Here is a 144,179-nt window from a genome sequence, read left to right on the forward strand (position 1 = left end):
CCCTGGAGATCAGATTGTTCCTTTGACTAACCTGCTGGTGACTGGTATCAGCAAAAGAGTTTAAAAATGTTCATCACCTAATTGGTAACCACTTAGGATGGTTTCTGATCAAGTCTCTTGAGGTGCACAGTAGGAAAGACTTTAAAAGATAAGTTCACCTTTAGGAACATGTTAAATGTTGCACCCGGTTTTAGGGTAGAACATGTAATATGCTCCCAATGCTGCCACCGATGCCCTCTGCACCCCTGTGGAAGAAGTACAGGGAGAAGTTCCCCATACTAGCTGCCACTATTTAAAAGCAGCACGGTTCTGCCCACATGGTTGCGTCATTCACACCCACCTCCATGTGTCTGTATGAACTACAAGCCCCGACATTCTTAGCGGCTGTCAGCCTGTAGTTTTCGATGAACTACCACAGTGCTGTGGAGCGCTGTGGTAGTTCATTGAGTCTTCCTGTCAAGGAGTATCATCTCAGATGTACAGGTAAGCCCATACACTGACAGTGTGCAGGGGACCTGCATGGCATCAGCAATCTGCTGATCGCTGGTGCAATGCATTCTAGGCTCCTGCAACAAAATAAATAATAAATGCACATTTTTTACCTGCAAAAAAAATGTCTATTTATTTTTTATTTTTTTTTAAGTGAAGTTATCCTTTAATTAATAGCCTCCCACCATGGGGAACTGCCCAAGGGAAAGTTAATTTACTATAGAGGTCAGAAATAGGAGAAATGAATCTTGTGCTGAGATAAATATTGGGCTGCCATTGCCAGCCTCCTTCTAGAAATTTGTACAGAGCTATATCATCTTTAGTAGAGTATTTGAATTTATTTTCCAACTAAAATAATTCTGTTCTTTATAAATATATATACTGTATATATAAACTCTATTAGCTTTTTAGACAATCCCTGAAAACCCTCCTCTTCAGAGAAGCCTATCCTACCCACACCTAACATCTGTACATTTTCTCCATTAGCTCATCCTCCACGGTTATTGCCTTTTGTTTCACTTGACCCTACCTACTAGATTGTAAGCTCTAATGAGCAGGGCGTTCTAATTCCTCCTGTATTGAATTGTATCGTAACTGTATAGTTTTCCCTCATATTGTATAGTGCTGCGCAAACTGTTGGCGCTATATAAATCCTGTATTATAATAATAATAACAATAATAATATCTATATATATATATATATATATATATATATACTGTAAATGTTCAGCTAATTACAGCTAAAGTGTGTATTGTTTACAACACTAATTATGTTACCAGCTAGGTTCATTAAATTAAAAATGCTTGATTTGTAAGTATTGTGTTTTCCTGTGTGTGTGGAACAGGTTTGCAGTAGGAGACTATTGACTTGCTGTTAAATGTTCTGCAGCAGCATTGTTAAGATGCAATTATATACAATTTATTTTGCATTCATTTTGGATAAAGTAGTATCCTGTTCGAGAGACTTCCTTTTACTTCCTATACTATAAAAAGTGTAGGGCCCTCCTAAATAGGTGCTAGGAATAAGATAGGTAAGATTTAGTTGTGTTTTTGCTAATGGTAAATTTAGTTGCCAAACTGTAGTCAGTGTGGCTGTATTGGTTTGGTAGGTAAAATAATATTTTTCTAACTGTATTCAGTAAAGCTGCAATCTGCTAGTCAGGTCTGCTCAGTGTGTTCAGCTGCTGCCAGTTCAGTCTATAGCTTCCTCTGTATCCTGGAAACTGGAGAAGTTTCTGGATGATAGGTGTGGAGCTATGCAGATGGCAGCATGAATACTGATACAGCCCTGGCCTAACCCAGAGAGGCAGGCATGAGGGCATGCTAGGAGACCGCATATATTCTTTGAACACTGTGAGCTCAGAGTAATTTCCCAGAGCGAAAGCTGCTGTTAATGATATTGCAGGTGGGCGACCAGAGGGGCTTGGATGCTAAGACCCGGTAGCTAAAGAGAGCTGACTGAGGGGGGCTGTCTGCTGAAGATCTGGTCTGGTATCACAGGAAGGTTTCACTTGGAAGTTGGATGGAGGCTTCCAGCTGTCCTTATGCCTTGTGAGTACAGATGCTTGAGAGATCTTGGGGACCCTTGTTCTTTTGGTACCTCTCTGGTACTATATAGTCAGCCGTGGGTCTAATTGAAGGGGACACTGGCTGGTGTCCTAAAGAGTTTTGTCCACCTAATCCCCAACCTAAATGGACTCTGCCCCATCCTCCCTTCCCTGTTCCCTTTTCCTCTTTTTCACATTGCTCTATGCCATGTATTTTTACAGTATTTTTACAAGATCCATATTTATGATCATGCTAGTGTTCCTTTATCCACATACATTTCTGCATGGGCACATTTCCACAAACAACTTTTTTGGGTATATTTTACATTATGGTTTTATTCTCCTTTTAGGTGGATTACATGTGTCCGCATGGTTAATGTGTTGGGGATAGTTTCCTTGTAATGTATACATGGATGCACGAGTTCATGCATCCTTCTGTGGTGATAGTACACCATATGGAAGACACAATGATTTTATGTGCCTATTTTTGTATTTTTGTATATTCATGTAGGAAGTGTATTCAGGTATGTGTGGGTGTATACCGACATACAGGTACATACACATACTATACAAAGGTTCTTACATTTGTTACATTTGTTATAGTCATTTTTCTTCTCTGTTTGTTACATTGTATGTATTCACATTTTTTCCAATGATTTTCATTGGTATTTTTTACACGTTTTTTTGAACGTTTTTTTAAACGTTTTTCTATGTGATTGTTGGTCCAGGTCTTTGTGTGTATGGGTGAGTTCACGGTATACACGATGGGCTGGACCTTCAGCTTGATTTTTATATTTAAATCACCACTGAGATGCCCTTTGGGGCTGAGGCTAGGTGATTAATTGAGTTGTGCACAACTGCTGATCGTTACCGCCCCCGGTACACCTGTTTTCATTGGGGCGGTCTATTTAAGATCTATAGTCAGCTACAGTCATTGTAATGATTAAGCACAAGATGTATGTGTGAAACGCGTCTACGAGACTTCATGCTGGTGTCTTTGGTGTCATCACTTGCAACTTTTTGGAAATAAAGGTATTTGAAACCTATTGGAATCCCTGGATGTGCGGCTATTTCTTTTCCTAAAAGTGTTCCCACGGAGGCGGACCGGGGCCAGCACTCTATTGGATATCCTATCTCCTGGCAATCACCACACACTATACACCTGGAGCAGTGTCTTTCCTTTCTTCAGTAAATGGACTCTGCTCTTGTGGCTCTAATTACTACTACTACTAAGCTGCAGTCTACTGTTGTTTAAAGCCTAGACTTCAATATAGCTTATCCTGAAGAATACCTAAGCCCTAAGTTGTACATAGTTCTTGTTTTTGGAATATCCCACCCCAATCCTATCAAAGTTTTTCAAAAATAAAAAAACACAAAACAACATTCCCTAGACTTGTTATTGAAGACATTTATGAATGAGCCTGTGTGCCTGGCTGTGGGGAAAACCTGTGGGAAAGGCCTGGACATTAATTCTGTTGCTCCTACAGAAGCAATAGGGGGAAATAGTAAATCTCTGCAAAGTGAACAGCAAGTCTTTTTTCAGGGACAATATAACATTTTGGTTTACCATAACTTTTTGTCTTGGTCATAGGACAAATGGAGAAGGTGAATTTACCCACTGAGGATACAGACAGCAATAAAAACTTGACAGTAGTTGAAATCTATCTCTACTCCTTCCAAAACTGAAAAAAAAGGTATTGACTTCACATACACAACAATGGAGACAATGTAATATTTGTTTGGTAAGTGCACATATATACAGTATATACAGAATATGTGGGTAAAGCAGGCCATACATGGATGAAAATTCAACTAGTCCTTGCTCTATGGGCAGGTTGGTTGTACAGAAGTTGATCTACCAATCAACTTCTGTACAACCAGCCTGTTGGATTTTCCCCCCTCAATCAGTGCCGCATACTATAGCTGGTATTGCTGCTCAGTTTATTCTGAGGCAGTGCCATCTTAAGAGCATTAAAGGGCCCTGGGCAATGCAGTGCACTGGGGCCCCGCCTACACAATCACCCACGAGAATAAAAATGCAAATTATGGATAAGGCGATATTTGTTGGTACAGCAGTGCCAGGCTAATGACAGCTTCCAAGTTGGGCGGCTGGGTCCGGTGAACACACACAGATGGACGGGAGTCAGACTCGATTGTCCTGTGTGTGCCTGTTCCCATGGAGGCAAACAGGCATTCCTGAAGTTGTGGGCTCCCCCTCCTCCTCAAGTGGCCTGACAGCAGCGCAGGGCCGACAGGCACTTGCCACCTGTTAAGTTTGGCAGCAGGATGCACACGGGAATCAGGCCTAATGCTTGCCCCGGGCAAGTGGGGCCCCCGGGCAACTGCCCAGCATGCCCATTCGGTAAGATAGCCCTTTTCGGAGGGCAGAGAAGCCTCCCCGCTGTCAGAATACAATTGCTCAGCAGAGAGGGTTCCCTTATCCACATTGTGTGTGTTGATGGGGGAAATCAAGTCATTTTTTTTGTAAATTCTAAGGCCCCTTTCACAGGGACCCTCCCATCAGGTCCGCCTGTCAGTTTTTCAGGCAGACCTGATCGGAACCTCCATTCCTCTCTATGTAGAGGACACATGTCCATTTACTCCCGCCTACATCAAATCCAATCCAATTTTCCAAAAACAGATTGATGGGGAGCCGTTCCCCTTCTGTCTAGCAGGTCTGATGGCAGTCGGGTGTAAACGGACAGGCGGTTCGTGTACATCCAGCCACCCATAGAGGAAAGCAGTCTGTGTTTGTGTGGACCGGGCCGGACATGGACCTATCATTTGCCTGCTCAGTGGGGATCAGCAGGGAGATCCCCTGCTGAGCAAGCAGATTGGAGCCACAGTCCTCCCTGTGTGAAAAGGGCCTTACTTATAAAACATGTACTGTTGGAGGGACATAGGCCTCATTTACACTTGAGAATAATGCTCTCTGTAAGAATCACTGGTGATTGTGAACAATGTTCTTGGGAAGCCTATGCAAAGCAATGACAGGGAGACAGGAGCTGTGGCTGTCAGATGCTGTTTGCATATATCTGCACATCCAGCAGTTACCTGCAGTTGTGGACAGATGACCAGCTTTGGATGCAATCTCAAATCTGAAATCCGTAAATCCAGCTGTAGGAATCAATTGATGGCTTTATTAACAAACGTAAATTATGATTTGAGGACAGATTTAGAAAATACTGTAGTGAGACAAGTATAGCATGCAGTGTGTTATCATCATCATTATGTAAAAAACATTGTCTGGTCATGGTAACAAGTGAATAACAGTTTATTGATCACAGTAGATAACATTTTCAGAATATGACTAAATCTTGTTTTTTTTCTACATTACATTAAATATTGTTAGTCGGAGAGATGACTTGACTACTGACTGGATTACACTGCAACTGTGAAAGTTATTGCTTATTATTAAAATGTTTGTTGTTAAAATAAAATGCAGTATAGTGTATTTCAGTGTGCATACAGTGCCTTTAAAAAGTATTCATACCCCTTGAAATTTTTCACATTTTGCCATGTTACAACTAAAAATGTAATGTATTTTAGTAGGATTTTATGTGAAAGACCAACACAAAGTGGCACATAATTTGAAGTGGAAGGAAAATTAAAACTGTTTTTTAAATTTTTTTTACAAATAAACATCTGAAAAGTGTGGCGTGTATTTCTGTTCAGCCTCTTTTACTTTGATACCCATAACTAAAATCTAGTGGAACCAATTGCCTTCAGAAGTCACCAAATTAGTAAATAGAGTCCACCTGTGTGTAATTTAATCTCAGTATAAATACAGCTGTTCTGCGAAGCCCTCAGAGGTTTTTTAGAGAACCTTAGGGCTCTTTCACACTATGTGTCCGTCAAACGGACTCCGTTTATCTCAGCGGGGGATCGATCCGCCGATCCCTCGTTGAGCAGGTGGATGACAGCTGTTCTCCGCACTGTGTGCGGAGACACAGCTGTCAGTTCCCCATACATCTCTATGGGGGAATCGGATGGGAACGGACCGTCGGTCTGTTCTCACCCGATCCCATCCGATCCGCTGGACGGATGGAAAATAGGGTTTCCATCCATCCAGATTTGATGGATTGGATCGGAAGTCAGCGGACATGTCTCTGCTGACATCTGATGCCCCATAGGAATGCATGGGGGGACCGTTCAGATCCGCTAAAAAAACGGACAGGCGGATCTGAACGGTCCGCCTGTGTGAAAGAGCCCTTAGTGAACAAACAGCATCATAAAGGCCAGGGAACACACCAGACAGGACAGGGATAACGTTTTGGACAAGTTTTAGGCAGGGTTAGGTTTTAAAAAATATCCAAGCTTTGAACATATCACAGAGCAGTATTCAATCAATCGTCCAAAAATGGAAAGAGTGTGGCACAACTGCAAACCTACCAAAACATGTCTGTTTACCTAAACTGACAGGCCAGGCAAGAAGAGCATTAATTAAACAAACAGCCAAGAGGCCCATGGTAACTCTGGAGGAGCTGCAGAGGTCTACAGCTCAGGTGGGAGAATCTGTCCACAGAACAACTATTAGTCCTGCACTCCACAAATCTGTCCTTTATTGAAGAGTGGCAAGAACAAAACCATTGTTGAAGAAAGCCATAAGAAGTCCCATTTGCAGTTTGCGAGAAGCCATGTGGGTAACACAGCAAACATATGGAAGAAGATGCTCTGGTCAGATGAGACTAAAATGGAATGTCTTGGTCTATAAACAAAACGCTATGTGTGGCAGAAAACTAACACATCACATGCACTTCGCCCTGAACACACCATCCCCACCGTGAAACATGGTGGTGGTAGTATCATGTTGTGGGGATGCTTTTCCTCAGCAGGGTCAGGGAAGCTGGTCAGAGTTGATGGGGAGATGGATGGAGCCAAATATAGGGCACTCTTAGAAGAAAACCTGTTAGAGTCTGCAAAAGACTTGAGACTTGGGCTTAGGTTCACCGTCCAGCAGGACAATGACCCTAAATATACAGCCAAAGCTACAATGGAATGATTTAGATCAAAGCATATTCATGTGTTAGAATGACCCAGTCAAAGTCCAGACCTAAATCCAATTGAGAGTCTGTGGCAAGACTTTAAAATTGCTGTTCACAGACGCTTTCCATCCAATCTGACAGAGCTTGAGCTATTTTGCAAAGAATGGGCAAAAATGTCACTCTCTAGATGTGCAAAGCTGGTAGAGACATCCCTAAAAAAGACTTGCAGCTGTACGTGCAGAGAAAGTTGGTTCTACAAAGTATTGTCTAAGGGGGGCTGAATACAAAAGCACACCACAGTTTTCGCATATTTATTTGTAAAAAATATAGAAAACCAAAAATAGACAGGGTCCAGGTGTGCAAGTGGAGTATAGGGTAAGGGGATAATGGGAAAAAAAAGGGGGAATGTGATCAAGCACACCTGGACGACAGGGGATTTAATTGTGCCACATAATCGCTACATATCAGATCTGCCAGTGAACCATAGTGTATACTTCTCTATTAGGATATGTGTGTGTATACATGAACCATTATCTTGATTACCTCTGTTTTACAGATTTATATGTAAAACTCTGTACAAATAAAACATTATAATTTTTTTAATGAATCTTTTGTAGCGATTATGTGGCACAAATAAATCCCCTGTCGCCCAGGTGTGCTTGAACACCTCCCCCCCCCCCCCCCTTTTTTTTTCCCATTATCCCCTTACCCTATACTCCACTTGCACACCTGGACCCTTTCTATTTTTCACATTTTAATTGGGGACGGTGCCTTTGCATTTATTCAGCCGACCATTCTCCATACACTCTCCAATTTTGAAAACCATTTATCGTTTTCCTTCCACTTCAGAATTATGTGCTACTTTGTTTTGGTCTATCACATAAAATCACAATTAAATACATTTACGTTTTTGGTTGAATCTTTTTTAAAATATAATGTAAATTGAACCCATGCTTCACCTATGTAGGGCAAAGGAAGAGGCTTACTTTAATGTAGCCCTCTCCAGAAGCTTACAATTACCTTCTTTTCATTCCCACACTGCTCCATTCAGTTTCCAGGTACAAAAGAAAATACAAATAGCTACAAGTTGCTGGAGTCATAGCGACCATTCGAATAAGGGACCCCTGAGTGACAGAACTGATTGGCCAGTGCAGTCACATGGAGTGACTGCCCCATACCCCTAAGTACTGAGTATTTATTTTCAAGTGAAATTACAATATCCACACTCAACCGCTGACTCAGCATCTTGTGGCTGAAGACCATTGCTCTGGCAAAAGTGTTCCCACACTTAAGCAAAGTGGTCTGTATTAGAACTAAGCCGGCACTTGGTACGATCTATAAAATAGAGGATTTTTAGTGGCTACATGTAAAAACACATTAAGATTGTCGGTTCTATGGATCACTCTGACTGCTGGCTTAATTATATCATGAGTATTTCCTTTGTCTCTCAGAGTAAAGGAAAGTCAAGTATATTCTGTTGGGGAGGGATATTCAATATAAAGAAGGGGCACTGCTCACCAACCTAGTGCATTAGTATGTGGAAGAACGTGGCCTCAACCAGCGCCACTCCAGCCATGCCCCCTGATGCGTTCCGCCTCACCCTGCCTACCAGGGCTCGGTCACAGACTGAGCCCAGGTAGGCAGGGCAAAATGCATCAGAGAGCATGACTGAAGCTTCGCTGGCTGAGGCCACGTCCTTCCATACACTAATGCACTGGTTTGGTGAGCGGTGCCCCTTCTTTCCATTGAATATGTCTTTATACCCCTGAATGGTGTACGAAGCCTACTCCCTGCAACCGGCAGGGAGATCTCTTTATTAGCTAAGAGCGACAATGCAAATTTCACTTGGATCACTGTTAGGTTGTTGGGGAGGGGGACATTAAAGCAAACTCAAACAGTCATACATTTACATGATTATTGATCAGTATTCGTGTTTCTGTAATATTTATACATTAGTCACTAGAGACAGGGTTGAAGTGCATGGAACCTTAAAACTAGAGCTGTATGCTTTGTCCTTTATTGAGCCTGTTACAATCTGTCTATGATATCTGAAAGTCCTGCTAGTCCTCTTATGAATTAATGAACTAATCCCTTTCTGTTGCCAACAAACCACGCTAGGCATGGAAGCAGATCCATCCTGGTGTGGTCTGTTTGCAACTTTTCTTTCTACTTGGGAGCAACAGGATTCTGTACTGATGCACAATGTGCTTGAAGAGCCAAAGTCAGATTTCTGCAACCATCTTTCTCCAAGTACCTCCTCGCGGCAGGAAGTGTCAAGGCATGTCAATCATCCATGTACCCCTCCTAGAGCCTGAGAACACCTCACAAGTCTCCATGGCCAAAAGAACTTCTGGGACATATAAGGTCAGCACAAAACTCTGAACATCTTTATGAGTCTCTGTCACCAGCCCTCGGAACAGAGGAAGGGAAGGACAGAGACATGATTACAAATAAAGTCAAGAATAAAATGTGTTTTCCATTATTTTTTTATTATTAGAAGCTAGGCAAACTGATTACTGTACGTGTAAGGTCTGGGATGACTAATATAGTTTGTCATGACTTTACACTTAAAGCTGAGTTCTAGCCTTATTGTCAGTTTTGCACAGTAATATAGGCTACTCTCCTGTAATTGTTTCACTGCACACTGTGAGGTTCTCACACTATGCTTTAGAAGCTGCAGCAAGTCAGATACAGGCTGCTTCATTTCCTGGCTGGAGGACATCCGGAAACATCTAGCCCAGGTTACTGTACCCTGCCCAACCTTCTCATACATTGGATTTCAGTTCTTTCAACCATGGAGACTCATAAGTACATGTGGGTGATACTTTGGGGAGTTTGCACACAAATGCATTCTGCCTAGGAATGCCCACTCCTTCAGACTCATATACACCCATAAAAATATTTCAGTATTTGCATATTGTTTGCCAAGAGTCAGCTTACAGCTTGTATCAGAACTTAGGACTCTAGAGAGAAGAAATGAGGCAGAGAACTGTGATGTTTTCAGAAAACTATGTACAGAACCCTGTGGCCCTTCCCCCCATTAGCCGTCATCTGCCTGCATTGCATTGATAAGCACAGAGGCTCAGTAATGACATCACTGGACCTAAAATAAAGGATGTAATGAAAATAAAAAAGTTTTTATTTAAAATTGTCATTAGCATGTTGATGAGGTGTGAAAGAAAGAGCCAAAGAAGGCAAAACATAAGCACAAAAAAATTCAGCTTTAAACCTTTTGGCCCCTATTACACTTGTGCGTCTTTTCCTGCGACTTGGGACTGCAAAGTCGCATGACAAGTCATACTCCATGATTTCCAATGAGTACGCAACAACATCAAAGTAGTCCCTGCACTACTTTGGTCCGACTTTGATGCATTTTGAGGTCTATAGACCTCAAGCTTACAAAGGCGGCATTGCTTCAAGTCCAGTCAAAATTGTGGCAAAATCGTGGCAAAATCGCGGCGGCAAAATTGCGCCACTTTTAGGTAGCACAAGTGTAAAAGGGGCCTTACATTCACTTTTATGCTTCGCAACGAGTGCCATTACTTTCAAAGAACTGACTGACTCATAGATTTAAGGGTAAGAAGTAGCAGTAAAGCACAGCTATTGAGTAGAACTGCAAAGCATGAAGCGGATTCTATATTCGTAATTAACAAATTTAGCAGACCCCATTTATTGTACATATTAAATTACAAATTGTGCATTCCAGAAAGAAAGCTTCTGTGACATTAAAACATAATATGATTATTTTTCATCAAGCTGATTTTCTTTATATGGATAACTAATAATTAATAATACTAAACATTCACTTTAATCTTTGTATAGGGTTAATGGTTAAAGTTTTCCACTAAGTTTTTCATCCATGTTTGCAGCATCATTTCTCTCGTGTGCAGTTGGCACTGCAGATATATCTGAATAGAGCAAATACAGTTGCATAGTTTAACTAGTGCTTTGCTTTCTGCCTCTTTGCTTGAGCTAGAATCATTGATTGTTCTTTTATACCTGCTGAAAAAGAGATTTTATTTTAGATCAATGATTTAGATATATACAGAGCATTTATACAGCTATAAATTTAATTAAAGTAATATTAAACCTTCAGTTTATAAAAGCATTTCCAGCAGCTGATTTATTCACTTACTGATTATGCCTATGTTCCATTTTAAGTTGGCGCCATGACCACTGCCCAAGGTTTCCTGCTTAAGGATGGTTCCTTTCTCTTGCTGCATCATATGGAGTCACCCTTGCATGCAAGGACTAGAATTGTGTCTCTCTACAATGTGTGCATTACCAGAAGCTTACAGCTCTGTATCCTAGGATGGCAAGGACCCTGCAAGGAGACCCTGCAAGGAGACTGCACTGTCCACTCCTCCCCCTCCCTTCTCAGAGTTAACACACTGACTGGAGACTGCACTGTCCACTCGTAACTCTTGTTAAAATTGGAGGTTCAGGAAAGCAGGATCCAGCAGCATTAAAGGTTGTAACCTGCAAGTGCTGAAGTAAGAATTTTTACAAATAATTTACTAGTGAATGTTTATTTTAGTGTACTCAATGGGTTGAACCATAAAATGATGAGGGTTTATTACTACCAGCATTGGGAATAACGTATTGTCTTGTATAACAACCCCGGCTTTTTTTGGTTTGGTTTTTATAAATTACTGATTTTAGGCTCATATACACTTATGTGCTTCAGAAACACTAATTAAGATGCACATTGTGCCATGATATTGTAATGCTTGGAAGAATGCATACGGCATTGTGGAGCACTGGAGTGCTATTCATTTTAAATGACATCCCAACACACTAGAACAGTGGTGTCAAACTCAATTTAATCGCGGCCCGCATCAGCAATATGATTGCCCTCAAAAGGGCCGGTTGTATCTGTAAGACTAGATGTCCAGAGCATCCCCTACCCTTACATAAGACGTCAGGAGCCTCCCCACCATCAGAAGTTGAGCCCCCCACGTTCCCTTACATCACAGTGCACCACCCTTACCTTGTGCTGCTGCTGGGAAGACGCTAGAGGCATTGCTGGAAAGCAGAAAGCACAGGGTCTGGAGAAGGGCTGGAGCTCTCCTGCAGCTGCAGGAGAGATGGGAGGGCCACATGAAATGGCCCGGAGGGCCGGATTCGGCCCGCGGGCCTTGTGTTTGACACAAGTGCACTAGAACAATACCAGGTAATGCACCACGCCTACAACATATTAGTAGGCACATGCTGTAAGTTGTGGTGTGCTGGGTTGAAAAAAATGGGTCATGTCCAAATTTGCCCTTGCTGTGGTTCTTTGATAGCCCATTTAAAATGAATAGCCTTAACACAACGCATGTCAAAGGTGGGAAGACACTAAAGGTTGAATGACTGCTTATGAAAAAATTTCACTATTGCACTATGTATAATTTACTCTTGCATGCCAGTTGCACTCACACAACCCAAAATGAGCAAAAGTGTGTAGAAAGCAAACTGAATTCTGGGTGCATCACTAGAATGGTGGTTCTAATTTCACTATATAGAGTGTTAGTTAGATTCTATTTAGAATAGTGTTTCCAGTCCTGGAGACCTCACTTACAAAAAGATATTAATAAGATACAGGGAGTTCAGAAATAGGCAACAAAAATGTTGCAAGGTCTGATGGATAAAACCTCAAAAAAAAAAAAAGAAAAAAAAAAAAGAAAAGATATGTAGCACCCTCTAGTGTGCTATTATTGGTAGTGCAGGAAAACCATAGTCTGGCCCAGGACTAAGCCTGAGTCATGGAATCTGGGTCACGGTATTAAAGGTTAGGCTAGCATGATCTCCCCCTGGCTCTGGAAAGTTTAGAAAACATTCTGGAACTAGTGGGCAGTGAGGAAGAGCTGTTCTGCATATTTAGGGGCCCTTAGCCAATCCCCAGGAAGTAGGCCTGGCAGGGGACTTAGGAGCCCATAAATAGACTTGGATCCTGCTGGGAAGAGAGTTGGGTGGAAGATGGAGAAGCAGTGCTAACAGAGTCTGTTGGTGGCCCTTGAGGGACCCCTGCCAGGGAGGGGTTTTACCTCAGGTCAGAGCTTGGGTGGCTGACCTGGAAGAATTATACCACAAGAGGCAGTTGGAAGGAAGCTTTCTGGGGAGGCAGCAGGAGCAAAGAGAGACAGAGTAAGTAGATCAGCACGGTGCAGGGACAGACAAGGGGAGAGACTGCCACTTGCAGGAGGTCTCTATTTAAGACAGCGGTGTGCTTAAGTCTTCAACCTTGGCCCTGGGAAGAAGAAGAAGCCAGACGAGCTAGCATTTCTGCGAGGAGTAGAGATAGGATTAGTGTCTACATGGAAGCAGAAGGTGGCAGAAAGCAGTTCACTCCACATGTGCTACTTTTCCAAGGGACTGAGAGTTTTTAGCCTGTAGGGGCTGTTGCTAAGCTAAGAAAAAAAGACTGTTAGTTTTTAAAGGAGTGAACCCAGCAGACCTGTACAAAGGATCAAGATATTGTGCAGGAGGATCAAGAGGAGCTGTAAATTGGGAGGAAGTTGTCCCTGGTTCTGTTGTTATTTTCTAGTTCGGCATCCCATAATCCCTAACCCCATCCAAGTTACCACCCCCTAAAAAAACAACAACAAAAAAAAGCCCAAAGACTGTATTCAGTGTCTGGAGGCAAGAAAGAAATGCTATGTGACTGGCTGTGCAGTAGTGGGGAACCCTGACATTTGCAACTCCTACGCGGGTAATACTACATAAAGAAAAGTAGAGCATGATGTAAATAAGGTTCAGGAGGGTTGTATTCTTTAAAAAAAAATTATTTTTTTTTCTTCCTTTTTTATTTAAAGACATTGGAAAGGGAAAAGCATCATTCAAAATGTAAAGTAGTAGTAAAAATGCCCTACAGACAACATGTAGCCTCACATTATTATTATTATCACAGTTTAAAATGTTTGCATTTGTAAAGAAAAATATTTCAAAAACATCTAATTGAAAATCAATAAAATGTATCACGCCGATTTATTTGCATCTATGTGTCTGAAGAGGATGGGGAGGGGGGAAAGCTGGGTGCATGAGTAATTGGGGGGGGGGGAGTACAAAAGCAGGAAAAAAGTACAAGATGGTGAGGGTGGTGTGTGTTAAAATAGTGGGTTCCTGCACCACCCAGTTTTACACCCCAAGGGGTTGTAGGTTGCACAGAATATTTCAAGTTTAGTTATTAGGATCCAGCATTAGAGACTGGTATTCCAGGCTGGATAGGAAACCATACCAATATTGCCATGTTTTCCTATATTAGTAATCTCAGTTCTGAAGGCAAAGGGTTAGGTCCTCATTTTATTTTATTTCTATAACTAGCATAAGGAAAGTTCAAGGGTAATGTTAAAAAGTACTATTTTACAGAAAAAGTAGCGGATGCTTGGCCCAGAAGTTAAAGTCCTCCAGTTTTTCCAGTGAAGGGGAGGCAGGGGCTGTTGATGTGGGGTCACCCAGTTTCGAGTATCGTTATAGATCCCTGGAAGAGGGAATTGATGATTGGGGATCAGAAGTGGAGGCTGTGTGGGATAGGGAAACTGAAGGAAGAAGAAGTCCTGCAAGTTCCAGCTCACTTATTGAGAAGACAGAAGCAGTGGTTGTTTGGATGAAGTGTGCAAGGAACCTGGGGTTCTGTGAGGCCTATGCCTCTAGGGTCCCAGACCTATCCCCACCTTGAACCTATGCCCAAGCTCAGGCACAGAACGATGCCTACTCCAAGCTGATTGCCAAAGTGGAGACCCCTTACACCCAACTTGAGAGAGGAGACAGGCAGAAATTTCCCAGGTTCTCACATTTTTAACGCCTTGTCCAAAGGAAGATGGCCATGGAGTACAGATATGATTATCTATATGTTCCCCGGGAGATAATGGAAGAAATCGAAAGAAAGAGGGGGTCTTTGTGTAGAGGCTTTTTGGAACTTCCTATTTGTCCCCAAGCCACATCGGAACCAATCCAGGCCTCAGTTGTGGGACACCTTCCTGTCTATTAAGGCAAATTGGAACCTGGGGTGGTCCATAAATATTGACCGAGTGGAGTTCAACTGCCCAGATGGAAAGGGCCAAGCCTTGGCCATCAGTATCCTGAGTACTGAAGGCAAGATCGTCCGCATACCTAATCCCGATCACTACTACTGAGGTGTGCCGAGTTCTTGATTCAGCTAAGAGAATTTGAGTTACAAAGGGGCTAGCGAGCCCGAAGAATTCTGTTGTTGCTGCTGAGAGAGTTTGAATCACAAAGGGGCTAGTGAGCCCGAAGAGTTCTTTTGTTACAATGTTGCTGTTAGGACTAGAAGTAGTGATGGACGAAGATCGCCCGGGCGGTTCGCGAACGTCAGCCGCAAATTTTCTCAAAAGTCAGCGAACCGCAAGTTCGCGGTGGGCCCCATTGACTTTAATGGGAGGTGAACTTTAAAAACCTTTAGGTCATATTTGCAGCCACAAAAGACGTACTAGCTGTGCACAAATAGTCTCAGCACATGGACAATGTCATAACAGAAGTATTGCAATTTGAAAAGTTGCCCTAAATTCTTTTTTTTTACAGCATAAAATTATTATTTTTTTTTTCATAAATCAGTCAGAACTGACAGCAGCCGGTAAATACATGTCTAATACATATAGGGTCTATTCACACATCTATAAAATGGATCCATTCCACAATTTGGCGTAACCTTTACAGACCCATTGATTTTCAATTCCAGTCTGAAAAAATAGGCATTCACAGGATAAAGAAGTAAGTGTCGGCCATTCCAGGCCCCAAAAATGAGCCCACATGCGTTTACCTGACAGCTAAGAACGTAGTATTCTGTGGCTTAAGGTTCATTAGGCATTCACAGAATACAGAAGTAAGTGTCGGCCAGTATTGGCCCCAAAAATTAGCCCACATGGGTTTACCTGACAACTAAGAACATAGTATTCTGTGGCTGAAGGTACATTAGGCATTCACAGGATAAAGAAGTAAGTGTCGGCCAGTATAGGCCCCAAAAATTAGCCCACATGGGTTTACCTGACAGCTAAGAATGTAGTTTTTGGTGGCTGGAGGTACATTACGCATTCACAGGATACAGAAGTAAGTGTCGGCCTATATAGGCCCCAAAAATTAGCCCACATAAAGGTGCACTCTGACGGGGACACAATGGATATAAAGGGGCACTCTGACAGGGACACACTGTTAGCCTGTGTCCCCCCTCATCCAGTCTGTATTCCCCCGTCATTCAGCCCATGTCACTGCTGTCATGCAGCCCGTGTCCCCCGCCGTCATTCAGCCTGTGTCCGTGTCCCCATCAGAGTCCTCCTTTACATCCAGTGTGTCCCTGTCAGAGTCCCTCCTTTACATCCATGTCCCCATCAGAGTGCTCCTTTACATCCAGTGTGTCCCTGTCAGAGTGCCCCTTATTGTGTCCCGCTCAGAGTTCCACTTTATTATTCCAGTCAAAGTGCCCCTTTATTATTCCCATCAGAGTGCCCTTTTAATATTGCGGTCAGAGTGCCCCTTTAATATTGCGGTCAGAGTTCCCCTTTATTTTTCCCGTCAGAGTGCCCCTTTACCATTGCGGTCAGAGTTCCCCTTTAATATTGCGGTCAGAGTGCCCCTTTATTATTCCCGTCAGAGTTCCCCTTTATTATTCCCGTCAGAGTGCCCCTTTAATATTGCGGTCAGAGTTCCCCTTTAATATTGCGGTCAGAGTGCCCCTTTAATATTGCGGTCAGAGTGCCCCTTTAGTATTGAGGTCAGATTGCCCCTTTAATATTGCGGTCAGAGTTCCCCTTTATTATTCCCGTCAGAGTGCCCCTTTAATATTGCGATCAGAGTTCCCCTTTAATATTTTGGTCAGAGTGCCCCTTTAATATTGCGGTCAGAGTTCCACTTTAATTTTGCGGTCAGAGTGCCCCTTTAGTATTGCGGTCAGATTGCCCCTTTAATATTGCGGTCAGAGTTCCCCTTTATTATTCCCGTCAGAGTGCCCCTTTAATATTGCGATCAGAGTTCCCCTTTAATATTGCGGTCAGAGTGCCCCTTTAATATTGCGGTCAGAGTTCCACTTTAATATTGCGGTCAGAATGCCCCTTTATTATTCCCGTCAGAGTGCCCCTTTAATATTGCGGTCAGAGTGCCCCTTTAATATTGCGGTCAGAGTGCCCCTTTAATATTACGGTCAGAGCTGCAGCAACGCTCAGTCACTACACCTGTCACAGTGCTGCACAGTGCACAATAATACTACTAATCCACTATAATATGCTTTCTACAAAGTATATTATACCATGGATTACCCCCCTCCCCCCCTATATAGTGCACTGCACACCAATACCAAACAAATTGCAGCCCTTTAAATGACTTTTGTGGACATTAACAGAGGGAATTGTCTCACTGCAGATGCCGATTTCTAACTGCCCCTAAAGCACAGACTGGATACCTGTCCCTATACTGAAGAGAGACTGGACCTATACCGAAATACCAGCCCTGAAAAGGACTTTTGTGGACATTAACAGAGCGATTTGTGTGACTGCTGCCGATCTCTAACTGCCCTTAAAGCACCGACTGGATACCTGCCCCTAACCTGAAAAGATACTAGTAGACCTATACCAAAATACCAGCCCTGAAAAGGACTTTTGTGGATCTTCACAGAGCTATTTGTGTTTGGCAATCTCTCCCTCATGAGCACAGGCAACCTCTCCCTACACTGACAAAATGCAGAATGTGAAATGGCTGACAGCTCAGGTCTATTTAAAGGGTAGGGGGCATGTCCATGTGCTGAAATGTTTCAATTGGCTGTCCCGTTCCACCTGACGGCTGTGTCATGGGTCAAAGTTCTTCTGAATGAAAAAGAAAATGGCGGCGCGGACATATTCGTGAACATCGGCAAAAGTCAGACTTTTTACGAATTTGCGAACAAGCAAAATTTGCCGCGAACCGACCGCCGGGCGAACCACAAGGCCATCTCTAACTAGGAGCCCTTTTTGCAAATCCCCTTCACATCTATCTTTGCAAAAGAAGATGGGGATCAGCGAAAATTGCCATAGTTTCATCATCTAGGAGAAAGAACTTCTGCCACAGAGGACTTCTCCTGTTAAATCCAGGGGCTGCTACCTGGAGGGGGTAAACCCCTAGTTCACAAAGATACCTTGCTACAGGACACTTTTTGTAGATATTTTGGGCCATGGGCCACTATTGTTGCTCAAATATATACTGAGAAAGGACACTTTGCGAAGATACTTTATTTAAAGGACACTATGCGAAGATTCCTTTGGGCCTGCGGGCCAAAGTAATGTCGGAAGAAACTTTGTGCAAGTTGCTACCTTGTGAAAAAAGGGTAGTGGCTCATTGTCTCTTCAGAGAGAGGGATGCCAGAGTGAAGGATCCCTTGAAGATTTCTTACAGACACTCACAAGTAGGCAAGCTTTGCTCAGGCTCCAGCAATAATAGCCTGCGGCCAGTAAAAGATGTGTTGCCTCAGTGTTACAGAGAGAAGGACACTGTGAACACCAGTCGGGTGGACTCCGCAGTTCTTCTTCCTAACTTGTGGGTCTGACTAGGATAGGAAAGAGCTCTGAGGAAACTGGCGCTGTGCCAGTGAAACGCGTCAGCATCTACGTCATCTGACACCCTCAAATGGGATCGTGACCACCACGACCGCCGGGCGCTTAACGGCCGCAGCTACCACGTTCCCCGCCTCCTACGTCAGGTGTGACGTCGGGCCGCAACTGGACTGCCTGCCCCTTGCTACAGGGGAGTTCACGGAAGGAGAGCGAGCTACTAGGAACGCCGGGCCGGGCTGAACCTATGTTGTGTCGAAAGGGTCTATCTCTCCTGGGATTTCTTTCACGGCTTGGATCAATTCTTCAAGGACGGTAACTAGAGGCATATGGTTCGCTATCTGGTGCTTACTGAGTGATACTACATTATACATTGTCTCTAGATGGGATCTCTCCATGGTTACAAAGCCGATTTTTTTGCTTCCAACTTGTCACCTATCTGGCACCACTAGATTCAGCCCTCACCACTGGACCTCTACATCCCAACAACTAATCCATCCAATGTGGTGCCTTTTTTTCTACTCTTTATATGTGAGACTGTTTCTATCAGGAACTCTCTAATTACCTTGCTGGTTTTTTGATCACTGCCATTGGGACTGTGCAATTAATCATACAGCCTTTACAGGCTTTTCATCTATTAGTTACTACATACCCCATGCTACTAGCCCCTTTTCATACAACCCGGGTTGATGATTATCCCATTGTGTTTAGCCTTGATTTTAATTATGTTTTTATTCATGCTATGTCACACCTATTCACACCTGTTTTTGTTAGCATTGGCATACGTGCCTTAATAAAGTTTATACAGTTTTTGATTTTCAATCACCTGGTGTCCCTAGTTGACTCCTTTCTGAGGGGAACCTCCTGTCTCCCTATTTTTGTAGTTTCACTTTTGCTTGGTCAACGGCCACCCACTGGTGTATGTGAAGGGGCTGACGCCTCTTCCTTGTCATACTCAGGTATTACCCACTTGCGGCCTATTTGGGAATCTGTTACAGTTTAGTTTCTAGGATAGGAAAGAGTCAGTGCCCTGGTAATTGAGAGGGACTGTGCCTATTGCTAGTCATATGGTTCCCAAATGGAACAAGTACAGAAGTGTTTAGTTAGTTAGATTGGCAGGTTGTTCTGTTTGTCTGTTAATGGAACACAACAGGACGTCGAGTCAAGCGTGCCCTTAGGGGGCCAGATGCATCAGAAGTCTCTACGGGAACAATAGTGTTAGAGATTCTGCAGGTGAGAAAGTAGCCTCTGTGGACAGGGCAGTCTCACTGTGAGTATATAGGATGTAGAGTTACTACATGCTCACCCTTTTCCTTTACAGGCTTGTAGGGACCTTTCGTGCCTTTGAAAGGTTACCTATTGTCTATTTCATGTATATATGTACAAATGTTATTTGTAGCATAGTTAGTCAGGATGTTTAACCTCTTCCTGTCAAACATATTTTTGTTTGGTGGGGGGTGCATTAATATAATGCACTTGGAGAAACTCTGTGTAAATTTGTAAATTTTGTACAGCAGATGTCTATATATTTTTTCACGTAATTTATTGTATCTACTTGTCACATATGGGGTATGCCCCATGGCCCTGTACATACTGTATGTTATTTCCCTTTTCCAAGTTTGTGGGATACTCCATGTAATTTTGTACAGGTATTTTTGTAGGGACAGATGCCCAGAGCCAGTGAGGATATGGCTCAGTTTGGCAGGGGGTGGGTGTAACAACCTCCTAGGTAGGTTCTGGAAGAGAGAATATCATTTTGGATCTTTCTGCTTTCCGGGAGGGATTGCCAGGTAAATGTATATTGCTCTCTGCCTACCAGAGGAGCAGGATCTGCTAGTAAGGTCTGCTCATGGTGCTCAGGTGCAGCTCAGTTTGTCTGAGGTGTTTCACACTGGTCCAATAGGGAGGCATATTGGACAGTGGGAGGAAACCTGACAAATGAGTGCACAGGCATTTGGTACAGCACTGGTGATTGGCAGAGGAATGTGCCTCAGTGCATGCTGGGATACTGTGTAAACGCCAAGGGTACATGTGTTTGGGGTCTTTCAGCTAGAGAGCAGCATCCCGGAGGGAGGAGGCGGCTGCCCCTCCTCTGTAGAAGTTGCCATGCGACCTCAGGGGGTCGACCTGAGGTCCTGAGAGTCAGAGAGGAGCTGAACCCATATGTCCTGCAGAGGTGACTGGAAGGGAGACACTGGAAAGGATCTGATTCTGCCTACAGTGAGTACAGATCTGTGCCATGGGGCCTGTCCTGAGAGGGCCATCCCTTCAGCTAGAAGAGTCAGTGGACAGGTGTCAGTCAAGGGGATGCTAGAGAGTGTCCTGAAGATAAATTGTAGTTGCATCAAGTCTGCTGCTAGAGAGAGCAAGAAGACTTAATTCCTTCATACAAGTGGCAATATGGTTCAAGCAGTGTGTCTGTTTTCACAAATAACCGGTTGAGGCCAAGCTAGAGTTGTCCTTATGATCTGCAAATAGTTCAAGTTGGAGTATCCCACTATTCCCTACTCCCATCCAAGTTCCACAATAAATATAAAAACAAAGCCCCTTGACTGTTTATTGAGTAACAAGCCACTGGGAGTAAGGATGGATGTGTGAACTGTCCCTAAGTGACTGTCTGTAGGTAATCAGAGGAGACCCAAGAAGTCATCACACAGCAAGCCCTATGGGGACAGTGCTACATTGCCATACCTGGAATTCATCTTTAAGAGCATCAATATGTGTGGGCCAATGATAAAAAAAAAAAATGACCCGATGCTCAGGACTCACATATAAAATGTATATCAACTGGCCAACCTATCTGAATAATTTGAATATACCTGTATCGGATTGTGAACTTTCAGGTAATGTGACATTTTCAGCATCAGAAATGATCTTCTTCATCACAGGGATCTGACTGCCTCCCTGTGTCACTCTTTTCAGTCACAATGTCTGATGTAATGACTTGAGATGTACTTTTATCTTCTGATATAATATCTTTATTGATGTTCTGTGCTCCGGAATCAGAATCCTGTACATTATATTCTTTGCTTCCAGTGTCAGCCAATATTGTTTCAGTGGATGGATCCTGCAGCTTATCATCTGATTCATTCTGTGTTATGTTCCCCAAGCACCCTTGGATATTGTCAGTGGGAGACTTTTCTTTGGAATTCTCGAAATTCTCCATCATCACCTCGCCTGATTTTTGTTGGGTTGTGACGCACTCTGGACAAACTTCTGATAAGTGCTCATTATCAGCTGTCTCTGGATTCTTTCGAGTTGCACTTGGTAAATTGTTTGTAATCCTGGATTCTCCATCTATTGTGTCTTCAGAGTCCGGCTGACTTGTATTGTCTGCTCCTGTGCAAGCTTCTTCGTCTGTGATCATCTCAGTATTGTGTTCGGAATCTTTTGCTGGAAGGTCTGTTGTCTCTCTTTGTGTTGGAGTTTCATTGTTCCCCTCTTTTATGGCTTTTGACATCTTATCATCTACAGCTTCAGAACTTTGCATTGAAGATTTTTCATTGACATTCTGGGTTACGTTGTCTGAACTACTTTCTTTCAAATTGCTTTCTGTTGTGTTTTCCACTTCCTTGTGTTCTGTTACCTCTAGTGCATCTTTCTTTGTTGTGCTTTCCATAATGTCATTTGCTGATCCTTCAGGTTGTTTGTCATGTTCCTCATCAGGAACATCTTGAGATGGGTCAGTTTGCACCTCCTCAGATGAAGCACATGAGTTGCCATCTGTGGAGGAATCCTGGGTGTCACTTATCATAGAAGACTGGGAGCCATTCTTACTCTTCTCCTTTCCTTGTGGGGAAATACTCACTCCTGGGTCTACTGAAGCCATGAAAAAGGAATTTGTACAACTTACAGGAGATGAGATCATCAGAGAGTTCCTTTTACTGAAATTGAGAATTGAACACTTAATATTAGATTACATAGAAAATAATATTTTTAATTACAAATCATTGGTAAAGTATCTCAAATTAATTCACATATTGTTTTTGTATTCTTAAAGAAAACCTTTGCTGGAAAAAATAAAAGGGATGCCAAAATATTAGTTACCTATCTGTCTCTGGATTTAATACTTTGAGCCACTGGAACATACATTGAGTAGTAAGTGAATAGTGAATAACACCCTTGTTTTAGGTCAGTGACTCAGAAAGTATTGACGCCACTGGATCAGCATGACAGCCAGACAGGTAATATATCAGAAGAGGTTGGCACTAGCAGGCTATATATTTTTTTTTTTTCAAAATAGGTTTAGTTTAATCGATTTGTAATTATAATATATATAGTTCAATTATTTATTTATTACAGGCTTTTTTACAGCGCTGACAAGTTATACAGCACTGTACATAAATCCCTGTCCCCAAGAAACTTACAATCTGAGGTACTCATCTCATATGCATACATACTGAGGCCAGTTTAGGCAGCTGTCAGTCAACCTATTAGTATGTTTTTAGAGTGTGGGAGGACACCTATGCACGCAAACTCCATGCAGATAGTGTCTTGACTAGGATTCAAACCAAGGACCCAAGTGCTGCAAGGCAGAAGTGTAAACCATTAAGCCTGTGTAAGTAATTGCCAGTCTACTTACCTGTCAAAATTTAACAGTGTAATTTGTTTTACCAGCTAAAAGAAGTACTTATGTCACCAGTTAATTCAATGTCATATGCACTTTTTAATAGGTTTCCTAGAAAAAGTAAGATGTTAACTTTTGTCATGACCCCTTCAAATAAAAAATGTAAGCAAGTTGCTAATTGTAACCCTGATGTAAAAAAAGAAAAATTACACCTGCTGTAAGTCTAGGTTCACATCTATGCATGTGGAGTTGATGCGTTTTGGGGTGCATTTTCCACATGTTTTTGATGTGTTTTTTATGCTTCCTGTGTTTTTTTGGGGTAGGAGGAGTAGACTGGTTGTTAAGCACAAAACCCAATCGAAAACGCATGTACATGCATTTTTGTATTTTTTTTATGCGGTTATATTAAAGTCTATGGAGCCCAAAATGCACTATTCTACCGTTCTGCATGTAAAAAAGTCCCCGGACCTTTCTAAAATATGAATTGCAATGAACTGCAAAGATGTGAATTGGACCTATATGAAATAAGGTTAAATGGATTGTAGTGCATTTCTGCAGATCTGCAAACACACTAAAAATGCATAGATATGAGCCTAACCTAAAAGAAAAGCATGCATGCCCACTATTCCTGCTGCACACACTGCTGGGCGCAGTTCCATTTAGTAGAATTTATCCCCCAAAGTCTGTTAGGAAACCAAAATTCTTTCCAAGTTGATCTCCTGGGTCCCCTGCATCTCTCACTGGTTCCTTTTGCTGACCTCCACTTCACTACAGGACACTAAACTTGAACAGGGAGGCGTGTGCATCATGGGAACTGGCAAGGATGAGTATACATTCTGTTCTGAAAATGTGAGTCAGTGAGGGAAATCTCCTCTAAAGTATTTGTCACTGGAGTGATTATTCTCATTGAAATATTGCTCCTCCATTCCAGTTCTGGTGACAATTTCAAATTTGGGTTTTTCTCTCACTTTTGATCTTGGAGACAATGGGCTTTCAAAGGGAAGTTAAAGTTACCTAGGAAAAATAATTTAGGGGTGACCCCTACAGGAGAGAGCCTAAGTGGGCACTTGCATAACCCAGGAAGAAGGAAAATATTTTCAGCCGTTTTTATTTTTTAGCGTTTTTGAGCACATATACAAGCACTCTATAAAGATATTTCAAGCATTTTACATGTGGATTCAAGCTTCGGGCATTAAGGTTTAGCCAATGGAAAACACTAGGGGGTGAAGACCAGTTCTTACAGGCTCAAAAATTCCTGCAATACGCCTAAAGAAAAGCTTAATTCAAGTTTTTTTAAGCATTTCCATTGAAGTCTATGGGGCCAAAAGCACTTAAATCTGAAAAAGTAGCTCATCAGCACTCATTTGTGAACGCTCATCATTGTAACACACGGGATTTTGAATACTGAGCATTTTGGAGTTTTGAACTACAAAACGCTCAGGTGGGAATGGAGCTTAAGGGCCTGTTCACAACAGCAAGCTGCAATAAACACACGGTGGCTGGTGTGCGCTGTGTGACACAGTACTGATGCACCATTCCTGATGCGTCGCACTGTTCAATTTTTCTGTCACAAAACATTATTGAAATGTTACTAGTGCCTGAGTACCTTGGGATTTAGGATCCCTGTGATGTAGGGGAAACCAGAAGAACTCAGCCTATGAAGTTTGTTGGCTTGTCTTGGAGGAAGGAACTCCTCTCCAGAGACTGTGCTTATGTTATTAGAGGATTTTGGTGTCACAAGTTGAGGGCTCCGACTACTTGTAAGTGAGAAGAGACATGAAGTCACTGGGAGTGAGACTGTTAGTCCTGACTGTATGGGAAAGTGGACCTTTCACATGGTTCCATACAGGTCCATTTGAATGCACAGCAAACACATCTCAAACACCCATGTACACTAGCCATAAACTAGGTCTATACTAGAGTATACCTGTTGTACAAATAATATTCTACATAAACATCTATCACATTGCCATATTGTTTACTGTAATAAAAATATACCTTTTAACACCTTTAATGACAAAGACTTTGTTAGAATGCTGCTTCTCCAGTTTGCTCATCACATCATATAGCTCATGGTTTAGCTGCAGGTAAGATTATAAGATCAGTGTATTGATTAAAAGCAGTAATAATTTATAACAGTGCAAAATGCATTGATAAACAACAAGCCATAACAACCAGTTACGGACCCCCTTTATAAATCACAATTTCACCCTCACATTGGGGTTCGTTTACTATACCTGGAGAGTGAAAAACCTGGTGCAGCTGGGCATGGTAGCCAATCAGCTTCTAACTTCAGCTTGTTCAATTACGCTTTGACAAAAAATCATGGAAGCAAAATGGTTTCTCTGGAGCTCTGCACCAGATTTTGCACTCTCCAGTTTTAGTAAATCAACCCTTGTATGTCTTCGTCAGCCAGACTGAACTTAAATGGCAACAACTTCTACTTCTTATAAGTTTTTGGCATATCCTATTGTATTACTTTTCTGGCCTTTTTTCAATAAAGAGTTTTATTCTTGAAGCATTTTTTTAGTTTTGAATAGAATGTGAAAATGTTAGAATCATTATCATCTTCTCTGTGCCCACTGATAATTCCCCACCTTTTCTGTTTCTGACCATTGTCATTGCGTGATTGGAGATCCAAACTTTTATAGTTATCACTGCAACTGGCATAGAGGGATAATCATCTTATGGAGTAACCTATTACATTTCAGAATTCCAAAACCTTGGAGAGATTTCAAAGGACAGAAAATGAGGAGAAAGCTCCCCACGGGACCTAGATGGGGAAACAACTAACATGGGTTTTAACCACCAGGTTTTTTTCCTACTCTATGCAAAATCAAAACGATTTGGGCTTTAAATATATGGTAATTTTAAAAAGTCGCCTGCAAGTGTAGCACCCTCTAGCTAGTGTGCTAGTGTACATAGTTGTTAGTGTAAGTAAATTGGCCTGGCTGAGAGCCAGGAGAGCCAGGCCTGGGTTGAATCTGGGTCAGGGATGAGTGACTCAGGGAGGCTGGATGGCTCATCAAGTAGCACCTCTGGTAACTCCCCCTGCTCTCTGGAACCTTGGAGAAGCTTCCAGAAGTAGAGGAGGGGGTCTAGGAGGATCTGCTTGGAGTATTGATGAGGGCCCCAGCCAGTCCCCAGCAGATGGGCTTGCAGGGGGCGGGCACCTCTTAAATACTCTGGGGTCATGCCAGCAAGAGGCATTCTGGTGAAAGATAGAGAAGGAGTGCAGAGGAGGGTGTCATTGGCCCTTGAGGGTGCCACCTAGTCTGGGGGGGTTGAACTCGGGCCTGGGGCTCGATTGCTGGAGGGACACTCTAAAACACACAGAGGAAATCCTTCCTGGAGGCACAGGAGCAAGTGTGAGGGCAGCAGGAGAAGGTCTTCACGCCCAGGAGTTCTCCAGGAGATGTCAGCCAGTTGAGCTGGTGAGTGTGCAGTCTGGGAGGACTGTGTAAAGCGTATTAGTCTGGGAGGCCTGTGAAGAAATTAGCCAGGAGGGCTAGTGAGAGGGGCAGCTGCATCCAGGAGGGCTGGCCATGCCTGAAGAGGTGGTGCTTGGATCAGTAGTCACAGGGATGTAAGCTGGACACTGGACTTTGCTACACAACCAAAGGGGCCCGCAGTCCGAGCTGAGTCTGTGATTTTTCTGCAAGCAAGTGAAATGCTGGAGGAAGAGAAAGGAGTGTATATAGACCCGGGGTCCTCAATAGGCGGACTCCGGGCCTCCTCCGGACCCACACAGACTTCAATCTGGACCGCCGAAGCGGTCTCCTTCCTTCTGTTATCAGCGGGGGTCAGAATGGAGAGGATCGGAGTGGCTGTGTGTTACACTGGCAGCGCCGCATGATTACAAAAAACTGAGTTCTTCTGCTTACCTGGCGGAGAGGATGTCCTACAAAGTCCCGGCTCTTACCTATGATAGACAGAACACTGGGGACGTCTATCATAGGAGCCGGTGTCCAGGAGGCGGGACTTCGAATGACATCCTCTCCGCCGGTAAGCAGAAGAACTCGGCTTTTTGTAATCATGCGGCGCTGCCAGTGTAAGACACAGCCACTCCGATCCTCTCCATTCTGCCCTCCCCCCCCCCCCCCCGCTGATGTCACTGGTCACTCTTCATTAATGGGGACACGCACATGGTCACTCTTCATTAATGGGGACACGCACAATTTTCACTCTTCATTAATGGGGACACGCACATGGTCGCTCTGCATTAATGGGGGCACGCACAATGGTCACTCTGCATTCATAGGGACACGCACAATGGTCACTCTTCATTAATAGGGACACGCACAATGGTCACACTTCATTAATGGGGACACGCACAATGATCACTCTTCATTCATGGGGACACGCACAATGGTCACTCTGCATTAATGGGGACACGCACATGGTCGCTCTGCATTAATGGGGACACGCACATGGTCGCTCTTCATTAATGGGGACACGCACATGGTCGCTCTGCATTAATGGGGACACGCACAATGGTCGCTCTGCATTAATGGGGGCACGCACAATGGTCACTCTTCATTAATGGGGACACGCACATGGTCACTCTGCATTAATGGGGACACGCACATGGTCACTCTGCATTAATTGGGACACGCACATGGTCACTCTTCATTAATGGGGACACGCACATGGTCGCTCTTCATTAATGGGAACACGCACATGGTCGCTCTGCATTAATGGGGACACGCACATGGTCGCTCTGCATTAATGGGGACACGCACAATGGTCGCTCTGCATTAATGGGGGCACGCACAATGGTCGCTCTGCATTAATGGGGACACGCACAATGGTCGCTCTGCATTAATGGGGACACGCACAATGGTCGCTCTGCATTAATGGGGGCACGCACAATGGTCACTCTTCATTAATGGGGGCACGCACAATGGTCACTCTGCATTGGATGGGGGCAAGTTTTGGGGAATGCCTTTTTTTGTTGTTGGCGTTCTGTATTTGGAATTTGACGGTCACTTTTCCGGACCTCGGACTGAATGGAAAATTTGTAAGTGGATCTTTCAAGTTTACATTTGAGTACCCCTGATATAGACTGTGTATATGAAAGTTGCCCCTGAAGTTTTCTGAAGTCAAGTGGGCATCCCAAAATACCCCTACACCCCATCCAAGTTTTATCCCCTCAATAAAATACAAGAACAAGCCCCGGACTGTTTCCTAACTTGTGTGCTGGTGGAAATTCAGCGTGCCTGGCTATGCCGGGTGGGGGATCCCAATTCACCAGTGGCTCCTACATGGGGTGCAATACACAAGCAATTAACAAGAAAATGACAGTAACTAAGTATGAAAGTAAAAATCAGGAAGAGTTTGAGATACTACTTATGACTTTGCTAATGTTTTTGGGTCTAGCTAGAGATTGGCAGATATTTCTGCTTGTAGTGACCTGTATGCATTAAAATAAAACTCTTCTATACCTGATACCTGACACTGCTCTGGATTCAGATACAGAATTCTCTGGAACCAATACCTTACTCATCTCCTTATAGAAGACATCTCTTAAGTTAGATATGTTCTGGAAAATGGTCACATAGCATCCAATTCGACTGCAAAAAACAAAACAAAAAAAACAAAAAAGAGGCATTAAAGTAGAACTTTAACATAACTACACACTTAATCCCCCTGGAATGTCACACAAATACCTGTAGATCCACCTAATGCAGCTTTGTGTAATGGTGGGTAGTGAAGCTGCACTGCTGCAGGTTTTTAGAGCAGCATTGTCGCTCTCATGTAGGCTTTGTATGCTTGCACTATAGTGGGATGTAAACATGATGTAGGGGGTGTGGCTATCAGCACAGTCACTGTTGATTCACAAACCAGTAGCTTGTCAATCAGCAATTTGCCACACCTAACCCTGCAATCTGCTTTCTGAATTGACATCGCTGCTGCTATTGCTAAAATCCTTCCACTGTGAACTGCAGTCTGTGTAAGGGGGGGCATGTGAGACACATATAAAGGAGGATTTGGCTCAGTCAGGGAAGGTATAGAAAGTTTTTTTTCTTAACATTATGAGGCTTGTGCATCACGTAGTAACTATCATACAGAAGCCTATAGGCCCCTTTCACATGGGCAGATACAGTTTTGCTCAGCAGCAGTGCTGAGGAGGCTGTCATTGGCCCTTTGCTCAATTGCTGGAGGGACACTCTAAAACACACAGAGGAAATCCTTCCTGCAGGCACAGGAGCAAATGTGAGGGCAGCAGGAGCAGGTCTGCACGCCCAGGAGTTCTCCAGGAGATTACTGTTTACTGATCCACCACTGAGCTGAGCAGAGCTGCCAGATGACAGGTCCATGTCCGCTCCCTTATGCAGAGCAGACATAGACACAGCCCACTCTGCTCTATTGGCAGTTGGATGCAAACAGTCCGGCTGCCCGTTTACACCCAGCTGCCCTCCCACAAATTTATGTACATCGACTGCCCATAGAGGAGAATGGAGGGTCGGATTGGGTCTGCCTGAAAAACAGACAGGTGGACCCGATCAGATGGCCCATGTGAAAGGGGCCTTAGTTGAAAAGATGAACATATCGATATATGCTGTAACCAACTGCAAATAATCAGTTTAAACCTAATGCAAAAAAACGTATATATTATGTTATCAATCACAGTGGTTCCTGTCATTTAGAACTGAATGGTGTCCATATTACAATGAGCAAACTGTGAAAACGACAGTGTATTTAGGTACAGTTGTGGTTGACATCACAGTAACAAAAACACAAACATAATTGATATACATTTATGTATCATTATTCAATTTTGTAATTAAATAAAATATGCATGCACTATTTCTTAAAGTATGCACAGTTTGGCAAGGATATTAGTTCAGACATATATAAATATTAACAGCTGACAAAACTCAACTCAAATACTGTATATAAAACGAAATGTTTTTACTTTTTAAACCACTAGATGTCAGCAGTAGATTTGTTTAAAAGCAAATGTTTCTATCATACTCTGAAAGAGTGCAGCACATGTGTAACACATACAGAAAATTAAAATAAATAGATTGATAATTAAATCAAATAAAGTGAATTAATTCTAGTGCAAAATAAATAGATTGATAATTAAATAAATTAAAGTGCATCAATATCAGTGCCTATTAAATACCAACATATAAATCTGCAAGATAAAACAAAGTGAAAAAATGCTCTAACACTATTGTTTAGCAATCAAAGGTCCAATGAATGAGTCCATAAAAAGTGAAAACTTCCATGATGAGAATGACTCTCAACCATAGGTATGCACACCCCAAAGCTCAAACACACATGTGTGTGTGTGCTTGTGTATATATACTGACAGCGTCAGTAGAGCAATGGACTGTGTCATTAGGGCAGTGGACTATGTCAGTAGTTTTTTTTATTATTTTATTTTTTATTATTTTATACAATGTTATTTAAAAAAAAAAATTTTTAATAATTTTTTTTAGGAGCCCTGTTAGGGGGCTTTGGTGAAATATCAGGGGTCTAAACAGGGGGAACCTGTTAATCCTGTGCACACGCCTATGCTCGCAACAAAAGTAATCATCCACTATGCAAAAAGATAAAGTGCTGGTGTTCCTCCACCCTTATACACTCACCAGAAATAAGATATATATACTCAGCGGCCACTTTATTAGGTACACCTGTTTAATTGCTTGGTAACGCAAATTGCTAATCAGCCAATCATATGGCAGCGACTCAATGCATTTAAGCATCTAGACATAGTGAACTCAAGTTCAAATTGAGCATCAGAATGGGGAAGAAAGGGGATATCAGTGACTTTGAACGTGGCATGGTTGTTGGTGCCAGACGGGCTGGTCTGAGTATTTCAAAAACTGCTGATCTACCGGGATTTTTACGCAAGAACCATCTCTAGGGTTTACAGAGAAAAGTCAGAAAAAGAGAAAACATCCAGTGAGCGGCAGTTGCGTGGCGGAAAATGCCTTGTTGATGGCAGAGTTCAGAGGAGAATAGGCAAACTGGTTCCAGATGATAGAAAAGCAACAGTAAATCAAAAACCACCCATTACAACCAAGATATGCAGAATACCATCTCTGAACACACAACACATTGAACCTTGAAGCAGATGGGCTACAGCAGCAAAAGACTATTCTGGGTGCCACTCCTGTCAGCTAAGAACAGGAAACAGGATACAATTCCCACAGGCTTACCAAAATTGGACAATAGAAGATTGGAAAAATGTTGCCTGATCTAATGAGTCTTGATTTCAGCTGCGACATTCAGATGGTAGAGTCAGAATTTGGCGTAAAAAACATGAAGGCATGGATCTATCCTGCCTTGTATCAACAGTTCAGGCTGGTGAGGGTGGTGTAATGGTGTGAGGGATATTTTCTTGGCACACTTTGGGCCCCTTAGTACCAATAGCATCGTTTAAATGCCACGGCCTACCTGAGTATTGTTGCTGACCATGTCCATCCCATAATGACTACAGTGTACCTATCTTCTGATGGCTTCTTCCAGCAGGATAATGCATCATGTCACAAAGCTCAAATCATCTCAAACTGGTTTCTTGAACATGACAATGAGTTCACTGTACTCCACTGGCCTCCACAGTCACCAGATCTCAATCCAATAGAGCACCTTTGGGATGTGGTGGAACGGGAGATTCGCAGATTGCATGGATGTGCAGTGGACAAATCTGCAGCAACTGCGTGATGCTATCATGTCAATATGGACTAAAATATCTGAGGAATGTTTCCAACACCTTGTTGAATTTATGCATTGAAGAATTAAGGCAGTTCTGAAGGAAGAAGGAGGTACAACCCGGTACTAGCAAGGTGTACCTAATAAAGTGCTAATGAGTATATATCACCATATTATGTCAGCCAAACAAGGGATCATAGAATCCTTCTACTGACATCCAATCTCCAGATCGTCTCTATCCAAGGAAAGCACTGTGCCATTAAGAGTCATACTCATTACGGACTTTTCCACTTTTTATGGACTCTTTCATGGGACCTTTGATCACTAAACAGTGGTGTTAATGCACTTTTGCACTTTATGCACTTTAATTTATTTAAATATCAATGTATTTATTTTGCATTTTAATTGGTTCACTATAATTGATTTAATTATCAATATATTTTCTGAATGAGTTACACATATGCTGCACTCCTCTTTTTAGTGTATTTATGATATAAGGTTTGTTACGGGACAGGGCACCCCTGAGCAGGTACCTCCGTTGACAGATGCTCCTAGTGCTTCCCGAGGGCTCCAAGCACTCCACCAGACACCGTAAGCACTTCAGACTCCACGAACCGCCGCAGCTTGGTTAGGGTCTTGGCATCTCCTACCCACCCTGGACCAACGACAAGGCCCCAGGTTCCTGTGGGTGAACCTCTCTTTCCCCAGAGAGTGCAGCACGAGCAAGCTCTTACACAAGCTCTTATAAGAGCTTAGTGATTCTCTAAGGGAGTATGGAAGACCATAGCAATCCCTGCAGCAGATTCCCCCAATAACGAGACAAAGCTCCGAGATGAGGGTAAAACAGGAACAACATTTATTGGAAGAACAGAGCACACTTTTATACAGAAATTGGAACATCCTTCCCCCAACAACCGCTTTCCCATTGGTCAATTGTAAAGTACTTGCAGTTCTCACTAAGGTCCTCTCCATCATGCAAATGAGGGCTTGAAAATGAGTCAACAGGGATTGGTCAGATAGCTTTGACCAATGCAAGGAGACAGAAGCCCCAGGGGGCAATCAATGTACACAATAGTCAGACACAGAACAATGGTTCCCTAACGAGCCCTCAATACACATTACTCTGAGTGTCAATAGACCGCCCGTCTCCTCAGAACTTCCTGTAATGCCCATATTAGGAGTTGGCTTCCTGTTCTTTACAGTTTACAGGAATACGTTTTAGCTTCCAGGAGAGGCAAGGCTCCATTAGCCACATGTTTAAAGAAACACAAAAAGACACAAAAATGCATAACTCCCAGTCTACTGAACAGTACCCCTACATTCAACCCATCCCCAGATAGCCTGGATCTGAGCGCTCAACATATCCAAACAGCGCTCAGATGCCACAAACACAGTCAAATTGCCATGGGGTTTACGTTTAGCCTGGGCTGATGAGAGGGTCCATAGTCCCATTGCAGGAGGCGAGCAACCAGGCTTCTCCAACGCCCAGTGGCGAGATTGGTCTCGTCACAAGGTTTATCTGTCACCTTTTGCGCAAGCCACTGTTTGTCTTTTAGCGCTCACTTGTTTTTTCATTTAAACATTTCCTTAAAGTGGATTTTTTACTAAATGTAAATAAAATCAGGTAAATCAAAGTTTTCGAAAGAGAAACTTCTGCATCTGATTGCATCTTAACCACTTCAACTCCTGTACCTTTATACACCTTATGGGCAAGAGCATTTTTTATAATTCTGCTTTGTTTATTTGGGGACATTTGGTAATGCATACATTGTTTTTGATAGACAAACTAAGCTTTCTTTCAACAAAATTGTCTTGCAAAAACTATTTGAATTTTTATGTAATCTATAGACAAAAAAAAAGGTTATGATAGTATTATATTATGACCAGTGTTAGTTTTAAAAAAAATTGTTTTACTGTAAATAAAAAGTATACATTTTATTCTATAATTTGCTCCATTTGAATGACACTAAAATCGTGTTTCTTGCACAAAGCATGGCAAAGTTAATTGCAAATAAATAAAAGCTTTTTTTTTTTTCTTGTTTTTTTTTACAAATTGTGTGTATTCTCTTTTTATACAACTCTGAAAAATTAACACATGAAATAGTAATGGAAAAAATACAAAATCAACAGGAAAAATAATAGCTGAGGGCAAAAGGGGAAGAAGTAATTGATTAGGACTGATCAGAGTAAACTCAGAGTTTAAGCAGGAATACATTTTGTTTTAAAAAATTATTATTTTCTTTTTACATGGAATGTTTCTTTTACTTGTGTAAAATGCAGATGGAAGACCACACCTTTATTTTAGTATATCATTTAACTAGTATATACAGTTAAACAATACATTGTTACACTGTTTTTACTCAATGACACTTGCAGACTATCTACAGTTGTCATTTTACAGAGGAGCAGCTGCATTTTGACAGCCATTCAAGCTGTGTACTACAAAGCAATTGGAAAATAAATACAAGTAATAACTGCAGCAGGCAGGACCGGGACAAGGGGTGGGCAGGAGGGACGGTTGTCCTGAGCACAAAAGTTTATTGCAGGGATGGGGGCTCCTTGACCCTAACCTTAAGGGAAGGGGGGGGGGCACAGTTTGACATCCTTGCCCTGGGCGCTGGATGACCTTGTCCCGGCACTGGCAGCAGGAGTGTCAGCAGGGGTAGAGTGGAGCTAATTGTAAGAGATAAGTCCTAAAAACGTTGTTTTTTAGGATGTACTTCTTACATTCAAAATACTCAATTGGTTAAAGGTAAACCTAATTTCACTTCAAATGATTTGATTGCACTTTACCTAACCACCTCCAAACATTTTTTCAGACAAAGTGCACTTATTCTTTATGCCCTGTGCCATGATATAAACCATCCCACCATCACTCTCCACTGATCCGTACTTACTGAGATTCCATCACCTGTGGCCTTCATACATTGTTTACATTACATCCCATGCCACATGACTCCATCTGCTGGTCATGCCTGTGTATTACACTGCTATGGGGCCATCAGCCCAGTCGAAGACAGAATTGGATGAGCATGGTTAGGAGAAGGAGACTTGCTACTGGGGATGTAAACAATTCCCTAAGGCCATTGGCAACAGAGCTTGGTAAGTATGGATCTGTGGAGGGAGAGGTTGGGATGGTTAAGGTCAGGATAGGGGCAAAAAGAATAAGTTCACTTTGTCTGAGAGCACACATTTATAGTGTATGTATGAACAAAAAATAAGTATAGTGTTCAGCAAAATGCACAGTTATTGCTCCAGAAAATGCTAAAGACAAAAACTTTCAAAATAGTAATAGAGACACATCCATGCTTGGGACCCTGCATACCTGTTATATAAAACTGGCAACTCCTCTCTCAATTCCTTGTTCAAGTCTTCAAAGATCATCTGAGCTTTATTAAACTCTTCTTCTGCCTGATAAAAGAAGACATCAGAATAAGGAACGAAAAGTTATTTTATTATTTGACCTGAGCTTTTGAATTTCTGCCATATATGTAACTGTTATGTCAAAGGACTGAGATAATATAATCAAATTAACAAATTAATATCCCAATAACCCTGCGCTGAGGAGATAATCAATAAAATTTACATATAAATATAGTTGCTACTCAATAGATATAATAAATTTAAAACAATGTATCAAACTCTACACAAAAGGAAAACCTGGAAAGTCCAATACATGAGCAGCGCTATTATAGCGCTGCTCATGTATTGGACTTTCCAGGTTTTCCTTTTGTGTAGAGTTTGATACATTGTTTTACATATATGTAACTGTATTTAATCATTTAAGAGAAAAGTCCAAGAGAACTGAAGGATACACTGCAGCCAGACCTACTATAGCTTTTTGACTTAGGCCCCTTTTACACATACGGTCAGTTCAGTTCATCAGTTCAGTCACGTCAAAATGTATCAGTTTTCCATCCGTTTTTCATCCGTTTTTCATCTGTTTTTCATCCCTTTTTCATCCCCTTTTCATCCCTTTTTCATCCCTTTTTCATCCATTTTTCATCCGTTTTTTTTTTACATCCACTACCAATGCAAAAACGGATGAAAAACAGACAGTTTGTCTGTTTACATCCATTTTATGTCCAATCAGTTTTTTTGATGGATGAAAAATAGGGCATTCATCCATTCCAAAAAACGGACATTGACGGAAGCGGATGAAAATGGATGTTAACGGATGAACATCCGTTGTCATCCGTTTTTACATAGAGATGCATTGATGTCCGTTTTTCATATGTGTAAAAGGGGCCCTAGAGTACTTCAATTAGTATTGTTACATTTTAGTGTGTAATCAGGCTGTGAATCTGTTTTTATTTAAATAAAGTAGTAAGTGGTCACCCTAATACAGTGTCAGTCTTTCTTTGAATATTTTTTTATTTTTTCTCAACGCCAAAATTGTAGTACATTGTCAGAATAAAAAAAAAAACCTAAATACTAACTGCAATTGTAGTTTGAAGGTTACCTAAACATACACATATTTTATTTTGTGTTGAGCTGATTAAATACAGATTGCCAGTGGACAAGAGTCTAAGGGGTTGATTTACTAAAGGCAAATAGAATGTGCACTTTGCAAAATGGAGTTGCACCCTACAAGTGCAGTTGCTTCAGAGCTTGGTAAATAAGGTAAAGCTTCAATTTGCAAAGAATACCCAATCAAGTAAAAGGAAAATAAAAGAAACTGCATTTTTTCTTGCACATGATTGGATGATGGAAGTCAGCAGAGCTTCGGCTCATTTACTAAGCTCTGGAGCAACTGCTCTTGCAGAACGCACAGTCTGTTTAAATTTAGTAAATCAACCCATATGGCTCCATTCAAACATGTGAGATGCAGGAACACACTAAAAATTGCAAATGTCCCCAAAACACACAAAAATGTATATTTTTTGGTGTATTGTAGGCATCCTGCAGTGCCATTAATTGTTTTTGGCACCCAATGCATTTTGCTAAAGAACACATAGTAACAAACTATTATTAGTTTTGGTGTACCACGGTGTAAAAGAAAAGGTTCATGCACTTTCTTGGTGTGATTTCGATGTGGTAGGCAACCCATTAAAATGAATAGGCTGCCCTATCGTAATGCATAGTTACAGTGAGGGAAAAAGTATTTGATCCCTTGTTGACTTTGTACGTTTACCCACTGACAAGGAAATTATCAGTCTATAATTTCAATAGTAGGTTTATCTTAACAGTGAGAAAAAATATCCAGAAAAACGCATTTCAAAAAAGTTATAAATTGATTTGCATTTTAATTATTGAAATAAGTATTTGATCCCCTATCAATCAGCAAGATTTCTGGCTCCCAGGTGTCTTCTATACAGGTAACAAGCTGAGATTTGGAGCACTCTATTAAAGCAGCTTGGTGAGAGGGGGACAACAGTTGGTGCGATTATTTGCAAATGGAAGAAATTACACATAATTGTCAATCTCCCTCAGTCTGGGGCGTCATGCAAGATGTCACCTCATGGAGTTTCAATGATAATGAGAACGGTGAGGAGACAGCCCAGAACTACACGGGAGAATCTCGTCAATGATCTCAAGGCAGCTTGGACCATAGTCACCAAGAAAACAATTGGTAACACACTACGCGGGAAGGACTGAAATCCTGTAGCGTCTGCAAGGTCCCCGTGTTCAAGAAAGCACATGTACAGGCCCGTCTGAAGTTTGCTAGTGAACATCTGAATGATTCTTAGGAGAAGTGGGTGAAAGTGTTGTGGTCAGATGAGACTAAAATCGAGCTCTTTGGCATCAACTCAACTCGCCATGTTTAGATGAGGAGGAATATTGCCTATGACCCCTAGGACACCATCCCCACCGTGAAACATGGAGGTAGAAACATTATGCTTTGGGGGTGTTTTGCTGCAAAGGGGACAGGACAACTTCACGGCATCAAAGGGACCATGGACGGGGCCATGTACCATCAAATCTTGGGTGGGAACCTTCTTACCTCAGCCAGGGCATTAAAAATGGGTCATGGATGGATGAGTATTACAGCATGACAATGACTCCAACAAAGGAGTGGCTTAAGAAGAACATTAAGGTCCTGGAGTGGCCTAGCCAGACTCTGGTAACACAAACCTTCAGCTCCCACCGCATATTTTCTATGGTATTATGGCCTAAATGTTAGCCTCGAAATCCTTAATGACTTGGAGAGGATCTGCAAAGTGGAGTCGGACAAAATCCCTCCTGAGATGTGTGCAAACCTGCTGGTTAACTACAAGAAACGTCTGACCTCTGTGATTGCCAACAAGGGTTTTGCCACCAAGTACTAAGTCATGTTTTGCGAAGGGGTCAAATACTTATTTCACTCATTAAAATGCAAATCAATTAATAACTTTTTTAAATACATTTTTCTGTATTTTTTGTTGTTGTTATTCTGTCGCTCACTGGTAAAATAAATCTACCATTAAAAATGATAGATTGATTGTTTATGTGTTAGTGGGCAAACGTATAAAATCAGCAGGGGATCAAATACTTTGTTCCCTCACTGTACCAAGCATAAAAACGTACCGCAATGCACATGTACTGGCGCATCACATAGATGTAGGCCTAGGCTAAGAACATTGGTTTTCATTAATAAATAGGAAGGATTTACATTTACCTTTGTAATTTTTGCCTCCTCTTTCTTCTTTGCATTTTGTAGAGCTTCTAAGTGGTGTCTTGCACTGTCATAATCCACCAGTTTTCTCCCTCTCTTTGCTATTCTCTCCTAGAATGTGACATCATATAGTTAGAATCTAATGTATACAGAACTTTCCACTGTTTATTTTTGACTTACCAATGGCCTTGTTGACCCAAGTTTAGGGGATAGGAGCTGAATATTTATCTCTGGAACCTCTAGGCATACAGCGTTTAATCCCAAAGCAGCACCCCTTACTAGGGTGACCTCTTTCTTACAGAACATTCTTGTTTTACTGGTTCAAACTTGGCTTTATTTTCTTGGCTTAGCATTTCAACTAGTGATGAAAAAAATATATGTCTGATATCTGCACAAGGCAAAGTCAGTTTTTTGCCTCTACTAGGCGACAGGCGTCTACTATGCCTTAAGTTAAATGCAGATGAGCTTTGCCCCTTTATCAGTGGGGTCCTTCTTGGTAATACATAATTCATAATGCATATTGTATGCCTGATTTACTGAAGTGTAAATTATAGTGAAGTTAGGTTAAACTGAGCCTGACGTGCAAAATGTGAACCTATGTTTATTTCAAGCACCCAATACTATGAAGAGGAATATGATTTTAAAATAGATGGTAAATCTATAGCATATTAACCCTAGTTTAACCCTCCTCTTATGTTAGGGTCAGAACCGACCCATTTTCATTTTTGAATGTCTATAAGTATCACATAAATTTGTTTACTGCATCAAGATTTTTTTACTTTGTCAGGAACCTCTATTTAAACAATGTAATAGAAAAAGAATCCTTTTCACTAAATTATAAAATACTGGGGTGAAAATTAAGACGTTTATGGTGTTAGGGTCAATTCTGACCCAGTTATAATATAGGATTTTAGGACACTAATAAGTGCCAAAACTAAAATCATAAACACTCTCTCTGCTTAGTAACACTGACAGCCAATCACCTCTAAACCCTGTGAGCTGTAGTTAGGGAGGGGTCTATCTCTTTGCCTGCTTGTCTGCTTCTCTAAATAAAGTAAAGAAACATAGGACCAATACATTTCAGAGTTGCTGACTTTATTTTACCATTTTTTAAATTTGAAAATGAGAGGTATGCTATCAAAAGAAAGGTCTAAGGGGTCACACGAAAAATATTAAAACCAATCTTTTCAAGGATAAAGAAGCCTAACAAGGTAACCAAGAGGTAAGAAACAAATTGGATGATAAATAATTGTTCCGAGGGTATTTTATGGCTGATTTAAGACACGGGTCAAAACCGACCCGTTAACATCATGGATAGTAACAGAAAGCTAACATAAGAGGAGGGTTAAAGAAAATTGGTTACCCCAACATTTCATATTCTTGATATGTGTCTGTTGTACCATGTATTTGTGTTAAAAAGTATTTTGTTTTCATTGCATTGCTTCCTTCGTGTGAAATTCCTGGCGATCCTATTAGTCCTTTTGCTTTCCCATTTCAAACTGACCACACCAGGTATGGGGCCTTATCATTCCCATCATGGCCAGTTTTCTGACTGTGCTGGGAATTTAGTCTGCCTGTCCTCTAATGGTCAGAGTCCAGATGCAGTAACACAAATGTATTGTAAATGTAGTTCAAACCAGTACAACTACCCAGCGGAAAGTCAACCCAACGGGGTGCACTCACAGTATGTAGCAGCGAACAGTGTAGCAGCAGGTCTCGGATGCACTGACAGCATCTGTTTTGAAGAATGGAATACGACCTGTCCAGTTTGTGCCCGAATGGGGAGGTTTCCAGGAAGGTTAGTGTGTCCCTACTCTTTCCCTACTCATCTGGAACCTCTCCCTACCACTAATACTGTCCCTGACAGACAGGTGACCTTTGCCTACACTACCCACATATGAAATGTGCACCAAGCCTGGGAGCCAGTGTCTTAAATAGACTCTGCCTGACCCAAGATGGCCACCAGAAACACATGGGGTAGCAGCACCCAACCAAATAACTTCCCCAGTGACCTAAGGAACCATACAGGAACCATGTTCCTTTTGATATATATATATATACACATATACACAAATGTTTTATTTTTCATTTCTTTTTTAAACTGATTGGGTTGTTTCAACAGATAAGGGTTCACATATACTTTAATCTTCACTTGGGAATGTGGGCAAACATGTGAGAAAATAGAAAATACATAATAATTGTATGTATAACCACAGATAATATATTTGAGGTATGCTTATTCATTATACATTTCACACCTGCTTCACTCTCAGGCCAGTCTATGATCCTGTCCCTACACATGTGTGCTTCACATGGTGCCTCAATGGAAACTTACTTGATGCAATAATAATACTGTGGTTAACACACAAAGAATGCAATATGAGGTGGCTGCACACCCTATATCTCCTTTTTATTTGGCTTTTTGAAAGATTTGTGCACCAATGTCTCTACGTTTGTAATAAAACAATATAATTATCTTATTTGCAGCAGTCTAAAGTTCTAAACATTAAACAATATATTTTTATTTTGTAGAAAGTACCAGTTAAAAAAAATAGCTAAAATTTAAAATTGTTTAATTCCGCCAATTGCAAATATTTAATTGATAGCTAAAATTTGATTGAAAGCATGCACACTTCTTGATATTTGTATAAGGCAATTACAGTTTAATGATCAGTTCAATATATAATATTAATTTCAACAAATAATAATAATGATGATAGATTTATAGCCACCTTAATGTGCAAGTGAAAATTCTCCTAATCAGCATTGACCATTTTTAATCCTTATGCTGCTAGCAATAGAAAATACCTTAGATAGGCAAGTATATCATATGTACTTGTTTTAATTTTTTTTTACATTTTTTTCAGTTACTTCCAGGTTCAGTTACTTCATGGATTCTCTCAGATAGACATACTCCTGCATGCATGCCTGAGCTAAGAGCAGATGGGTTCCAGGAAGTAAATGCTACATGAATCATCTGCCATTACTCAAGATGGCCATGGCCAGAAATGCTAGGGGGTGTTTTTCAAAGTGAATTCTCAGCCAAAAAAGAAAGCACTGAGACATGGAACGATGAGTTTAGTTTGGATATTATAAATAAATTAAACAGTGTTTTTGGTTTGAGGTTCTCAGATGCAGTGTAGTTTCACTTTAAGGTACATTTCCACCATTTGCCTAGATTTTGCAAGGAAAAATAACTGCAAAGAAAAGGCAAGTAGTTTGTACTAATATTTGATAAGCACAGCTTTCTACATACTTTTCTGTGGATTGTTGTCTTAATAAATGCGATGGTTGTTTAGTAAATGTAGAAAAACCTTATAATCCCATCTTCACATACTGTAAATATAGGTATACCTCTATAATGTTTTAAATGGAGTTATATATTATGCATAGAAGGTAAATTGGAAAATTTTGAAAAATCACATTTAAAAGAATTATTATTATGATACCTTCATTTCAGGGAACTGTGCAATGTAATTCTCCATTGTATGCACTGCCTGGTCAAATAACTTCTCCTCGTAATCACTCCACAGAAGATCATTATTCTGCAAGATTAAAATGGTAGCAGCAAAGGAAACAAGCTAGATAACAATATTTGCTAGAACACATAATAATTTACCACAACTGATAAGGATCCCAGCTGATAATGTATTTTATATCCATCTGATAGCAATTAAAAAGGGGGGTATTAAAGCTAGGCTCCATGCAAACAGCTAAATGCACAGCTACAATATAGCAACATACCTGTGACTTGCCTTAGTAATTTTACTCATTCATTTTAGTGATCAAGTAATCCTGCCTGACCCAGTGGCGGCTGGTGCTCAATATTTCTGGGGGTGGGGGGCGCAAACAGAAAAATGTAATAGGCATCGCTTTGCGGCAAAAAACGCTGTAAAAAATTGCGTGACTTTGAGGTCGCAAAAGTGTGAAAGGGGACTTTCAGTAATTAAGGTATAGTGTGCCCCTTTCACTGCAGAGAGACCAGCGTGCCCCCTTTCAATGCAGAGAGACCAGCGTGCCCCCTTTCAATGCACAGTGACCAGCGTGCCCCCTATTAATGCACAGTGACCAGCGTGCCCCCTTTCAATGCACAGTGACCAGCGTGCCCCCTTCAATGCAGTGACCAGCGTACATGCCCCCTTCAATGCAGAGATCAGTGTACATGCCCCCAATGCAGAGACCAGCATACATGCCCCTTCAATGCAGAGATCAGCGTACATGCCCCAAATGCAGAGATCAGCGTGCGTGCCTCCAATGCAGTGACCAGCATACATGTCCCCAATGCAGAGATCAGCGTGCGTGCCTCCAATGCAGTGACCAGTATACATGTCCCCAATGCAGAGATCAGTGTACATGCCCCCAATGCAGTGACCAGTATACATGTCCCCAATGCAGAGATCAGCGTGCGTGCCCCCTTACTTACCTGGAGAAGCAGTGGCGGTGATCGGCTCCTCCTCAGATCCCCGAACGGCTTCTTCTGCTCGGTCCCGGCGCGTCTCCTCCAGTCCTTCCAGTCCCGCCTCCTCCTCGGTAAATGGCATGGGGTTTGCCTTGCAGCCAATTAGGAAGCGCGTATCGGACGCGCTTCCTGATTGGCCAGGAGGAGGAACGGTGTGACAATAGTGAATTTTCATTCGTTATTGTCACACAATGGGTGGGCTCGGGACGCACTGCTCTGCGCCCCGGGACCACCCTTTCCATCGCCCTATTAGAGCCTCTGGCTCTAATCAGGTGATGCAAAAAAAAATCCCCATTGAACTCCATGCGTCCGTCGCCCCTGCATGCAGATTAGGGGGCCGGACGCATGGATGGGGGGGGGGGGGGCGCCGTGCCGAGCCGGCCGCCACTGGCCTAACCGCTTTGCCTGGTCCATGTGAACCTAAGCAAATAGTGTTTTTGCTTTTTACTGTAAATTTTTTCTGAAAAGAAGTCAAATTTTTAAATAGGTTTTTAGGTATCGTATATCTGTATAATAAAACTCTCTAAGGTGGTCATCTTTTCTGGAATTATAACCTAAAAAAAAAAAAATAGTTGTTTCCCACTAATAATGGGAATTTACATTTAGAAAAAGTTCAATTTTTATTGATCACTGTTTTTGTTGCCATGATCTTAGCACAAAACTAATATCTTTTGAAGCAGAAACTTCAGGTGCCAGATTCGTAACTTAAAGCTCTCTCAATCAACATTGACAATTTTAAACCTTATGATGTTAGCATTAGTAAATAAATAGTATTCGATATTTACTCATATTTACTTGTTTTAAACTTTTTATTTACATTTTTTCAGTTACTTCCTGGCTTCCAAGCCTAGGCAAAATATGTTGTACATCCCAGGAATCTTTAGGAGGGGAGGAGGGATTCACTCAGCTAAGCACACCCTCCTGCCTGCATGCCTGAGCTAAAGGCAGTTGATCCCATCAAGTAAATGCTACGTGAACCATCTGCCCTTACTCAAGATGGCCAGAGCCAGTAATGCTAGGGGGTGTTTTTCAAAGTGATTTCTCAACAAAATAAAATATGGATACATGAATGGATGGGGGAGTTTGCTTTTAATATTAAAAATCAATTAAATAGTGTTTTTGGTTTGTGGTGCTCAGATACAGTGTAGTTCCTCTTTATTTAGGTCTTAACTTTGTAGTCAAAGGTTAAGTTTAAGATTTAAAGGACAAAGTTTAGGTTAGGTATTAGGAATTAAGATATGTTAAAGGATCATTTTAAGAGTACCGTCAGGGTAATGTTAAAGTGTATCTGGAATCAAAGCCTTTTTCTTAGTTTTGTATAGCATGTAGAAGGGTTAGAACCCCTGGCAGGTTTTACTGCTATTCTGGTCTCTTTTAGAGAGATTTTTCCTCGCTTTCTGATATGGGAGGTAAAGAGTATAGATGGGTGAACGGTTCCGCCCAAGCATGAGTTTGTGCCGAACATTGGTTGTTTGCCCGTATGACGAACATTCAAATTGTCAGGTGTTCGACTGTTTGTTCTGCCCGCAGAACAACCACAATGCACTGCACCGCTGCACGTTTAACGCAGTATATTTCAGTGCGCTACTGCACATTTAACGCAGTATATTTCAGAGTGTTACTGCACATTAAACGCAGTATATTTCGGAGTGTTACTACACATTTAACACAGTATATTTCAGTGTGTCACTACACGTTTAACTCAGTATATTTCAGTGTGTTAGTGCACGTTTAACGCAGTATATTTCAGTGCATTTGTGCATGTGTAATGCAGTATATTTCAGTGCATTAGTGCACATTTAACACAGCATATTTCAGTGCGTAGGTGCATGTTTAACGCAGTATATTTCAGTGCAGTATATTTCAGTGCATTTAGTGCATGTTTACCACAGGAAAATGCAGTGTGTCAGTGCAATTTTACTGCAGTATATTGTAGTAAGTTGTGTAGTAAGTACGCAAGTTAAAGTGCACCAAACACCACTTTCCATTGATTAAAGTGCATCCACATACACATTTTCCCATCTTTATTACATTTTGTTAATAAACACAATCATGTCTGGAAGGCCAACAAGAAGAAGTAGACATTCCCATGGCACTGTGAGGGGGGCCAGCAGGGTCAGTGTCAACAGGCAAAGGTAGACGTTGTCCATCCCCAGGCAGTGCATGATTTCCTCTTTTTAGTGATGCTGCCTGTGCTATCCAGCCACAGCATGCAGAGGAGGTGGTGGCCTGGCTTACAAAACCATCCTCATCCTCCCCATTTTCCATCACCGAAGCAGAGACTAGTGCGCAGTCCACCACAGCTGCCAGAGCGGCTTATTCTGCCTCCTTTTCCACCCCCAACACCCAAAGCCCAATTTTCCCGCCACTGTTTGACAGGTGCCTATCATTTAAATTTTTGACAGCAAGGCCAATTCTTGCTTTCATTTAGAGTACCTCTATAGGGTTACAGTGTGAAGGCACCACCAACATCCAAAGCCCAATTTTTCCACTTTTTTGTTACTTCTATGCAAAGTCTGCAAAAGAGACACCAGAGTTTATCCAAAAAATCTCTAATCTTGTTCTGAGTGCTTTAAATTGTGGCCTCATCACATAGACTGTCTCCACAAGCCATTGTTTTTTTAAAATAAAAAAAGCTTGAATGGAAAATCATTTTTTTTGGCTGCAGACTAAGGGGACCTCCCAGGCACTATATATAAAGGATTTTTTCATTTTATTGTTATTTCTTATTTTTATGCTTTCACTTTAAGCATCAAAAAATTACTGCTCATTTAAAAATTATGTTTTTTACAAACTTTCTTTTTCATTGATACATGTCCTCCAGGACAGTATCCAGACCCTCATAACCATTTTATGTCCAAAACACCATATTGGACTCTGGTTTGGAGAGGGGTAGTTGGCCTGCCAATGGATTTGCCACCATTGCATGGGCTCCCCTTCTCCTAAAAGATGTCGGTAACCTTGTGCCCTGCTTTTTCAAGGGCTTTGATCTTGCAATGGGACCCTGGAGAGAGATGCCTGTGTAACAGTGCTGAAGCTGTGTACAAGTGAGCCTTGAGTTAAGTGACTTGATTTCTGACCTCCCTTAAATGCCTGATAACAAAGCTAGCCTTCCAGCAGCATTTGACTTAAAGAGTGACTCCACTTTTGTTGAGAAAAAACATTCCTCTCTGGGTGATCTATGTACATTACAGGGGTTTTTAACAAACTTAGTTGCAGATTCCTACCTTTTGTTATGCTGAAGAAATTCCTGTGTTTGTCTGTATACATGTGGGAAAGTGAATCTAATGGGAGTGGTTTCATGATTATAAATCAGCTGCTGCAGAATCAGGGGCTCTAATAAGGAAAATTGCAAGGTCTGCATCCCTTTAGATGTGATTTCCTGTTGGAAATATCTCGCCAAAAATTACATTTTTCTTGCAGAGGATGCCAGAAATCTGACATGTATCTTAGGCCCCTTTCACACATGCTGTCCGTTTGTCCGTTTTTCATCCATCCGTTGACGGATGAAAAACGGACATCAATGCATCTCTATGTAAAAACGGATGACAACTGATGATCATCAGTTAACATCCGTTTTCATCCACTTCCGTCAATGTCCGTTTTTTTGAACGGATGAATGCCCTATTTTTCATCCGTCAAAAAAACGGATCGGACGAAAAACGGATGACAACGGATGAAAAACGGATGTCAACTGATGACAACGGATGAAAAACTGATGTCAACTGATGACAACGGATGAAAAACGGATGAAAAACGGATAACAACTGATGAAAAATGGATGAAAAATGGATAACAACTGACGAAAAACGGATGAAAAACTGATGACAACTGACGAAAAATGGATGAAAAACTGATGACAACTGACGAAAAATGGATGAAAAACTGATGAAAAACGGATGAAAAACTGATACATTTGACGTGACTGAACTGATGAACTGAACGGACAGCATGTGTGAAAGGGGCCTTAGTGTAGACTTCTGGGAAAATCAGTGAGCCAATCACACAAGTAGAAAATGATGTGTCTGGGGGGTGTTCTGTACAAGTTCCTTGTGCAGAACGCCTCCAGGTAGCCATATTGCATTGCATTTTTAAAGAAATAACAGAGTTGCAGATTAAAAAGGAAAGGTAATTTTTAATGACAATCAATTACAATATGACTTGATTTGCAATTGTATATACTATAATATTATTTTTTTTTTTATTTGCTATTTATTTTTCCCATGAAAGTGGGTTATCCTTTACCAACCTGCTGGAAAGAGCATTAACGATTTGGTGTATTGTTCCTGCCACTAGGGGGAGTTGTCTTACACATACTATACAGAACAAGGAATACTTTTCTTATATGTGGTGTAAATATCACAAAGAAATATGATTCTGTAGAATGAAGTCTAACACAGAGCAGATTCAAATTATTGAGCTGCAATAAAACGGTAAAGCAGCTTGCATTTGTTCCAAGGACAATAAACCATTCACAGGTGTTCTATTTTGGAGTTTTCAGATAACAAAATAACATGGGAACATAAACACCTGACTTGTATAATGTTGTTTTTGTGTATTAAAGGATTTCTGTGCGATATGAACATTCAGGGAAAAATGCTAGTTCGAATAATACCAAATAATAATACCTTTCTTTATTAGTGTCTTTATAGAAGGCCTTGGAGAAAGCATGCTCAACCTTTGTTAGCTCATGATAAAAAAAATTATGATCACCTAAAACACTTATTTAACCAGTGTAGCGCCCTCCTAGGTAGGTGCTAGTGAGAGAGTATAGTTTTGAACTCTGTCTGCTTACCAGAGGAGCTGCAGGTAAATTTATATTGCTCTCTGCCTATCAGAGAGCAGGATCTATTAGTGAAGTCTGCTCAGTGTGCTCGGTATGCGTTCCATTCAATCTGAAGAGTGTTTCAAGCTGGTCCAATAGGGAGACATGTTGGACAGTGGGAGGAAACCTGACGAATGGGTGCATAGGCTTTTGATACAGTCCTGGTGATTGGCAGAGAGCAGGTTGCCTCGGTGCATTCTGGGATACTGTATAAAAGCAAGGAACACATGTGCTGTGGGGTCTTTGGCTGTAGAGCCGAGTCCCAGAGGGGGTGGCCGCCTCCTCCTCTGTGTCATGCGGTCACAGGAGGTCATCCTGACGACCAGAGGAGCGGTTGGGAGGAGCTGAATCCTGAGGTCCAGGAGAGCTGACTGAGAGGGGAGACACTGCAGACCCTGGGACTGCAGTATTGTGAGTAAAGGGACTGGTGTCAAGGGGTCTGACCTGAAGGGGGGGACACCCCCTGCTTGTAGGATAGTCAGTGGATGGGTGTCAGCAGAGGAAGAGAAAGAGGATACTGGGGAGAGTGTCCTGAAGATAATTGTTTGTTCACCGAGTTGTCTGAGGAAAAGAGACTCAATTCAAATTCATCCAAAGTGGCAGGGTGAATCAACAGCCTTGCTGTATCAGAAGACAGGTGTCCTCAACATTGTCTATAGTAAAATTGGAGTATCCAACTGTTTCCTTCTCCTAGCCCCAATTTGCAATAAACCACAAAACAACCAAATACCCCTGGACTGATTATTGGAGTGAGCCGAGTGGAGGAATTAAGAACTTGTATCTGTCATGACTGTGTGCTAGTAACTCAGGGGGACCCGTAGAGTGAATAACTGGCAGTCTTTACAGGTTGCAGTGCTACACCAGCAATGTTGTACACAAAGGTATACTACAGTGAAATACAAACACATATAGCTGCCTGCTCAGTGATCTTAATGTCAGTGGACAGTCCTTGCTGGTCAGATCCGGTCATAGTTGATAAAAAGCTAGAAATATCAACTCCTCTCTTCCTCGTCTTCCCACTATTTAACCACTTCCGGACTGCTCACGTTGCTGCTACTGCAGCAAGGTGGCAGCCGTGGGTCTGGCGAAGTAGACCTATGTCGCCAGATTCCTCCCTCTCTCGGCGGCGCGCACACAGTGGGAGTCGGGCCAGGGGAGGAGACACGGTGATCACCACCGCTCTTCCCCGATCGTCAGGGAAAGACTGAGGAAATCCGCTTGTGTAAAAAAAGCGGGCGGATCTCCTCTGCGACTGGCAGGGACAGATCACAGGATTCAGCATAGCTGAACCTGCGATCTGTGTCTGTGTCACACAACCCTCTCCCCCCACACACGTCAGTAAGCATGAGGCACACATTTAACCCCTTGATCACCAACAGTCTTAACCCCTTCCCTGCCAGTGTCATTATTACAGTAACAGTGCATATTTTTAGCACTGATTACTGTAGTAATGTCACTGGTCAGTTAGGGGTCTGATCTGTCCACCGCAATGTCGCAGTCCCGCAAAAAAAACGCAGATCACCGCCATTATTAGTAAAGAAAATAAACAATAAAAATTACAAATCTTTCCCGTAGTTAGTAAACGTGATAACTTTTGCGCAAACCAATCAAAATATGCTTATTGTGATTTTTTTTTACCAAAAATATGTAGCAGAAAACAAATTGGCCTAAAATGTTAAAAAATGTTGATTTGTAAATTTTTTGGGGGGAATGTTATATATCAGAATGGGAAAAATAATGTTTTTTTTTTCAAAATTGTCGCTCTTTTTTTCAAAAATTAAAAATCACACAGGTGATCAAATACCAACAAAAGAAAGCTCTATTTGTGGGGGAAAAAAAAGGACTTTAATTTGATTTGGGTACAGCATCGCACGACCACGCAATTGTCCGTTAAAGTAATGCAGCGCCGAATTGCAAAATAAGGCCTGGTCAGGAATGGGGTAAAATCTTCCGGTCTTAAGTGGTTAAAAATACGCTCAATGAGAATCTTTTTGTCAAAGACATGTAGCTAAATACATTTTGGCCTAAATATATGACAAAAATTGAATATATTGCATATTTTTTAACTGTCAAAGTAGAAAATGTCAATTTTTCACAACATTTTCGCAATTTTCTTATTAATATCGCAAAAAATGAAAAGCGCAGAAGTGATCAAATACCACCAAAAGAAAGCTCTGTTTGTGGGAAAAAAAGGACGTAAATTTTGTTTGGGTACAGCATTGCATGACCGCGAAATTGTCAGCTAAAGTCGCGCAGTGCCAAGTTGAAAAAAATGGCCTGGTCATTTAGCAGCAAAATCTTCCGGTCTTAAAGTGGTTAATTGGACAGCTCAGGCCAGCTAACCCCCGACCCACATGAACTAGAGCACAGCAGAGAGAAAGCAGTCATCCAAGAGGCCAGTAATGGACTCCAAAACTGGTACAAGCTGCTTGAGGGGTTCCAAGCTTATGATCAAGGTCAGTGTAGGGGGGCCATAATGAGGGGGTGAGGAAGGGGGTGAGGAATGATAAGGGATAATTGAGACTTGGGGGGATGTGATGAAGCCTTCTCTTCTCTACAGTCTGTTCTCCTCTGTTAACTGCCCCTTCTGTACAGCCTTTCTCAATCGACTTCTGTACAACCAACCTGCTAATAGATGGATTTAAATCCCTCCAGTCCCTGCTGAACTGGATGAATTTCGATCCATCTATGGACAGCTTAATGGCCAGGGATGTCATGGGAAGGCCTATGGCAAGGCATTAGGAACAATATGGCAAAGGTTACGAACTTCCAGCAATGGGTGGTTGACCTATCTAAGAAGAAGGGGGCAGGAGCGTGCGGTATTTTGGCACCAACTTTCAGCTAATTAGAAGCCCCCTTACATTCAGATGCATAATTAAAAAGTGGTCAGGGTCAGATTTCATCCAGTCACAATTGTGACATTGAAGCTGCCAAAGGAGCAGGTTATGACTGTAACCTTGTAATAAATCTGTCTCATGATGCATCTTAATGCTTCCCTTAGGAGACAGATTTATTAAATGGTTACAGCCTGTGTTATCCATTCCTGCTGTGGCTGCTCCAACGTCACACTTGTGGCTCAATGAAACCTGACCTTTACTGTTTCCAAAGCAGGGGTCTGTATACAGCTGAAATCTGTGTTATCTTCATTAACAAATTTATCTTTGGACTTTGGAAACTGTGGATTCTGAGCAGTGGCCATACATTCTAAAAAACAAACATAATTATATTTTAGCAATTTAGGATGTAAACAGCAAAGTTCTTCCTCTAAGATTGTACCGATACAATATCTTCTTCCTAGTAACCGAATTTCCATTTACCCTGTCACTGTCACTTCCACCGAACCAACTGCTTATTCGTCCTAGCACTATATGTACACGTCTGCTTTTAGTCTTCTTCTAGGCCCAATCAGATTTAAATTTCATACAAGTTTTAGGCATTAAAAATACTTCTGTTCACATACGGTAATGTTATACCGCCCTCTAGACTTAAACTAAGGAATATTTTTTTTTTATTTATGAAGCCTTATATCATTTTTTAAAAAATATTAGAACTTTACTCAAGGCTGTATCCTGTGACATGTTATTACATTTTTTTTTAAATCACCTTCTAATGTTTTGCGGTGCCTTACAGTTTCATGGCGACTCCTTTCCCTTGCTGGGTTCTATGAAGCAATGCTTGCATGCACACAGTGCATAGACAGAAACACATCCTGTCCATGCCACTCCCATCCTCTTCTTTCCTGTAAGCTAATTGGCTGCACTGTCCCTTGCAACAATGAGATTCATTGGATGTGCTCTCAGACAGGAAGTTCAGGGGAGCTGAACTGATAGTCCTGGAGATGGTGGCAGTGAATAGGAGAATATAAAACTGTTTTTGGTAAAATATCCTGGTCAGTAGTCACCCAGTGTTTACTTGGCTGCTTAGCATGTAACTGTTCATAAAACAAAAAAAAGGAATGTTTATTATTACTTAAATGTTTCTATGGCTGTAGACACATTGGTGACCTACTAAAAGAATTAAAGTGGATCTATGGACACACTCAAAAATGTGTAATTTATTTTAAATTGCATCCTATTACTAGCTTTACCACAGCAGTGTTTGTTTTTCTCAGTCCACCCTATAAGATAGCTTGTCCCCCCCCCCACCCCCTCGTCCTCGTTATGCTGATACTGGTGCCAATTTTGAAACATTGGCCAAGGTTGCAACTACATCTAATATACATAGTAACATAGTTGGACACACTCAAAAATGTGTAATTTTTTTTTTTCCACAACTGCATCCTATCACTAGCATTACCACAGCAGTGTTTGTTTTTCTCAGTCCACCCTATAAGATAGCTTGTCCCCCCCCCCTCCCCTCGTCATGCTGATACTGGTGCCAATTTTGAAACATTGGCCAAGGTTGCAACTACATCTAATATGGTACCTAAAAAGACAGAGGGATATAAACAGAGAGAAGATATTATAGGGCTGCTGGAAATAACTCAGGTCTCCCTTACCTAGTCAGAGGCTGCCAGCCCAGGTACAAGTTCCCGAGCACACCGACAAACTCAGGTCTAGGGATACCTTTTTGTAGATTTTTTGCAGTACCGTACTTCAATGGGAGAGAGAGACGAGGGTGCAGAACACCCCAAAAACACATGCAGGAGAACAGATTTCCAAGCAAAATCCTAAGCAGCAGCCTTCAATATTTTAGGTAGATAAGGTGACAACCAGCTACTCTGTGACTCTGTTAGAGCAGTCACAGTCCATGTAGCAACCTCTGGCATCACTTTCTCTCATATTCTCCCCAGCCACACATGGCTTTCACTTTCTGTAAATAGCTATGACCTCTGCTATCAGCACTTTAAAAACAATTATGTACAGTATTTACCTCTACAATGGCTTTCAGGTCATTGTATCCATCCCAGTCTGCTCTGTAAATGACTTGAAGTGTTTCTGCCAATCTCTTAGAGCTTTCATGCATTGCTTAAAAAAAAAAAAAAAAAAAAGTTATGTTGTAGCAAAATGAATGATATGCGAAAAGTCAAATTAGTCGTGTATCCTTGGGGTGGAATGGTGCCCACTCTGCACTCACATATGGCACATATTATGGTCTTTATTTTCCTTCAGGGAGCTTCCAGCCCAGAGTCCCACTGCCGCACTCATCGTGGCTGTTGTTGGTTGCTAAGACTTCCAGCTTCCTAGCAACCAATTACACACTTTCCCAGAATTTAAAGCAGGACAGAACTTCCTCTTTTTAAACCTCATCATGCTGTAAGGTAAGGGGTTCTGATAAAAAAGGCAACTCTGATGTATAGGATTACTCTGATGTAAGAGGAGGCTCTGATGTACAGTATCTCACAAAAGTGAGTACACCCCTCACATTTTTGTAAATATTTTATTATATCTTTTCATGTGACAACAGTGAAGAAATTACACTTTGCTACAATGTAAAGTAGTGAGTGTACAGCTTGTATAACAGTGTAAATTTGCTGTCCCCTCAAAATAACTCAACACACAGCCATTAATGTCTATACTGCTGGCAACAAAAGTGAGTACACCCCTAAGTGAAAATGTCCAAATTGGGCCCAATTACCAATTTTCCCTCCCTGGTGTCATGTGACTCGTTAGTGTTACAAGGTCTCAGGTGTGAATGGGGAGCAAGTGTGTTAAATTTGGTGTTATCGCTCTCACTCTCTCATACTGGTCACTGGAAGTTCAACATGACACCTCATGGCAAAGAACTCTCTGAGGATCTGAAAAAAAGAATTGTTGTTCTACATAAAGATGGCCTAGGCTATAAGATTGCCAAGACCCTGAAACTGAGCTGCAGCACGGTGGCCAAGACCATACAGCGGTTTAACGGGACAGGTTCCACTCAGAAAATGGTCGACCAAAGAAGTTGAGTGCACGTGCCCAGTGTCATATCCAGAGGTTATCTTTGGGAAATAGAAGTATGAGTGCTGCCAGCATTGCAGCAGAGGTTGTAGGGGTGGTGGGTCAGCCTGTCAGTGCTCAGACCATATGCCGAACACTGCATCAAACTGGTCTTCATGGCTGTCATCCCAGAAGGAAGCCTCTTCCAAAGATGATGCACAAGAAAGCCCGCAAACAGTTTGCTGAAGACAAGCAGCCTAAGGACAAACTTATTTGGTTCAGATGGTGTCAAGCGTGTGTTGTAGTAACCAGGTGAGGAGTACAAAGACAAGTGTGTCTTGCCTACAGTCAAGCATGGTGGTGGGAACGTCATGATCTGGGGCTGCATGAGTGTTGCCAGCACTGGAGTGCTACAGTTCATTAAGGGAACTTTGAATGCCAACATATACTGTGACATACTGAAGCAGAGCATGATCCCCTCCCTTTGGAGACTGGTCCACAGGGTAGTATTCCATTATGATAATGACCCCAAACACACCTCCATGAAGACCAGTGTCTTGGTAAAGAAGCTGAGGATAAAGGTGATGGACTGGCCAAGCATGTCTCCAGACCTAAACCCTATTGAGCAACTGTGGGGCATCCTCAAATAGAAGTTGGAGGAGCGCAGGGTCTCTAACATCCACCAGTTCTATGATTACATCATGGAGGAGTGGAAGAGGACTCCAGTGGCAACCTGTGAAGCTCTGGTGAACTCCATGCCCAAGAGGTTTAAGGCAGTGCTGGAAAAAATGGTGGCCACACAAAATATTGACATTTTGGGCCCAATTTAGACATTGTCAAGTACAATTTAGACATTGTACTCAATTTTGTTACCAGTGGTTTAGACATTAATGGCTGTGTGTCGAGTTATTTTGAGGGGACAACAAATTTACACTGTTGTACAAGTTGTACACTCACTACTTTACAATGTAGCAAAGTGTAATTTCTTCAGTGTTGTCGCATGAAAAGATATATCACTTTTGTGAGATACTGTATAGGTGTACTCTAATGTATAGGTGTACTCTGATGTAAGTGGAGACTCTGATGTACAGTGCATCCGGAAAGTATTCACAACGCTTCACTTTTTCCACATTTTGTTATGTTCCGGACTTATTCCAAAATAGATTAAGTTCATTATTATCCTCAAAATTCTACAAACAATACCCTATAGTGACAACGCGAAAGAAGATTGTTTGAAATCTTCGCAAATTTATTTCAATATAAAATTAAAAAAATCACATGTACATATGTTTTTAGAGCCTTTGCTCAATACTTTGTTGAAGCACCTTTGACACCAACTACAGCCTCAAGTCTTTTCGAGCATGATGTTACAAGCTTGGCACACCTATTTTTGGGCAGTTTCTCCCATTCTTCTTTGCAGCACCTCTCAAGCTCCATCAGGTTGGATGGGGGGCGTTGATGCACAGCCATTTTCAGATTTGTCCAGAGATGTTCAATTGGGTTCAAGTCTGGGCTATGGCTTGGACACTCAAGAACATTCACGGAGTTGTCCTGTAGCCACTCCTTTGTTATCTTGGCTGTGTGCGTAGAGTCTTTGTCCTGTTGGAAGATGAACCCTCGCCCCAGTCTGAGTTACAGAACGTTCTGGAGCAGGTTTTCATCAAGATGTCTCTGTACATTGCTGCATTCATTTTTATCTTGATTCTGACTAGTCTCCCAGTTCCTGCCCCTGAAAAACATCCCCACAGTATGATGCTGCCACTACAATGCTTCATTGGAGGGATGGTATTGGCCAGGTGATGAGCGATGCCTAGTTTCCTCCAGACATGAAGCTTGCCATTCGCCATTAGGACCAAAGAGTAGAATCTTACTTTCATCGGACTAGAGAATTTTGTTTCTCATGGTCTGAGAGTCCTTCAGGGGCCTTTTGGCTGACGTGTGTGTTTTACTGAGGAGTGGTTTCTGTCTGGCTACTCTGCCATACAGGCCTGATTAGTGGAGTGCTGCAGAGATGGTTGTTCTTCTGGAAGGTTCCACTCTCTCCACAGAGAAACGCTGGAGTTTTGTCAGAGTGACCAACAGATTCTTGGTCACCTCCCTGACTAAGGCCCTTATCCCCCGATCGCTTAGTTTGGCCGGGCAGCCTGCTCTAGGAAGAGTCCTGGTGGTTCCAAACTTCTTTCATGTACAGATGATGGAGGCTATTGGGACCTTCAATGCTGAAGATATTTTTCTGTACCCTTCCCCAGATCTGTGCCTCAATACAATCCTGTCTCTGAGGTGTAAAGACAATTCCTTGGACTTTATTGCTTGCTTTATGCTCTGACATGCACTGTTAACTGTGGCACCTTACTGTACCTTACACGTGTGTGCCTTTCCAAATCATGGCCAATCAACTGAATTTACCTCAGGTGGACTCCAGTCAAGTTGTAGAACAAGGATGATCAGTAGAAACAAGATGCACCTGAGCTAAATTTCGAGTGTCATGTCAAAGGCTGTGAATACTTATGTACATGTGATTTTTTTTTTAAAAATAAATTTGCAAAGATCTCAAACAAACTTCTTTCACGTTGTCATTATGGGGTATTGTTTGTGTCATTTTAAGCAAAATAATTATTAATTATTGTGGAAAACGTGAAGCACTGTAAATACTTTCCAGATGCACTGTATAGGTGCACTCTGATGTAAGTGCAGACTCTGATGTACAGGTGTACTCTGATGTAAGAGAAATAAGATATACCTGTGCTCAAATCCCAATAGCGTGTACACGTATATATAATCCATCAGGTGCTAAAGGGGTGTGGCCACATGTTACCTCTAGGAATTCTGGATGAACCCTCTGCACACTGCTATATACCCTTTCTAGCAACTCTGTAATAAAAAAAAACAGGGATTTTTAATTCATACATATTGCAATACATTTTTAGGCTGGCCAACTGCCTCAACCTAATCCCTCTATGGCCAGTCCCTAACCTGCTTGTAGACAGGTGCAGTGTATTTTCTCTACTGTAGGTGGCGCACGACTGCAGCGGCATTGCTGTTGGAGGGGAAGTCAAAAGGAACTTGGTTCCTCTATGGTTTCCTAGGTCACTGGGGAAACTATCTGATTGGATGCTGCTGCCCTATGTGGCTCTGGCAGCCATCTTGGTTAAGGCAGAACCTATTTAATCCAGACTTTGTGCCTGTACTGTAGCAGCTCATCATCCATCCATCTAGCTGCACCCTTTTAGGACTGTGCCTCCACCACAGGCTTACACTCTCCCGTGGACTCCCATATCTACATGTGTGATTATTATACTTTGTGAGTATTCATTTTTAGCTTTTCTTTGTAAATAAACTTTCTTGGAACTTACTACACCAGAGTGGTCACACTGTCTCCCTCCCAGAATATAAGGCCCTGGCTCCCAGGCTTGGTTCACATATAATGTGTGGGTAGTGTAGGGCCAGGTCACCTGTCTAACAGGGACAGTGATTAGCAGCAGAGAGAGGTTCCAGATGACTAGGGAAAGGATAGGGACAGGCATGCTTCCTGGAAACCTCCCCACCGGCCAGGTCACATTTCATCCCACAGACGCTGTTGGCACATATGAGACCTGCTCCACTACACACTGCTGACATATTCTAAATGTTCCTGGTTGGGTTTGTTGTGAATGATTGGATTCTACATTAATACAAGTTCTGTTTTCTGCAACTGGACTCTAAATGTTTATTGCCGTGCACCAGGCTGGACCTCCCCAACTTGGCATAGTCAGTAGAATATCCAGGATACAAGTCAGCAGAATACGGCCACCACATGTATCTGAAGACCACCACTTAAGAGACTATGGCTGTTTAGTTAGGAAAAACTTGTTTAGGCTTGCTCAGAGACCTGGAATGTGACTGCCGTGCTGTAATTCAGATTGGGCCCTGCTCACGCACTGTCGTCAGACTGGCTGGAATCCTGTTAAGGGGTGTATATAACAACAGAAACCTGGAAGACCACTTGTTTCACAGCGCACCTTTGTCGGTCAAGATGCAGCTGGGTTGGCCTACATTCTCTGCAAAATGCAAAAGCTACAGTGGATATAGTGTGAATATGGGGATTTTAAGTTCACATAGTTTGTGTCTAATTGCCCCATATTGCCCCATATTGGCAGTATATCCACTGTAGAATTTGGATTATATACATGTACAAGTTATTGGGATTTGAGCACAGGTATATCCCAATCTTGCACTGCAAGTCAGTGGCCAGACCTGTACCTTGTAGCCCTCCTCTAACTTGTCTATTTGCCCCATATTGACACTATATCCACTGTAGCATTTGCATTTTGCAGATCAGGTTAGGTACTGGCCATGGAGGAATTACTTTGACGCAGTTGGCCCGCCTAAACATGTATTGCAGTATGTGTGAGCTAAAAATCCTGTTTTTTTATTGGAGAGTTTGATAAAAAGGGTACAGACAGTTAATTAAGAATTTATGTAATGTAAGAAGAGACACTGATGTATAGGTGTACTCTGATGTAAGAGAGGACACCTGATGTGAACGGGGGGCTCCTGATGTAAAGGTTTCCAGGTTTCCACTGCCTTGTTGCCTGGTTGCTGAGTAGTTACTGCCTATTTTGTAGAGTTTTTCCGTAAGATAGGCTGGAAAGCATATGTAATGAAAGAGTTGCATTATCTTGAATAATTTTTTCTGAGCGTTGCACATATTTGTTAGACTCAAGCTTTATTTATTCACAGCCCTCTTAGACCCTCTCACTGATAGGCTAATCTGGCTACCACCATAATTTGGGGTGGCGCCTTGAGCACAACAGTTTATTACTGGAAATAGTTGGGGTTTTATTTAATGGGGGGGGGGGGGCGGGTGGTTAAAATGTCCATGTGTACATGGCTGCTGTGTCCAGGAAACCGAAATGAAACAAATCACCGCTCTGAAAACATTCAGCTGAGCCAGATAGATCCCGAGCAGCTGTGGCAGTCCTGTAGGAATGGGTGCTCACCAAGGTCCGTGACCTGAGAAATCCATGTAAATGAAGAAGAAAGTGGCACTTCCAGACCCAGGAACTTGGAAACTTGAGTTTATTTCTTCAAATCATAGGTACAACATCAGACAAGACTGCAAGACAGCCTGGACAGCAGACGCGTTTCACACCTTGTGCTTATTCATTGCTGATCAGCAATGTTGAAAATAATCGTGCATCGATGCATCGCGATGCAGCCTTGCACGATTTCGAATACGATGCTGAAGACCGGTGTACTTGTCACGGAACCATGACCCAGACGTACAACAACAGATAAGTGAAAATAAGACAGCTTTATTGAAAAACAAGCTATAAAGCACAAGTCCAAACGGATGGCGAAACCGATGCAGAGTCTTTGCGAAGCCAGGGGTCAGGAACCAGCAGGGTAGTCAGACGAAGCCAGGATCAGGAACCAACAGGGTAGTCAGACGAAGCCAGGATCAGGAACCAACAGGGTAGTCAGACGAAGCCAGGAACAGGAACCAGAAGTAGCAGCAGTCTTAGTAGCATGTGAACACAGGAGGACCAAGCAGGGAACTGAAGCCACAGACCTCCTATATATATGAGCTAGGCATCCAGCTCCTCCCAGTGGGAAGGAGGAGCCGCAGGGTGGGAGGCTACAAGAAACCCAGAAACCAAGATGGCCGCCAGCACATGTCAAACGAAGGAGAACAGCAAGAAGGTAAGACCATGACAGTACCTCCCCCTCAAGGGCCCCTCCTCCGCGGAGTAAAGAACGGTTTCTGAGGCAAGCGTGCGTGGAAGGCTCGGAGCAAGGCAGGAGCATGGACATCTGCGGAGGGAACCCAGGAACGCTCCTCTGGACCATAACCACGCCAATGAACCAAAAACTGCACCCGACCGCGGACCAGGCGTGAGTCCAGGATATTGCTCACCTCATACTCCTCACGATTGCCCACTCGGACCGGACGAGGCCGAGGAACCGAGGAAGTGAAACGATTACACACCAGAGGCTTCAACAGGGAGACATGAAACACGTTGGAGATCCGCATGCCAGGAGGAAGCGCAAGGGCATAGGCTACCGGGTTTACCCTGCGAAGCACTCGGAAGGGACCAACAAAGCGAGGCGCCAGCTTGGGAGTGGGCACTCGAAGATTGAGGTTGCGGGTGGACAACCATACACGGTCTCCGGCCTGGTAGGAAGGAGCAGGCGCTCGTCTGCGATCAGCCTGGAGTCTCTGGCGCTGCACAGAGACCTCAAGGGACTTCTGGATCTGTACCCAAGAAGCACGTAGGACGGAAAGGTGATCCTCCACAGCCGGAATATCCTGGGGAGAGAATACCTCCGGTAACACGGCAGGTTGGAACCCATAGTTGGCCATGAAGGGAGACGTCCCAGAGGAAGAGTTCACCGCCGTGTTCCTGGCAAACTCAGCCCAAGGCAGGAGGTCAACCCAATTGTCTTGGTGATCGGAGACATAGCAACGAAGGAATTGCTCCAAGGCCTGATTGGATCGTTCTGCGGCCCCATTGGACTGAGGGTGGTAGGCCGAGGAGAAGGAGAGATGAATCCCCAACTGGGAGCAAAAGGCGCGCCAGAACCTGGACACAAACTGACTCCCCCGATCCGACACAATCTCCTTGGGCAAACCGTGCAACCGGAAGACCTCCCTGGCAAAAATCGTGGCCAACTCCTGTGCAGAGGGTAACTTCTTGAGAGGAACACAGTGACACATTTTGGAAAACCGATCCACAATCATGAGAATGACCGTATGGCCTCGGGATGCAGGGAGGTCCACAATGAAATCCACCCCCAGGTGTGACCATGGGCGCTCCCCGGTGGCTAAGGGTTGCAGAAGGCCCAACGGAAGGTGCCGAGGGGACTTACTCTGGGCACAAACGGAGCATGCCGCTACATATGCGGCGATGTCGGAACGTAGGGAAGGCCACCAGAACAGACGTGAAACAGCCCAGGACAGCTGATTCTTTCCAGGATGCCCCGCGGTCTTGGAGTTATGGTAGGTTCGCAACAACCGAGTGCGCAACTCCTCAGGCACAAAACATCTGCCGTTGGGTCTCCCAGAGGGAGCACCAGATTGAGCCGCCAAAATCTGCTCACCCAGGGGAGAGGTCAGGCTGGTGCGAATGGCAGCCAGGATCTGATTCGGAGGTATGACCGAAGTCGGAATCGACTCCTCCCTGGACAGGTCGGAGTACTGCCGTGATAAGGCATCAGCCCTGATGTTCTTGGAACCGGGTAGGTAGGAGACCACGTAATTAAAACGTGACAAGAACAGAGCCCATCTGGCCTGACGTGGTGTCAATCTCTTGGCCTCAGAGAGGTAGGTCAGATTCTTGTGGTCCGTCAGGATGAGGACCGGAACCACCGAACCCTCGAGCAAGTGCCTCCATTCTTTAAGAGCCTGCACGATGGCCAATAACTCCCTGTCACCAATCTGGTAGTTGCACTCCGCGGAAGACAGTTTCCGGGAGTAAAACCCACAAGGAAGCAGAGGACCCTCTGGTGTTCTACGCTGAGACAGAAGGGCGCCTACTCCCGTCTCAGACGCGTCCACCTCGAGGACAAAGGGCAACCCAGGGTTGGGATGCGACAGAATCGGAGCCGACACAAAGGCGGACTTTAGAGCCTCAAAAGCTCGGATGGCCTCGGGCGGCCAGACCTGGGAATTACTGCCCTTCCTGGTCAGATCCGTGAGAGGCTTGGCTAGCATGGAAAAGTCCCTGATGAACTTCCGATAATAATTGGCGAAGCCCAAAAAGCGCTGCAGGGAGCGAAGACCACTGGGCTGGGGCCACTGTAAGACAGCCGAAACCTTCTCAGGATCCATGGAGAACCCCTCAGCGGAAATGATGTAACCTAAGAAGGTTACCTGGGATCGGTGAAATTCGCATTTCTCAAGCTTACCGAACAGCTTGTTCTCTCGTAACCGTTGCAACACTCGTTTGACATCCAGAATGTGGGTCTCCATGGACTCAGAATATACCAAGATGTCATCCAGGTAGACCACCACACACTGCTGCAACAGGTCACGGAAAACATCGTTGATGAATTCCTGAAAGACTGCGGGCGCATTGCACAGCCCAAAGGGCATAACCAAGGATTCATAATGACCGGTCCTGGTGTTAAACGCGGTCTTCCACTCATCGCCCGCCTTGATCCTTACGAGGTTATATGCCGCCCTCAGGTCGAGTTTGGTAAAGACCGTGGCCCCTTTAAGGCGATCGAACAGCTCGGAAATCAAGGGTATCGGGTAAGCGTTCTTGATCGTGATGCGATTGAGACCCCTGTAATCGATGCAAGGCCTCAACTCACCACCCTTCTTTTTCACAAAGAAAAATCCAGCCCCTGCCGGGGACGAGGATTTGCGAATGTGTCCACGTGAAAGCGCCTCCCTCACGTACTCCTCCATGGCCTCATTCTCCGCTACCGACAGTGGATAGACTTTGCCACGAGGAGGAACGGCACCAGATTGTAACTCGATGGCACAATCGTATGGGCGGTGCGGAGGTAGGGCAACCACGCGCACCTTATCGAATACATCCCGGTACTCCTCGTATTCAGGGGGCAACAGAGAGTCCGAGGAAGTACACAGCAACTTGACAGGCCCATGGATGCAACTAGTCCCACACTGCGGTGACCACGAGAGGATCTCGGCCGATCTCCAATCGAAAATCGGATTATGCTTCTGGAGCCAGGGGTACCCCAAGACCACCGAGTAGTGTGGAGACGAAATAACCTGGAAGCAGACCGACTCTCTGTGGACGGCACCAATGGCTAACCCCACTGGAAGGGTCTCATGAGTCACGTGTGGCGGCAGAAGGGGTCTGCCGTCTATCGCCTCAAGAGCCAGAGGAGAACCTCGAGCCTGCAGAGGAATGGAATTGGCGGCAGCGAACACACTATCAATGAACAAACCACCAGCACCAGAGTCCACCAACGCCTGGGTCGTCACCGAGCCCCCGACCCAGGAAAGGACAACAGTGATCAGTGGTTTGTCAACACGGGAAACCGGGGACGAGGAGACTCCACCCAAGATCTGCCCCCGACAGGATCTCAGGTGCGAGCGTTTCCCTGGACGGTTCGGACATGCCAACCGAAAATGCCCACCGAGACCACAGTACATGCATCGGCCCTCGCGTCTCCGGAGTACCCTCTCCCCCTCGGACAGGCGAGCAAACCCCAGCTGCATGGGTTCACCCCCAGACAAGTCATCCCCAGGAGGCGTGGGAGGAGAGGGAGGCACGGGTGGGACAACAAAGGTAGGCGCCAATCTGTTAGGAGGCCTCCGCAGACTCTCCTTAAAGGAAGGTCTCTCCCTGAGTCTGGTGTCAATCAAAATCAGGAAAGAAATAAGAGACTCAAACTCCACTGGTAGGTCCTTAGCTGCAACCTCATCCTTCAAGGCATCCGAGAGACCATGAGAGAAAGCAGCGACCAGAGCCTCATTATTCCAGCCCACCTCTGCTGCCAGGGTACGAAACTCAATGGCGTATTCAGCTACGGATCGTGAACCCTGTCTGATGGACATAAGGAGCTTCGCAGCAGAGGCAGCACGAGCCGGCACATCGAATACCTTCCGAAGAGAAGCAACAAAACCGGAAAACTCGGCAACCACCGGATTGTTGTTCTCCCATAAAGGGCTGGCCCAGGCCAAGGCCTTGTCCGAGAGCAGCGAGATTAAGAAGGCCACCTTTGATCTCTCAGTAGGAAAGGCATGTGGCAGCAACTCGAAATAAATGCCCACCTGGTTAAGGAAACCTCGGCACTGAGTTGGCTCTCCCCCAAAGCGCTGTGGAAGGGGGGCAGAACTGGACATACCCCGAAACACCGCGGGCGCAACAACAGGTGTCGGGGTAGACTCTGGCGCAACAACCGGAGCGGCAGTAGGAGCGGACCCAGGAGCGACAACCGACCCATCGGCAACGGGAGCGAAATGAACCGTGCGTTCAAGCAGGGTTTGCAACGCCACGGCGAACTGACCCAACAGGTGATCCTGCTGATCAAGTCTGGCAACCAGCGTGGGTAGTGAGGATGGCCCTGTACCGTCAGAATTCGTGGCCTGTGGTACCGTGCGTTCAAGCAGGGTTTGCAACGCCACGGCGAACCGACCCAACAGGTGATCCTGCTGATCAAGTCTGGCAACCAGCGTGGGTAGCGAGGATGGCCCTGTACCGTCAGAATTCATGGCTTGGTCCTAATGTCACGGAACCATGACCCAGACGTACAACAACAGATAAGTGAAAATAAGACAGCTTTATTGAAAAACAAGCTATAAAGCACAAGTCCAAACGGATGGCGAAACCGATGCAGAGTCTTTGCGAAGCCAGGGGTCAGGAACCAGCAGGGTAGTCAGACGAAGCCAGGATCAGGAACCAACAGGGTAGTCAGACGAAGCCAGGATCAGGAACCAACAGGGTAGTCAGACGAAGCCAGGAACAGGAACCAGAAGTAGCAGCAGTCTTAGTAGCATGTGAACACAGGAGGACCAAGCAGGGAACTGAAGCCACAGACCTCCTATATATATGAGCTAGGCATCCAGCTCCTCCCAGTGGGAAGGAGGAGCCGCAGGGTGGGAGGCTACAAGAAACCCAGAAACCAAGATGGCCGCCAGCACATGTCAAACGAAGGAGAACAGCAAGAAGGTAAGACCATGACAGTACTGCCGAAAGTTTCAACCTGCCGAAAACTCCAACCACACTCGTCACTTCCGCCGCGAATACGAGAGTTTCAATGCAATGCCCTGGCCGTGAGTCAATGACCGTGCACAGTGGAGAGAAGATGTTTTAAAGCAACTGCGCATGCGCCCGACATTTGGTTGGAGTTTCCGGCAAGATGTTGCGCCCTACATTTGGAGCTTATATTTATATATCTTCGGCAGCAAGCATGTTTAACACTACTGTGTCCCCATCTCGTAGCCTGTGTCCCCCATCATCCTGCAGCCTGTGTCCCCCATAGTCCTGCAGCCTGTGTCCCCCGCCATCATGCAGACTTTGTCCCCATCTCGTAGCCTTTGTCCCCCGTCATCTCGTAGCCTTTGTCCCCCGTCATCTCGTAGCCTTTGTCCCCCGTCATCCTGCAGCCTGTGTCCCCCGTCGTCCTGCAGCCTGTGTCCCCCGCCATCATGCAGACTTGGTACCCATCTCGTAGCCTGTGTCCCCCGACATCCTGCAGCCTGTGTCCCCCTTCGTCCTGCAGCCTGAGTCCCCCGCCATCATGCAGACTTTGTCCCCATCTCGTAGCCTTTGTCCCCCGTCATCCTGCAGTCTGTGTCCCCCGTCGTCCTGCAGCCTGTGTCCCCCGTTGTTCTGCCACCTCTGTCCCCCACTCCTCTCAGCCAGCTATATCAAAAGGGGGCTGTTCTTCTGATCAAATCTAATTTGATCAAATATATATATATAAAAAACTATATAAAAATATGAGGATAAAAAAATTTATATATATATATATATATATACATATATATATATATATATACATATATATATATATACATACATACATACAAAAGTTTCAACTGTCAGGCACTGGTATTTATTTATTTATTTATTTATTTATTTAATCCTTCCATTAAAACAAAAAAAAAAAAACAAAAAAAAACCCATATATATCTATATCTATATCTATCTATCTATCTATCTATCTATCTATCTATCTATCTATCTATCTATCTATCTATCTATCTATCTATCTATCTATCTATCTATCTATCTATCTATCTATCTATCTATCTATCTGCATATACACAAAATTTTCAACTGCCAGGCACTGGTATTTATTAAGTATTTTTTTTTTTTATTCCTTCCATTAAAATATGTAAATAAATATATAGCAGTAGTGTTAAACATGCTTGCTGCCGAAGATATATAAATATAAGCTCCAAATGTCGGGTGCAACATCTTGCCAAAAACTCCAATCATATACAGCAGCTCCAAATGTCGGGCGCATGCACAGTTGCATTAAAACATCTTGCCGAAAACTCCAACTCTCGTGCACAGTGTTCTCCACTGTGCACGGGCATTGACTCGCGGCAAGGGCATTGCATTGAAACGCTCGTACTCGCGGCAGAAGTGACGAGTGTGGTTGGAGTTTTCGGCAGGTTGAAACTTTCGGCAGTACACTGGCCGCATCGATACGTGGATGAGGTCATCCCAGCTCCCCCCGCCTCTCCAAGTACTGCCCGGCTGCCAGTGCACTCAAAAGTTAAAACAAATTAGTGCCAGTGACTCAGTTTCAGGGCACCCTTCCAGTGTGTAAGGGTTAATGTAAACTGATGCCTGATTTTACCTTATCATCTCGGGTTTTTACATCTCTGTGATACAAAAAAACTATCAGCGCAAACCCAATATATGTGATAAAATAACTCAACCTCAATTCACTGTGCATAAATCAGGTGTGTGAAAGTATATAAGTGGTATCCGGCAGCATACACCAATCGTGTTTCACAAATCACAATAAACTATAAATCCTACCAAAATGTGATGCGCCAGAAATATAATAAAAAAAAAAAAAAATGTGATGACTTTAAATACAATAAATCATATCCAGTTCATAAGGCACATAGCAATGTGTGTGCTTCCAATAAAGTGATATGAAGAGTGTCCCCGTATCCAATTGAAGAAAATCCAGTGATGAAAACAAGTTGTAAACACCAATTAGTGAATCCCTCCACCAGGTGAATTAGCCTCTCACCTTCCTAAAGGACCCAAACGGGCCAGCAATCACATGTATCATGGATCAGACTTCCAGGAAAGAGCCACACTGTATTGCACCTCGAGGGAGTTCCTACCGAGGAAGTCAAAGGAGCATTACGCTCGACGTAACACGTATAGGGGGACGGAGCGTGCGTGGCCGACGCAGAGTCTCTCTCTGGTAACAGATCGCTGACATCGCTTATACAGCAGGCACGGCTGAGTGCCCAACAAATGTGAGTTGATCTGCCTTTCTCTAATAAAGCACACCCTTATTAGTAAGCAGAGAGCACTAGATTTCTTCATCTGTTTTTTATATGTCCCGGGATCCCTCGAGGTGCAATACAGTGTGGCTCTTTCCTGGAAGTCTGATCCATGATACATGTGATTGCTGGCCCGTTTGGGTCCTTTAGGAAGGTGAGAGGCTAATTCACCTGGTGGAGGGATTCACTAATTGGTCTTTACATCTCTGTGACAGTCAAGTGCCCTCTGGCCAGCCGATCTCCTCCCCCTCCTCCCCGCTGGCCGAGTGCACAAGACTGAGGAGAGACTGAGGAGGAAAAGATCGGGAGATAATAAGGTAATCACTCAGGCATCAGTTTACATTAACCCTTACACACTGGAGGTGTCCCTGAAATTGAGTCACTGACACTAATTTTGCAAATATGTGCTGAATATGCTAGTACAGTCCTGATGTGAAAAGTACTAGATCAAAGGGTATAAAAGGTGCTAGCAAGAATGTCTAGTATAAAACATATATGAACTCATCCAATATAATATATAAGTGCGAAAAGTAGTGCAAATTGTCAAAAATAAATCACAATATATAATACAGTGCAAGTGACATAGAAAACCTCTATTACTGATATTATTATCCCTAGAGGTTTTCTATGTCACTGGCACTGTATTATATATTGTGATTTATTTTTGTCAATTTGCACTACTTTCGCACTTCTATATTATATTGAGTGAGTCCCTAATCCAGAGTGACACGCACGCCAAATCCATCCGCCTGCTGATTGCCGGACTGTGACTGTGTTAGGAGAGTAAACATCAGACACGCGGTAAAAGTACATATAGCAGACAGTGTGCGGTCCAAACATTGAGAAGTCGCTGATGTTTTTTAAACTGGTATTGTTTTGATAAAAGTTGTGAACGAATTACGCTATGGGGAGTCCCTTGTGTTTGCCCTAAACTGTGTAGGAGGCGTTGATGCAAAGGACGCTATTTGCAGTGAACCCTAAGTCCTGGAGTCTTCCTGTATGCAGCTGATGGTTTATTTGCAACAAGGCTCAAGTGAATATTTAATCCGGTAAGCCCCCACCGTCTCCACGGGGTGTATTTTGTGATAAGAGGTTCCCACCACCAATATTCTTCGGCATGCCTGGAAATGTGCATGGACTGGTATAAGGCATAGCACAGGAAACAAAATGACCGATTTGTTATTTGCACAGAGCACTGGAGCACCTGATTTATGGCTTATAATTAAATGCACTTTACCAAGTGATATTGTTTACACACTTATGCACTTTAGATTATGATTAATATATATTACTGCTGCTAAGTGGTATATTTATATTTTTTGCACTTTATATATTGCACATTATTTATTGATATTTGTATGCACTTGGCATAATCATATTATAAAATATTGTAGCAGGGTGATCTATACTCAATAGGATTACTGCACTGCTGGTTTTGGTAATAATAGCACCTTTATACCCTTTGATCTAGTACTTCTCACATCAGGATGTACTAACACATTCAGCACATATTTGCAACATTTGCACACTTTTTTTCTTATTTTGCACATCATTTATGTTAGTAGCGCTGTATCTTTCTATTAATTTATGATCCTTCTATGTGCAGTGATTCACAGATTTTGATATAGCTGCTGCGAGTATTATATTGTATACTAGTATTGTATTCCACACATAGTCGCTCTGATACTTTCACCTTTTTGAAAACCATTGGGCAGTAATCGTGATGCATCGTGATGCATCGCGGAATCGAATCGTATCGAATCATTGCCTTAATAATCGTAATCGAAATCGAATCGTGAGGTAAGTGAAGATGCGCAGCCCTACCTTTCACAGTGACGGAGCAATCGGGTCCACCTGTCAATTTTTCTGGCAGACCCGATCGGACTATCTGCTGCTCTCTATGGAGCAGCAAATGTCAGTGGACATGTACAATGACACTGGCTGGCATCCGATCTGATGCGATCCTGTGCACTAAAAACAGATGGATGGGGATCCATTCCCTACCTGTCCGGCAGATCGGATCAAATGAGCAGACGGATCCACTTGACGGAGTCCGTCCTGTCTGAAAATTGCCATAAAATGTAGGATTTAGAAACAAATTTGTTACAATATGTCTTACCTTTTACAGCACTGAAAACAGCCCTTAAATCTTTGTATAATCTGTTACCTTCATTCTGAAATAAAAATAGTTGTTACTGTTTTTTATTTGAAGAACCAAAGATGTACTACAGAGAACAGACAGCATTGATACATCCCCTAGTAATACCACTGCATGGGTGCACTGCAGACAAGCCTACTGTACAGCTTTCTTAAAGTGAGTTTTACTCATGCTAGTTTCTATGGTCAGCCATTGTAGTGAATAGACATTGGTTGGTTTTAATGGTTATGCACTCTCCTAAAACATAAGGCTGAAGCACCTAGTGGTTTTCTCTAAACCTGGAGTCTCATTTCTCCTACTGCAATACAGGAAGTCTTAAGCCCCGTACACAGGATGAGAAAATCAGATGAATGATCGTACATTTTTTTTTTTGTTTGTTTGCATGCTAGTCTCATATCGAAAACCAATAGGTTACTAAAATTACAAAAATTCTTGAACAACTTCGGAAGTGATGTAATATATTGTATTTGTAATGTATTCTTTCATTTTCGAGCCTGCGTGGTCTTGGTTTTCCAATTTATTTCAGGCGAATACTGTTCTGATTAAATGAAAACGGTTTGTTCTGGTATCATTCGAGCAAATTTTTTATGTTTGTCCTGTCGGATAATTTCACATGAACTGTCGTGATTGGCTCTCGAAAGATGTGTACTAATGTTTAGATTATCAGAAAATTGATTTGAAAGCGTTATTTTTCGTCCGATTTTTTCATAGTGTGTACTAGGCTGTGTACTAGGCATTATTCTCTCTTTGTAAGTGAAATAAATGTTTCAGCACAAATAGTGACTCCTGGCAATAGTTATAAGCCGTTAAGGGGCTTATGTATAACAAGTCTCCTAGCAAGAAAAAATACAGAACTACTTCAAACATGATAAATTAAGCAATGGAGTTGATTTAGTAAAGAGCCAAAGATTAGTGAATGTGGTGAAGCTCTGCTGGTTTCCATCATCCAATCACATGCAAGCAAAAATGCCGTGTTTTTATTTTTCTTGCTCCTGATTGGGTATTCTTTTACAAAGAGAATCTTTAACACATTCACTAAACTCTAAGGAAAATTATTGCAATTGCATGTGCAAGGTGCACAGACTATTTGCCCTAGGTAAATCAACTCCAAGGATTCTGATTGGTTTCCCGTTCAATAAAAACAGAAACCCCTAATAAACCTATGAATCTAGTGGGTGGTTGAGTTTGTCAACATCTACCTATGATTGAAATATCTATTTTGAGTGTATTGATCTTTTAAACGTACATTCAGAATCAGAAATTGAAATTAAGCAAACTTTTATGATAAACAGCGCTTAGTGTTATTAACAGTCAGGCTTTAATGTCTTTTTGCATTTGACCGCTTACCTGCTGCTTGGTAAACTCAGAAGAACATTGCTCAAACATTTCATCTTTGGTTTCTATGGTTCGTCCAAGTTTTTGAAGGACCTAAAAGTAAAATAGTGCCAAAAAATGATGATTCGACATTATATATTTGCAATAAAAAGAAAATATCTATAAATTTCTGCTGGCACCCAAAATTACAGTTAAAATGCTGGATGTCAAAGTAGCCCATTAGGTTACAATGGGTTGCCAATTCTGCACAACACATTTTGATAGATATGCACATGGATATGTTGTCAACATTTCTTTTGTTCACATCTTTGTTATATAGAGCACTGAAATGCAGAGGTGGCACCAGGTGGGTGCTTAGGGGTGCTATATCACATCCAAAATGATTGCTAGCACCCTTAAGTTTGAGACCAGTGAAGCCCATAGGCTATATCCAGTCAATTACTACCAAAATGGGCTCCATTGGGTCAAGAGCTGTCTTTGTCTGCTGGGCACAGAGCAGCACAGCTTTCTTTGCCCGGCGATTTCCCTACTGTGGCAGGCAGCCTTTAGCCTTTAGGGACTCTCTGTCAGCCTGCAGCTTCTTCCTGGGCTAAACGAGATGGTGGGCAAGGGTGTGGCCGACTTCCCCCACATACACAGGTGCCCGTTCTGGTTGAAAATGGAAAGGGACTGGGAGGAGGAGCAGAAATGGCAGCCTCAGGAGTCTTCATCTCCAGCCACAGGGTAAGTGACTGATAAGAAGTTTTCTCCTGCAGGAATTCCCTCGACCTTTCATGCTTCAGCTCCCTAACCTGGTTACTACAGTGCACACAAACAGCTGGGAACTGCTCCCAGCAGTGCCACTGCATACTGCCCCACTATATACCACTCACTGCCCCACTACATACTGCTCACTGGCCCCACTACATACCGCTCACTGGCCCCACTACATACCGCTCACTGCCGCACTACATACTGCTTGTTTCACACTGCATACTGCCCTACTACATACTGCTCACTGCCCCACTACAAACTGAAGGGAGCACACTGACTGCTATACTCCTAGAGGTTAATTACTATTCGATGTTGGGGGTTAACTATTCTGTAGTTCTGAGGGTTAATAATGCACAATCCTGAGGGCTTATTGCTGTGCTGGGAATTACTTGCCTTGCTGGGTTTAATATTGGGCCATTCTGAGAGGTATTTGTTGTGCCATGCTAAGGGGTAATTACTGTGCATTGTTGGAGGTTAATTGTTGTGCATTGCTGGGGGTATATTGGTTTGCCATGCTGATGGTTAATGATTGTGCCGTGCTGGGTGGTTAAATATTGTTCGGTGCTTGGGGATAATTATTGTGCCAGGCTCCATGTTTATTTTTGTTCCATGCTGAGGGTTAATTATTATGGTGTTCTGGCCTTTACACTTGCTGGAGTTATTGCTGACCCTGACACCCTGGGGGGGGGGGGGGTATCTTTGCTGGTTCCATTTACTTTACTCCAACACTCTCTTCACTCTGCCCCAAGGCCCTATTTTGTCTATACACAGGGGATGGACTATGAAAAAACACCTACGTGTTAGTCGCATCCACCTTTGACTACACCATTTTTGGTCACGCCTACAAGAGTGTTGTGGGAGGCACTTTATGCATGCCGCATTAGCTTCTCCACTTATATTTTTAGCACCAACACAGCACCCCCAAAAAATTGTTTGGAGCCGCCCCTGCTGAAATGCAATTGCAGTTTGGTGCAGGAACTGGGTGCATCAGGGTAGCATTAAAAATTAACGGCACTGCTAAAGAGCATTATGTCACCATTTCCTTTTATGCAGGCCTGAACCTTCTTTCATAAAATATAATATGTGATCATGTGAAAATCCAACCCACAATATGGCTTTGGAAGCAACTTGTTCTTTATCTTTTTTTCTGCAGTAAAATGCTATAATTTTATTGCATTAAAATCAATTTCAAGAAAATCCCATTTATTACTACATTCCTCTTTAAATGGTAGATCCACTTTTGTGGAAAAAAATACAGCAAAAATAATGTAGCATATACAATTGATACACAACCTATGTTTCTAAAAATGACCTTTCCTTTTTTCGATCTGGAGCCGCTGTAATTTTCTGTAAAATTCAACATAATATAGTTACATGGACAGGTTCTATACACTGTTAGTGTACAGAAAGTTCCAAGAAATGTAATTTGCTTGTGTGATTGGGTCACTCATTTTCCCAGAAGTTTGGAATCACATTGTTGGCGCCCCAGCAAGAGCAAATTCAGTGAGATACTCTTTAAGGGGGAAATACTTCCAAAGCAGACCCTGCAAATGTTAAATACTTCTAAAGCAGACCCTGCAAATGTTCTCATTAGAGTACTAAGAGTACATCAGCTAATTATAAATAACTAGACCCCCCCCCCCCCCACCTTCCACTCAGAATCAGAATCAGAATCAGGGTTACACTTGAAAGGGATCTTACACTTACCAAAAATGACTTGTTATTGTTGTCTTAAAGTGTATCTCTAGAACCCCCATCCTTCCTTTTTGTGTGGGTAAAGGATATACCCTGTGTGTATTTATTGTTGTTTTTTTGTTCATTGGGGAGCTTCAACCCTCTTTTTCTACTGATTACCATTGTTACTAAAAACAAAAGTGAAGGGAAATTCAAAATTTTAGAGTTGTCCCCAGAACAAGAGGTAAAATCTTCCAATGGGGACACTTGTTTTGGGAACAACTGTCAAATAAAGGAATTCCTCTTAAATTTGTTAAGTTCTTCTAACTCTGGATCAGGAAGTAAAAGGAATATTTCCCAATGGCGCACAAACAACAAAACAAAAACCTGGTGGGGGCTTTAACCCTTATCTTCTTTATCCAAAATAAGAAAGTTTTGCCTATACATACTATTTAAGGAAGGAATGGTGCAGATGCGTTACCGTTTGTTCTCTTCCCACATGCCACAGTATAAACAATAGTGAATTGAGGTAATATGGAAATGTGTAGCCACCAAAGGTCAAGCAATAGCAGATCCACATTCAACCAGTAAGCATAATAATCCAATGCCTAGATGTGCTAAAAAAAAGTACTAAAGTCATAAAATGTTGCCAATTTACTTTATTCTAAAATATTCTCAGTGCACTGCAACTAGAATCCAGGGAGCACCTCACAAGGACAGTGAAGGCGTACTTCCCGGGGTCTGTGTTATGTAACCTCTTATCTTCTTGTTTCCTTTATTACTAATTACATTCAAAATTCAGAGTTTTTGAATGTGGGAAATAGCAGCGAGCATACAGGGGGTGTGTTTTGGAATAGTATTATGAGCAGGGGTTCTCAGATGTAGCACCCTCCTAGTTAGGTTTCTAGTAGCTAAAGGCAAATTTAGTTTTTGGCTCCTCTGTAGCCAGTGGAGCGAGGTTTGATTGCTTTTGGTTGTTCTGGGTTCTGCTGGTCGCAGGCCTGACTGCTTTTCCCTGATTTCTGTTAGGTTCCAGAATTTAGTGGGTGGAAGAGGCAAACCATCACTTGCATATTTATACAGCCTCAGCCAATCCATGGCTTGAATAAGGGCACGTAGGGGGCTGGTGTGTGTATAAATAGTCTGGGGCCTGGAAAAGCAGGGTCCTTGTGTTAGAAGAGACCCAGCCTGAGGGCTGTGGCCCTCTGGGGCACATAGGTAAAGTTTAGAAGAGGCCAACTGGGTCCGAGCTCCAGTTACCGCTAGGGGACCCACATCTGATGTTCTTGAGAGCAGCTGCAGGAAGTCCACAGAGGGCCTGATCTGGAGGCATACAGTACAGTGGCTGTGTGGTACTATAGGAAACTATCCAAGTAATCAGGGCACAGTGACTGCAAGTCTAAAAAGATCCCAGAGACTGTCCTTGCTAACCCTTTTGGAAAGCTGCTCTGAGTTTACTGGCTAAGGTTTTACCTTCACAATTGGGTCTCCTGAGATGTAGTCCAATATCACTAGCTTCAGAAGGGTGGCTGCACCCTGAAGAGACAGTACAGTTAGACGTGTCCTGCATTATTATTTCTACTAAGTTTGGAGTATCCCAAGGCTCACCCTGCACCCTACCCAAGTTTAAATCACCATTAAACAGCAAAAAGACATATACTGCCTAATATAGATTTGAGAGACAGTGAACTGCTGTGTGCCTAGCTGCCATGTGCCTTACAGGGAATGGAACCTGGTTTGAGGTCTGTGCTACAGAGATAACCAGTCTACAAACAAAATCAGTGGGGTGGACCAGTGCACTGCAGCAATGCCAGAATGAGGCAACTAGGTAAGTTTACTAAAGGAGTTGAGCCATCTTCCCTAACTCCGTCTCTCTCCTTCCGAGGGCCATTTGTACTCACTCAGAGGGCTCTGACTTGCCTTAGACTGAGGTAGATTTACTAAAACTGGAGAATCTGGTGCATCTGTGCATGTTAGCCAATCAGCTTCTAACTTCAGCTTTTTCAATTAAGCTTTGACAATAAAACCTGGAAGCTGATTGGTTTCTATGCAGAGCTGCCCCAGATTTTGCACTCTCCAGTTTTAGTAAATCAAACCCACTGTGTCCAGCTAACTGTGCAGGTCTCCTGAGACAGGATCAATGCAGTGACCTCTGGCTTGGGTATGAGAATCTTCATACAATTCATTGTGTGAATATTTACTTTATTTTATCTAATCATGTGCAGATGCAATATGGAACGGGAATTTGCTCTTCACGTGATTGGATAACTGAAGGAATTATTCACAGAATTTATTGTGTGAAGATTCTCAACTCCTTTAGTAAGTCAGGCTCAATGTATCCATCTAGACAATTCTGTCTAAAGTGGCTCTTTAAATATTTTTATTTTTTCTGTGCTTATAGGTAACAGTAACCCAGGGCATGTTTAGCATTAAGTCTGTGTGAGCCAGGGCTTAGGGTAAAATGGTGAGAGGTTACAGCACCAAAACTTTAAACGACTAATTGATTTTTAAATGTTTTTGCTTTTCTTTGTCTGAACACTTCTAGACACGTTGCTTAATCCAACTTCAGAGGGGAGGGACTGCAATAATCGGAAGTCTCTCTGCAGTGTACAGTCATTTCATCTTTCTCGGCAGGCCTCAAATGGTGGACTTATTATCATTATTCTATCTCCAGTACCTGATTCTTGTTTTATTATTTTTTTTTTTGGTATTACAGAAAAATAACATGATTGTTATTGCTAACGAACTAGGAGGAATCTTTATGGCCTTTTCACATGAGCACAGAGTCATACATTACGAATTAGGTATTTGTGTACCTGCCTGGTGCTGCCTGCAGCTGCATGCAGACAACATATGTAAATAATGCAGACACAATGGATGTACTGACTCACCCACACAGCCTAGTTTGACAGAAATGCAGGGTCGGTTGTAAGGGGGCTTGTGAATGGTTGTGTATTTTCACCAAAACACAAGTCCCTGTCCTGCTTCTTTCTACCAGAACCACAACCCCCCTGCTTGAGGCTTTAACCTTCCACCATCTTGTGTCCATCTCCATGTCAAAGGCCTTCTCACAACATACCTGGCCATTAACATTCCCAAGGAAGGAATGTTCACACAAAAAGATAGAATTTCTGCACTTCACTGAAGTTAATTTAAGATGGCATTTACAGTTACATCAAATAGACATACTATCCAGGGTCATTTGACAGCATTTTGTCAATCACATATAGTGGACGATCTGCAGCAGTCACATGTGAAAGCAGCGTGCAATATATTTTTAGTAAGCCATTTTCCCTGACTTGGTCTCTCTCCTTTCCGGAGTCATTAGTACTCACTCAGAGAGTTCCGACTTGCCTAAGGCATGCCATAGACGATTCGAATTACGTACGATTTATCGTTCGATAAACGAAAGCGGCACTCGTGCACATCATCGAGAGTACCATCAATGTGAGCCGAAAATCGTACGACAAAACACTATTTTTTGTGCCTTTTAACCACATCTCTACCGGACACACTCCCTACTGTTCTGTGTTTTGTTAGGCGAAATCATACAACTCCCCCACTAATGATACGAAATTCGGCTGATTTTCGCAAAAAAAACCAACATGTTGGATATGTGAATTTTTGCTGTCGTACGAAAATCAAACGTTTTACATACCACACTAACGATACGAAAATCGTTCGATGACACTGCCATTTACGATTTTCGAACGAAATTCGAATCGTCTATGGCCTGCCTTAGGCTGACTGTATCCAGCTCATTGCACCTTACAGGTAATCCCCTAAGACAGGATCATTGCAGTCACCTCTGGCTTGGGTATTCTTCTTCCATATTCTCAAGGATAGCCTCACTTCAGGGAACACTTGCAAGCACCACCATAAGAGACAGGATAACAACAGCTGGCTCATCTGGGTGCAGGTCTACCTCTCACTGTCCTCCAGCCCTATCTAGGGCCTCCACTTAGCCGACTACATCTTCATGCTGGTCTCTGCCTCCCATGCTCAGACTGCAGTAGGGCTCCTCCCAAATTGGCTTTTATGTGGGCACTAACTTACCCATTACATCATTACAGGAGCGTTCTAGTTTGAAGGGGTCTAGCACCTGATTACACTATTCTCTGTTACCACACACTATTCTGGAACAGAGCCACCTAGTGGCAGAGTAGCTAACTGTACCTGCTTAAACAGGGGTGTGGCCCTGAATGTAGATGTGCGTGCAAACAAACCCCTCATTCATGCTCTACGGGCCTTTGTGCCCATGTGAAACAAACGTATACAATTAGTTGTGCCTGGTGCATGAACTGTAAACTCTGCCCTGTAAATATTGTCAATGGTATGCGGCACAGAATGATTGTTACTAATTTCTGACTTTCTGTTGAATGCATGGGGTTAAAATAAAGGTCAGGTTGCAACACATACCGAATGTTGCCACAATGAAAACTTCCTGCTTTGTTGCTCTTCTGTATCTGATATAATGAACAGGAAGTTCTAACCACCGTGTAATAATAGCAGGCAGCTGCAAGCTCTCTGTTTATCAGGCCTGATCATGAAAAGAGGTGCAGAACTTTAATTATAGAACAGATAAGAGATTAAATAAACCACCATATGTATAATAACACTTTTCAAATTGATGTGTGTGCGTGCAAAAACTAACATATATTGCATCATAAAAAGTCTACTCAAAAGTAGAGACTGATCACCTATGTCACATGCTGAATTATTTTGTCTTTTGGGAACTCCAGCAGTGGGATCTCCCTGCCAATATGAAATTAAATAAATAAAGTTATTTTTTATTATGTGGAAAACACAATATGGCTCATTTACTAAAGGCATTTACTGGACTGCACACTAGTTGCACTTTGCAAACAAACTTCACACTTATTGAATAAGGTGAAGAATGAGGTGAAGCTCTGCTGACTTCCCTCATCTAATCATGTGCAAGCAAAATTACTGTTTTTTTAATGTTTCTTGCACTTGATTGAGTATTTGTTGCAAAATGAAATTTCACCACAATTACTAAAAACTGGGGGAAAATCTCTTTCAAAATGTTAATTCCTCTGAAATGTCAATGGTCTATTTAACTTTAGTAAATCAATTCTATTGTGTTTTTCTTATATTAAATGATATATTTATAAAAATCCAGCAGGGATGGACTCTTTTGTCAGTGCAGTGGTGAATGTGCAGCCCTTTACACTAAAGTATGGAGATTTCTCCAAGGAACTCCTGCTGTAAGAACATATATAAGCAGGTGCTTTATAAGGGATTACTGTATTATGTGTTCTTGTTTTTTTTTTCTTCTAATTGTTTATTTTGTCTGCTGTATTGTTGGCTATGTTGCCTTGCAGAGCTGGTGCCTTCTGAGAGTTAAGGGTTAACAATGCTGATCAGGTTTTCCCAGGCTTTTTGGGTGATGACACCCTCTGCTGGGGTAACTGTATAACTAGAGGGAACTGCCTTAAGGGGGAGTTCACTACATGTATGGGAAGGGAATAGGAGCTGTGCTAACTATGCGATTACCATCTTGCTTGCTATCACCCCTTTATGGGAACCCAGTTGGTGTTCCAGGGGCATGAACTTGTGCTTTCATTTAGGAACCTAATGGAATCTAAGGACTTTCTACTATGTACAAGTTATGTGCAGGGGCAGCAAAGGGGCACTCGGAACGTACTTTGTGTTAGGAATGGATGTGAAGAAGCTGTAATTGTTTATTTATACTTCAACAACTTAGTAAAGAAACTTTGTTCTTATACATCTTAGGGATATTACTAGCCGAAGGAGTGCATACATGCATGGCGTCTCATATACTGTATATGGTTCATACAAGGGGGCAGGTTGCTACAGGAGAAGATGCAGTACATATGTCTAATGTGCAATGGAGCTATTTAGGAAAGACTATATTGCTATTGCTAATAACTATAGTAGTGGCATCTAGGTGCATAAAGCAGCTAGCCGCTTGGGAAGTTGTGGGGACTTGGCATTGATGACAGAAGGTCCAGATAGTGAAGGAGCTGGTGTGCTTAGGCATCTTACCAAATGATCAATACCCTATTCTTGGGTCTGATTCACAGTATGGGACCCAGGGCTCAATTCACTAAAGAATATCTCATGAGATAATTGAATCCCGTGACATATTTTTTCTAATTATCTCATGAGATGCTGAAAATGTCAATTCACTATCACCTTATGAGTTCTTTACCTCACAAACCAAAAACCCTGGCTGGTAATTATGTCATTCAGTCCCCGTTCACACTGGGGCGACCTGTGAGGCGACCTGGTCGCCTCACAGGTCGCCGTAGGTCGCCTTCCATAGAGAAGCTGCGGACCCGTTCTAATAGGAGCGACGGAGGTCGCCCCGGGAAGTCGGATCGCCCCAGTGTGAACGGGGCCTTACTGACCCCTTCCTTTTCTGAACAAACACATAGATAATATGTTGCAAAAAAAAAAAACAACCCAGCAGGGCAGGTATTTAATAAACCAGCCATGAATGTAGAATAAGGTGATTTCAAGCTTCACCCCTGTGGCGGATTAGGAGGGGCGACACTGGAAAGGAAGAAGAACAGAAACAGGCTTTATTAAAGACCCACTTCTTCTTTCCTGGAGGTGCCTCTCCAAATCTGCTAGTAGTGAGGCTTGAAATCGCCTAATTCAAACCTCACCTATCCGGTGATTGTGTAGGCTTCATACTACATGTGCAGTGAGTCACAATTACCAACATTTTTAAGTGACATATAAATATATATTGTATATACACTATCAGTACATATACCACAGTGTACAATCTCAATAATTATAGTCGGTAAATAGTGGTGCTAAACAATTGCGGGCATATGCCAAGGTGAACGAATATGCCAAGGTGAACAAATAATCACACCCAGCTAAATAAATGTGTGAAGAAAGTCCAGTGAAAGTGGGCCCTCAAATATTCACAGCAAAAAAAAATAAAAATTCAAAATATGAAATATCAAACATAAAAGTAAAAATAAAAATTGTGTATCCGTGATGCATTGGTCTTGTTAAAGTTCTTTCCCCCACAGCATGTGAAGGTCGTGATTTGCAAAATAGGCATGTACCCCTCCAGGGTTAAAGATTCCAGCAACAATCTCCACTCCTCAATAGTGACTCACAGACGCTCCATATGTGTGAAACAAAAGAAGATTCCAATAGTGCAATAACGTTTAACATAATTTATTAAAACCAAAATTAAAAGCCTACAAATATTGCACTTACATTATGCACAGTATAAAATCGCATATATGGTATAAAGCGGCAACATCAGTCGGGTGAGACACTGCTTAACCACTTAAGCCCCGGAGGATTTGGCTGCTAAACGACCAGGGGGTATTTTGCGATTCGGCACTGCGTGACTTTAACGGACAATTGCGCGGCCGTGCGACGCTGTACCTAAACGAATTTGCGGAGGCGCGCGCTCGCTCCCTAGACCCTCACAAGCTAGTGACGTAGCCCTACGTCACTTTGCCTGTGAGGGGCTGACCGCCGCCGTAGATAGTCGTGCGGCGGTCGGCAAGTGGTTAAACACATGCTGGGTCCGCCACAACTGCTATATGCTATATTGCTATATGGTCTACTGCCACTATATTATACTTTATACTATATTATACTATTATACTGTGCATAATATAAAAATATCTATCTATCTATATATATATATATATATATATATATATATATATACATACATATACACACACATATATATATATACATACATATACACACACACATATATATATATATATATATATATATATATATATATATATATATATATATATATATATACACACACTATAAAGGGTTCGATATTGAGTTGGCCCACCCTTTGTAGCTATAACAGCTTCAACTCTTCTGGGAAGGCTGTTCACCAGGTTTAGGAATGTGTCTATGGGAATATTTGACCATTCTTCCAGAAGCGCATGTGTAAGGTCAGGCACTGATGTTGGACAAGACAGCCTGGCTCGCAGTCCCCACTCTTATTCATCCCAAAGGCGTTCTATCAGGTTGAGGTCAGGACTCTGTGCAGCCTAGTCAAGTTCCTCCACCCCAAACTTGCTCATTCATGTCTTTATGGACCTTGCTTTATGCACTGGTGTGCAGTCTTGTTGGAACAGGAACTAAGTCTTTACCCTGGCTGGAAGAATGTCTAGTTTTGTTACTGGTTGAGACTATCCAAGGTGAAAAATTATGTGTAGTAATCTGTAGCATCCAGGTACCTTTTAGTATATTAGATCATACAGGCCAGTGAAAAGTTATTATTGAAAGCTCCAGCCAACATTCTTTATGATTGAGATAAAAAGTGTATGAGTTAATATTTGTTTCAGGTTTTTTTGTTGTCTTTGACTCCATTGGGGAATTTTTTTCCCCAATAGAGTTAATTTAATCAATGGTAAATCAATTTAAATGGGGAAAAGTAGAAACCTGACGTTGGTTCTAACCCCTTGCCACTTTATTTTAAACAATATGAAATATTTTTTTACTTTTATTTATGATCCAGATTACATAATTGCATCTCAATAAACGGGGGAATATTCCAATGTTTTTCTGATGGGAAGCAATCATACAGGAAGCGATAAATTTATAAAGTGATGCAAGTAATCTAAGGGATTTTTCTGTATTCTCCAGGATTTGTAAAGCAATATTTTCTGATTGGATAAAAACTACCTCTCAATCGGGAAAAGGGCCAAAGGACACTGGGAGGAGACAGTCAGGATGCTTCAGCAGAAGAAAAAGCAACATTTTATTGTTGATGGTGTTTCCTAGTCCTGGGGGCAAGTGGCTCTGCTGGCCGTGCTCCCAAGGAACAGTTTTGATTCTTCTATTCTTCTAAGGAGAAGGGGAGCAAAGTTTTATCTAGCTCCATTTTGTGACTACTGTAAGTACTGCTGAATAGATGAGAGTGTATCTGGATGTAGAACTACCAAACCATGCTGCATGTCCAAGTTACAGTTAAGATTACCTGTTGTGCCAACCTGAGAACCTGGTCTGCAGAAAATGTTATGTTAATGAATTAAGAGTTCCATTAAAATGTTTTTTGAATCCTAACAAGTGAGTCTGCCCAGTTACTCCAGTTGCTTTTCAGCAAAGACACAAAGCACTGAGAACCTATGAGAGCAGAATTTGGGAACTATGTGTGTTGGCGGACCAGATTGATTTGTGAAGCAGACACATAAGGCCTCACACAGATGGCAATACGGGAGCCATGCAGCATGCAGAGCCTACATCATCACTTTCCCAGGGTATGTAAAGCACTGCATGGATGTATGCTCCAAACACAGATATTTTGTGTTTGGAGCATACATCAATGTGTGTGAAGGTGCTTTACACAGCCCCTGGTATCTAACTGCATACAACCGCACTTTCTAATTTGCCTCAATGGGAGACTGTATGCAACAGCAGCGGTTTCTGGGAAAGTCGTTATACAAGCTCCAAATACTGCGCTAACAGTGGTCACTTCAAGAAAGGTTAATGTGTCTTCCAGCCCCAGGGTGCTGCCATGTTATAACATGAGTCTGAAAGGACTGGACTCCTTGGGTAAGATGTGAGTGAACCACCAGAGACCAAAAGGAAAAAGACAAATCATCAGGTACGGTGGAGATAAAATGTGTCTTCTAGAGGGGTTGAAGCTTCAGCACCTGGAAACAGAGAGCCACTGAATGCTGAGCATGGACATACTGAGATGTGTGGCCCTAGAGCATCTCAGTGATATTCAAGTGGAACTAAAGCTCAAACCAAAAATGTAATATATTGCAGCTTACCAATCATTAGATGTGGTAGCTGCATCAGTTTCATCTTTTCTTTGGCTTTTTTACCTCTGTTTCCACCTGATGAGCTAGCCAGTAACACACTTCATGTATGAGGGGCCCCCATTCTGGATGAAAGAGCACAGGGGGAACAGCAGACTGCAGTATTGTCAATCTGGGGGGCAGGGTAGTGTTAAATGTACTAGAAAATTTAAATCAGAGATCCACCTGAAAAGGGGAAACTCGGCTTGCCTGCCTCCCCCCCCCCCCGCTGCCACATTTGGCACCTTTTGGGGAGGAGGGGGGAGCGGGTACTTGGTTTTGACAGCCCCCCTCCTCCCCCCCCCCAGCCTCTTGGGACACTTCACAGTACCCAGAAGACTGAGGCCCATTCACAAAGTGCTGCGCACTTTGTGCATGCGCAGCAGAAAACTGGCTGTGAAGCCTCAAGGCTTCACTACAGGTTTCTCTTAGTCAAGACGGCAGCGCCAGCACCCGATAGCCGATTTAACCACTTACCACAAAGTGACGTAGGGGTACGTTGGCAGACTTTGCGGTGTTATACCGGGGTGATGCCTCTAGCTTGTTTAGAGCCGGCGGTCAGCTTTCCGGCGGTAACGACCAATGCGGCTCGGGAGCCGCACGGTCGTTACCCCGGCGAGCGGGAGGGGACGTCCCCACCCCCCCTGCCACCATTTCAGCGGCTTTGCCCAGGTCTCCCGTCCCACCGGGAGACCCGAGCACCCAGCCGGCACACGTCAGCCGGCTGGATGGAGTCACGATCTAAGCTGGATGCAGCTTCGATCGAGTCTCCGATGACGTAACCCGGAGGCGGCATCCATGACGTCACGTCCGGGTTACTCTGCTGCTAAAGGCGGCAAATTAAAAAAACGAGTGTATTCAAAAATGCCGTTTGCGGCGTTTTGAATACATGGAAGTGTAGTGGAGGTGTCTTTTAGACCCTCGATCCCTCCATAAAGAGTATCTGTCACTGCATTTTACTGTCACAAGGGATGTTTACATTGCTTGTGTCAGCAATAAAAGTGATCAGATTTTTATTTTATTTTAAAAACCTGTGATAAATTTAAAAAAATAAATAGGAAAAAAAAATATATATGTTGCAGCCCCCGTCGCCGTTAGCACGCGCATGAAAGAAAATGCATATGGAAGTCGAGCCGTGAATGAAATCACTGTTCAAACCACACATGTGAGGTATCGCCACGATCGCCAGAGAGTGAGCAATAATTAAAAAAAAGAGCTACACTCTAACTCTAAACTGGTAACCGTTAAAATTTTTTAAAGCATCGCCTATTGAGATTTCTATTGACCGTAGTTTTTCGCCATCTCACGGGTGTGCGCAATTTTAAACCGTATCATGTTGGGTATCTATTTACTCGGCGTGACATCATCTTTCACAATGTAAAAAAAAATGGGCTAACTTTACTGTTCAGTTTTTTTTTTAATGCAGTGAAATTAGATTTTTTGTAATTTTTCCAAAAAAAATGGCGTTTTAAAGACCGCTGCGCAAATACCGCGTGCCAAAAAATATTGCAATGACCGCCATTTTATTCTCCAGAGTCTTTGCTAAAAATATATATATAATGTTTGGGGGTTGTAAGTATTCTAGGAAAAAATACTGATTTTAACTTGTAAACAAAAAGTGTCAGAAATAGGCCTGGGGCTTAAGTGGTTAAGAATCGGCTAAGGTGAGGACACTGCTGGATGCCTGGACAGGTAAGTCCCCTAATATTAAAAGTCAGCAGTTACACTATTTGTAGCTGCTAACTTTTAATTTTTTGAGGGGAAGCCTGCAGCTCATCTTTAAATTCACTAACCATCTGAAGCCAAACTCCAGCTAGCACTTTAAAAACAATTGCATCAGACTGTTTCTTTTTTCTTTTGGGATAAAGGCTTTTCATGGATAAATTAAAGCGGATCATTGTAAGCACTCCTGCCAGTGTTAAATCCTTTGTTTTATCCCTGTAAACTGATACATCAGGAAGAGAGCTTGTTCTTTTAAAAAACAATAGCCTTACTGAATGGATCACTAGATGAAAATAGAAGAAAGAAAGCCTAAAAAAGAAAACCAATGCAGCCCTCACATCTAAAAATTGGTAAGTTGCAATATACTAAATGTCTGCTTTTGAGTTTAATACTGCTTTAACCACTTCTGGACCGGAAGGTTTTGCCCCCTTAATGACCAGGCCATTTTTTTTGCAATTTGGCACTGCGTTACTTTAACGGACAATTGCGCAGTGGTGTGACGCTGTACCTAAATAAAATTGATGTCCTTTTTTCCCCCACAAATAGAGCTTTCGTTTGGTGGTATTTGATCACCTGTGCGTTTTTTTTTTTTTCGCTATAAACAAAAATAAACAACAATTCTGAAAAAAAAAAATGATAATTTTCACTTTCTGCTATATAACATTCCCAAAAAAAAAAGTATTAAAAAATCTAAATTTTTTAACATTTTAGGCCAATTTGTTTTCTGCTACATATTTTTGGTAAGAAAAATCGCAATAAGCGTATTTTGATTGATTTGCGCAAAAGTTATCGCGTCTACTAACTACGGGAAAGATTTATGTAATTTTTATTGTTTTTTTTTACTAGTAATGGTGGCGACCTGCGAGTTTTTGCGGGACTGAGACATTGCGGCGAACAGATCGGACCCCTAACTGACATTTTTGACACTTTTGGGGGGACCAGTGACATTAAAGTATGCTAAAAATATGTGCTAAAATATGCACTGTTACTGTAATAATGAAATGCTCTGTGGCCTAAAGTGAAAGCATAGTAGAATAACATTTAATATTTGCTATTTGTTTTTTTATCAGATGAATATTTGTTACATATACAGTGGTGATCGAAAGTTTAGGCACCCCAGGTAAAAATTTATATTAAGGTGCAGTGGCGGCTGGTGAAGTTTTAAGATGGTGGGGCGCAAGACCCCGCCCTTCCATTTGACCCCTCCCATTTCTCAGAAGCCCCACCCCTTATAGACTCCACCAATTTTGTCCCCTGTATTTTGCTTGCGTGAACAAATTCTCCCAATATATCACATATTAAGGGGTCCATCAGTACTAGTATATCCCATAATAGGGAGCAGGGGCCCTATTATGGGAAATACTGTGAGAGACACTCTATTATGGGATACACTAACAGAGTGGCACAAACCCCACAGTACAGACCCCCCCCGCACAAACCCCTCAAGCACAAACCCCCTAGCACAAACCCCACAGTACAGGCCCCCCAGCACAAGCCCCAAAGTACAGGCCCCCTAGCACAAACCCCACAGTACAGGCCCCCTAGCACAAACCCCACAGTACAGGCCCCCTAGCACAAACCCCTCAAGCACAAACCCCACAGTACAGACCCCCTAGCACTAATCCCACAGTACAGACCCCCTAGCACAAACCCCACATTACAGGCCCCCTAGCACAAATCCCACAGTACAGACCCCCTAGCACTAATCCAACAGTGCAGGCCCCCTAGCACAAACCCCACAGTACAGGCCCCCTAGCACTAATCCAACAGTACAGACCCCCTAGCACAAACCCCACAGTGCAGGCCCCCTAGCACAAACCCCACAGTACAGACCCCCCTAGCACTAATCCAACAGTGCAGGCCCCCTATCACAAACCCCACAGTACAGGCCCCCTAGCACAAACCCCACAGTACAGGCCCCCTAGCACTAATCCCACAGTACAGGCCCCCTAGCACTAATCCAACAGTGCAGGCCCCCTAGCACAAACCCCACAGTACAAGCCCCCTAGCACAAACCCCACAGTACAGGCCCCCTAGGACTAATCCCACAGTACAGACCCCCTAGCACTAATCCCTCAGTACAGACCCCCTAGCACTAATCCCACAGTACAGACCCCCTAGCACTAATCCAACAGTACAGACCCCCTAGCACAAACCCCACAGTGCAGGCCCCCTAGCACAAACACCACAGTACAGGCCCCCTAGCACAAATCCCACAGTACAGACCTCCTAGCACAAATCCCACAGTACAGACCCCCTAGCACAAACCCCACAGTACAGGCCCCCTAGCACTAATCCCACAGTACAGACCCCCTAGCACTAATCCCACAGTACAGGCCCCCTAGCACTAATCCCTCAGTACAGACCCCCTAGCACTAATCCTTCAGTACAGACCCCTAGCACTAATCCCACAGTACAGACCCCCTAGCACTAATCCCACAGTACAGACCCCCTAGCACTAATCCCACAGTACAGACCCCTTAGCACTAATCCCTCAGTACAGACCCCCTAGCACAAATCCCCCAGTACAGACCCCCTAGCACAAATCCCACTTAGCATAGCACTTTACCTGTGTACAATGTAATTGGCCTGGCCTGCACTGTCTTATATTGTGTACACTGCTAAGCAGGCTGCTGGCCTGGCTGGCACTATTTATTTATTAATAGTACATGGCACACAGCGGCCTGGTATAAATTGGTTCCCAAGTTCCCATGTCACAGGTCATGGTACGGGCATGTCACAGGTCATGGTAAGGGCATGTCACAGGTCATGGTAAGGGCATGGCACAGGTCATGGCACAGATGATGGTATAGGCATGGCACAGGTCATGGTATAGGCATGGCACAGGTCATGGTACAGGCATGTCACAGGTCATGGTACAGGCATGTCACAGGTCATGGTACAGGAGATGGTATAGGCATGGCACAGGTCATGGTACAGGTCATGGTACAGGCATGTCACAGGTCATGGTACAGGAGATGGTATAGGCATGGCACAGGTCATGGTACATGCATGTCACAGGTCATGGTACAGGAGATGGTATAGGAATGGCACAAGTCATGGTAAGGGCATGGCACAGATCATGGCACAGGTGATTGTACAGGCATGGCACAGGTGATGGTACAGGCATGTCACAGGTCATGGTACAGGAGATGGTATAGGAATGGCACAGGTCATGGTAAGGGCATGGCACAGGTCATGGCACAGGTGGTGGTACAGGCATGGCACAGGTCATGGTACAGGAGATGGTATAGGCATGGCACAGGTCATGGTACAGGAGATGGTATAGGAATGGCACAGGTCATGGTAAGGGCATGGCACAGGTCATGGCACAGGTGGTGGTACAGGCATGGCACAGGTCATGGTACAGGAGATGGTATAGGCATGGCACAGGTCATGGTAAGGGCATGGCACAGGTCATGGCACAGGTGATGGTACAGGCATGGCACAGGCACAGGTCATGGTATAGGCATGTCACAGGTCATGGTACAGGAGATGGTATAGGCATGGCACAGGTCATGGTACAGGTCATGGTACAGGCATGTCACAGGTCATGGTACAGGAGATGGTATAGGCATGGCACAGGTCATGCTACAGGCATGTCACAGGTCATGGTACAGGAGATGGTATAGGCATGGCACAGGTCATGGTAAGGGCATGGCACAGGTCATGGCACATGTGATGGTATAGGCATGTCACAGGTCATGGTACAGGCATGTCACAGGTCATGGTACATGCATGTCACAGGTCATGGTACAGGCATGTCACAGGTCATAGTACAGGCAAGTCACGGGTCATGGTACAGGAGGTGGCCCCTAGTTCCCTACAACAGGACCACAGACCCATAGTTCCCCATAACAGGAACATAGACCCATAGTTCTCCACAATAAGACCACAGACCAATAGTTTCCCCACAATAAGACCACAGGCCCATAGTTCCCCACAATAGGACCACAGACCCACAGTTCATCACAGGACCAAAGATCCATAGTTCCTCAGAATAAGACCACAGACCCATAGTTCCCCACAATAGGACAACAAACCCACAGTTCTCCATCACAGGATGAAAGATCTATAGTTCCCCAGAAAAAGAACACAGAGACATAGTTCCCCATCACAGGACCAAAGATCCATAGTTCCCTGAAAAAAGGATCACAGACCCATAGTTCCCCATCACAGGACCAAGACCCATAGTTCCCTACATACAACAGGACCACAGACCTATAGTTTGCCATCACAGATCCATAGTTCCCCATCACAGGACTGAAGATCCATGGTTCCTTACAACAAGAGGACCAAATACACATAGCTCCATATCACAGGACAACAGACCCATAGTAACCCATCACAGGACCACAGATCCTTAGTTCTGCATTATAGGACCACAGACCTGTAGATTTTACTTCAGATCATGCAATATTTTCATGCAAATAATTTAATAAAAAAGCTATTGAAAGATGATAATTACAATAACTTCTACCAGCATGAATAAGAACTTACTCTCACTCTATAGCCTCATAAAACGGAGCCATCTCCAGGGGTACATTTACCAAACCAGGGCAAGTCCCTGGAAGACAAGCCTCTGCCATGCCCTATGCACACTGCTGCCACCATCCTGCAGAGTGAAGTTTAATTCCCCCCACCAAGGTGACAGCACACCACACCAGCCTAATTGTGCTATGTATCAATAATGACAGAGAACATAAATCCCCAGCACAAGTGTTCAGCCCTGTCCCTCTGCAGCACCAAGATAGAAAAAACCAACACTGAGCTGCGCAGCAGCTGTGTGACAGATCCCTGCACTGGCAGCTCATCCACCTTACCTGAGTGCAAGCCCTGCTTCCCAGATGCAGATAATAATCCACAGAGGGGAGCCTGGCACTGCCCTGGTGCCACCTACCACCCAGCCAGCAGCACCATGCAGTCAGCAGCCCAAGTCTGCGCTGGATTGTTCCTTTGTGGCCAGCTGTAGGTCCTCGTTGTGTCAGTGTGGGGTCATCATGTCTCATGTCTCTTCATACTGCAGGCAGTCATTGGGGGTCCCCAGCAGCAGTCACTTAAAGGGATGTGTCATCCCTCTGGGAATTCCTCACTATTGCCCCATGACCCCTCTGTGCTGTGATCTCATGAGGTCTCACTTGTCTCATGCCGCCCTCAGCATCCCTCCTGCTTTGCCCGATCTCCTCCAGCAGCTGACGAACTCTTCTTACGATCCAATCGCGTGGCTCTCCTCTCTGCTCTGACGGGAAGGTACGGGCGGGAAGGTGATCACGTGACTGGCGCACGCACCGCCCCCACGCGTCACGTGACGTCCCCCGGGATGTCCTCCTGTGTGATTGGTCCAGGCTGGAGTCTGGACCAATCACAGCCAGGACATCACAAAAGTGGGGAGTGTCGGGGCGCATTGCTCTGCACCCCCGACGACCCCCAGAAGGCTGCCAATCGGCGCCTCTGCCCGCCGCACGTGGGGTGGAAAACCCCACCCCCCCATAGCCACCACTAGTTTTTTAGCCCACCCCTAGTGGGCTAAAAAATTTTTTTTTTTTGGGGGGGGCGGGGCGGTGCCCCTGCGCCCCTATAGACAGACCGCCACTGTTAATGTGCATAAAGAAGCCAAGGAAAGATGGAAAAATCTGCAAAAGGCATCAAATTACAGATTAAACATTCTTATAATATGTCAACAAAAGTTAGATTTTATTTCCATCACTGACACTTTCAAAATTACAGAAAACAAAAAAATGGCGTCTGCAAAAGTTTGGGCACCCTGCAGAATTTATAGCATGCACTGCCCCCTTTGCAAGGCTGAGACCTGCCAGTGTCATGGATTGTTCTCAATCATCGTCTGGGAAGACCAGGAGATGTCAATCTCAAAGGTTTTAAATGCCCAGACTCATCTGACCTTGCCCCAACAATCAGCACCATGGGATCTTCTAAGCAGTTGTCTAGAAAACTGAAACTGAAAATAGTTGACGCTCACAAAGCTGGAGAAGGCTATAAGAAGATAGCAAAGCATTTTCAGATCTCAATATCCTCTGTTCGGAATGTAATTAAGAAATGGCAGTCATCAGGAACAGTGGAAGTTAAAGCAAGATCTGGAAGACCAAGAAAAATAACAGACAGAAAAGTTCGCAGGATTGTGAGAAAAACAATTCAAAACCCACGTTTGACTGCACGATCCCTCCAGAAAGATTTGGCAGACACTGGAGTTGTGGTACACTATTCCACTATAAAGACATACTTGTACAAATATGGTCTTCATGGAAGAGTCATCAGAAGAAAACATCTTCTACGTCCGACTACTCACCACAAAAATCAGCGTTTGAACTTTGCAAATGAACATATAGACAAGCCTGATGCATTTTGGAAACAAGTTCTGTGGACCGATGAGGTTAAAATTGAACTTTTTGGCCGGAATGAGCAAAGGTACGTTTGGAGAAGAAGGGGCACAGAATTTAATGAAAAGAACCTCTGTCCAACTGTTAAGCATGGGGGTGGATCAATCATGCTTTGGGGTTGTATTGCAGCCAGTGGCACAGGGAACATCTCATGAGTAGAAGTAAAAATGGATTCAATAAAATTTCAGCAAATTTTGGAAGGTAACTTGATGCCATCTGTGATAAAGCTGAAGTTAAAGAAAGGATGGCTTCTTCAAATGGATAATGATCCTAAACACACCTCTAAATTCACGGGGGACTACATCAAGAGGCATAAACTGAAGGTTTTGCCATGGCCTTCACAATCTCCTGACCTCAACATAATTGAAAATCTATGGATAGACCTTAAAAGAGCAGTGCTTGACAGACAGCCCAGAAATCTCAAAGAACTGGAAGACTTTTGTAAGGAAGATAGGGCAAAGATACCTCAAACAAGAATTGAAAGACTCTATGCTGGCTACAAAAAGTGTTTACAAGCTGTGATACTTGCCAAAGGGGGCAGTACAAGATGTTAACTCTGCAGGGTGGCCAAACTTTTGCAGACGCCATTTTTTTTGTCTTCTGTTATTTTGAAAGTGTAAATGATGGAAATAAAATCAAACTTTTGTTGACATATTATAAGAATGTCTAATCTGTAATTTGATGCCTTTTGGAGATTTTTCCATCTTTCCTTGGCTTCTTTATGCACATTAACCACTTTACCACCGGAGGATTTTCCTGCTAAAAGACCAGGGGTTTTTTTGCGATTTTTTACTGCGTGACTTTAACGGACAATCTCGCGGTCGTGCGACGCTGTACCTAAACTAATTTCACGTCCTTTTTTTCCCACAAACAGAGCTTTCTTTTGGTGGTATTTGATCACCTGTGCGATTTTTTGATCACGCGCTATAAACAAAAAAAGAGCGTAATTTTTGCAAAAACAACAATATTTTTCACTTTTTTTTATATGAAATTCCCCCCAAAAAAAATGTAAAAATCAAAATTTTTTAAAATTTTCGTCCAATTTGTTTTACGCTACCTATGTTTGGTAAAAAAAATCGCAAAAAGCGTATTTTGATTGGTTTGCGCAAAAGTTATCGCGTTTACTAACAAAGGGAAAGATTTTTGTCATTTTTGGTGTTTTTTTTTTTAACGAGTAATGGCGGCGATCTGCGATTTTTTTTGCGGTACTGCGACATTGCGGCGGACAGATCGGACCCTTGACTGACATTTTTGACACTTTTGGGGGTACCAGTGACATTACTGCAGTAATCAGTGCTATATATATGCACTGTTACTGCAAAAATGACACTGGCAGGGAAGGGGTTAACAGTATTGGACAGGGAGGGGTTAAGTGTGTCCTAGGGGCGTGTTTCTAACTGTGCAGGGACAGGTCTACTAGTGTAAAAACAAAGATCAACAGTTCTACATAGTAGAACTGTCTGATCTTCACTTTTACACAGGGAGAACTGACAGGCGGCTTGTTTACATAAGCCGCTCTGTCTTTCTTCCGCTGTACCGGCGATCGTAGTGTGACCGGCGGACATCGGGTCTGCCAGTCACACTCCCGCACTCCTCCGTGAACGAGCCGAGGCGGGCGCGCGCCTCAGCGGGCGCGCGCCCGCCCGCTATTGGCTCTGGAAGGAGTGACAGGCGAGCGACGTAGACCTACGTCACTCTGCCTGGCCGGGGCCGACTGCCGCAGTAAATATACTGTGCGCAGTCGGCAAGCGGTTAATACAAATTTTTACCTGGGGTGCCCAAACTTTCGATCACCACTGTACACAACTTATTTGCTGGATCATGTATCTTTCACATTCACCAATTTGCGTCCTTCAAAAAGTGGTACATCACAACAATCTGTGTAAATTTGTTGTTCAGTGGTTTTATCTCATTGATTCTGTATGCATTTTGCTAGGCTGCTCATTTGTATGTAAAGGAATTTTACACTTTGGCCAGTATTCTACCTTACAGACTATCGCTGTACACTTCATTGGCAACAGTCAGCCCAGCTCCTCCAAGTTTCTAACTGAGGACATTTATTGAACATAAGGGCACTTTCATCCCTTTCCTGGTAAGTTTGGGTGGCTGCCATATATCTTCTAGAGCAGAGGTCTCCAAACTATGGCCCTCCAGATGTTCAGGAACTACAATTCCCATCATGCCTAGTCATGTCTGCGAATGTCAGAGTTTTACAATGCCTCACGGGACATTTAGTTCCTCCGCAGCTGGAAGTCTATAGTTTAGAGATCCCTGTTCTTGAGGGATGTCTAATCAAATGGTGCCATAGATTGCACTCATACTACAATTACTCCAAAAAGAAAAGGAAGACCCTTTTATGATTCCTATGTGTACTAATCCCCCATTCCTCCATAATGAACAGGTCTAGGTAACTAGAATTTCATGATTGCCACATATATATACAAAACACTTTATGTCAAAGGAAGAATAAATGCAAAGCTATTCAAAAAGCATAACAAATTTCTCTATGATACTAAAATGAAATGTATTGTATAAAAAAACACATTACCTAGATTACTAGCATATATAAGGTATTAGAGAACATCCACTTAAGAAAGTGAAGCTGTATTTACTTTAAATCCTTTTCAGAGGAATTTGCATATGATTGTCTGATTGAAGTTAATATGGCTTCATACTTTTAGAAAACCTATATGTTCCCTCTATAATTCTTTATTATATATTTAGATGAAAATCTAAAAGACAATTTTCAAAGACCAACAAACAGACTGTGGGGGGTATTTACGAACACTGAAGAGTGCAAAATGTGGTGCAACTCTGCATAGAAAATAATCAACTTCCAAGCTTTATTGCCAAAGCTTAATCAAAAAAGCTGAAGTCAGAACTTGATTGACTACCATGCACAGCTGCACCAGACTCTGTTTTAGTAACCCCCCCCCCCCCATACTAATTAGGACCCTCTACATTCTATACTATTTATTTTTATAATTAACTACACATTCCCCAGAGATTTACAAAAACTATAAATTTAAACTATAAATAAACTATAAATTTAACACTCACAAAAGTCACTACATATAGGGTATTATTTGCTGCAGAATGTTGATGGATATGCAGCCAATCCTAGGGAATGTGCAAGAAATTTGCACAAACTTTTTAGATATTTCACAAATGTTCTTTCTAAAGTGCGTTTGTAAAATTACAGTATCTGATTGATTGTTTTCCACTCAGTCTTTCCAGAGTTTTTACATAATTGTCCAAAGAAAAAAACAAACCTAAAAAGAACTATACCCTTATCAATTATAACTACTTCATGTATTCTCTGGCACATAATTTAACCAATCATATCCTAAATCTAGAACACCACAATTGTTCACAATACCTTTTCTTGGGCCCGAGAAAATCTTTTTTGGACATTTTTGGCAAAGATCCCTGCACCTCCTTGCTTGGCCTCTGCCATTGTTGTTTGCTAGCAGATGTGGTTTCCTAATGTGTGTATGAGAACTTCTGCAACGGAGAAAGAAAGAAACGTCAGCTCCTCCCAAGCTATGCTTTTTCCGCTGTAAGAGTTCTAAAACCACTTCACTTTTTTAGACACTTCAACTTTTCTGCTTGCACCTAATACTATATATATCTTTGTATATGCATATTACCACTAAATACTTGATAATGCAAGGGGACATTCTCAAAGAAGAAACCTCCTTCAATCAAACGAATGATGACTTATAGCTAAAAGAGCAAGGAAAGGCCATAATTATAAAGCCTGGATAGCAGTGGTTTTTAAGAGAACTAGACACACATAGCATTATGCAAGGCATTTTTAAAACTGTTGAGTTTACCTATGACAGAATAAAAGTAAGGGGTGCCTGTTTTAACCCGAACTCATGGGATTGTGACAGCAGAGCAGTTTCTAGGCTCCCCCTTTCTTCCTTCTAGTCAGTTAGGCAAATGGGTGGAGTTAGGAGTCAGTTAGCATGAATCAAAGGTTAGGAAGGTCAATAGGGTCAGCTGACCTCTGTAGATCAGCTGACTGTTAAGGAATATTCCAGGAGGTAATGTCACATGACCTATGAAACATTCTAGAAAGGGTCTGAGCCCCTATAAAAGGCATCTCCAATGGCTCCGCTCTGCCAGTCCTCAGAGACCCCCTGCCTGTGAGCTCCCTGGGCTATAATACAGGCTTTAATACAGGAGCTCACAGCAGGGTTCTTCTGGTAGACATGAAGAGCCTGGACCGGGGCCTGATGGAAAGAGCAGGGAAATAAGGCGAGAGTGGATGAAGAGGTGCCTTTCCCTACCTCCACTGGGACATCCTGATTCCCCTGCCGACACAACTGTTTCTGCCACGGCCTCGGCCGCCTACAGCTCCACTGCTGCCACTGCCACTGTTCGCACTGCGACCGCTGCTGGGGACACCGGTCGGATGGAGGGACCTGGAGTGGCTGTCCCATGGAGGGATGAAGAGGCTGGGGATGCCGAGGCAGGAAGTGACCTCCTCAATGAAGCCCTGGAAGAGGATACCGTGGCCCTAAGGTCAGGAGTGGGTGGTGAGGTGGGCGGACATCCAGCCAAGAGGAGGCAGGTCCATCGCTGCAGATACCCCCCTTTCCACACAGCCACAGGCTGAGTGTCTCCGCTAAATATAATGTTTGGGGGTTCTAAATAATTTTCTAGCAAAAAAATACTGATTTTAATTTGTAAACAACATGTGTCAGAAATGGGCTTGGTCCTTAAGTGGTTAAAGAAAAAATTCTTAAAGGAGAATTTATTGACATCCTGTCTCTTCTACCCTCTTCTAAAGAATTCTTGTTCAAGGGAAGTAAAAAGGAGGAAGGACAAAACTGAAGAACACAGGCGCAGACCTGTTGCCAGAAATTTTAACCATTGGTTACAGGCGTACTGTATTTATTGTAGTATTATGTGTGGGAAGCATCCAAAAAAAAGTGTTGGTTTATTCCAACATTTAGATATTGTTCTGGAAGCTTAAAAAATTTTTTGGAGGGGTATCTTGGTTTGCCTATGATGAGTCGTTCGGGCAGAAACTATCTGTGCATCCTAGTCTGAAATGGGGTTGCAGAGATATTGGTTTATGGCTTAACCTTTTTCTGCCTCAACGATCATTTGCAGGTAAACAGCAGCCCCCGGCGTCTCCAACTCCCATTTACAAGAAAGGAATCTGCTTTGCATTCAACACAATGTAAGTGGCTGGAGTTCTGTCATTTTCGCCAATCAACATCAAGGCCAGAAGCCATTTCCAAAAAGCTTCAACACCAGTGAAATAATTAAAAATACTCCCATGGCTGTAACTTTACACAGACAGGCCGATGGCTCATCTACTATTTGAAGGGTTTAGCGAAAGTTTCTTGCTTCCCCCTTTCCAGGGTCAGGTCTGTATCTGTTTTGTATGAGGAAGTTAGGGAATTTTTTTTTAAAGAAATCATGAAAGGTAGGGTTGTGGGTCCCTTTTTGCACCCTCCTTTTCAGGATTTCAGAATTTCCCTGTTAGGGAATGTGCCAACGAAAGAGTAGCATTCTTACGGGCTTATTCATCACTTACATTTTCCAAAAGAAGGCTCTTTAAATGATCAGATTGGTGATGAATTAGCTATGGTGCATTATTCTACTTTTGAAGATGCCTTAATTAAAATTCGCAGTTTAGGTGAGGGTGCATTCTTTTCTAAAGCGGACGGGTAATCCGCTTTTCGCTAACTGCCTATTAACCCTTTATCTTTTTCTTTAGGATTTTATTTTTACAATTGTTTTTCTTTGATCGATACCTTCCCATGAGTTGCTCTCTTTCCTGTAATTACTTTGAGGCCTTTTCTACTTGTTTTGAGTGGGTGGTTAGAGTCCGTTCTGAGTCCTCTTTAACAATGCATTATTTAGATGATTTTTTTTTTCAGTTCAGTTTTTGAATGTAATATAATTTTAAATTCCTTTTTAGCAGTTTGTGCCAAATTCAATATTCCTTTGGCCCATGAGAAGACCATCTTCTCATCCACTTGCATTCTATTTTTAGGTATTACTATTGATAAGTTGGCCATGGAATTTAGATTACCAGATGAAACAATTGGTACAATAAAGAATTTCATTGCCATGGTGATTAGAGTGAAAAAAGTAATCTTGAAGGATATGCAGAAGCTTCTTGGCCTTGCATTTGCTTCTAGAGTATTACCTATTGGCGGGATATTCTCTAGGCATTTCTACCTGGTAATTTCAGGTTTTAAACCCCCTACATCTCATATCAGGTTCACTTTAGATTTACGGGAGGATCTGTTAGTATGGGCTCAGTTTTTAGATAAATTTATTGGGAGGGCTATCTTCCAAGAGGAATTTGTATCAGACAATGATTTCTGTCTCTTAATTGATGCAGCGGGCTCAGTGGGTTTTATATCTATTTGGAAACCCCATTAGTGTGCTTCATTGTGGCATCCTTCTTGGAGAGCTAGGTGTTTGGTTAAGAATGTGGTGCTATTGGAGTTATTTCCTATTCTGGTTGCATTGGAGATTTGGGGTGAGTATTTTAGGAATAAAAGGATTCTTTTTAGTACAGACAACAAAAGGGTCCTTTTCAATGTGAATTGCTTATCCTCCAAATCCCCTCCAGTCATCATTTTAATCAGTTACCTTGTTTTCAAATGCTTAAGTCTTAACATTTGGGTGAAGGCCCGCTATTTACCAGGTAAGCACAATGAGATTGCAGATTCTCTCTCTCTCGTTTGCAGATGACCAGATTCAGGCTGCTTTTACCAACTGCAGACAAGAGAGGGATCCAATGTCCTTCGCACCTTTGGGATCTGATTTAGGAATGGTTCGTGAGAGCATTGAGAGATACATTGCACCTTCTACCTTCCCAGCTTATTCCTCTGCATAGTGGAGGCGGCTCTGTTACTTAGCCTCCAGGGGGAAACCTCAAGTCTGCGTTCTCTGAACAATTATTTTTATCCTTCTTCAACAGCTTGATGTCTCAATTTCTATCTTGGGCCCATATTATTGACATATTAATAACATTTTAGCAGGGCTTTTTTTTTCTTTTCTAAAATCGCATAATTATCCAGTTTGCAGTGGGTTCTTTTCAGTACAATAGGCGTTAAAGGATTAAAAGAGGGTGTCTTTTCAGCCAGATATACGATCGGCTATCATGTATCTGACACATAAGCGTCCGCATGTTCGCATCTGCTGGATCGCGTGTCTATGGTTAAGCCTATATGCGCGTGCGTGGGAATCTTCTCATTTAAGTACAGGCGTATGCCGCTTGGTGGGCGTGTTCTAATGCGATTGGACGTGCACAAGGATGCCACGCACCACACCGCACATTAATAAAAGGGCACGTTCTGCAAGGAACTCTTTCCAACACACTAGCCTCTGTCACAGGCTGAAAGGGACACAGAGCAGCAGCAGCTGGGTTGCGTGAGTCACTGTAGGTGTATATTTTGGCACTAATAGGTCCTGTATCTTAGGTAATCAGTGTTGTGTGCATTAGGCTGTATAAACTTGGCACATACCTTGAGTACACTTTAAAAGTAGTAACTCAAGTTTGGCTTGCTATAAAGCAATGTGTGCCCAAAAAAGGGCTAGAGGGAGCACAGTTGGAAAGGGCACTATGATGCCACCTTAAGGCCCTGAAGGTTCTAGTCATGCTTCCACTGTGTCTACTCCTCCTGATAAGCCAGAGGCAATTAGCCAATGTGAGCCATTACGGTTGTCAGGCATAGTAGCTACTCCGTGTACTTCTGCCACAGCCTATGTTACCAAGGACGATTTGGCGTCGGCATTAGCCAGCCTAGAGGATAGGATTGCTGACATGATTGCAGCACCACATGGAGGAAAGAAGCGGGTTAGATCCCCCTCCCCTAAATCAGTTCAGGATTGGGCAGAGGACGTGGAAGATGTAGCTGAGGGTGACCCTTTAGAAGGTTAAGCTGAAATCTCTACTTCTGGGGAGTCAAAGTCAGAGGAATCTCTATCAGGCACTCAATCCTAGAGATTGTTTATCCAGTCTCTTGCTGAGATGGTCCAGCTGAGTTTACACTTTCGCCCTTAGAGACAACTGAAAACTCTTCTTACTCCCTAGGCTCATTGCGCCTTCCTCAGAGTCCTTGGTCATTTCCCATACATCCACTCTTGGAGCAAGAAGTGTATAATGACTGGAATCATCCAGATAGGATGTTTGTTCCTCCTAAAAGGTTTTCATTGTTATATCCTATGGAGGGTACATTTTCTAAGAGATGAAAAATTCCCACTGTGGATGCAGCCATTACTTCGGTTAACAAGAATTTAACCTGTCCTGTGGATAATGCCCAAGTTTTTAAAGATCCAGCGGATAAAAAGTTGGAATCTTCATTGAAAGCCTCTTTTGCAGTTGTAGGTTCCGCTGTACAACCAGCAGTAGCAGCCATAGAAGTGTGTCAGTCTTTGAAAGACCACATAAACGAGTTGATAAGACAGTTCCTTCTCAAGGAGAGTCCATGGAAGATCTGTCAGATCTACCTCGCACTTTGTGTTTTTCGCAGTTGATGCTCTTACGGACTCCATAAGGCAAATGTCACTGTTTGCTCTGATTACAGTGCATATGTGCAGATTCCTTTGGTTAAAGAGCTGGTCTGCGGAATTACCATGTAAAAACTTACTGGCTAACTTCCCCTTTCAGGGAGAATGGCTTTTTGGTGAATCTGGATAAATATATCCAAAAGATCTTGGGGGGTAAGAGTACGTTGATACCAGTAAAGACCAGGAAGTGACGTCACGGCCTGTTTGAGCTGTTCCCTTACTATCCACGGACCAGGAAAGCCTCGGACTCCCTCCCAGGAATCCACTTCCAGGAATCCCCTCACTGTGGCAGCCAGCGTGGACACAGCAAACCAGGATCCCCAGGACTCAGATGCACAGACGTTTACATTTATCTTACAAGTTTTTAAACAAGCTTACCCTTGTGAGTATGTTTTTTACATTTGATATTACATTTGTTTCCTGCTGCACTTAGAAGGTGCTGTGCTTTCCTCTCCTTTCTAGAAATATTTATTACAGGGTCTGGAAATCCTACATTGCCTGGTGTGAAGCCAGGAAATGGCATCCCCGAACATATATTATCGGGAGAATTCTATCCTTTCTGCAAACAGGGGTAGATATGAAATTAGCCCTGAGCAAGATTAAAGGGCAGATTTCAGCTCTATTTGTTTTTTCCAGGAACCGATCGCTTCCCGTTTGTTGGCTTAACCTTCCTAGCGGTATTCCAGAGCGTGACTCGGGGTTAGATTTTAGAGCCAAAAGCGGTAACCCGAGCCACACTCGGGGTACCACTAGGAAGATCACTGGATCCTGGAAGAGGTTTTACTTACCTTTTCTCCGGGATCCAGCGAAGAATACGGGCGGTATGCGGCGGCGGAGCTTCCTCCCGATCGTCTGCGAGCCCCGACTTCCGTCTACGGTGACGTGACGTCCGCCGGGGGGTGGAACCGGCGGCAAATTCAAATGTAAAACACACCAAACACACTGATACCATTCAAAATAAAATAAAATCACATTACATTGCCCCCCAGTGCCCTTTCCTGCAGTTTTACTGTACTTTTTATGTAAATATATGTATATACAGTGGGTACGGAAAGTATTCAGACCCCCTTAAATTTTTCACTCTTTGTTATATTGCAGCCATTTGCTAAAATCATTTAGGTTCATTCTTCTTCCTCATGAATGTACACATAGCACCCCATACTGACGGAAAAACACAGAATTGTTGACATTGTTGCAGATTTATTAAAAAAGAAAAACTGAAATATCACATGGTCCTAAGTATTCAGACCCTTTGCTCAGTATTTAGTAGAAGCCCCCTTTTGATCTAATACAGCCAGGAGTCTTTTTGGGAAAGATGCAACAAGTCTTTCACACCTGGATTTGGGGATCCTCTGCCATTTCTCCTTGCAGATCCTCTCCAGTTCTGTCAGGTTGAATGGTAAACATTGGTGGACAGACATTTTTAGGTCTCTCCAGAGATGCTCAATTGGGTTTAAGTCAGGGCTCTGGCTGGGCCATTCAAGAACAGTCACGGAGTTGTTGTGAAGCCACTCCTTCGTTATTTTAGCTGTGTGCTGAGGGTCATTGTCTTGTTGGAAGGTAAACCTTCGGCCCAGTCTGAGGTCCAGAGCACTCTGGAGAAGGTTTTTGTCCAGGATATCCCTGTACTTGGCCGCATTCATCTTTCCCTCGATTGCAACCAGTCGTCCTGTCCCTGCAGCTGAAAAACACCCCCACAGCATGATGCTGCCACCACCATGCTTCACTGTTTGGACTGTATTGGACAGGTGATGAGCAGTGCCTGGTTTTCTCCACACATACCGCTTAGAATTAAGGCCAAAAAGTTCTATTTTGGTCTCATCAGACCAGAGAATCTTATTTCTCACCATCTTGGAGTCCTTCAGGTGTTTTTTTAGCAAACTCCATGCGGGCTTTCATGTGTCTTACACTGAGGAGAGGCTTCCGTCGGGCCACTCTGCCATAAAGCCCTGACTGGTGGAGGGCTGCAGTGATGGTTGACTTTCTACAACTTTCTCCCATCTCCTGACTGCATCTCTGGAGCTCAGCCACAGTGATCTTTGGGTTCTTCTTTACCTCTCTCACCAAGGCTCTTCTCCCCCGATAGCTCAGTTTGGCCGGGCGGCCAGCTCTAGGAAGGGTTCTGGTCGTCCCAAACGTCTTCCATTTGAGGATTATGGAGGCCACTGTGCTCTTAGGAACCTTAAGTGCAGCAGAAATCTTTTTGTAACCTTGGCCAGATCTGTGCCTTGCCACAATTCTGTCTCTGAGCTCTTCAGGCAGTTCCTTTGACCTCATGATTCTCATTTGCTCTGACATGCATTGTGATCTGGAAGGTCTTATATAGACAGGTGTGTGGCTTTCCTAATCAAGTCCAATCAGTATAATCAAACACAGCTGGACTCAAATGAAGGTGTAGAACCATCTCAAGGATGATCAGAAGAAATGGAAAGCACCTGAGTTAAATATATGAGTGTCACAGCAAAGGGTCTCAATACTTAGGACCATGTGATATTTCAGTTTTTCTTTTTTAATAAATCTGCAACAATGTCAACAGTGAAAGAGTGAAAAATTTAAGGGGGTCTGAATACTTTCCGTACCCACTGTATATATATATATACATATTGTGACAGGAAGTCAGGTAAATCTGGGAATGTAGTCACTGAGAGGAGACACATTCCCACCTGCTTTGAAAAGTTCACTGATACTATAGGGTGTCGGCTGCCAAAGGCAGCAGGAAGGTGTAAAGAAGTTGAAAGGCCTTCAGCTGTTCAGAATGAGGAGATCAAGGCCTCTATAATTTGTCCAGAGAAAATCTATTGAGTGCTGCCTCCTGTCGCTGTGTGAGCTGGGAAGAGGAGGACAGACATACGTGTACCTCCCGACGCCGTGTGGGCATGGGAGAAGGACTGCTGCCGCCTGTCGCCGTGTGGGCTGGGAGAGGGGGACAGTCGGATGTGTGCCTCCCGACAAGCTGGTGAGCATGGGAGAAGACCCCCTAAAGCGATGTGAAGCTAAGGAGGGTAACCAAGTGTGAAGACGTCTCAAAGGTGAGGACATGGACTGTTTTGCTACGTGGAAAGAAAACAAAGGGACATGTTCCATGTGAAGAGTGTGAAGAGTAAAGGGATCTGTTAAATGAACTGTGTTCAATGTGAAGAGTCTGAAGAGTAAAGGGACCTGTTATAGATAAAACATGGACTGTTGAGTATCCGCTGTAGGATAAGAAAGTTTGCTCCAACAGTAGGTTGGAGACAGACTCTTAGGTAGGTTCCAGCGTGAGAAGGTAGCCGCCCACAGAGGCAAGGATTTATTTTGTCTTTTATTTTATTTTGGCTGTTTTGACGCTTGCAATTGTGTGAAGTAAATTGCATGAATAAATCAGTCTTGTTTTCAACCTCTGCTCGGCTATCTCTCTGTGAAAACGCACCCCCAAAGGGGTCACCCATACGCCTACCACCGAGCTAATCCCTCACATATGGTGGAGGATGCGGGCATAAGCAGAGATCCCTGCAAGGAAGTGCAAATGTTTGATGAACTTTGTCTGGTGCATGAGATTGCACAATCTATGTGTGCAGGAGAGAAGATCCTGAAAAAAAAAAAAAAAAAAAAACGTGTTTTAAAGAGACAGCGGTCTCAACATTTTTGATGAACTTTGTTGTGTCTGGTGCAAGTGACTGCACAAACTGTGTGTGCAGGAAAAGAGATCTTGCAAGAGAGAGAAAAACTACATGTGTTAAAGAGACAGTGGTCTGAAAATTTTTTTTGCTGGACTGTGAAAAATTTGTTTGTGGAGTTATTGAAGATGGGGCGATCCAAACGCCTGAAAAATGCAAAGATAGATGAAATGAGAGACCGGATTCTATGGATGGAGGGGATGCTACCATTTGAACCAGCCCCATCCATGCCTGAACGGAATCGGCTAAAGAGAAAAGTTGTTGTCCCTAGCAACACTGGGGCAAATGAAACTGCTATGGAGACGCAGGGTTCTCAGATGAAAAGTAAACCCAAAATGGGGGAGATGCTGAAACAACGGAGCTTTGCAGCTCAACAAAAGGCTCACCAAGAGAGCATGGCAGGCTGGAAACAGAGACGCCAGCAGCCAATGGAGGCCATCGGTTTGGAGGAAACCGAGTATGTGTGCAGGGCTGAGTTGGATGCCTTGCAACGGAAAATGGAAGAAAAGGAACAAGCCTTGGAATTGCTTAAAATGGAGCATAGAAACTTGCAGGAAATGAATGAACTACTCAAGTCTCATGTGTTACAGTGGGAAGAATCCACTGCTCTTCTTTTGGTCGAGTTGCAAAAATGTCAAGACACTATAAAGGAGAAAGATACCATCCTCATGGAAAAGGAAATTGAAATTCAGACTTTGCAGAAGCAAAGTATGTGTGAAATGTTGGAGTTGCGTAATCAGCTGGAAAAAAGTCTTCAGTGTTTGGAAGTTACAAAAATAGACCTGCAGGAGTCGCAGGAACAGAATGTCGCTCTGAAAACGACATTGTCTCTCAGCGACAACGAGAAAAGTGAAAGAGAGGCTAAATTACTGAGTACTGTGTATGAGCTCACCACTTTGAGCAATGTGGTAGATGAATTACGTGCAGACTGTGAAAGTTGGAAAGGTGAAGCCCAACGTTTCCAGCAGCAGTTAAAGGAGAAAGAAGCCTGTGTGGCAGAATTACAGTCTCATTCCCAGAAACTAGCCAATGAGGTGAAGGCTCTTATGCAGGGAAAAGGAGATTGTGAACATAAGAGGGAAAAAGTAGAGGCACGGCTTCTGGAATCGCAAGTCAAGGTGTCAGAAGGTGACCGATTGTGTGCTAAGCTGTTAGAGAAGGCAAACCGACTGCAGGTTGAGTTGGACAATGTTACAAATCAGCTTTCTCAAGCAGACAGCAAATCTAGAGAAATTGCGGAAAATTTTTCTATCTTGGAATCGCAGCTGAAAGACACGCAGGAACTCTTACAGGAAGAGAGGTGTCAAAGGCTGAGTTTTAGCACAAAGCTCAAACAAATGGAAGATGAGAAAAATGACTTCCTGGAACAATTAAAAGAGGAGGAGGAAGCAAAGAAAAACCTATCAGAGCAAGTCGCAACATTGCAAGCTCAGATAGCAGATATGAAAAAACGCATGGAAGAAAGCGTTGGTTCATTAGAGTGTGTTGAAGATGTGAAAAAGAAGTTTGATCAGATGCTTGGTGAAGAGAAGACTGTGTCTGCAAAATATGCAGAAGAACGCGACCGCGCAGAAGCGGAGGCGCGTGATAACGAGAGCAAAGCCCTGTTCTTGGCTCGCTCCTTGGAGGAAGCTCTAGAGTGTAAAGTTGAACTAGAAAGAGTTAACCAACAGCTGTGTACAGAAATGGAAGATTTGGTCCGCTCCAAGGATGATGTTGTGAAAAGCGTTCAGGAGCTAGAAAAGTCTAAGCGAGTCTTAGAACAGCAAGTAGAAGAGATGAAGATTCCGTTGCAGGAACTGGAAGAGGAATTCCAGGCAACAGAGGATCTGTCCCAAAGAGGGGATAGTGTGCCTGATGCAGTTTTTAAAAGGATCAGTGTTTTGGGGTCTGTCCTGAGTGAGCCTCAGAAATGTGATGACATGTGGCTTGAATCACCCCTTTGGAATAAACCGTTCCTTCAAAAACTTCAAGCATTGGAAAATGTATCATTAGAACTTCAGCAAACAAAGGAGCTGAGTAAGAAATGTGGTGATTTCTCAGTTCAGGCTGAAAACCTAGTGGAGAAAACTAAGGCTGTTGGTGAAAACGTGAAGCAAATGAATAAGTGCCTTTCAGGGAGTGTTTCCAAAATGGAACTGGTGAAAGACGGGTGGCAGAAGTTTGATCGTGATCTTGAGATGCATTCCATGTGGAATTCAGATAGAGAAAAAGAACTAGGTGACCTTGAGCGGTCAAATAGTTCAGCAGAAAGTGCATTGAAGAAACCTGTAAAAGAATGTGTTGCAGTTCCATGCTTCTTCACTGATGCAGAGAGGAGGTCTATAATGGATACCACCCAGATCGCTGGGTTCAACTGTGTTGTTGCCTTTGACCCCTATGTTGGTGGAAGGAAAGTTGATGATGTTCTGGTTGGCTTCTTCTGTGAAGAGTTTGGCAAGAAATATAAACTCAATATCAAATCAAATAGTAGGCCTTTACTGCGACTCGCTCAGGAGGGCGAAAAGTTTAAGAAGTTGATGAGTGCAAATGCTTCAGATCTGCCTATGAATATGAAATGTTTGGTGAATGATATTGATATCTCTGGGAAAAGGAACAGGGGTCACTTTGAAGAAATGTGTGACAGCCTGTTGTCTCAATTGGAAAATCCTCTGCACAGCATCTTAGAGCAAGCAAAGCTCAAGAAGGAAGATCATTCCCTTTTACAACAAAAAGTCAATGATTGTGTACAGCTGTATGGAGAGGCAACTCAAGTCACAGAGGGATGTCAAGAGTCCCTACTTGGAACAAAGCTTAGTGAAGCAAAGGTTCTCAAAGTTTTGTGGAAAACATTTATGGATCACGGTCCTCCATGGTGGATTGGACAGACGGTTATGAGGGACAAGCTGTCTGACATTTATGAGAAAGCTGTCAATGAAGATGACAGAAACGAGAAGGAGCAAAATTATGCCAAAAATGCAGTTGAAGAATGTGTATATGAGATGAGAGACAAACTGTGTGGCATTTATGAGAAATCTGTCAGTGAAGATGACAGAAACAGTTTCATCCGGAAGCTTGAGGATAATAGGAGGCTTATCAGTGAGTCAGCAGTGCCTGACACATGCGTGCCTGGAAATATGTGTCCCAACCCTAGGGTTGAAACAAGAGGGGGGGGTATGTGACAGGAAGTCAGGTAAATCTGGGAATGTAGTCACTGAGAGGAGACACATTCCCACCTGCTTTGAAAAGTTCACTGATACTATAGGGTGTCGGCTGCCAAAGGCAGCAGGAAGGTGTAAAGAAGTTGAAAGGCCTTCAGCTGTTCAGAATGAGGAGATCAAGGCCTCTATAATTTGTCCAGAGAAAATCTATTGAGTGCTGCCTCCTGTCGCTGTGTGAGCTGGGAAGAGGAGGACAGACATACGTGTACCTCCCGACGCCGTGTGGGCATGGGAGAAGGACTGCTGCCGCCTGTCGCCGTGTGGGCTGGGAGAGGGGGACAGTCGGATGTGTGCCTCCCGACAAGCTGGTGAGCATGGGAGAAGACCCCCTAAAGCGATGTGAAGCTAAGGAGGGTAACCAAGTGTGAAGACGTCTCAAAGGTGAGGACATGGACTGTTTTGCTACGTGGAAAGAAAACAAAGGGACATGTTCCATGTGAAGAGTGTGAAGAGTAAAGGGATCTGTTAAATGAACTGTGTTCAATGTGAAGAGTCTGAAGAGTAAAGGGACCTGTTATAGATAAAACATGGACTGTTGAGTATCCGCTGTAGGATAAGAAAGTTTGCTCCAACAGTAGGTTGGAGACAGACTCTTAGGTAGGTTCCAGCGTGAGAAGGTAGCCGCCCACAGAGGCAAGGATTTATTTTGTCTTTTATTTTATTTTGGCTGTTTTGACGCTTGCAATTGTGTGAAGTAAATTGCATGAATAAATCAGTCTTGTTTTCAACCTCTGCTCGGCTATCTCTCTGTGAAAACGCACCCCCAAAGGGGTCACCCATACGCCTACCACCGAGCTAATCCCTCACAATATATATATATATACAGTATATATATAATATACACACACACATATATATATATATATATATATACATATATACATATATGTATATATATATATATATATATATATATATACTGTATACATATATATATATATATATATATATATATATATATATATATATATATATATATATATATATATATATAATATGTATAATAAATGTATACAGTTGGTTTGGGCTGCTCATTCACAAGAATTACATGCAAAATAATGGTACCGCTTTCAGCACCTAAAATCCAAAAGAATCATACCGCTAGGGAGGTTAAACCTTTGTCCAGGGAATATTTTGGGAAAAAATTTGCTTCCACCAGTGAAGCCACGGTTGTGTCCTTGGGACTTAAATTTGGTGTTGGTAGTTTTGAAAAAACAGCCTTTTGAACCTCTGGGGCAGGTTCCCCTGGTTCTTCGACCAGAAAACTGGTCTTCTTGATTGTGATAACTTCGGCTAGAAGGGTATTGGAACCAGCAGCTCTTTCTTGTAAGGAGCCATCCTTGATATTTTATCAAGATAGGGTGATTTTATGTCCTCACCCAAGTTTTTTGCCCAAGGTAGTGTCCCCCTTTCATTTGAATCAGGACATTATACTACCTTCTTTTTTTTCCAGACCCTCACTCAGAGGAGGAAAAGTTATGGCATTTTTTTGATGTAATGCGTGCACTTAAGATTTATTCACAGCAAACAGCTCAGATTTGTAAGACTGAGAACTTGTTTGTACTGCCAGAAAGGGATTGGCAGCATCTAAATCTAGATATTTCTTGTTGGATTCGCCAGGTTATTACCCAGGCGTATAGTTTATAGTTCTACCAGAGGAGTAGGTGCCTCTTGGGCACATCGCCATCAAGCCTCTTCTGCTCAGATTTGCAAAGCCGTGACTTTGTCCTCGGTGCATATGTTCACTCGTTTCTATAGAGTGGATGTTGGGACCCAGGAGGAGTCTGCTTTTGGCTGCAGTGTGCTGCAGATGGCGGTGTAATCCTTCTGTTAAGGGTCAGATGGCGTTATTTTCTGGTGTGCCCCTCCCCTCAGATGCATTGCTTTGGGACGTCCCATATGTTATGATTTATGGCTCTGTGTCCTGTGATGTACGAAAAGAAAAGTGGATTTTTAATTCATACTTACCTGTAAAATCCATTTCTTGAAGTACATCATGGGACAAAGAGGTCCTTCCCCTCTTCTATGAGGTACTTCCTGTGTAGGAGGGGTTACATAGGTGGTCATCAATTCTGATTGGTTGTCAGTGTCCTTCACCTATAGGTGGCTATATAACCCATGTTTTATGATTTATGGCTCTGTGTCCCGTGATGTACTTCAAAAAATGGATTTTACGAGGCAAATTTATTTCAGGCTGTTATTTCGATTCTCTTTTTTGGGGCATTAAGTATTTCTGAGGTGGTACCCCCCCTGATAAAAAAAAGAATATTGGGTATTTTATTCGAGCATGTGTTCTTAAAGGAGGACGATTTAGGAATTTTCGTTCCTAGATTTAAAACTGACCACACAGCCAAAGGTTCTTGGTTGCATTTACATTCTTTTCCGGGTTCTGTGACGTTACTATTGGGATTTTTGCAGTACAGGCCTCCTCTGCATGATTTATTGCTCATTCATAGGAATGGGTACCCTGTAACGAGGTTTCAATTCAATGCTGTTTTGAGTAAATGCCTGACTTCTCTCAAATTGGTCAATATGAATTTGTCTTCACATTCTTTCCATATTGGGGCAGCCACGGAAGCTGCCAGGCTGGGTTTAGATGTCAGCATTATTAAAAAAATTGGAAGATGGCAATCTGATGTATATAAGTTGTATATCCGCCCTAACTATCATTTCTAATTTCAGGTAATTTCCTGTCCGTGTGGTTGGTTGGACATTCTGTCATATTCTGGGCTGAAAGGAGAGCTTTGCGACAAAGTTATTCCAAAAGCTTGAGTTTTGACCCAACGAGGGTACATATTTGCTGGCATGGTATACGAGGAATGCGGTGGCAGGATTTATTTTTTGAATTGAGTAACATGTTTCATTCTTTTCCAGCACCTAATGTTTTAAATGTTCATCTGGGAGGCAATGACATTGGGAAGTTAAAAATACTAGATATGGTTTTTCAGATCAGAAATTATTTACATTGCTTCTGAATGTCACTGCCTAAGACGGTTTTGGTTTTCTCCGAAATTGTGCCCAGGCTGGTTTGGTTCAACTCACTTTTCGAGAAAGTGAGAAAAAAAATTAAATAGGGCAATTACAAAGGTCTTACCTGCCCTGGGAGGTTTTTCCTTTTGGGTACATAGATTTAGAGGGGGGGGGGGAATAGTGGGACTCTATACAGAGGATGGTGTCCATTTGTCGGACATTGGTCTCGACATTTTCAATAACAATCTGAAAAAATATGGTGGAGTTGGCTGCGGTTCGGGCGGGGGGGGGGGGTGGGGGGGTTGGGCAAGGTTTGTGTGGGGGGATGGTTAATGAAATGGTTTAATAGTATGACAACATGAGTCATAGTGGCTGTGTTGTTTTTAACTGGTATGTTTTGAGTGAGTTTGTTATTAGCTGCTGTAACAGCTTATTAGGTTATGCATTGTCTTGATGTGTATTAAACTTTATACCAATATTATTTTAACTCCACCATTTGTTTGTTTGGGTCTTCTTTCTGTGCTCCATTGTTTAATTCCCCCCCCCCCCCGAACTCATGGGATTGTGACAGCAGAGCAGTTTCTAGGCTCCCCCTTTCTCCCTTCTAGTCAGTTAGGCAAGTGGGTGGAGTTAGGAGTCAGTTAGAGCGAATCGAAGGTTAGAAAGGTCAATAGGGTCAGCTGATAGTGGCTGTGTTGTTTTTTCACTGGTATGTTTTGAGTGAGTTTGATATTAGCTGCAGTAACAGCTTAAGTTATGCATTTGTCTTGATTTTTTATTAAACTTTATACCAATAATAAAGAGGCTATTTTAACTTCATCATTTGTTTGTTTGTTCATTTTTTGTTCATTTATTTCTGTGCTCCCTCCCTGTCCACAGTCCCATGATATTTGCTGCTTTATTTAGCCTTTACTTACACTGAGCCTGTTACTGACATCAACTGCCATTGAAAGTGTCTGATCAAAACAGTTTTCCAATGACTGGATATGATGTATACTGCACCAAGAAGATTGTTTATGTTCTGGAACTGTGTTGTGAAAGGACATAACCACGACTAAATATATATACTATGTTGCAACAACTTACATGTTGGGCTGTTCTGCAATTGAGCTTACCCAGTAATTGGGCTGAAACACTATTACCTTGCCCAGTAGCTGTAAACTTTACAATCAACAACTGTTTGAAATTATGAATTTTTTAGATTTGGGACTGAGCAGTTCTTCAACGTATACTGGGACATACAGTATATGTGGTTGCTAATATGGCTAGTAATGATGATGGATAGGTAAAAAGATGTCACGGCTGTGAGCCCTATATAAATGTGTGTGTGTATATATATATATATATATATATATATATATATATATATTAGGGCTGCGGAATATAATCGAAAGATCGATGCATCGCGATTCGACCTTTCGCGATTCTGCATCGATGAGGGTTGCCGGCATAATCGATTAGGAAATGACGTCATCAGCCGCGGCCACGCCCTATCGCGCAAGGGAGAAAAAGTCACAAGATCGCAGCTGATTGGTGGATTTGTACGGGAGCTTAATAAAAAGGCTCCGCCCCTCCTCTTCCGTCTCTTTGACCCGGGCCGAGGCGCAGCAAGAACATCCCCCGCGTGTATCGGCGTCCCACCTGCGGCCTTGCAGCCAAGAAGCCAGCCAGCCAGCCAAGCCAGAAGCCAAGCCAGTCCACAGACTCCACACACAGGAGCCCCAAGTGCGTCCCCATCGCAGCCAGCCAGCGCCGCCCACCTCACCGTAGCCGTCCCAGGCCCAGCCGCCACGCCACTGCCAGTGACGCCAGCCGCCCGCCACTGAGCCCAGAGAGCAGCACAGCACCTGTCCTCCTCTGCAATGCAGTGCACAACAACAACCCACACAGTCACACAGCAGGTATGTAGTCCGAACAAATAATTGTATACTATAATCATTCATGGGGGTCTCGAGTCTGTATCTCTGGGGGAGGGGGACGGGAACGGTCGGTCGGGGCCCGGGGGTACTGTTCTGTTGTGGCAGGCTGGCAGCCAGGGGGGCTCTCTCTGAGTGTCAGTGGGGGCCTGGGGGTCTCTTTCAGCGTGAGCTGTGGGGGTCTGGGCAAGGGGGGGGGAATCACTCAGTGTTTGTCAGTGCTGTGGGGTGGGGAAGGTGTGGGACAGTGGGACATCCAGGTCTCTGTCAGTGTGTCAGGCTGTCAGCTCAGCTGTGGGGGGAGGGGGGTCTCTGTCAGTGTCACTGTCACTGTCACAGGCAGGCAGCTGTGGGATAAGGGGGGGGGGGTCTCAGTGGCTCTGGCTCAGTGCATGCAGACAGAGGGAGTCTGACAGACAGACAGACAGTCATATTTTATGAAAGATGTTGCTTGCTTGACTTGTTGCTGCTTAGTTTACAAGTGGTATTTTTTTTTTTTTTTAAACACTGACAGAGTTTGGCAACTTACGTCATCCGTCTCCGTCACATACGTGATAGTATGGTAATGGCAGAAGGAGAAAAAGGTCGAGAGATAAAAAATGCACCTAGCGTTTTAAGAGCAAACATCTGGGCACATTTTGGATTTTATGAACACACAGGGAAGCGTGAGTTGGACAAGACACACGCCGTGTGTAAAGCCTGTCACACAAAAATTAAATACCTAGGGAATACTACGAACTTGAGAAACCATGTTAGCCGTTTTCACTCTGAGTTAGTAACACCTGTCGCCACCAGCAGTGCCACCACTGCCAAGGAAAGACTGCTAGACCCAGATCAGCCAAGAATTGATGCCATACTGTCAACTTATCCGCCCAACTCAGAAAAAGGGAAGAAACTAACCAAAGATGTGGCAGCTTTCATCGCCAAGGACCTACGGCCTTACTCAGTTGTGGACAACGCCGGGTTTCGCTACCTTTTGAAGACGTTAGAGCCACGCTATAAGATCCCATCACGCAGTCACTTTACAGAAAACGTTATACCTGCACTCTACCACGACACCAAAGCTCAGGTACTTGCGTCAATGAACCAAGCCAGTCGAGTCGCAATAACGTGTGATTCATGAACTTCAGTCACAACGGAGTCCTATGTTACAATAACAGCACATTACGTTACTAAGGACTGGCAGGTCTTGTCACATGTGTTGCAAACAAGAGCCATTTATGAGTCTCACACAGGTGCTCATCTGGCAGAGCTACTGTCTCATGTCATGGAAGAATGGCAGCTGTCTGATCAATCTGTAGTGCTTGTGATCGACAATGCGGCAAACATGATAGTTGCAGCTCAAGTTGGTAAATTTCCACATGTTAAATGTTTTGCCCATACACTCAATCTTGCATGTCAGAGGGCACTGAAAGGGGCCACGCTCTCCAGCCTTCTCGCCAGAGTGTGACGAATATCCACGTTCTTCCATCGCAGTAGTAGAGCAAGCCACTGTCTAAAAGAGAAACAGAAATGTCTGGACCTGAAGAATCATAAGCTAATAACTGATGTGCCAACAAGATGGAACAGCGCATATGACATGGTTGAGAGGTTATTAGAACAACAACCTGCAGTTTGTGCCACCTTGCTGTCTCCGCTGTCTCCAGAAGTCAGAAAAGGAGAGTCTGATCTCTGCACTCTCAATGAAACAGATGTGTCAAATGCAGAGGACGCTGTGAGTTCATTAAAGCCAATGAAGGATGCAATCTTGCTGATGTCAGAAGAGCGCAACCCAACAGTGTCTCTCATAGCCCCTCTAAATGCACAACTGCTCCAGAGCATGACAGACACCATTGGAGACACACCCATGAGATCAAGAATGCCATCAAAACAGATCTCCTGAAGAGGTACAGCAGTGAGGCAGAGAAGAAGATCCTTCATACAGCATCTGCACCGAATCCTCGCTTTAAAGGACTGCCTTTTATTCTCACAGAGGAGGAGAGATCGGAGATATACAGAGGAGTGACTGAGGAGGCTGCATCTTTGGAGGTAATTAGAATTTCATCATGTTTCCTCCCAGACAGCTAGAAGCTCAGCTACATTGTGTTGTGTAATAACATGCCCTGATTCACTGATGCGGTGTGGGAAGTGGAACTGTATGGTATGGATTACCATGCAGTTTCCCACACCTCATCAATGAATCACACTCTTAGTCAGTTCAGCTCTTCTTATACTATTATCTTTTGTTCAAACACACAGATTACATCTAATAGAAGGACAAATGTGGATGAAGTACCTAGGGAAAAAGCAACTGTGGAAGAAGAAACACCCATTGAGGACAGCCATTCTCCTCCCAAAAAAAAGGCCACAACATCGCTGCTCATGACTTTGCTGGGGCAGTCTTTCACTGATGGTGCAATAGAACCTAAGACCCCCTATGCCAAGGCAGAAGACGAAATGGAAAAATATTGTAAAGCCCCACCTCTGCCTCTCACTGAGGACCCTTTGAAATGGTGGCGTGAGCATGAGGTCATATTTTCCCTCCTCTCTCAGCTGTCAAAGCAATACTTGTGTATCCCAGGTACAAGTGTATCTGCAGAGCGGGTTTTCTCTACTGCAGGAGATGTTATAACAGCGAAAAGAAGCAGTCTGAAACCTGAGCATGTGGATCATCTAGTGTTCTTACAGAAAAACCTACATGTTCCCAAAAGCGAAGCACTGAAATAATTACTAATTCATGTTTTTAATGAATTAGTAATTACTAATTCAGTCTGCCGCCAGTCACCAGTCAGTCACACCACCAGTCTTGTTTTATAGCTTTATAGCACTGATGGTTTGTTTTTGAAGATTGTCCTGTCCAATGTGTCCATTTCCAATCCATAATCCATTCCATTGCTTCACACTAAAAGTGTCTAGGCAATAGGCATTGTAGGCAAGTAGGCAGGGGTTCATTTAACCCTCAACCAAATAAATAATATTAAAGTGTATTTTCTTCTAGACAACTGACTGACACCAAGCCAGCCATGGTGCAGCATTATAGGAAGGAAAATCATTGAGAGAAATAACTTGTACATTTGAAGCTTAACCTCGAGTAAATCTTATCTTATTGGATCACAAATAAATACACCATTTGTGGATTCTTGTGTAATATACTATATTTCTGAGTTTTTGAATGTGACCCCCATAGGATTTCCTCAAGGTTAAGCTTCAGTTTACAATTTATTCTCTCAAGGATTTTCCTTCCTCTAATGGTGGCTTGTTGGCTAGCTTGGCTTCAGTAACAGATGTAATCGACGTGGTAGAGTGCTGCTCAGTGCAGTGCAGGTAAAGTTTTCATTCTGTAACGTGACTGACTGTTGTGACAACTCAAGAGCTTATAACGTAGCTCTAGCATTAACTCAACACACACAGTGTGTGTTGAGTTGATGCTGAGGCTGCGTATAAGCTTTTGAGTTGTCACGAGTCACGACACACACACACTGTGTTTAGTTGACTGGCAATGGCAGGGGCAAACACAATCGTAGTGAACCTGGAACAATTTATATTTTTTACAGCTTTTCTGGCTTGAAGAGAATGGCTTGTTTTCAAAAATGGTCCATTCACATAAGTGAATTGATATTTAAGCTTAAGCTTATATTTGTATAACTCCCCTCTAGCAGCCATCAACTCACTTCACTTGAGTTGACTGGCAGTTGCAGGGAGAAACAAACATCACGGTGAACATGGAAGTTATGCAGCAGTGCACTATTGCCAGGTTCACCTTTGATAATTGCTACTAGTCAGGAAGTGCTCTGTTTTGTAGAGGAAAGGTTATGGCACACACCTGGAATTTATTGCAACGCATGTCTGTCTGCTGGTGTCTGTTGTACTCTGTAGCAATAGCAAGTGTAGGGGGTTCCCTCATCCAAACAAATACTAAAGGTAAAACGTGTATCTAGACAACTGAAGGCAAGCCAGCCAGCCATGGTACAGGAAAGGACATCCTTGATTAAATCAATCATACATTGAAGCGTAAAACCTTGATTAAATCTTTACTGGATCACAAATACACACAAACCTGACCTAACCTATATGCCTTGAGTTGTACCAGTGTGCCAATGCCAAACCTTTCTTCAGTTCTCATGATTCTGATGCAGACAATCGTGTTGTGTGTTTTTTTGTGATCCCATGAAGATTTACTCAAGGTTTAAGCTTCAGTTGATGATTTACTCTGTCAAGGGTTTTCCTTCCTCTAATGGTGGCTTTGGCTTGGCTTCAGTTGGGTTTAATCGTGGTAGAGACAGAGACTGTCTGCAGGACAGGTAACGTTTTCTGTAAAATAAGTGACATAAAAGTGACATAAGTGAATTGATAAGCTTAAAGCTTATATTTGTAACTCCCCTCTAGCAGCCATCAACTCACTTGAGTTGACTGGCAGTTGCAGAGGGAAACAAACATCACGGTGAACATGGAAGTTATGCAGCAGTGCACTATTGCCAGGTTCACCCTTGATGTTTGCTACTAGTCAGGAAGTGCTCTGTTTTGTAGAGGACAGGTTATGGCACACCTGGAATTTATTGCAATGCATATATTCACATAAAAGGATTTATATATAATGTTTTGTGGGAATTTATGATGACCATTTTCACAAGAATATTAGCTTGGCTGGCTGGCTTCTTCTATCTTGGCTTTAAAGTACAACTATAGGCAAAACTTTATCCAAAATCAAAAAAGTTTTGCCTTTAGTTGTACTTTAAATGGTGGTAGACCTGGCTTATATTAATATTTTCTTTTACGAAGCAGTAAAATGCACTACTACAGTTTTTTTACTAATTTTACTGTTACTTCTAGTAAAATACTAGTGTTGTTGTCTGTCTCTGCTATGCTGTTTGCATTTTCAGACCTTCCTATATGTTTGCAGTACAAGTTCACTAAAGTATGCAGGGCTTGCAGGCCATGAGGGTCCAGGAAAGTGTCCTTAAGCAAATTAAAATAAAAAGGATTCTTTTATTTGTGACTGCTTGACTGTTTGTTTGTTTTTTTTTTTTATAAAGTTTTGAAAACCATTGGGCAGTGGGCTGGGCATGGGCATTGGGCAGTAATCGTGATGCATCGCGATGCATCGCGGAATTGAATCGTATCGAATCGCGACCATAATAATCGTAATCGCATCGAATCGTGAGGTAAGTGAAGATGCGCAGCCCTACCCTATAGTATTGGAGAATGTCTGGTAGACCAATCCCCCCCCTATCTTTAGGGAGAGTGAGGATCCGCATCCCAATCTGAGGGGATTTGGTGGCCCACACAAAAGATTGAAACAGTGCTTGTATTTGAGAGAAAAACAACCCAGGGACTGATATTGGAAGAGCTTGCATAACGTATAAAATACGTGGCAATATGTTCATTTTGAGTGCACTGCATCGGCCAAACCAAGTCAGTGCGAGTGTTTGCCAACTCTGGATATTCGAACGAATAATCCCCAAAAGAGGCAAAAAATTTGCTGAATAAAGGTTCCCAGGATCCGCCGTAATATTCACGCCAAGATATTTTATCGAGCTGGTGGACCAATGGAAAGGGAAGGCTGTACATATAGATCTCCAGGTGTCCAGGGGCACAGAAACATTCAAGGCCGCAGATTTAGAAAGATTTATCTTATAGTGAGATATGTTGCCATATACCTGAAGTGCATCCAGTATATGCGGCCAAGATTTAATAGGATTCATCACACAAAAAATCAGATCATCAGCAAACGCCGCTACCTTGTGGTGTTCACCCACCACCCAGACACCTGTGATATTTCCATCCCTGCGTATTGTACACAAGAATGGTTCTAAGGTTAGGATGAAAATCAAAGGGGATAATGGACAGCCTTGTCACGTACCATTGTTACATAGTTACATAGTTACATAGTTAGTGAGGTTGAAAAAAGACATCCGTCCATCCAGTTCAACCTATGATGTGTGTGTGTGTTTGCTGTTAACCGTACATTGTATACCCCTGTATGTTGTGGTCTTTAAGGTGCCCATCTAATAGTTTTTTGAAACTATCAATGCTCCCTGCTAATACGACTGCTTGTGGAAGAGAATTCCACATCCTTACCGCTCTTACAGTGAAGTACCCCTTACGCACTTTAAGGTTAAACCGCTTTTCCTCTAGTTTGGCCACATGTCTTATTGTATCTCCTTTCTCTGAATAGTTTGTTCCTTATGCTAGGGTCACCAGTGCAGTATTTGTACATTGATATCATATCCCCCCTCAATCGTCTCTTCTCCAGAGAGAATAAGTTCAGTGCTTGTAGTCTTTCCTCATAGCTGATGTCCTCCATTCCCCTAATTATTTTTGTTGCCCTTCTCTGGACTCTTTCCAGTTCCAGCACATCCTTCCTGAGGACCGGTGGCCAGAACCGGACAGCATACTCCAGATGTGGCCGGACCAGAGTCTTGTAGAGCGGGAGAATAATCTCTTTATTTCTGGAGTGAATCCCCTTTTTTATGCATCCTAGTATTCTGTTGGCTTTGCTTTCAGCGGCTTGGCATTGCATGCCACTTCCAAGCCTGTTGTCTACCAGTACCCCCAGGTCCTTTTCCATCTTAGACTGTTGTGGAAATTTTGATAGACATTTCTTTAGTTAAATAGTCATAATGTCTCCCAGTGTCAGTTTTACCGATAATCGATATTCACAGTGATTATTGCTTTAGCTGTCATTGCAGGAAAGACTTGTTAGTGATAAGATGGCAGCCATGTCTGCTCATCTCTGAACATGGATGTGTTTCTACATAAGCACTGCCCATTGTACTTTCTGTAATTGGTGGTTGTGAAGCCACTCCCTGTAACTTCCTTTTGTTCACTTGCTGTAAATAAACCAAGCCCTGCACAGAACACACAGAGGACAGAAGACACAGGAAGCTTACACACACACACACACAGACACACAGACACACACACACACACCCACACACACAGACACACAGACCCAAGCTCACACAGCCATTTAATCCATGAAGAGACACATAAACTCTCACACACAAAAACTTGCTCTTACACACATGCACACACATACATATCCAATGGAGAGAGACCTGGCAGATGGCATCAAAATGACCCAGCGCATCTGTTCCTTTCTTTGTCACCGAGCGCTTGGAAAATCCATATGCAAAAGAGCGGTGCATTTGTACTTTTCAGTACAAGCTATTAATGGAGCTTGGTGCGTAATAATCTTGAGCGCACTGAAGCGGGTTTCTATGCTCCAAGCCCTATTAATTTCCACGACAGTATGGCGAGCTTGGTAGCCCTAACAAGTTCCTAGCGTTCTCAGCGGAAAAACAGGAGGGAAGTGAGTCCAGTTTGTTACAACAAAGGCCAGCCATGTGGTAAGACATTTCATTTCAGTTTTTGAAAATTTGTTAAATAAAATGTATAAATATAGCCCAATCTGTGTGTCTCAGTCCAGTATATTATACATTCAGCAGCGCTTATACACACAGCCTCAGTGTGTGCAAGTAAGGTAATTCAACCTCTGAAAAGTTCAAATCTTGCTGAGATTAAACAGTCCATGCATATACAGGAAAAATATATAGGAAAATGATATTATCCACAGTCCGCAAGTTTGTACGCATGTAAAATTCAAAATGGGGACTTTAGAAGGTACCGCTGCTCGCCGTCCGCGAGCTCCGGCGTCTCCCTGTTACAGGATGCGCCGCTCCTGCCTCAGCGAGTTCCGGACTCCAGCGAGCACCTCCCTCCGTCTCCTTGGTAGCAACGTACGTGCGTCCTGACGCGTTTCGTCATGTGGGACTTCAACAGAGGACGTGCGTACGTTGCTATGGTCGGAGTTAATGTATGCAGCCGGAGGACCTCCCATCCGTTTTGATTGGTCAATGCCTCCGCCGAACCCAGCCCATTCCTTCACAGAATAGCCGAGCGGGATGCGAGCACGGAAGGGAACACCCTGAGCTATTCCAATTATAGATATGCTGCAAATTTGAAATATCCCAATCCATTGGTATTCATTTCACTATATTTGCAATGTGTTTACCACGGGTGCCCTCTATTTCACTAAGGTATGGTGGTAGCCTATACTTCCCTCGGAAACACTTCCCCGGGACCCAGACTCAATTGATTGGCCACCGATTCACGATCTGTACGTGTATGGTCAGAATATTACCATAATTCCTATATTCCAGAAATTACATTAATGGGATCCATAATCTGCCCCTGTTTACACCATACCCTTCCTTCTCCGGATGCATACATATATACTTTATGCTTACAATTTCATCACTATCACGATGAATATCATTAAAATGGTACAACATGAAATAGCATTCTTTTACAAATACTAACTCCGGATATTACAACAAATAAAATATCCTGCTGCATAAAATCATTTGTGATTTAAAATAGCATTCTTTTACACATGCTATTCCCGGATATTGCCACAATTAAAATATCCTACTAAATAAAATCATTGTCTGATTGTACCAAAATTTCCTTAATTATCTGTAAAATTATAATTAATAAATAAAATCATGATGCTTAAAACCATAAAAGATGAATGTTGTCAATTGAGGCTAAAATGCAGATCTCAGGTCATATTGATGATATGATGCGTCTTGATCACGCGTCTTAAGGTATATTTAAATAAAACATGATAAACAGCCTTCATAAAATCAGTCCTTGGTAAAATCTCTAGTTAATAGTTGCTTAAAAAACAGTTCAGATCGAGCTTTATATTTAATCCATTTGGCGTCAAAGAATTAGTCTTATAAATCCATTCCATTTCTTTTTTGGACAGTTCTCTTACTCTCTTACAACCCCTCCAATTGCTGGGTATTTTTTCTATGCCCCAAAATTTTGTTGTGCTTCTCCCTGAAATGCAATGGAACACTATGTTCCTTAAAACCAGTGGTTATTTTGTAAATGTGTTCAGAAATCCTAATACCCAATTTTCTCTTGGTTCTCCCAATGTAGAGCATGCCACATGGGCATTCCATCCCGTACACTACGTGAGTTGAAATACATGAGATGAACTCCTTTATTTCAAAGGTTTTGCCATTTGCTCTCGATGTGAACTCAGTAAGACCCCTGAAATGTGTGTTCACTTGTCTACAGGATTTACACTTTCTACACGCATGGAATCCAGACATGTTCCAGAACATTTTGGGTGCCCTAGGGGGGTCCAATACTTTCCTAACCACCCAATCTCCTATAGTGGGAGCTTTTTTATATATAAATATTGGGTTATCTGGAATTACTGGGCCCAAAATTTTGTCCAGCTTGAGTATGCCCCAATGTTTTTTCATAATGGCTTCGAACTCTCTGAATTGTATATTGTAATTTGTTATAAAGCCCCACTGGTGCGATTCATTGGGTGGTCTGTTCGTCAGCGCCAGGCATGATTCATGTGAAATGGCCAGCACCTCCTTCATAGTTTGGTCTAGTATTTCAGGTCTGTACCCCTTGTCGATTAACTTGTCTGTTATTATCCGCGACTGCTCCAAAAAGTCTTCCTCAAGGGTACAATTCCTTCGAATCCTCAATAGTTGACCCTTGGGAATGTTTCTTAGCCAACACGGGTGGTGACCGCTGTGTACCGGGAGATACCCATTTCTGTCTGTGGGCTTGAAATATGCCTTAGTGATAATACGTTTATTCTCAATCCTCACAGATACGTCTAGATAGTTTATTTCCTTTTTGCTCCATGTACATTCTAATTTTATGTTTTGTGTGTTGGCATTAAGATGCTCAGTGAATTCCACCAGCGATGACTCTGTACCTGCCCAAATAAAAAACAGGTCATCTATGTACCTTTTATAGAAGACCAGCTACTCTTTTTTATGGGAATAAATGCTCTTATCTTCCCATTCACCCATGAACAGGTTGGCAAGGCTGTGCGCATACTTTGCGCCCATTGCAACACCCTTCTGCTGTGTAAAGAATTGACCCCCGTACCAGAAATAGTTATGGGTTAAACAGAAATCCATAACTATTCCTAGAAACTTTTTCTGGGTGTGGGGTATATCATCTCTTTTGCTCATTGCCCAATTCAGGGCCAAAAGTGCGTCATCGTGCTGAATGATCGTATAGAGCGATGCAACGTCTGCTGTAACTAGATAAATTTCAGGAGCCTCAGGTAAAATCAAATTATCCAACAAGTTTAAAAATGCTTTTGTATCTTTCAAGTATGCTTTCAATTCCACCACACTCCTTTGGAGAAAAACATCCAAGTATTCACCGATTCTCGACGTTACCGATCCAATGCTGTTTACTATCGGCCTTGCTGGAGGGCAAGACTGATTTTTATGCACCTTCGGGAGCGTATAAATGGTGGGCACACGATTAAAACTAGGAAATAAATATCTTTTTTCTTTTGCAGTTAAAATCTGTTCATTAAACCCCATATCTACTAAATTGCACAAATCCCTTTTATACATCCATGTGGGGTCCTTCGGTAAAGGTCTATACGTAGTGATATCATTTAGCATATCCATTAGTTGCCCATGGTAAAACTCTTTCTTTAAAATCACTACTCCACCTCCTTTGTCCGCTGGACGGATTACCACCTCCTTTCGGTTTTCCAGGGCCTCTATGCCCTCTTGTATGTATTTGGGATTGGCATTTCTTATCGGCTTAATTTTCTCCAAATCTGTTGTTATTAACTGTTTAAAAACCTCAATATTGTGGTTAGACGTCTGTGGGGGATTGAACAGTGAGTTGTTTTTAAGCCCACTGTTCACACTTATCACTTCTTGTGGGATTACATTTTCTCGATTTTTGCTGGGGTTCACATTCAAAAAGTATTTCTTCATGTTCAATTTTCTTGTATACTTTTGGATGTCCATATATACATCAAATTTGTTTAATGGTTTCTTGATGCCACATTTCAGCCCTGCATTCAATACTTTAATTTCTTTTTGATTCAACTCGATTTCTGCTAGGTTATATACCCTTTTAATCCCGATCCCACCTTCTTTTTTTGGATCTTTCGTCCAGCTCTGCATCCTCTACTTGCTGGTCGTTTGAGGGTATATGTTGATTTGCTGGTTGCGGGTCGTAGTTCCTCACTTCTCTGGGTATATTCCTGTTCCAGGGTCGGCCCCTCCATGGTCTCCCTCCTCGTCCTCGACCCCTCCCTAAAAAAGGACGAAAATTGCTCCCTTGCTGTTCATCTTGTCTCCAGAGTGGTTCAAATCTATTCATTACTGGGAGCCTCTGCGGGGTTTGATATCCTCCCTTTCTCGTTCTGGCATTCCCTTCGTTCGTCTGCTGGGGCATGGCATTGTTTGCTTTAGAGGAATTCCCGATATACGCGGGCTTAGGTTTCTTCCATGCGTTTTTTGCCTGTTGCCAGTTATTTTTCCTGGGGGTATTCACTGCAGTGGTATCATTCCTCTGGTCTGAGCTTGTTGAAGGCTCATCATCCTGTACATTCCACCCGACTTCAGCGTTATTGCTCTCCCCTTGCATCGGGATCTGCCACAAATAGATCTGTTTGTTCTTAAAATCACTAATATCACTCTGGTACTTTTTCTTCTGTGTATCGTTGTCCACTTTCTCCAGTCGCTTTTTAATATCTGCATTAAATTTCACTACTGCTGGTGTATCTTTATGTGTCTCTAATTTTTTCTGTAAGTCTGCAATTTTAGCCTCCAAGGACAACATTTTCTTGCGTTTCCTCTTAAGTACTAATGGATTTATAAGACTAATTCTTTGACGCCAAATGGATTAAATATAGAGCTCGATCTGAACTGTTTTTTAAGCAACTATTAACTAGAGATTTTACCAAGGACTGATTTTATGAAGGCTGTTTATCATGTTTTATTTAAATATACCTTAAGACGCGTGATCAAGACGCATCAAATCATCAATATGACCTGAGATCTGCATTTTAGCCTCAATTGACAACATTCATCTTTTATGGTTTTAAGCATCATGATTTTATTTATTAATTATAATTTTACGGATAATTAAGGAAATTTTGGTACAATCAGACAATGATTTTATTTAGTAGGATATTTTAATTGTGGCAATATCCGGGGATAGCATGTGTAAAAGAATGCTATTTTAAATCACAAATGATTTTATGCTGCAGGATATTTAATTTGTTGTAATATCCAGAGTTAGTATTTGTAAAAGAATGCTATTTCATGTTGTACCATTTTAATGATATTCATCGTGATAGTGATGAAATTGAAAGCATAATGTATATATGTATGCATCCGGAGAAGGAAGGGTATGGTGTAAACAGGGGCAGATTATGGATCCCATTAATGTAATTTCTGGAATATAGGAATTATGGTAATATTCTGACCATACACGTACAGATCGTGAATCGGTGGCCAATCAATTGAGTCTGGGTCCCGGGGAAGTGTTTCCAAGGAAAGTATAGGCTACCACCATACCTTAGTGAAATAGAGGGCACCCGTGGTAAACACATTGCAAATATAGTGAAATGAATACAGTGCAATGGATTGGGATATTTCAAATTTGCAGCATATCTATAATTGGAATAGCTCAGGGTGTTCCCTTCCGTGCTCGCATCCCGCTCGGCTATTCTGTGAAGGAATGGGCTGGGTTCGGCGGAGGCATTGACCAATCAAAACGGATGGGAGGTCCTCCGGCTGCATACATTAACTCCGACCATAGCAACGTACGCACGTCCTCTGTTGAAGTCCCTTGTGACGAAACGCGTCAGGACGCACGTACGTTGCTACCAAGGAGACGGAGGGAGGTGCTCGCTGGAGTCCTGAACTCGCTGAGGCAACCATAGGAGCGGCGCATCCTGTACCAGGGAGACGCCGGAGCTCGCGGACGGCGAGAAGCGGTACCTTCTAAAGTCCCCATTTTGAATTTTACATGCGTACAAAGGGTTTTGTGAATGTAAGCACATATATTGAAGGGGTTGGGAATATGGCATATCAATAAAAGTTGAAGCAATATTACGCTATGTCCCGCCTCTTGTTGTTTACTTATGCCCTGAACTGAGGAGATACGGAGCCTGGTGGTGATCCCTGGTGGATTCTGGAGACGCAGAGTAACCAGAAGCAAGGGCCCATGCAGCTTATGCATAAAGGCTTTATTTTGAGGGCAATTTGGTGAGTGTCCATTGCATAGGGGAGCACAGCCGGTGTGGTGGAGGCTTTGGTATACTTTGAGTGAAATCACTGGTGCCTGTCATCCAAGGAGGATACTTGCGGACTGTGGATAATATAATTTTCCTATATATTTTTCCTGTATATGCATGGATTGTTTAATCTCAGCAAGATTTGAACTTTTCAGAGGTTGAATTACCTTACTTGCACACACTGAGGCTGTGTGTATAAGCACTGCTGAATGTATAATATACTGGACTGAGACACACAGATTGGGCTATATTTATACATTTTATTTTGCAAGTTTTTATCTACAGCGGCAGCTAGTGTATATAAAGAATGCACATGTTGATATGGTTTACATGATTTTATTACAGATTGAATTTTATCCTTAAGATTTTAGTGGATATATATTTAATTTGGTGATTTTATAAACACTGTTTTATTCTCCTAAGCGCCGGGCGGGTGGTTGGGGTTTTAAAGCATCGGACACCTTTTCTCTTTTTGAAAATTTGTTGTTTTAAACCAAGGCTTACTTTCTTTGTCTGCTGTGGAAGCTAGAAACAAAGCTTAGCAAAAGAATCTTTTCATTTGCAGCGTTCGCTCCTTTGTATAACGATGGGGTGTTTTGTATTAATATTTGTGGCTGGGGATCAGGTCTATTAATTGGGGGAGGAACCTGTATACAAAGGTTCCCAGTTAATACATCCTGGGGTTGTGATATATGTGTTAAATATTGCCTTGTAACATCTCTGTTGTGATATCAGCTTCGTTCAATGAGATAACAATATATTATCGATCGATGTTGGTTTGGGCGGCAGATTGGTTGGTGTGTGTGCTGGATTGGTTTTTGGCGGGAACTCGTTTATTAGTGAAACTGGTTTTTGCTTTGGACTCTGATGTTTGAATTGAGCATATAGCAGATGGTTTTGGACTAAGTTTCTGTTTCAAGTAGCAGATTGTGTTGTGCAGCCTAAAATCAGCATTCCACCAGGCTAGCTATTGTCTGAATACAGCTGATCGTAAAACCTGTTTTTTTTTTGTCTTTTGTATATATCTTTGTTGTTGTGTATGAAGTACCACATGGTTGCTCAAACTCTTTGTTTTGTGCAACTCTTTTGTGTGGACCATGTGCTCGGATGGCAGCCATTTTGTGATGCTATTTCCTTTGTGTGGCAGCCACTCTTTTTTGGACTCCTCATTACTTGAAACCCAAGTAATGTTTTTTTTTCATTTTAATTGAAATCCGGCATCTAGGAAGATTTTTTACAGGATCGTTGCAGTTGTTTTTCTAGCTAGCTTTGTTCATCTTTTTGTTCATATTTAGCATAGATATATATATATATCCAACCCATCAGTTTTTGTTTTTTGTGTTTTTATGTCTGTTTTCAGGGTTAAGCAAGTTTTTGGTTAAGCCGTTTTTGTGGTGTATTTTGTCTCATTTATGTTGTAACTAAGTTTTTTTCCAATGATAAGAGTACATTGTGGAGTGACTGATATTGGATTCAGTTTCCAAGGTTGTTTTGTGCTGAGTAGCGGTTGTTTCTCACAGAGGTTGTTTTCGGTACTGCAGGTTGGATTTTAGGTAGAGAGGTTATACCTTCCAGTGTACAATCAGTAACCGACATCTCAATTTAACTTTTTAATGCAACATCAAGGAATAGACTGAAGCCAAGGTTTGTATAGGGAGGACTTTCATTGTGCTTTCGGGATTGTTTGGCTGCACGGGTTAGGTCGAAACGAACGTGTGTACTTTGAGCCGTCTACGTGAAACAGGTGATTGCGACACGCTTGTTTCAGCCTTCAACGTGTGAGGAGTAGATACCGAAACCCACCCCACATTTGGAAGTTGGGGAGCGTGTGGGGGTTGATGAGCTGTATAGCTGTATGAAGCCACCGGGTTGAGGTCTTCTAGCTGACCGGCGCAGGGCCGTGTAAAATAATCGGGAGTCCGGAAGCAGGTCATTACAGTCAAAGTTGGCACCTGGCAGTGTTGCTCCTAAACCAGGTGCAAAGAAGCGATTCGAATCGTCATGGTTAATGGTTTATCCATGCAATGGGAGGTAACGCAGGTCCCCCAGGTTAGCCAAACAGTTTTGCGGTACATGAAGTCTGAGTTTGGGGCTCGGGCCATGAGACCCCTCAGGAAGGAGAATAACCAAGGAAAACAGTTGGTACATCCCTTTTGGAAGGTGTTTTTGATGTCTGGAGATGGGAGGAGTTCATTATTGAATTCAGAACTAGGCTCCAGGCAACAGAGATGCTAAGTGTAGCACAATTGTAGCTTCAGAGATCTATTATGGTCAATCAGCAAGGTGTGCATGAGGCGGTTTCAGTCCGGAAGAACCGCATTATGTACACTTGGCCTGATGAGATAGCAGAGCCCAGCAATCCGGTCAGAGAAGTGGAGGAAGCTCTTCCTGGGCTAACTTTACCAAGATGAGCCAGATCCGCTGACACTGGACCTGTCACTGTCTCTGCACTTTAATCTCCGTTTTCTTCAGCTCACAGTGCAGACTTTGATACTGGTAACGCCCTCCCACCTCACAGTGTCTCTATCGCTCAACAGCCTGTCATAACAGCTGAACCCTCTCCTTCTAACTCTGTGGCAAACTAGAAGTTCTTTTAACAGGTCTGCTATGGATGTGGAAAGTCAGGGTACATCAGGCATAATTGTCCTACCAACCCGGCTGGTCCGTGGGGTAAGTGGCAATTTATTCCGGAGGATCCGGAAAAATTCAAAGGTAGGTATGGTCAGAAACGACTGTGACTTATCATAGGGTGTTGATAAACCGGTGTCAGCTCACATCCTAGAGGAATTAAAACAGCCCCTCCCTTGCCTCGCTGACACCGATGCAGCCAACACGGTTTTAAACATCTCAAAAACCTAGAGGCAAGGTTCCCCTTGCAGGGAAGACAACTCCCACTGTAGGTCTCACAGGCCAGACAGTGTCAGTGCCTGAACCTCTCTATTGCAGGTTAGGCCAGTTTTGCAAGGAGAAGCTTGTTTTTTTTTTAGGTCATTGCATTTCTCTAGGTATCCAACATCTAACCACTCAGAGAATGCAGACATTGAAGGACCCCCAAAGTCCTCATAACCTTAAACGATGCACTATTTTTGAACCCTGCGTCTCTTCTTCCTGTTAAGGAGGAAGAGAAGGGGGGAGAAGGCTGTGCAGAAAAATGGTAATTTTCAAAACTTTATCTCGCTCTCTTTCCTTCTTTCTCTTTCTTTCTTTCTCTTTCTTTCTCTCTCTCTTTCTCTCTCTCTTTCTCTCTCTCTTTCTCCTTCTCTCCTTTCCCTTTCTCTCTCTCTCTCTCTCTCATCAATTTCCAACTTTAGTAGGAACAACACGATTGTCTTGCTTTGATGGAGTGGCAATCAGCGGCTGTCAGTCCAGTGAATGAGCCAGTTTCTAACCTTTTTGTCGATGGTTCCAGGTACTACACCCCAGATGGCAAGACATAGAGATCAGAGGATCAATTTCTATACAGATTCGAGATACGCTTTTTGGGCTGGCACATGATTGTGGTCCTGTCTGGAAGGCAAGAGGGTTCTTGACTAGTTTGGGGAGGATGGTGAAACGTGTGGGGTTAATAGAGCTGTTCATTGCCTTTTGCTTGCCACACGTGATAACCATTCTGAAGGTAAAGGCTCATACTACTGAGACGACTATGGAAGCCAATGGAAATGCCTTGGCAGATAGAGCTGCTAAGGAAGATGCTCTGAGCCCGGTGACAGAGACCCTAATGCTAGCCATCCCCTCTGATGTGTTAAGAAGCTGCAGTCCCAAGCGGAATTGCAGGAAAAGAGGAGATGGATGGTTTTGGGGGCTACACAGGGTCCAGATGACATCTGGGGTCTTGATGGTAAATGGTGTTTACCCAGATCCCTTTTTCCAATGATGGCCCACTCGGCTCATTACCCGGGCACCAGCCAAAGATGGTTATGTGTGCATAGGTGGAGGAGCATTGGATTAGCCCTGGCTTTACTACCGCAGCTGAAAACAGTAACGGTACCGAGAAGGCACTCCCCCAAACCGGAATATCCCCTTTAGCGCATTCAGATAGACTATATCACTTTGCCGGGGAACGAGCGTGTCTTGATCTGTCCGGATGTTTTCTGGGTGTCCAGAGGCTTGGCCCGTTCACCATGCCATTGCCACCACGAAAAAGATCCTGTCTGAGATAGTTTGTCGCAAGGGGGCTGCCTGGAACAATCGAGTCAGATCACGGATCACACTTCACTGGTCAGATCTTTTCAGAGGTATGTACGGCGCTTCAGGGATTAGCGGTAAGGTTGAACGGCTGAATAGAAAGAGTCACGGCTCAAATGTTTTTTCATTGCTCTCTACCCCAACAGGAATGCCCCATGGGTTATCACCCTACAAAGTTTTGTTTGGGAGTCAACCAGAGCCTGGATTGTGCTTTCCTCAGCAGCTGTCATTTTTACATTCTCAGCTGACGGGGTGGGTGCAGTCCTGGCAAAGGGAGCTCCAAAAGTTCCATCATAGGGTTCAGAAGTCTCTCACGAACCCTGACACGATAACCAGTGTACATTCTGTCCAACCAGTTGACTGAGTCATTGTGAGGAAACGTCAAAGGATGGGATTGGAGCGGAGGTATTACCAGGTTCAGCTGACAACGCCAACTTCCTTGAGGTTCTGGATCAATGCCAGTCACTGCAAAAAGCTGCTCAACTCCATCCAAGAATGATAATGAGGAGTATCATTTTTATTTACATATTTAGCTTGGTGTATTTTAGCAAGTGTGTTTTAGCAAGGGTAATGCATTTTCAGCTGGCCAAGACGGCAAACAGGTCTAATGGCTGGGTGTGCTCCAAACTCCCACCTAGCTATTACACCCAAGCAATGGCAGACGTTTGTATCATCATGAAGACAACCAAGAGACACTTGTCCACAGAATTTAATGATACATTCCTAGAGGGTAACATCAATTTTAGTTTAATGTTAGCTCTGGTTCCTGTTCTTTTCTGGTCAATACAATTTGGGTATCGGGACAATCAGGAAGTCCATGGCTGGGCTTTAACTTTAGTTTTGGCACTGGAACTAGATTTGTAGTATCTACAACCTGTGGGACAGGTATAGCAGTCATCTCACCAATGAAACTCCGGGTGTTTTTACTGTAGGAGAAAATGGTACTAGATTTTCTGTTCGCTTCCAAGGGGGGTTTCTGTGAATTCATAGGGGAAGACTGCTGTTCCGGTAAAGCAAACACCAGTGATAAGGTCCAAGCCCATATGGATAAGGTAACTTCATTGCAAGGCAGAGCCAGAGCTATAGCTAGCGAGGGTTGGAATCCTTTTAATGCTTTGGGAGGTTCTGGGGATTTTTTTTGTTCTCCATTGGATCTTGGTTAAAGGAAATAGAAGTATATATACTTATGTTGTTGTTGTTTCTATTCCTCCTATATGATCCTGTTGTCTGGTCGACCGAGTCACCAAAGCCCGAGCAGATGACTTCGTCCTGATTGCTGAGACGAGACGCCCCAAGATTCCGCCCCTGCATCTGACGCCAAGGACTCCAGCCCAACCGCTGGTCAACGCATCCCATCATCTCATGCCCTCCCTCTGAAGTCACCTCCTGAAGAACAGAACCCAAGTGTTGTTTCCTTTCGATGGATTGTATTTACCCGTTATCTTTTTCTTTTTATGAACTTTTTGAAATGGATTGTTTTTATCGTGAGAAGAACTGTTCTGTTTATTTGCAAGAAGAAGATTCATCAAGGGACACATGGGAGAATATGACAAAGAGGAGGGGCTGTTGTGGAAATTTTGATAGACATTTCTTTAGTTAAATAGTCATCATGTCTCCCAGTGTCGGTTTTACCGATAATCAATATTCACAGTGATTATTGCTTTAACTGTCATTGCCGGAAAGACTTGTTAGTGATAAGATGGCAGCCATGTCTGCTCATCTCTGCACATAGCTGTGTTTCTACATAAGCACTGCCCATTGTACTTTCTGTGATTGGTGGTTGTGAAGCCACTCCCTGTAACTTCCTTTTGTTCACTTGCTGTAAATAAACCAAGCCCTGCACAGAACACACAGAGGACAGAAGACACAGGAAGCTTACACACACACACACACACACACACACACACACACACACAGACACACACACACCCACACACACAGACACAAGCTCACACAGCAGCTCACACAGCCATTTCATCCATGAAGAGACATATAAACTCTCACACACAAACACTTGCTCTTACACACATGCACACACATACATATCCAATGGAGAGAGACCTGGCAGATGGCATCAAAATGACCCAGCGCGTCTGTTCCTTTCTTTGTCGCCGAGCGCTTGGAAAATCCTTATGCAAAAGAGCGGTGCATTTGTACTTTTCAGTGCAAGCTATTAATGGAGCTTGGTGCGTAATAATCTTGAGCGCACTGAAGCGGGTTTCTATGCTCCAAGCCCTATTAATTTCCACGACAAGACTCACCCAGAGGTTCCCCCCCAGTGAGTATCTTGCTTTCTGGTTTCTGGCCCCCAAGTGCATTACTTTACGTTTTTCAACATTAAACCTCATCTGCCATGTAGTTGCCCACCCCATTATTTTGTTCAGGTCCACTTGTAAGGTTTCCACATCTTGCCCAGAAGATATTGGCATGCCTAGTTTAGTATCATCTGAAAATACTGAGATTGTACTAGATATCCCCTCCTCTAGATCATTTATGAATAAATTAAACAGGATTGGTCCCAGGACAGAACCCTGGGGGACCCCACTTTCCACACCCGCCCAATCTGAGTACTCCCCATTAATCACCACCCTCTGGACTCTCCCCTGGAGCCAGTTCTCTATCCAGGTTCTCACCTTATGGTCCATACCTACCTTCCTTAGTTTGTACAGTAAGCGTTTGTGGGGAACGGTGTCAAAGGCCTTTGCAAAGTCCAGATACACCACATCCACAGGCTTTCCTTTGTCTAGGTGGCAGCTCACTTCATCGTAGAAGGTTAATAGATTGGTTTGGCAAGAACGATTTTTCATGAATCCATGCTGATTACTACTAATAATACCATTTTCATTACTAAAGTCTTGTATGTGGTCCCTTAACATTCCCTCCAAAATCTTGCAGACTACAGATGTTAGGCTGACCGGCCTATAGTTACCCGGGATATATCTCGGCCCCTTTTTTAATATTGGTACCACGTTGGCTTTTTTCCAATCAGCTGGCACCATACCCATCTGTAAACTATCCTTAAAGATCAAGAATAATGGTCTGGCAATCACCTGGCTGAGCTCTTTAAGAACCCTGCAAGCCATCCGGTCCCGGTGATTTATTTATGTTAAGTTTCTCTAGTTTAGTTCTAAGTCTATCTTCTAGTTTAGTTTGGCCTTACAAGCTGGGTTCGTGTAGCCCCCCGATTCTTTTGTGAAGACTGAAGAGAAGAAATTATTTAACACTTCCGCCTTTTCTCTGTCCTCAGTGGCCATATTTCTTTGTCATCTTTTATGGGGCCAATGTGTTCTGGCCTCGCTTTCTTACTGTTTATATACTTAAAGAATTTCTTGGGGTTCTTTTTACTCTCCTCCGCTATATGTCTCTCATGTTCTATTTTGGCCGCCCTGATTTCGTCTTTACATTTCTTATTGCACTCTTTGTAATGCTTAAATGCTGCCAATTACCCCTCAGTCTTGTATTTTTTGAAGGCCTTTTCTTTAGCACGAATATGCATTTTTATGTTGGAGTTTAGCCACCCAGGGTTTAGTTTTGCTCTTTTAAATGTATTTCCCTTTGGAATGCACTGGCCAATCCCTTTGTTAAGTATGCTCTTGAAGCACCCCCATTTTTCCTCCGTGTTCTTTGTTCCCAGGGTTCTATTCCATTTGATATTTTCTAGCAGCGAGCGCAGTTTTGGGAAATTGGCTCTTTTGAAATTCAGTGTCCTTATATTACCCTTGTGTTTCCTATTACTGTAATTAATGCTGAAACGTATTGACCTATGGTCACTGTTTCCTAAGTTGCCCCGTATTTCTATATCTGTGAGCAGGTCTGTATTGTTTGTAATCAGTAGGTCAAGTACCGCATTGTTTCTTGTCGGTGCATTCACCATCTGACCCATGAAATTGTCCTGCAAAACATTTAGGAACTGCCGAGCCTTGGCTGAGTGTGCGGTTCCTTCTGCTCAGTCTATATCTGGATAATTAAAGTCCCCCATTATAATGACATTTCCCATCCTTTCTGCCAATCCTATCTGTAAAATGGGGTCCGCCTCCCCCTCCTCCCTCTGGTTGGGGGGCCTATAGCATATGCCCAATATTACCTTCCCCACCGTGCCTTCCCTTTGCAGCTCTACCCATAGGGATTCTGCCTCGTCCATAGCTCCATTATTAATATCATCCCTCATATTTACCTGTATACTGTTCTTAATATACAGACATACCCCTCCCCCTTTTTTACCTTCTCTATCTCTGCGGTAAAGGGAATACCCCTGAATGGTCGCCATCCAGTCATGAGAGCTGTCAAACCAAGTCTCTGTTATCCCCACAAAGTCCTCCTCAAACATCAGTAGCTCCAGCTCTCCCATCTTGTTGGCCAGGCTTCTGGCATTGGTATTCAAACCTCTTAATTTTGACCGGTTACATATATCCTCATTTGATGTTTTTAGGCTGCTCTCTTGATTTGATCTTGGTTTAGGAGCTCCAAACACCCTACCGCTAATGCCCCCATTTGTGCCCTTTGAATCTTGCTTTCCACTGGCTAATTCTACATCCGTACCCTCCCCCCCGTCACCTAGTTTAAAAGCCCCTCTAACTTTTCGGCCATCCTCTCACCCAGTACAGCTGCACCCTCCCCATTTAGATGCAATCCGTCCCTACCAAAGAGCCGGTGGCCGACTGAGAAGTCGGCCCAGTTCTCCAGGAACCCGAAACCCTCGTTACTACACCAGCTCCTCAGCCACTTGTTAACTTCCCTAGTCTCTCGCTCCTAAGTCCCTGAAATCGTTTAGGACTCTCCATCTTCCTCTGCCGATGTCATTGGTACCCACGTGTACCATGACAGCTGGGTCTTCCCCAGCCCCACCCAATAATCTGTCCACCCGATCCGCGATGTGCCGAACCCGAGCGCCCGGCAAACAACAGACTGTTCGGCGCACACGGTCTTTGTGACAGATTACACTGTCTGTCCTTCTAATAATTGAGTCCCCTACCACCAGCACCTGTCTTTCCTTTCCCTTTCTCCCGGCCTCACTGGAGGAGTTCTTCCCCTGGCAGCTAGGGGCGTCGCTCTGCTCCAGCAATGCTGGTCCCTGACTGGTTTCCCCAACATCACACAACGGGGCGTATCTATTGGGTTGCTCCAGCCCAGGATCAGCCTCCTTGTTGATCTCAAAGAAATCCGATCTCCACCCATTAACCCGTACTGCCGCCGTGGGTGATGTATATAGGGCCATTATGCAGCCCAACATCCACGGTTCTAGGCCAATATATGACAGGGTGGCCTGGATAAATTCCCAGGCCACCCTGTCAAAGGCCTTTTCGGCGTCTGTAGAAAGTAACATCATGGGGGTTTGCGTTGATCGAGCACTATGTATCAGATCCACCACTTGGGTCGAGTTATCCCTCGCTTCCCTGGTTGGAACAAAACCGACCTGATCCCAGTGTACCAATTGTGGTATATATGGCATTAATCGGTTTGCCAACACCTTGGCGAACAATTTAAGGTCGGTATTGAGCAGGGAGATCGGGCAATAACTCCCACACAGTGATGGATCCTTTCCCTCCTTATGTATCAAGGTTATATAGGCCCTCAGAGAATCTAAAGGCATACTTCCTCCTTCTCCAATCGAATTGAAGTATAATAATAAAGGGGTCTTCAAATGTTGCATAAATTGTTGATAATATGGAAGGGTATATCCATCAGGGCCGGGAGCCTTATGTTGCTTAGACTGAGACAAGGCCAGGGGCAACTCTTTTTCTGTAATTTTACCCTCCATAACTGTCGTCTGTTCTAGCGACAGAGGAGGCGTACCAGATGCTTGTATAAATGCCGTCGCCACATTGATTTTCTCCTGTGTGTTCTTAGTTGCATCTATAGGTGGCAAATTATATAGAGCTTTATAATACGCCTTAAATTCTTCTGCGATCTCAACTGAAGAGTGAATTTTCCGACCGTTTGTGTTTTGTATTTGTGAAATTACTGTGCATTTTTGTGGCCCGCGCAAGGCTCTCGCCAACATTGTCCCCGGTTTGTCTGAAAACTCATAATATTTTCTTCTGGTTATCATAAGGTTCCGAACTGTTCTCTGAAATAAGAGTTTATTCAACTCTTCCCTTGCTTTCATAAGGGGGATTAGGTGTTCTCTCGCCAGAGACTGTTAATGGGAAGAGCTTAATGTTGTAATACGTTCTAAAAGCGCGGTTACCGCCCTCTCTCGATCTCGCTTGTGTCTGGAGCCTATGCTCATTATTACTCCCCGAATAACACACTTATGTGCTTCCCATGTTATCCCGGGTGCTTGTAACGGGTCAGTGTTATTCGCGAAATACTCTGTCAGGGCTACATCAATTTCAGCCCTGGCAGTGGGAATCTGCAGGAGGGATTCATTTAATCTCCAAGTCGCTAATCTCGTGGTCCAGAGTCCCACTCAAACAACAGATGAACAGGTGCATGATCTGAAAAGGAAAATGAATCTATATGAGTAGCAGCAATCAGAGGGAGGTCGTTCTGGGATACCATAAATCTATCTATTCTGGAGTAGGTATTGTGTGTAGCTGAATAGTAGGTATAGTCCCTCTCCCCAGGGTGCATTATTCGCCATGGGTCAACCAGATCTAAAAGGGATATTTCCCTCTTCAATCTGTTTAATCGAGAGTATGATAGCTGGGATATTCCTCGTGAAGTGTCTATGAGGGGCTATGAGGGGCTCTGATGAAAAATTGAAGTCTCCCCCCATTATCAGATGCCCCTCACGGAATTCCAATATAGTTGGTGTTAAAGACTGCATGAAGGGTATTTGATTGGCATTGGGGAAATATACATTCACAAGAGTAATTACTCTTTGTCCCAGCATCCCTTTAATCATCAAATACCTGCCCTGGGGGTCGGCCTGTAGGGCCCTAAATGCCCATGGGATATTTTTGGATATGACTATACTCACGCCTTTCGCTTTGGGGATGGGCGAGGGGGCGTGGTATGAACAAGGAAAATCCCTATTATACAGTCTGGGGATCAGATCTTTCTTAAAGTAGGTTTCCTGGAAGAACGCTATATGAGTATGGCTTCGTCGCATATCAGATAACAGTCGTGAACGTTTTTCCAGGGTGGACCGCCCTCGGACGTTTAAAGTGGTCAATTTAAGATTTGATATCGTCTCACCTCTGTGTCCCTGTCTCTGCCGGATTGGTGGGGGAACAAAGAGAAAAGAAAAAGAAAGAAAGAGAGGTTGAAAAAAAAATAAAAAAGGGAGGTAAAAAAAGGGGCGGTAAAAATAAAAAAGGAGGTAAAAAAAAAGGGCGGTAAAAATAAAAAAGGGAGGTAAAAAAAAAAGGGTAGAAAAAGGAAAAACAGATTTTTATTTATACTTTTCTTCTTCCCCCTTCCTATCGGTCCGCACGTAATAAATCTAAATAAGGGTTCATATTTAACCTTGCGCATAGCCCTGGCCCGCAGGCGACCGCCCTATATCTTATTGAAACATATGGGGAGATAGAAACAGGGGAGAACAAGTTAAAGCAATATGGAGGGATATTGTGGTCTTGATCACAGCACAATAATAACTACATCACATTATTTACTCCCTTCCTGTGGCTTCATCTTATGGGTCCATTACTCCCCTGTATCCCACCCCCCCACTTATTACATATCACATATCCCTCCCTCCTCTATTACCATATTCCCCTGGCCGCTAAGGGGCCCAAAGATATCAAAAGGCTTCTAAGAGTATTGTACACATAATATTATTGATTTGATCTCTTCACGCAGTATATTGAGATCTATTGAAAAGGGGGGTTAAAGAAGGTTGGTTACGGGGTTCCTCTAGCCAGTCAGGGATAAGGATTGGTGGGGTGTCCAAAAAGGTGAAGAGTCCCGGTGCTTGGTCCAACCAACGTAAGACATAAGAGGACCCCCCCTTCTGAACAACCAGATGGAAGGGGTGCCCCCCAATGATAAGTAGCTCCCACTGAGCGTATTACCTCCAATAGAGGCTTCAGGAGGGCCCTCATCTTTAATGTGCCCAGGGAAAGGTCTGGGAGTAAGCGTATGGTAAACCCCTCATTTTCCATAGGACCTTTTGCCCAGGCTTTCCTCATGATCTCTTCCTTAATAGAGAAAAAATGTACTCTTACTAGCACATACTGTGGGTGGTCTTTGCCTAGACTTCGGGGGGCACGTGCTCTGTGGACCCGGTCAAGTTCTATTGCCTCTGTGGGGGATCGCTCCAAGAGCTCATTAAATATTGCGGTTATTTTAGACCTCAATTCTGGGCCCTGGATTAGCTCTGGGATTCCATGTAGCCGAAAATTATTTCGTCTGCTGCGATTTTCTGCATCATCTTGTTGCAATTGCAGGATCTGTATCTGCCTTTGTATTACTTTATTTGAAGTTTCTAGAGCAGTTACTTTGGAAGATAATATGGTGTGTCCTGATTCTACCACTTCCACTCTGTTTTCTGTGTAATCTATTTGTTGTTTAAGTGAGTTCATCTCTTGAGTAAGAGTACTTACGATGGATGACGCCATCTCTGTGTTTCTCTTGTTTAGTGGGCATGGTAGCGAGGATTTCCTGCCATTCCATAGTTTGAGACCGCCATGTCAGGGCTGACTGAATTGGAGACACCGCCGCACCTTCCAGATGGGGTGCCATTGGGGAGGCTGAATGGTGTGGACTCTTTGCACGTGCATCCTGTGCCTCCATCAGAGGGGCGCTTCCCTTCTCAATCCGTTTACCCGCCGCATGTCCCGCTGCGGGCGGGCGGGTCGGCGCCATCTTGGAGCGGTCCTTTGCTGACTGACCAGTCAGAGGGGTATGTCTCAAAAAATATGCCGAAATATCGGCTCTGCTGCTGTCTGACTGACTCCCCAGTACTCTCGCAGCACCAGGCATAGAGGAGGGAGGGAAATCACTAGCTGCACAGGGCGGTAGCACCTCTCGGATCACGGAGCCATGTGGAAATGAGACTCTACGGCACCATTGCCTGACCACACCCCAATACAACGAGGTAAAACTTAGTATATTTGATGGCTAGAGGTACATTAGGCATTCACACAGTATAAAGAAGTAAGTGTCGGCCTGTATAGACTCCAAAAAATAGCTCACATGGGTTTAACTGACAGCTAAGAACGTAGTGTATTTGATGGCTAGAGGTACATTAGGCATTCACATAGTATACAGAAGTAAGTGTCGGCCTGTATAGGCTCCAAAAATTTGCTCACATGGGTTTAACTGACAGCAAAGAACATAATATTTGTTGGCTGGAGGTACATTAGGCATTCACAGTATACAGAAGTAAGTGTCAGCCTGTATAGGCCCCAAAAATGAGCCCACATGGGTTTAACTGACAGCTAAGAATGTAATGTATTTGATGGCTAGAGGTACATTAGGCATTCACACCGTATACAGAAGTCAGTGTCGGCCTGTATAGGCCCCACAAATTAACCCACATGGGTTTAACTGACAGCAAAGAACGTAGTGTATTTGATGGCTGGAGGTACATTAGGCATTCACACAGTATACAGAAGTCAGTGTCGGCCTGTATAGGCCCCAAAAAGTAGCCCACATGGGTTAAACTGACAGCTAAGAACGTAGTGTATTTGATGGCTAGAGGTACATTAGGCATTCACACAGTATACAGAAGTAAGTGTTGGCCTGTATAGGCCCCAAAAATTAGCCCACATGGGTTTAACTGACAGCAAAGAACATAGTGTATTTGATGGCTGGAGGTACATTAGGCATTTACAGGATACAGAAGTAAGTGTCGGCCTGTATAGGCCCCAAAAATTAGCCCACATGGGTTTAACTTACAGCAAAGAACGTAGTATTTGATGGCTAGAGGTACATTAGGCATTCACACGGTATACAGAATTAAGTGTCGGCCTGTATAGGCTCCAAAAATTAGCCATTCAATGGATATGAAATGCCTTTTATGCCGCTGTATGCAGCGAAGCCAAGGACCAGGAATTGCTGTGGGTGTGTCAGGGAATCCCCGTGAGACGTCTAGGGCGTGGCCATGTGCAGGCTATTCCCAGAAGAATGACTAATACGTGTGGTGCCAGACGGAGTATTTAAAGGAAGTTCAATCCTGTTTCCTTTGCTGACTGATCTTCAGCTGTTTCATGTGACCTGATGATACCTGTATGCTTCCCTGTTGCTGACCTGGCGTGTTCTGAACTTGGACTTGTATTCTGCTTCTACTTCTCTGCTAAACCTGACCTGGCTCCGTCCCTGACTTTGGCTCTGCTTACGATTTAGTACCCTGCTGCACCGCCTGTTGATGACCCTGGCTTTCCTACTACTCTGACTCTGTCTCAAACCTTGTCTCTCAGAGCTACCCGAGTGCTTGCCTGGCTGTCTGCTGCACCTGTTCCATACATCATTGCACATTCCAGTTTCCAGGATCCGGACAAGCAGCCTATCCTGATCCATCAACAACCACAGGCACTCGTGTCCCTCCTGGCCCTTGACACCCTCTGTCTCACCTTCAGTGGGGTCTGGGAAGGAGATATAAGAGAGGCCGACGTCGTTAACTCAGACTCCTCCCAGGTACGTGACAGGGTGGATGGCGGTCTGGCGGATATTTGTGGCCTGGCATGAGGAATTTCAATGTAACATGGTCTACTGGTCACATGTGTTGAATTCCTCAGAGATCCATGCCTCATTCATTTTTATAAATGTGAGGTAGTCTACACTGTCATGAGCTAGGCGAGTGCGCTTATTGGTCACGATCCCCCCTACTGCACTGAACGTCCTTTTGGACAGGACACTGGACGGGGGGCAAGCCAACAGTTCCATTGCAAATTGTGCAAGCTCTGGCCAGAGGTCAAGCCTGCCCACCCAGTAGTCCAGGGGTTCATCACTCCTCAGAGCGTCCACATGTCGGACACCTTTTTTTTACGCTCCAACACTTGAGCCACAGAAGCCTGCCTTTTTCCAGAACAACGTGACGACAGCATCATGGAAGGTGGAGTGGAGGACAAATGTGAGGAGAGAGGAGAAGGAGAAGAGGCTGGACGGTGAGAGCCTGGAGTGTGGCTTTGTGGGTTCTGACGGTGTTGCTCCCACTGGGCTTGGTGATGTGATTTCAGGTGCCTTCTTAAGGCGGTTGTCCTTAGAAGGGATGATCAAACTTTTCAAAAGTTCGGTTCGGCCAGAACATCCGAACTTCCCAAAAGGTCGGCCCGGATTTCAGAACCCCATTGAAATCAATGGGACCCGAACTTCGGTAATCAAAAAACACCATTTTGAAGCCCTAAAACCCAATAAATGCCCCTAAAAAGTGCCTAGGGTTCTGGGTCATGCCCCAGGGACTATTAATCACACAAAAAAAGTTCTTAAAAACTGTCATTTTTGATAGAGAGACAATTATTGAAAAAATTAAAAAAAAAAAAAAAATGAGATTTTTTTATTTTGACTTTGGATTTAGTGTCTGGGGGTCTAAAAGGTGTACCTGTGAAGTTTCAGCTCTGTAGCATGTCCAGAGCCATAAAAAAAAGATTGTTTGTATTATGTCACTTATAGAACAGGGATATGGCTCCGCTATTTTCACACCTTGCCGGTTTAGTATCAAGCGTTTTTTTGGGCATTTTTTGGGGGTTATTGGAGGCAGGCATAACATCAGAACTTCTGTGTAGGGGTATATATACACACATACTTATATGTATATATACCCATACACATATATAGGTGTGAAAGTAGCAAAACACTATACTTGCGCTAATGAAATAATTAACACTAATATGGCTCCGCTCCTATCACACCTATATATGTGTAAGTGTAAAATACATATAAGTGTGTGTGTATATATATACCCCTATACAGAAGTTCAGATGTTTTGCCTGCCTCCAAAGACTCCAAAAAAAATGCCCAAAAAAACGCCTGCAAGAACAAACCTGGACATTTTTTTTGGCGCTGGCATTTTTTTTGGGTTCTTTGGAGGCAGGCAAAACATCAGAACTTCTGTATAGGGGTATATATACGCACACAGTTATATGTATATATACTCATACACATATATAGGTGTGAAAGGAGCAGAACACTATACTTGTGCTAATTAAATAATTAACACCAATATGGCTCTGCTCCTATCACACCTATATATGTGTAAGTGTAAAATACATATCAGTGTGTGTTTATATATATACCCCTATACAGAAGTTCAGATGTTTTGCCTGCCTCCAAAGAACCCAAAAAAATGCCAGCGCCAAAAAAAATGCCCAGGTTTGTTCTTGCAGGCGTTTTTTTGGGCATTTTTTTGGGTTCTTTGGAGGCAGGCAAAATATCTGAACTTCTGTATAGGGGTATATATATACACACACACTTATATGTATTTTACACTTACACATATATTGGTGTGATAGGAGCAGAGCCATATTAGTGTTAATTATTTAATTAGCGCAAGTATAGTCTTCTGCAGGGATTTTAGGTGAAAGGTGGTAATAGATAATGACAGTTTTGATAAAATCTCGCTACCTAGAGGTAAAGATGCGACTTTTGTTATAGAATTTTAGATAAAAACTAAACAGATTGTGTAAATTTTGATATTTATGGAAAAATAGATCTTACTCCCTCCCCCCCCCCTCCTTTCTTTCTTTTGTTTTTCTTTCTAGTAGGTTTTTCCCCTTTTTTTCTTTTCTTTTTTTTTTCTCTCTCTCTCCTAGGGACACCATGACTGACTATCTTGGCAATATGTGGTCCAACTACATGTTGCAAATTCAGACGGAAATTAGAGGGTCGAACAAAGAAGACTCAGAGATCTCACAGATTATAAATCGCTTGAAACAACTTCTGATTCGTAAGACTACCTTCTTTTGGCATGCTACTTATTTCCAACAATATATTCAATCCAAAATTGTACCCATTGGTCTTAGGATCCAAATTTCCCCAACCATTCACTCTATCTCATTGGAGATGAAGGGGAAATGGGAGGAAAATCTAACAAAATGCTCCATTGAAATTATGAAAATATTAAAAGAATATTATGAGGCTGAAGCTTTAATATTAGATAAAGAAATTGTGGAGATTGTCAATCAATTAGCAGCATTCCAAAATAAACCCATTTTTAAAGAAAAAAATCTTGAAATCAAAAATGCAGTAGAAAAACATAGTGGAGAAATTATTAAAAGGAAAGATAAAATAATGATTAGTGACCAACAAGCCTTTAGAGCAGGGAGAGCCTATAAATGGGATAAAAATGTCAATAGATATACTAGACCCAGAACTTCTAATTTACAAACCCGGGAAGATGGTAATTGGTCAGACTCGTCTGCCACATCCTCCACGTCATCGAACTTTTGGAATACACGTCATGATACACATCCGGATAGAAACATTAGAAACAGACTTGATAAGAGAAAGGACGAAGAAAGGGACCCCCAATTAGGTTCCAAAACAAATAGCCAAATTTCACATACAGCTAAAGCCCCAAAACTGGGACCAAACACGGTCACATCAACAATAAGTAACACCCAAGGGGCCACAGGCACTTCCCTGCCCAATATACAGGGAGCCTGTGGGGGGGCCATCCCTAAAATTTACCCCACAAACTCACAGGATGGCGCTTTTTTAGAGCAAATGACCCTAGGATTACTAGGTCCAATAAAAATCCCCTTGACAGAGGAGAATCCAAAAACCAAGACATAAATGCCTTACAGGTGATCAACATATCTGGAGTTGAATTAAGGGCTGAAGCAATTAATGTACTGGGTCTAGGTCTAAATTTCTGTCCATCTAGCGACCTTGACAAATTTGAATTCATTAAAGACATGAACCTTTTCGCACGCAAATTGAACTTCAGAAATTTAATTGAAGGACCAGAGATAAAGAAAAAAGAGGCCCCGATGGAAGGCCTCTGTCAAGTTGGCGGGACTGGACAAAAAAAGATTATAAAATTCTTAAAATTCTCATTGAGCTTGAGGAGGAGTCGGGTCCCTCTTCGGACGGACCCGCCTCACCCTCGACGTCAGTTGAGACAACACAATCAACACATGATCCGTCACAATTATTTAAACAAAAGTTTAAACGCTTTCCAAGTCAAACCCATCCAAAAGTCGATCTGTTTGTACATTTAGTGACCAGAGATGTGAAACAAATGAAACCTCAAAAAACTCCAAAAAATATATCTGAAACTGAATACCAGGCTCTCAAAAATCTTCAGGAAAGAAATGATATCATTATTAAAACAGCCGATAAAGGCGGAAACGTTGTCGTTATGAACGATGAACAATATACAGAAATGTGTATGGAGATCTTGAACAATAGAGCCTGGTACTCAAGAGTAAGTTGTCTACAGTTACAAAAAAATCAAAGAGAGTTTATACAACTAATCAATCAATATTTCCAATGGGGGACTATTACAAAAGAACTAGTGGAGTTCCTTATTATTAAAGAACCTACCACACCTACATTCTACGCACTCCCGAAAATACATAAGGGCAGAGGCGTAACTAGAACCTTCAGGGCCCTGGTGCAAGAAACCATGAAGGGCCCCCTGGACCCCTGGCCGGGGCCCTTCCCTTCAAGCCTGGGGCTCTTCCCACTGATCCTGGGGCCCTTTTTTCTCATTTCGGGGCCCTTTCACAAGTTCTGCACTGGGCCCCCTTCCTGCCATCTTGGGGCCTCCCAATGGTGGTGGAATGCCAGGGCCCCGGTCGCAGATTTGACCTTTGCGATCCTGGAAGTTCACCCACTGGTGTCAGTAGTTTTTATTTTTTGGTATTTTAATTGTATTATTTTTTATCATTTTATTTTATTTTTTTACAATGTCACTGACTATGACTCTGTCCATTCAGAAAAGGAAGGAGCTGGTAAGGAGCTGGTAAATGACAAGTGAAGTGGATAGGAGGAGTGGTGGGGGCAGCATACAGAGTAACCAATCTCCTCCATTTTCCTCCTTCAGCTACAGGAGGAAAAAGGAGGTCAGTGATTCCTCTACATGCTGCCCCTGCCGCCCCTCCTATCCAGCTGTACAGGGGAGCTGCATGGGCCCCCTGGAGCATGGGGCCCGGTTGCGATTGCAACCCCTGCAACCCCTGTAGTTACGCCCCTGCATAAGGGTAAAGCTAACCCCCCGGGACGTCCAATCGTGTCCGGTATAAATAGCCTAACACAAAACGCGAGCTCTTATGTAGATGCATATCTACGACCACACGTGGAGGCACTGCCATCTTACCTTAAAGATACAATGCACATACTATTGACAGTAGATGGAATACAAATAGAAAAAGACACTTTCCTGGTTTCTATAGACGTAGAATCTCTGTATTCAAATATACCCCATACTAAGGGGGTGGAGATAGTGGAAACTTTCCTCAATGAAAGGGGACTCGACCATAGACGTTTGAATAAGTTAATTCTGGATTTACTGTTCTTTATCCTTACACATAATGTATTTGTGTTTGACGGTTCCCACTACCTCCAGGTACAGGGAGTAGCGATGGGGACCAAGTGTGCCCCATCCTACGCGAACCTGTACCTGGGGGGGTGGGAACGCTGGCTATTTGCACAAGAACAGCTCCTTCAATATCTGGAACATATTGAAATATGGAAATGTTATATCGACGATATTTTCGTCTTATGGTCGGGTCCCCTGGACAAACTTAAGTCATTTGTTGACGCACTTAACAACAATTCCTTTAACTTACACTTCACATACGTTTTTGATCAGAATAAAATCCCATTTTTGGATTTGGAGATCTATAGAGATTCTAATAATATACTGGCTACAACACTTTTCAGGAAACCTACCGCCACTAATTCCCTCCTACATGCATATAGTAGCCATCCGAAACATGTTATAGAAGGTATACCAACAGGACAATATTACAGAGTCAGACGCAATTGTTCACAAGATGAAACTTTTGAACAAGAAGCGAAACAACTACAAAAGAGATTCCTCAATAGAGGATACAGCAGGAAAAGCACCAAAAGGGCATACAAAAAGGCCAAGGATAGCCCGAGGGACCTCCTTCTATTCCAAGGTGAACCTACTCCAGCCCCAAATAAAACTAAAATGATAACGAAATTTTGCTCTCAATCAGATCAATTGAAAAAGATTTTGGCCAAACATTGGCATTTACTAAGAGAGGATAAAATCTTAAATGATTTTGTGGAAATGAAACCAAATATAATATTTAGAAAAAACAAGTCAATTAAAGACTTAGTAACTAGTGTTGAGCGAACACGGACTGTATTATTCGTGTTCGTACCGAATAATTGGATTTTTTGTACCCGAACACGGACACGGACACTTTACTGTATGTTCGGGTAAAAATCCGTGTTCGGTCGTTTTATTTCCGGGTTTTGCATGCTTTGGCGCTCTTTTCATGGCGGGCTTTCAACAGCCAATCAACAATCGTTTAACTGGTGTGCCTTA

At 43.1% G+C, this 144,179-nt stretch overlaps 1 protein-coding gene across 1 annotated transcript; it reads right to left on the minus strand.

Annotated features, from left to right (window-relative positions):
* Positions 1–21,356: 21,356 nt before the first annotated feature.
* BIN2 (bridging integrator 2) lies at positions 21,357–93,772 on the minus strand. Its single transcript, XM_082247813.1, has 10 exons — positions 93,653–93,772; positions 69,942–70,022; positions 68,556–68,610; positions 52,517–52,611; positions 41,810–41,905; positions 38,364–38,471; positions 35,091–35,176; positions 28,596–28,671; positions 25,097–25,179; positions 21,357–22,415 (listed from the first exon to the last, which is right to left on the minus strand). The coding sequence occupies exons 1-10, from the start codon at positions 93,728–93,730 to the stop codon at positions 21,395–21,397; spliced, it is 1,779 nt and encodes a 592-aa protein (XP_082103939.1). The 5' UTR covers positions 93,731–93,772; the 3' UTR covers positions 21,357–21,394.
* Between the last annotated feature and the right edge of the window lie 50,407 nt (positions 93,773–144,179).

The sequence above is a fragment of the Pelophylax lessonae genome (genome assembly GCF_965119305.1).
Source record: "Pelophylax lessonae genome assembly, chromosome: 2".
Lineage (NCBI taxonomy): Eukaryota > Metazoa > Chordata > Amphibia > Anura > Ranidae > Pelophylax > Pelophylax lessonae.

What these genes read in the sequence shown, in the direction of transcription:
- BIN2 (XM_082247813.1), bottom strand. Translation starts at nt 93,730, where the DNA reads ATGGCAGAGGCCAAGCAAGGAGGTGCAGGGATCTTTGCCAAAAATGTC. An exon ending in CTGAGTTTACCAAGCAGCAG is followed by an intron (nt 68,611 to 69,941) that starts GTAAGCGGTCAA and finishes TTTTTATTTCAG; the next exon opens with AATGAAGGTAACAGATTATA. An exon ending in TCTATAAGGAGATGAGTAAG is followed by an intron (nt 25,180 to 28,595) that starts GTATTGGTTCCA and finishes TCTTACCTGCAG; the next exon opens with CTAAACCATGAGCTATATGA.